We start from the raw sequence: 144,179 nt of genomic DNA on the forward strand, positions 1-144,179 counted from the left end.
ATTAATTATATCTTAGTTGGGATCAAGTACAGGTACTGTTTTATTATTAAAGAGAAAAAGGAAGTGATTTCTAAAAATCAGAATCATTTGTTTAAAATGGAGTCTATGGGAGATGGCCTTTCTGTAATTCGTAACTTTCTGGATAACGGGTTCTATACCTGTACTATAATTATGTACTTTTTTTATACTTCTTATTATTAGGCTTATGTTTAGCAGTGAATAGTATGATCTGGGTCATCTTTCTGAGCCTGGTACTAGTTTCATCCCCATCTCAGCTCCTTATGACCTTCTAGACACCTTGCCATATTTAGAGTTAGGTCAGGCAGTTTTTTTTAACAAGCCAAAACAGAAGGGGTTTATTTGGGGTTACAGTTTTGTTTTGTTTTTTTGTAAATTTATTTTAGGCCTTTATCAGGATTGAGTGACTGAGAGTAGAGCTAGCCACACACAGACAAAAAATGCTGGTGGTAACCATCTGGTCCAACTGGCGAGACCAAGGCAACTTTCCAATTGCAGTTAGTTGGATATTGGCAGGTCAGGACTGGGATTCAAAATAGGCCCTGGCATTTCAAGTACACAGAGACACAAACAGCCCCCCCCCAGCCCAATAAATAGTGACTGTCTATGGCATCTTACAGCAGCCCCTCTGGTCTGGGTCTGGAGATCGGTAAATAAATTTGGCAGCAGATTGTATCCAAAGTGTGTGCAAGTGGCCCTACAGGAGCCAGATTTATTATGTAATAATAATAATGAGTTATTTGAATGTCACGGCTTGGGTAGGTGCTGTCACCATATGCTATATATTTCACCCATAGACTGTAACTGGAAGGTTAACTGACTATATAGAAAGTGTATGGATAAGTAGGGTTGCTGACATTCTGGACCTTTAAAGAGAGCTGCTTGAGCTCAAACCTCATATTTGCAGACTAAAACTGCCAATATTTTCAGAAAGCATTAAAAATAGAAACTTGATCTGCAAAAGTGCTGAAGAGGCACCTACCTAGGGCACAACAATGAGGGAGGGTGCCACGCAGGTTCCTCCCCTGACTACCCTTTGTCCCGCCCCCTTTTCCCTGCCAATTGTCGTTGTGCAGCGTCCCCTCCGCGACATCACTGTGCATGCACACACATACGGGGGGTGGGAGGGTGTAGGGACGAGGTAGCCGGCTGGGTTGCCTAGGGCTCCTGGTCAGCTTGGCCTGCCCCTGCTCACAAGTTAAAAAGGTTGGGGATCCCTATCCTATATGGACAGCTTCTGGTATCTGCTTGCCATTATAGTATGTGCCATCAACAATCAAGTATTAATGCAACCCCTATTTATTATAATAGGAAACGCCAGTCAGGCAGCAACATGGCACTAGACATTGTGGATCATTGTAGCGTGCATTCTGGAGGTCAAACTCCAGTGTCCTGGGGCATTGGATCACATGCTTCTCTTTTCGTTACTGGGGTCCTACTTAAAGGAACAGTTCAGTGTAAAAATGAAATTGGGTAAAATAGACAGACTGCGAAAAAAAGAAATATTTCTAATATAGTTAGTTAGGCAAAACTGTAAGCTATAAAGGCTGGAGTGGGCAGATGTCTAACATAATGGCCAGAACACTACTTCCTCCTAGCAGTCAGTAACCAATCAGTGCCTTAAGGGGGGGGGCATATGGGCCACAACTGTTCAGTTAGTTTGCTTCTAAATCTGACCTGCATGCTCACAAACTAACTGAGCTGTTATGTCCCATGTGCCCCCCTCCCCCCTCTAAAGTCACTGACTAACTAAGAGGTTAGAGAGCTGAAATCAGGAAGTAGTGTTCTGGCTATCATGTTAGACATCTACTCACTCCAGCCTTTATAGATTACATTGTTGCCTAACTAACTACAGGTATAGGACCTGTTATCCAAAATGCTTGGGACCTGGGGTTTTCTGGATAAGGGGTCTTTCCATAATTTGGATCTCCTACCTTAAGTCAGCTAAAAAAAATATTTAAACAGTAATTAAACCCGATAGGGTTGTTTTGCCTCCAAAAAGGATCAATTATATCTTAGTTGGGATCAAGTACAGGTTCTGTTTTATTATTACAGAGAAAAAGGAAATCATTTTGAAAAATCTGAATTATTTGATTAAAATGGAGTCTATGGGAGATGGCCTTTCCGTAATTCAGAACTTTCTGGATAATGAGTTTCCGGATAAGGGGTCCGATACCTGTATATTACAAATATTTTTTATTTTGCGTGGTCTGTCTCTGAGGAAGTGCGCTGTCACGAAACGCGTAAGACCTCAAGCAAATAAAGGTTGATCGATTTTAATACCAACTGTTGCGGCTTTTTATGTTGACCCGGAGTGCACTGCCAATGTGTGAAGTTTTGTGACGGTCTGTCTATTTTACCCAGTTTCTTACACTGAACTGTTCCTTTAAGGAAGGCTCCAAAAACCTGGGTCCCATTTGATCGTGGGTTGTCATCCTTCATATTTTATTCAACAGATGAAGGTGTGTCTTTCTCCCTATACATTGTTATGCATTACTTGTATGAGTAAGGCCACACATGTGCCTGCAGGCCTTTCTGGGCTATTAAGGAGTAGGTGCCATCATGTGTAACTGTCATTAATCCTAGAGGTGTGTAAGTGACAGGTATCCACCATGTTAACCAGCTTATATCAAATAAAGTACAAGATTTGGGATCCATTATCTGGAAACCCATTATCCAGAAAGCTCTGAATTACGGAAAAGGCCATCTCCCATAGACTCCCACAGTCCCATAGTGCCTTGTACTTGATCCTGATTAAGATATAATTAACCCTTATTGGAGGCAAAAACAATCCAATTGGGTTTATTTAATGTTTTTTTTATTTAATGATTTTTTGGTATGGACATACAAAAACCCTAGGACCTGAGCATTCTGCATAAGAGGTCCCATACCCGAATGTGATATTTATCCCCATTTATATTTAGGTAAAGTCAGGAGTACATATTTCTCTGTCTCCCGGTACATTACATAAGAGTTGCTGGGGGGTGGCACCCCTGTCCTCTGGTTTCTTGCAAGGAAGCAGAATGGAACACTGTCAAGGTTAGTATAGCTGGTTGATAATGAGATTATTTCCTGGAAATATGTACTTGTCGGATAATACAGATATAATGAACTAGAAAGCAGGGCTGCAGACTCGTTTGATAATTATAAGAATAATCATTGTATCACATCTCTGTGCATTAATGCGTCTTCCTGTGTCTCTGTCACTGGGAATGCTGTCATGGTTCTGTTACATAACTCTGTATGCGGTTACCCTGCCTTTATAATCACATTCTTATCCAGCTCTCATTACAGCACAAGCAAGGGGCCTGTTGTCAAGTGGCTCATATCAGTGTAATTGGTGGTTACAGCTCTGAATGCCTTTGCATAGTAAAGAATGTGATTTGTTCTTATTGTGTTTTCTTCACATGAGATATGGTGCAGCCAGATAAATGCAGCACCAGGCAGGGGCAGTTCTCAGTACTGTCTGAGTAGCTGGCTACTAATAGTCCTTAGGGCAGACACACATGGAGCTACTTAGTAGCAGCTACTTGTTACGGCTACAAAACCCTAGAAAACACTCCGCCATAGACAGTACTGAGAACTGTCTTTGCTAAAACACTCGAAGAGATAATTATCAGTAAATTATCAGCCTTTTTTTATTTTGCAGGGAAAATAGTAGCGGAGCACCACAAGGGTAAAAATAGAAATCAATCATTATTCCATCATCAGTAAAAGAACATGTAAGGGCTCTGGCACACGGGGAAGATTAGTCGCCCGCGATTAACTCCCTGTTCGCGGGCGACTAATCTTCCCCGTGTGCCAGAGCCCTAAATCCAAATGGACCTACGCTTAACGCGTTTCGTGGCATAACGCCACTTCCTCAGAAGCAGATTACTATTTTCTCTAAACTTTCTGTTGTTGAGACCATCTGGGAGTGGGTCAGCGAGTAGCACACCTGGGCTTGAGCGGTAAGTGTTCCCGTGTATTATTCTTATTTTGCATTTTTTTTAATTTTGTAGCCACAACAAGCAGCTTCTACTACTAGCATCATGTGTCTTCACCCTAAAGGTGGCCATACGAGGCCTGGCGAGGTCGCCAAGTGAGCGGAACTTCTCCCGATATCCCCACCTATGGGTGGGCAATATCAGGGGAATTTAGGCTAATTCGGTCGTTTGGCCCTGTGGCCAAACGATCAAATTATACGACTGGGATAGGCGCAGTTGGTTCGGGGACCACATCAACGAGCCAATGCGGTCCCCGATCCGACTGAATTTTTTAACCTGACCGATCGATATCTGGCCGATTTCAGGCCAGTCGTTGTTTCCCCTACACGGGCCAATAAGCTGCCGAATCGGTCCAAGGGATCAATATCATATCGGCAGCTACAGTCGGCCCGTGTGTCTTCACCCTTAGGGCAGTGGCAGACGGGGAGATTAGTCGCCTGTGGCAACGAAGATTTGTCGTGGGGCAACTAATCTCCCCGTCTGCCACTGCCCTTAGCATCGCTTCAACAATCCAAAGACTCATCCTGCAGGCAACTTCGTGCCACTTTGGAAAACGAAGCAATGAGAATGGCTTTCCACCGTGACTCCTATTGTTGGCAATGGAAAACCTTTTTGGAGTGGTTTGTTGCCCGCAATAGCAGAGTGGTTTGTCGTCTGATATAGCAGAGATCTATCGCGCGTGACTGATGGGTTCTTACTCTTACTCTGACAGAGGGTCGGAGTTATTACTAGGTTAGCCTATGGACGGGAAATCATAACTTGAAAAGTATCACAAAGAGGTAGGGTTACTGCAACTTGCAGCAAGTGCTTTTTTTATTGGCACAACATGTTTTGAGCCCCACGCCGCTTTGTGAAGTCGCATGTGAAACATGTCCTGCCAATAACAAAGCACTTGCTGCACGTTCTGCGTCTCCAGCCTAACTCTTTGTGATAATTTTCAAGTTATGGTTTAATTTAACACCACAGGCAGAGGTGTACACAAGGGTTAGGCAGCTAAACCTCTGAATAAGTACTTAAATCGTATTTTTTGAGGGTGTTTGGTAATGTTTTGTCAGCCATCTGCAAGCATGAAATCGCTCAGGCCTTGAGTGCCTTTGCCCTAATGCACCAGCACGTGGGGCTCTGCTGAGTGAATTGGTTTTTGCTTTATGGCCTCTTGAAAACACAGTTGAGTCTATACATTTACCACTGGCACCTATGCCCATTGTTGGTGCTGCTTTGCTCTGAGACTTGGTCCTGGCTAAGAATCTGGCACTAATGTAGAGAACAGTTCTGTCAGGGTCACCCTTCAAATGCTGTCTACTGCCATTCATGCAGATTATAGTGAGTGACTATATTCTAAAATCTAAAATTCCGCTAAACTTGGATCAGTACCAGGGGGTGGGGGGGCACCTACAGTATCCTAATGTTATGGTATCTCCTTCTATAGCCATTGAGTAAGTATAGGGGACTGCTGGTGGTGTTGTTGGGCCATTTCCCATTGGTTTTATCTATCCGTATCCAGGGTCTGAGCTGCCAGAGTACCAGAGGATCTCCTAGTGGACCCCAGCCAAGGACAAATCCCATCAGCCCTTTCAATGTTTCCACCATAGGCCTATATGAAATCTACTTGTGAGAGTGATCCCTCAATATCAGCTTCTCTGATGGACTCTAGGAGACCCAGTCCCATATGATATCAAATCTAAACTACACCACTTCTTGTTTCTTATAGACAAAAAAACAGTGCCAGCTGATAAATAAGCAAGAGTCTGGAAAGCAAATACAAACAATGGCAGTTTAGTACAAAGCAGAATCTTCCAGCAGGATCAGAAATGACCACCTCATCGCTTAATTCCATCAGACAAAGATATAGGTATGTTGTATATATATATGTGTGTACATTACAGCTTGGCGTCTCCATACCATACTACACCCACGTACCAATACAGATCAGTTCCACTGAGTGCAGAGACCACACGCTGCACCACTGCAGTCTCACCTGACCCCTCTGACTCACACAGTGACTCACTATCATATTCTGCGGCAGTGAGCGCTCTCAGCAACCTGATAGGTGGGTGATGAGCTATAGAACACAGTACAATGGAAATTCACCTCAGTACAGAACAGAGATAGAGACAGTCAGATAGATAGCACTGCCTCCACCCTCTGCTGTCATTGCTCATAACCTTGTTCAAATAAAATAGACAGCAATAGACTCAGTGCCCCATTAACACAGATACAACTGCCTTACACTCTCTTGACTACTTGCTCCGATGGCCCCATACCTTCTCACCTTCTTTTGCTAATTTCTGACACTCGGCTGTGCACTAACTCACCTATTTAACCTTTTAGCCAGTTTTTCTGCTTTGTTTTACCTCTAAAATATCAGGTCCAGCATTTCACAACTTTATTCTTGAACCCCCAGCAACTGGCTGCCACCCGATCCAGTCAATGACCAATGGCCTTTACCCAGCAGTGTCTGATGGTCACTGGTTCATACTTATCCTTTTAGATCTCACTGACACAGTTGACCACCCAGTCCTCCTAGACATGTTGTACACGTTCGTGACACTGCTCTACAACATCACCTGTAACTGTAAAGCTGCCCATACAGGGGCAGATCCGCTTGCTTGGCGATGTCGCCAAGTGAGCGGATCTTCACCCGATATCCCCACCTACGGGTGGGCGATATCGGGTAACATATAGGCAGATTCAATCATTTGGCCCTGCGGTCAAACGATCGAATTCTAATGGCAGCAATGGGGCAGTCGGTTCGGGGACCACATCAACGAGCCGATGCAGTCCCCGTTCCGACTGAATTTTCTAACCTGCCCCATCGATATCTGGCCAATTTCAGGCCAGATATCGGTCGGCCAGGCCCCTCGTTTCTGCCCCTACGCGGGCCAATAAGCTGCCCAGTCGGTCCAAGGGACCGATATTGGCAGCTACTATCGGCCCGTGTATGGGGGCCTTAACACACTGAAGGGGTTATGTAATAAAAGGCGCTAGGTTTGGCTGTTTTACAAGTTGTAATCCCTGTTCCACTGAAGGTACAGGCTGTCTCACTGGTTGTGATCTCTCTCCCACTGAAGGTACAGGCTGTCTCACTGGTTGTGATCTCTCTCCCACTGAAGGTACAGGCTGTCTCACTGGTTGTGATCTCTCTCCCACTGAAGGTACAGGCTGTCTCACTGGTTGTGATCCCTCTCCCACTGAAGGTACAGGCTGTCTCACTGGTTGTGATCCCTCTCCCACTGAAGGTACAGGCTGTCTCACTGGTTGTGATCTCTCTCTCACTGAAGGTACAGGCTGTCTCACTGGTTGTGATCATCCTCCCACTGAAGGTACAGGCTGTCTCACTGGTTGTGATCTCTCTCCCACTGAAGGTACAGGCTGTCTCACTGGTTGTGATCCCTCTCCCACTGAAGGTACAGGCTGTCTCACTGGTTGTGATCCCTCTCCCACTGAAGGTACAGGCTGTCTCACTGGTTGTGATCCCTCTCCCACTGAAGGTACAGGCTGTCTCACTGGTTGTGATCCCTCTCCCACTGAAGGTACAGGCTGTCTCACTGGTTGTGATCTCTCTCTCACTGAAGGTACAGGCTGTCTCACTGGTTGTGATCCCTCTCCCACTGAAGGTACAGGCTGTCTCACTGGTTGTGATCTCTCTCTCACTGAAGGTACAGGCTGTCTCACTGGTTGTGATCCCTCTCCCACTGAAGGTACAGGCTGTCTCACTGGTTGTGATCCCTCTCCCACTGAAGGTACAGGCTGTCTCACTGGTTGTGATCTCTCTCTCACTGAAGGTACAGGCTGTCTCACTGGTTGTGATCCCTCTCCCACTGAAGGTAGAGGTTGTCTCACTGGTTGTGATTGCTCTCTCACTGAAGGTACAGGCTGTCTCACTGGTTGTGATCTCTCTCTCACTGAAGGTACAGGCTGTCTCACTGGTTGTGATCCCTCTCCCACTGAAGGTACAGGCTGTCTCACTGGTTGTGATCTCTCTCTCACTGAAGGTACAGGCTGTCTCACTGGTTGTGATCTCTCTCTCACTGAAGGTACAGGCTGTCTCACTGGTTGTGATCCCTCTCCCATTGAAGGTACAGGCTGTCTCACTGGTTGTGATCTCTCTCTCACTGAAGGTACAGGCTGTCTCACTGGTTGTGATCCCTCTCCCACTGAAGGTACAGGCTGTCTCACTGGTTGTGATCTCTCTCTCACTGAAGGTACAGGCTGTCTCACTGGTTGTGATCTCTCTCTCACTGAAGGTACAGGCTGTCTCACTGGTTGTGATCCCTCTCCCACTGAAGGTACAGGCTGTCTCACTGGTTGTGATCTCTCTCTCACTGAAGGTACAGGCTGTCTCACTGGTTGTGATCCCTCTCCCACTGAAGGTACAGGCTGTCTCACTGGTTGTGATCCCTCTCCCACTGAAGGTACAGGTTGTCTCACTGGTTGTGATTGCTCTCTCACTGAAGGTACAGGCTGTCTCACTGGTTGTGATCTCTCTCTCACTGAAGGTACAGGCTGTCTCACTGGTTGTGATCCCTCTCCCACTGAAGGTACAGGTTGTCTCACTGGTTGTGATTGCTCTCTCACTGAAGGTACAGGCTGTCTCACTGGTTGTGATCTCTCTCTCACTGAACGTACAGGCTGTCTCTCTGACTCTTACTGTAGATGCCGGCTTTTGCTCATGACTTTGCACATTCCCAGACATACAGTGTTATACATATGTAACAGTGTCAGTAGTGCAGTCTCCTGTTTGAAACAGGCAGTGGAGCTCATGGTCTTTCAAATGAGATTCTATGTACGCTGGCACCATGCTGTGCTACAAACTGACATTTGTTATGTGACTCACTGATTTTTATCCTCTCTGGCTGACGTCAGTTTTCTACTTACTGAACTGCTCTGAGTTTGTATAACTATTCCCCTTCCCTCTGACGGTACAGGATCTTCAGACTGCAGCTACACTCTATCATACAGTAGCTATTATTGAATCTAGCAACGTTGCATTACCTGCAACTGCCAATAATTTGGTCTGTCCTTATCTTCCCTCCCAAAAATGCACTTGTTAATGGTATTTAGAAAACATTGGCATACATCTAGGCTTGGTAGTCGATTGAAGATTGAATTGACCTGATTTTTGTGTTCACAGCTCCCTCTGCTGTACAACTTTGCCATTGCACACACATATATACATACAGGCACTGACAGATCTCATTGGAGTTTCAGTGAGGTTTATTTTTTGCATTTGTGAATATGCCAGCACCACACAGTTTCGATTCTGCAGCAGACAAGTGGCTAATAATAGCCTGCTTCTGGTCAGGGCTGTTTACAATGAACTTTGCGACATTTTTGCAGTTACCTCTATTTCCCAGCAGTGGTTGTAGAACATAAACAATCCACAGACACTAAAGAAAAGAGACTTCAGTGAGGGGATCTAAGAAAATACCCTTTGAAAAACTCTTTTCTTGGTTAACAGAAATAAATGTAAAGAAAAGAAGCTGTCCATAAGCCCAGGACCTTGAGATTCCCCACGTGATATATAGAGAGAGAGAGAGAGAGAGAGAGAATATTTAAGTTCATCTTTGCAATTGCTTGCTGGGGGATCTTTGTTATATTGGCAGAACAAGGATTCAGCAGTGGATGGCACAACCAAAGTAGCACTGTGTTAGGAGACAAATTTAACAAGGAATGGGTGAGAGTAGAACAAGTATGCACCCAGCTACAGGAATCTGGTCAAGCATTGCTGCCACACATGCATAGAGTTGCGTCGTATTATCTGTCAGAAGTCAGAATCAGCATGGGTTGTGTCTTTTAACAGCAAAGCGGTGTGGCCAAACTCTACTGAGTTATGTATACGAGCGTACGGAGACACTTTTGGTTGGTCACGCAGAGGGTGACTCTTCAAGGACCCCACAGTCAGAGATAAGTATCTTCTTGCTGGTTTTCCCACTGTTACATCCATAGCTTTCCATCTTCTTGACGACCTCCATCCCCTCAACCACATGACCAAACACCACGTGCTTTCCATTCAGCCTGACATTGGGGAGAAAAGTACAAGACTGAAAAGTGCAGAGAGATGGAGTATCAGTGCAGAGCAAGGTGTGATAAAGTCAGTGGTTCATATAGATTCATAGAGGCCTATGGCATATGTGGCGTTCTGACTGGCACCTATCACTGCCAGCATTTGTCATACACACTGTATTTCCCATGGAGACCTTGCCAGGCAATCAAGGCACTTTTGAGCGCCACATGAGCTCATCATGGTTCTCATAACTAAACCACAGATTTTATAAATGTCTTTTAACCTGAACCAAATCTCAACTAATAAACTGCCACTTACCATTCAGCTTTTATGGTTGAGATGAAGAACTGGGAACCATTGCAGTTCGGCCCTGCATTGGCCATGGAGAGGACACCCGGTGTACTGTGCTTCAGATTGAAGTTTTCATCCTCAAATTTGCCACCATAGATGGACTTACCCCCAGTACCATTGTGGTTTGTGAAGTCACCTCCCTGAGGAGAGGTTAGGAAAATAATGAGACATATCAGAGTCTAATTAGGAAAGGCAAGAGATTATACCAATATAAGATATGATTGAGATTTGTACAAACAAAGAGCATGAGGAACAAGAGGATGTTCTCCTAGACGGAAATCAGGATGTTGACTTCTATTAATAGAATAATAAAATAATAATTTTAGGAAGAGACCACTAAGAAAGGATTGGTTGATGAAATAGGAGTGATCCATGGCATTCCCATACTCCATAGTTCCTAATACTACCTCATTGTTTCTTTGTGTATACACCCCTCCTAATTCCATGCTGGGTTTAGACCTCCTAGGGGTTGGATGGATGGCAGGAAACTCACTAGTTAAGAGTGTACTTCCTGTTAACAGAAAGTTTGGAAAGTATGGGAGCAAGAGTAATGTCTCCTGCAGGGTCACAAGCCAACTACATCTATGCTTCCAAGGCAGCGAGAAACCCTCCTCTCAATACTGAAACTGCCTCGGGATTGAGCCAAATGTGTCCTACATCCTCTTACCTGACACATGAAGCTGGGGATGATGCGGTGGAAAGTGCAGCCCTTGTAACCGAAGCCACACTCCCCTGTGCATAGCTTGAGAAAGTTCTCTGTCAGGAGAAGAAAAAGGGAGAGCAATAAGAAGAAAGACATTACTTAGTTAAAGGTGAGAAGCTAAAGGAAAAGTACAAACCTTCAAACAAATTAATGCAAAATTGCTCAGAGGGCTCGTTAAATACTTTTGCACGTTACACAATAGTAGTTTTTATGCTGCTAATATAATTCATGTGAAACAACAGCGCCATCTGCTGTTCATTTTGGCCAACTGGACATGTCAATAGAGATTTAACCCCCATATGTAATAAAAGGCACTACATTTGCCCAGTAGCAGCAACCTGTAGCAACCAATATGATGTTTGATTTTAAACGGGTGACCAGTAAAGTCTACCTGCTGATTGGCTGCTATAGGTACTGCTCCAGGGCAAACATAGTATCTTTTATTAGATACGTCTTGTGATGCAGCTGTGCTCAGAAAATGAAGTTAGTGAGCAGAAGAGTCATCTGATGTTTCTATGGTCAGTTCTAAGCAGAGCAAAATCACAAGACTTTCCTTTTTCCTTAAATGAACAAAGTAAGCAGCAGGTGGCGCTGTTATTTTATATTCATTATATTAAGTGTAAAAATGTCTAATATCTTGAAAAATAAATAAAAAAAATATTAATTTTAATTGCAAAAGTTTTCAGATCAATTTTACATTGTTACGTCTTAAAGGTTTGCATTTCCTTGAATATAAATAGGATTAATTATAGGCCAGGCAATTAGGAAGACACTTATAAACTAATAGCCGCATTGGATCCCTTAAGGCGGCCATACATAAGCAGATTTTAGCTGCCAATTCGGGTTCTTCAGACCGTTTCAGCAGATTATCTGCCCATGTATATTCTCATGTATTTAAATCTACCCTATGTGGCTTAACTCAGATGTAAGAAAAAGGAAACAGGAAGGAAGAAAAAAGTATCAAAAACATCATTTAGTAGCAATAAAAACAAGCTGTGCTGTAATGTAACACAATGGAAGAAAGGAATCAAGTGCTGCACTTGCAAAGATCAATTCACCCAAGTTGACCTGCACAAGTTGAGAATGCGGGTGGTCCACCTAATGATTTCTTTTCCTCTGTGTGTAAATATAACAAAGGAACCAGTGCTCACACTGTAGTAGTACAGAGGGCTTAGTCCAAAGAAATTCTCAGTGGCTGACTATATCAGTCTATAAAGAATTAGCACACACACTCCCTATGCCATGTCCTGTGTCAGTCTGACTAGGTATGTGACTTAGGAAATGTGGTCAGTGGGCAATAAATACTATACTAGGCTAGAAGGACAATAGAAAGGAGATCAAAGATACTGTGATAAGGAAGCTACACAGGTTGCCACTCATTGGTGCGTCATAAATAGCTCCATTACTGGGGGGGGGGCAAGATAATTTGGGATGCTACAGAGACATTTGACAGTCTGGGCTGTAAAACAACAAAGCTACCAGAAATCTCTGCCTTTCATGTGTAAAGGTGGCTATTTACTATAGGATTCTAAGGTTGATACTGGGCTAATTCCATTGACAGGAATAGTTGCTGTTTGAGTGAGGACAGGAACAGGAAAATCAAGCCTGCTCAACATCTGGCTGATTTTCGGAGAGCTCCATAGACGGGCAGATATGCTGCCGAATCTGTCTGAAGGGCCCAAATTGGCAGCTAAAGTCTTCCTGTGTATGGCCAGGCCGCCTGTAGGGTGGTGTCCCACAGAGTGATTAGTCCCGCGTGGAGTTTCCTCCTGCAGGCAACTTCGCACGACTTAAGAAAACCGAAGAGATGCATAGGCCTTTCTGCCTGCAGTTGCCTTTGTTACCAGTGGAAAGGCATTTCAACGAGATTAGTCGCCCACAGTAGCAGAGATCTATCGCAGGCAACAAATCTCTCCGTGGGACATTAGCCTTTGGCTTTCCCAAGATACTGTGCATACAATAAACCTGTACTACGACTGTACCACACATCTGTCCATGTTCCCCCCAGCACAATTACCAGCTACAGTGACAGTACTGTGTGGCTAAGTGAGTTGCAGTTACACTGTTAGTTACATAGGAAGTCCAGAGAGGTGTCAGTTGAGTGGATGGCAGGGGAAGGTAAGTAACCATGAGATCCTGTGAGATTAGAGTGGTGTTAGAGAGGGATACTCTTTGAATAGGATGGAAATGCTGCTTCTTGACTAGGAATACACCACTGCCATTGAGTTGGAGCCTCTCCGTACCTGCAGTCTTGGGCACCACATCAAACCGGAGCTGAAATAAGTACAGAGAATGGGAATACAGTGAGTTTATTATCCACTTCCACTGCTACAGCTCCTGTGCTTCAACTTCCCTTCATACAGCGCAGCACAAGCCCAACAGTTGCACACCCAATTAAACATCTTGGTGCTGAGTTACTAAAATAAGTGCCAAAATGCACCAGTGCAGCTAGTGAGAGCAACAAAGCAACAATTAGTTTTAAAAAACAGAAGCAAAGGTTTGCTGTGTCTGACTACACTGCTGCAATTGCAATTTATGAATGCACGGAAATCAGACATCTGGCCCCTTCACCATGATGGGACTGGTTTTACTGATTGCAGTTAGGGAGACAGAGGCTGTTGTAACTGAGAAGCTGATCCAAGGAAATGACCCCTTTAGTGAATGAATCACTTTCCATTCTAGGGGTGCAAATAGCTGCAGCTCTGGGTGCAACTGAACTTTGCCCTATGGCAGGCCAGGACGGGCAATCTGTGGGTTCAGGCAAATGCCAGAGGGGCTGCTGTAAGATGCCATAGACAGTCACTATTTATTGGGCTGGTGGGGGGCTGTTTGGGCCTCTGTGTACTTGGAATGCCCGGGCCTATTTTGACACCCAGTCCAGACCTGCCCTCTTAGGCAGCGTAGGGCCCCTGCGCAGGCTTTATCCCGCACCCCTGTGGCTGAAATGTTCTACTGCTTGACTGTTTTAGGCAACAAGGTGAAAAAGGCACAAAGTGAATAAAGGCTCTTCCTGCGTTGGGCGCTTACACGCGCCTGTGTGAGGATGAGCACATTAGGAAGAATGAATTGCTTTGTGCCCTGCACTTTACAGACAGGTGCGTTCGGCCTCAGGAAAACACAGGGAGAAACCCCTGTGAGGACAAGCCCTTAGCCATCTATCCCAATATAAAATGAAAGGCACCATGTTATTTATGGTGCGTGCGCATTACAAGCAAGACTCCCTGCTCGCTCATTATTCACTTGGGTGTAATATAGGAGCAGTGCGACTTACCTGCCTACATCTCGCTCATATGCGTTATACACTCCCGGGGCAGGCAGCCTAGCACTGTAGGGGCTCTATTAGCCCGCACCTCTGGTGGAGGAAGCAAATCAGGTGAGAGATGCTCTTCGTTGCTGATTCGTTGCTATGGGTTACTGCAGCTGGCAAACTTTGTGTCCTTTATTACATAGCCCCTCTAGTAGTTCACTAGTTCACTTTGGCGCATCATAAAAATTATTCTGTACATTCCAGATGTGGTCGGATAGATTGCCCAGTGTGAAAGGTATTGCTGGGAGGGGAGCTGCCCATCTCACTGTGTCTCTCTCTGCTCTTTACAAGCTCTGCATTTCATACAATGATCATGCACAGATCGATGGCTCCCTTACTGCAGTGCCCCCACCCATTCAGCTATATATTTACTGCATTGTCCCTTCCAATTTAGCTCGTTATTCCCTCTATAGCCCCCTTACTGCAGTGCACCCACCCGCTCAGCTCCTTATTAGAAGTGCTGTCCAACTTCTGTGGTACCGAGGGCCAGAATTTTCTGGCCTACATGGTGGAGGGCCAATAATGGAAGCTAGTTTTGGCCACTCCCCCTTTTTTAAAACACACCCACTACACACCACACCCATGTTATCTCAAGAGATTTTAAGACCATACCCACATTAATGGTGGCAGCGCAGCAAAAACCCGAATAGTTGGTGGCACACACAGGCAGCATAGGGCAGGCAGAGTATGGCACACACAGGCAGCATAGTGCAGGCAGAGTATGGCACACACAGTAAGCATAGGGCAGGCAGAGTATGGCACACACAGGCAGCATAGTGCAGGCAGAGTATGGCACACACAGTCAGCATAGGGCAGGCAGAGTATGGCACACACAGGCAGGGTAGGGCAGGCAGAGTATGACACACACAGGCAGCATAGGGCAGGCAGAGTATGGCACACACAGTCAGCATAGGGCAGGCAGAGTATGGCACACACAGGCAGGGTAGGGCAGCAGAGTATGGCACACACAGGCAGCATAGGGCAGGCAGAGTATGGCACACAGGCAGAATAGGGCAGGCAGAGTATAGCACACACAGGCAGCATAGGGCAGGCAGAGTATGGCACAGGCAGGCAGAGTATGGCACACACAGGCAGCATAGGGCAGGCAGAGTATGGCACACACAGGCAGCATAGGGCAGGCAGAGTATGGCACACACAGGCAGCATAGGACAGGCAGAGTATGGCACACACAGGCAGCATAGGGCAGGCAGAGTATGGCACACACAGGCAGCGTAGGGCATGCAGAGTATGGCACACACAGGCAGCATAGGGCAGGCAGAATATTGCACAGGCAGGCAGAGTATGGCACACACAGGCAGCATAGGGCAGGCAGAGTATGGCACACACAGGCAGCATAGGGCAGGCAGAGTATTGCACAGGCAGGCAGAGCATGGCACACACAGGCAGCATAGGGCAGGCAGAGTATGGCACACACAGGCAGCATAGGGCAGGCAGAGTATGGCACATACAGTCAGGGTAGGGCAGGCAGATTAGGCACACAGTCAGGGCCAAACAATGGTGTAAACAATGCAGGGGGCCAGTTAATCTCAGTACTGATACCATTTAAAGCTTTCACAAAGGTAAGCAGTCACAGCAGCCAGACAGGTGGGGGGGCCACACAGAGGGGGGCCGCGGGCCCAGCACTGCCCTATAGAATCTTTATTGCGGTGTCTCTCCCACTCCGCCCCTATTTTCTCTACAGCTTCCTCATTACCTCACCCCACCTGTTCAGCTTCTCATACCCTCTGTATCCTTCTTACTGCAGTGTCCCCTGCTCAGTTTCTTATAGCTCCCTTATTGGAATGCCCCGCCTGCTTAGCCCCATATTCTCTCTACAGATTACTTATTGCATTGCACTGTCCGCTCCTTATTCCCTTTATAGTGTCTTTACTGCATTGCCACCCACTCAGTTCTCCTTACCTTCCTTGCTGCAGTGTCCCCCACTCAGCTCCCTTACTGCAGTGCCCCTACTGCTCAGCTCCTTATTCCCTCTACAGATTTCATACTGCAATCTCTCACTTGCTCAGCTTCTTATTCCCTCTATAGCTTCTTTACTGCATTGCCTTCCCACCCAGTCCCTATACCCTTTGTAGCTTCCTTGGTGCAGCATCTCATATTCAGCATCTTATTCTCTCAATACCTTCCTAACTGCAGTGCCCTCTCACTCAGCTCCTTATTTTCTCTATAGCCCCCTTACTGCAGTGCCCTCTCACTCAGCTCCTTATTTTCTCTATAGCCCCCTTACTGCAGTGCCCTCTCACTCAACTCCTTATTATCTCTATAGCCCCCTTACTGCAGTGCCCTCTCACTCAGCTCCTTATTTTCTCTATAGCCCCCTTACTGCAGTGCCCTCTCACTCAACTCCTTATTCTCTCTATAGCCCCCTTACTGCAGTGCCCTCTCACTCAACTCCTTATTCTCTCTATAGCCCCCTTACTGCAGTGCCCTCTCACTCAGCTCCTTATTCTCTCTATAGCCCCCTTACTGCAGTGCCCTCTCACTCAGCTCCTTATTCTCTCTATAGCCCCCTTACTGCAGTGCCCCCACCTGCTCAGCTCCTTATTCTCTCTATAGCCCACTTACTGCAGTGCCCCCACCTGCTCAGCTCCTTATTCTCTCTATAGCCCCCTTACTGCAGTGCTCCCACCTGCTCAGCTCCTTATTCTCTCTATAGCCCACTTACTGCAGTGCCCCCACCTGCTCAGCTCCTTATTTACTCTATAGCCCCCTTACTGCAGTGCCCCCACCTTCTCAGCTCCTTATTCTCTCTATAGCCCCCTTACTGCAGTGCCCCCACCTGCTCAGCTCCTTATTCTCTCTATAGCCCCCTTACTGCAGTGCCCCCACCTGCTCAGCTCCTTATTCTCTTTATACCCCCCTTACTGCAGTGCCCCCACCTGCTCAGCTCCTTATTCTCTCTATAGCCCCCTTACTGCAGTGCCCCCACCTGCTCAGCTCCTTATTCTCTCTATAGCCCCCTTACTGCAGTGCCCCCACCTGCTCAGCTCCTTATTCTCTCTATAGCCCCCTTACTGCAGTGCCCCCACCTGCTCAGCTCCTTATTCTCTCTATAGCCCCCTTACTTCAGTGCCCCCACCTGCTCAGCTCCTTATTCTCTTTATACCCCCCTTACTGCAGTGCCCCCACCTGCTCAGCTCCTTATTCTCTCTATAGCCCCCTTACTGCAGTGCCCCCACCTGCTCAGCTCCTTATTCTCTCTATAGCCCCCTTAATGCAGTGCCCCCACCTGCTCAGCTCCTTATTCTCTCTATAGCCCCCTTACTTCAGTGCCCCCACCTGCTCAGCTCCTTATTCTCTTTATACCCCCCTTACTGCAGTGCCCCCACCTGCTCAGCTCCTTATTCTCTTTATACCCCCCTTACTGCAGTGCCCCCACCTGCTCAGCTCCTTATTCTCTCTATAGCCCCCTTACTGCAGTGCTCCCACCTGCTCAGCTCCTTATTCTCTCTATAGCCCTCTTACTGCAGTGCCCTCACCTGCTCAGCTCCTTATTCTCTCTATAGCCCCCTTACTGCAGTGCCCCCACCTGCTCAGCTCCTTATTCTCTCTATAGCCCCCTTACTGCAGTGCCCTCACCTGCTCAGCTCCTTATTCTCTCTATAGCCCCCTTACTGCAGTGCCCCCACCCGCTCAGCTCCTTATTCTCTCTATAGCCCCCTTACTGCAGTGCCCCCACCCGCTCAGCTCCTTATTCTCTCTATAGCCCCCTTACTGCAGTGCCCTCACCTGCTCAGCTCCTTATTCTCTCTATAGCCCCCTTACTGCAGTGCCCCCACCCGCTCAGCTCCTTATTCTCTCTATAGCCCCCTTACTGCAGTGCTCCCACCAGCTCAACTCCTTATTCTCTCTATAGCCCCCTTACTGCAGTGCCCCCACCTGCTCAGCTCCTTATTCTCTCTATAGCCCCCTTACTGCAGTGCCCTCACCTGCTCAGCTCCTTATTCTCTCTATAGCCCCCTTACTGCAGTGCCCCCACCCGCTCAGCTCCTTATTCTCTCTATAGCCCCCTTACTGCAGTGCTCCCACCAGCTCAACTCCTTATTCTCTCTATAGCCCCCTTACTGCAGTGCCCCCACCTGCTCAGCTCCTTATTCTCTCTATAGCCCCCTTACTGCAGTGCCCTCACCTGCTCAGCTCCTTATTCTCTCTATAGCCCCCTTACTGCAGTGCCCCCACCCGCTCAGCTCCTTATTCTCTCTATAGCCCCCTTACTGCAGTGCCCCCACCCGCTCAGCTCCTTATTCTCTCTATAGCCCCCTTACTGCAGTGCTCCCACCAGCTCAACTCCTTATTCTCTCTATAGCCCCCTTACTGCAGTGCCCCCACCTGCTCAGCTCCTTATTCTCTCTATAGCCCCCTTACTGCAGTGCTCCCACCTGCTCAGCTCCTTATTCTCTCTATAGCCCCCTTACTGCAGTGCCCCCACCTGCTCAGGCAAGTTTTTAATAAAAACACATAAAAACCCTTATTCTCTCTATAGCCCCCTTACTGCAGCACCCATACATCTCCTATTCCATTTACAGCTCCCCCACTCAGCATTATAGAGGGAATAACCCTCTATAGCTTCTTTACAGCCTTGCTACCCCTCGGTCAGCTCCTTATTCCCTCTATAGCTTATTTACAGCAGTTCTTTCCCCCACTCAGTTCCTTAATATCTTCCTTGCAGCAGCGCCCCCTCGCTCAGCTCCTTCTTCCCTTTACAGACCCCTCACTGCAGTGCCCCCATCACAGCTCCCTATTCCATGAATACTGCAATATGACAGAGTCTGAGATCTTTCCTACTCATTATTCTACTGTTTCAGATGCCTCCCCTCGTTCCGCTTGCGGCTCTGTTTCAGCTCCTGGCAGCAGCCCGGCATGAATTCATTTCTCTGGCTCAGTACAAATTCGTGTGCCCCCCGGCTGGCTCAGTGCCCAGAGTGCCTTATTACTATTGTGCATATGGTTACGCTGCTCCAGCACCTGACTGCTATATGATTCAGCTCATGAATTCTTCATGCCCCCCTGTGATACCCACCTGCAGGAGGAATAACATGGATAATTGCATATCACCCACTTCATATGGTAATGATATAACAAGGCGCACGGTGCCTAATTGCACACTGATATGACCCATTTCCCCACTGCAGCTTTCTTACCAGAAGAATCTCCTTTTTCACTATGCAGACTCCTTATCGGGTGCACCTAACTGGGTGGGTGGGGGGGGGGATGTGTAACCATGGTGATATATTATGTATATGACTCTAAGAGAGGCTATTGGTGTGTCACTGTCACTAACAATGAGGCTGCATCCATGGTTCTGTGTCCTGCTCCCACGCACAAGAGCTTCCTCTCTGCAGAACTCTCATACAACCCACTGCAGCCCACAGCCTGGCACCCACACTCATCAGGGCACAGGGAAGCCACCTAAGCTGTACTGGGGCAGGGTACAAGTAAGGGCAACTGTGCCAGGTCCCACGCTGAGAGAAGCCCCCCACATTAGCAGCAGTAATACAGAAGGCAGATGGGGGGGGTAAGGAAAGATGTTTCAGGACTGCCATCTGGAAAGGCACTGTGGGAGAGGGCACCCAGTAAGTAGAGGTTTAAACACTGAAACTTTATACCAGGCTTGTCCATACTGCAGTCGCCAGCTGTTGTTCCGCTACATCTACCAGCTGTTACAGGAACAGCTGAAGGGCCACAGGCTGGAAAACCCTCTTTTCTACACAGAGGCTCCACATATCCCAATGAAGGGCCCCAGGAGCAAATATGGGATATTTGCTGCCAATCTGCAGATGACAGATATACAGGACACTATTGTGGCTTCACAAACTTCACCAAGCCCACAGATGGCCTGACTATGGAATTGTGCTTTCAGATTGGTTGGTTGGGGGCATAGTAAATGCACTACTGGCTCCTTCTGCCTTAGAGGCTGTTTAAGCTTCCAACCCCTTATTTTTGCCTCCACCAACATTTTTAAGAGTTTGCTCAGTGCTGAATGAGAGTAACTGGGACGGGTCACCATTTACTTAGCCAGTGCCCTGCTCCCATGATGCTCTGCAAACATTCTGGGGCTCAGATTTGCTTCCATTAGTGTGTCTCCAATAGACTAAAGCTAATTGCTGATTGGTTGCTATGGGTTACTGCATTGGTAGAAATATAGCCATTTTAAGTAAATACACTTAGTTCTGCCTACATGGTTGGTGTTGGAGCCGTGGCAGTGTGGGTGGAGCCTGGGCAAAACTAATATACCACGTGCGTGTGTTTGGCCTAAACACAGAATAGAGCAGCCATACACTGGGGACTGGCTGGGAATTAAAAATAGTTGGATGCCTTTCTAGTAAGAAAATGCATTTTTAGTTCTGATTATTTAATGCAGATATTCTAGATTAATGCCAGATGGGTCCACTTGTCAGTTATGGGGTCAGGAAGGAATTTCTATCTCCCCGTGAGGATATTTTGGCAGTCAGCCTGCTGGCAGATGGGGTGTTTGTCTTCTACTGGAACACTAGGGTGGGATTACTAGGGGCTGAACACGGGGGGCACCATGGGAGATGGTGTGAGTGCTGCACACTAACAGGCAGATACTATAGGCAAATTCATAAAACTGGAGACACAGCTGATCCGTAAAACATTCTTACAAGCAAACTGCACAGTGTTACTCCTATGTGTAAGCTCTCCCCTAAGGCAATGCAGTGGGGCCAGTGTTGCAGTCAGAAGTCAGTGGGCTCTACAGCAAACCCATTCAGTGCCCCATAAAACCTTGGGCACATAGGCTCCTTCACAATCATAAACAGAAATTTCTTATCAGTCAGGGTCCCTCTGGTCCTTCCACACTCGTGGCCCCCCAAGCAGTTACACCATGAGTGTTAATAAGGATAGCATGGCAGCACGGGCGCAATTTGGCAGTTCAGTAATAGCCTTGTTAGCGATCCTTGTGGGCTGGGGTGTGAAAGATTCTATGTTAGAACAGGCCCAATATCAAGCACAGGCTCCCACTTCTGGTCTAAATCTCCCATAATCCTCATGACTGATCTGTCCACAAACAGCAGATAAAACACTTGCGTTATAGACAAGTCAGGAGAACAGGGAGCCATTATGGGCAAGAAGACAGTACCTTAGGCAGGTAACTCCCCAATGGGCTTCTATAGGGTAAGGCAGAAAGAGAATGTGCCCTGCGCCCCTACATCACAGGGGTTCCTTTCAACTTCTATCAAGTGCTGCCATAGGATGCTGTTGGAGGTCCCTGATTTTGGCAAGTTCACTGAACTTGTCCTGTCACTGATGTCCCTGATTTATGTCAAATCCTTTAGATCATATATGTCAAACACAAGGCCCGGGGGCCAAATCCGGCCCACCTGACTGTTTTATGTGGCATTTGGTGAGTGTGTCTGGCCATCCAGCCTGATCAATTTCCATTTTCTCACATAGTAACTATGGGGTATATTTACCATGCTGTGTAAAAAGTAGAGTGTAATGTTGCCCAAGGCATCCAATCAGTAATCAGATTTCAACAGTAACAAACATCTATTGGCTGCTATGAGCAACATCACCGGTAATGCCTTACTCCCCTTTTTACACATTGTGATAAATATACCCCTTAGTATCTTACTAAGTATATTAATAAAATTTGTCCCGCGACTTAGCCTGTGTTTTAGATTTCCTTATGTGATTGAGTTTGACACCCCTGCTTTAGATGGACACCCCCCCCCCCCATCTTTAACATGGTGTTGCACCTTCATGTGAGTGAATATGACACAAGCAGGCTTAGGAGCATTACATGTTGGCGTGCAGCTGAATGAAACAAAGATAGAAGAAATGCCTGGGCCCAGAGATGGGATTGGATTCCCTCTGGCAGGGCAAGGGCGTCTAAGCAAGGTACTAAGCATCTGAGCGATTATCTCCCAGTACATCCCCAACTGGGACGGCCACTACAAAGGCAAGAGTGGGGATTACAGGTGTCTGGAATCCATCCACCCCCTGCATTCCCGGAACAGAAATATGCAATGGGCTATTTGAAATATGAAACATTAGCCCCTGCATGGCCATGTGTGGCTCTGTCTGGGACACCAGGGCTGGCTCCTCTATGCAGGGCGCTGTCATGTATTTCTCAGGCATTACAGACAAAAGGGATAGAGAAGAATAAATAGAAAGAACAAAACAACAAGCATTTGGACCCCCTGCTCTTAGCAAGTCAGTTTGGTGGGACTGGCAGGTTATGGTGTAGACTGCAGATCTAGGGGTGCTAAGGCCTCACCACAACTAGAAGGTGCAGTTCAGCAGCACAGACTCAGCTAAAGATATCAGGATCTTGTAATTGATAAAAGCTAATTGCTGGTTGGTTGCAATATGCAGAGATTTACTCCAGCCAAAATGTGGATATAGAGTAAGTCTGGTTCTATGATGACGCCATATATTTCTATATAGAGAGAAAAGAAACAATATATATGGAGTACACATGCCTCAACCAGCCTGTCCCACCGCTACTGGCACCAGGGTCAGGGCAGGTGACGGGCCCCATGGAAGGACTGTGTATACTTGGGGACAGTGGCCGTAACGCCTAAACTGGAGATAGAACAGGCTCCAGCACGACTCGGTGGGATTAATAAGGTTTAGAAAGTAAGTCTTCTGTTTAATCAGCTGGCCGCTCATCCAAAATATCCCACCCATACACTTGCATGGAGAAGCGAGGTATTTGCCCTGTTAGCATCGCCTCAGAAATGGACTGTGGCCCTGGATTTGTCACATCAGCGGCTCTGCGCTCTCTGCATATCAGGACATTAGTCTGAGCTGTGCCAGCATTCAGGCTGCTGGGTGACAATATGGGCTCCCTGCTGGCTGTGACAGGGACACTTGCCCATGGGCTGACATTCACATAGGGTAGATGGATGATGCTTGTTTCAGTTTCATACCTAAACAACATCATATTACAATGTCACTACATCTTGCCTTATTCTCCTGCATACTGTAGATGGGACTTGCAAGCCCCTCAGTGGAGTGCTGAGAGCTGCAGTTAAACAACAACTGGAGGGTTACAGGTTAAACGACTGAGACAATTTTCAATTGGTCTTCATTTTTTATTACTCATGGTTTCTGATTTATTTTGCCTTTTGTTCAGCAGCTCTCAAGTCTGGATTTTCAGCAGCTATCTGGTTGCTGGGGTCCAATTTCACTTAGCAACCAGGTAGTGGTTTGGAAAAAAAAAACAGAAATACAAATAGAGGAGGGCTGAAATAGAAATAGAAGTAAAAAAAAGTAACCATAAGACTAAAACTGTAGCCACACAGAGTAACAGTTTGAGGGTCGTGGGGTCAGTGACCCCCATTTGAAAGCTGGAAAGAGTCAGGAAGAGGAAGGCAAATAATTCAAAAACAATAAAAATGAAGACCAAATGAAAGCTTGCTAAGAATAGGCCATTCTATAACATTCTAAAGTAACCCTGAAGGTGAACAAGCCCTTTAAAGAAACGCTTCTGTACATATCAGCTATCAGAGCCCCTCAGTGAAAACATAAGATTCCCTTTAAAATCCTGTCGGATTCCCACCCCATACTGGTGCATCTCAGTGGGACATACTTACCTCCATCACTATCCGACCAAGGGGAATATCATTTGCGGATATGTCAAAAAACACTCGTTTGTTCTCCATAGCGAGGCTGCCCAGCTTGTAGAGTGAGGGGGATGCTATAGTGGGGACGGGTGGAGCCCCTGTCTTATATATACCTAGGCTTCCCCCTGCCCTAGCTGTCAGTCAGCCCTAGCTGTCAGTCACAGGGGAAAGCAGATAAGGCTCAGTAGGGCAGCCTGGCCAAAGCACTGGAACCAAGAATATTTGATACCAGCTGAGTCTATTCCTCTTCTAATCCTGTAGGATATGCTGTGGGTAGCACCAAATGCTATGTGATTAATGTGGGGGGGAGCACAGAATGAACACAATGCTATTTCCGTAACATCTCCTAGCTGGGCAGCGTTTCTTGTCCTCCTGATGGTATCAAGCAAATCACTGTGACCTCGGCTACTGTCAGTCCCCTCACAATCCAAGGCAAACCCCCAAAATAACAATGGCTAGGAGGCATTTCCCATTGGCCACCTCACTGCTCATAACAGCGCTGTGGGTCTTACGTCTCCCCAGCAGTCAGTCCCATTATATTTCTGTGGATGAAATTTGAATGTTAAAAAATCTAACACTCTTGAAAAGAAATATGCAATGGACTGTTAGACATACAAACCCAGGCTCCAGCCATTAACCCTCTCCCTCTTCTTTAATTGCTTTTTATGAGGTTAGTAAGAAGCTGGACAGTGGGGCTGTCCAGTTTATCAGTGGAATCTATTCAGATTTTGCCCCATCAACTACTGTACTGGGTCCTGTTATTCAATTTATTAAAGGGATTCTGCATGATTTTTGTGGTATAGTTTTAACTATATTACACTGTTCAGTTTGCAAATAATTCACTCTACCATTTAAAATTGTATTATTGGACCAACAAATGTATTTTTAGCTGTAATATTTGTTGTGTAGGCGCCATCTCAGTGCATTGTGCCTGAGTCTGAGCTTTCAGAAGGAGCCAGCGCTACACATTAGAACTGCTTTCAGGTAACCTATTGTTTCACCTACTCCCATGTAACTGGAGGAGTCCCAAGCCGGACTTGGATTTCTTACTATTGAGTGCTATTCTGATACCTACTGGGAGCTGCTATCTTGCTCCCTTCCTATTGCTCTGCTGATCAGCTGCTGGGAGGAGGGAAGGCAGAGTATAGCAGGTTTTTGCTTTACTAACACTATTAATATAGGTATGGTCATGTGATAACATAGGTGTGGTTTCAAGTGGGTGTTGTTTAAAAAAGGGGAGTGGTCAAAACTGGCTTCCATTATCGGCCCTCCATCAAGTAGGCCAGATAAATTCCAGCCCTCGGTACCACAGAAGTTGGACAGCACTGACTTAGGGGAAGGTATTGTACATAATGTATCGGTGTTTGCAGCCCAATTAGTTCCATCCAGGATGTGGCATCTTTGCAGCAGGATATTGACAAACTGGCAATCTGGGCGGCTAAGTGGCAGATGTGCTTTATGTGGAGAAATGTCATGCACCTGGGATGTAAAAATATGCAGCCACTTATACCCTTAATGGGGTGGGTCACCTTTAAGGTAACCTTTAGTGTGTTAAAGAATGGTCGATACTTTCACGCAACTTTTTTGAAGTTTTTGAATTATTTTCTTTCCTCTTCTGCCTTTTTCCAGCTTTCAAATAAGGGGTCACTGACCCCGGCAGCCAAAATACTATTGCTCTGTGAGACTACAGACTTGTTACTTTGTATTACTTCTCTTTCTGGCCAAGCACTCCCCTATACATATTCCAGACTCTTATTCAAATCACTGCCTGGTTGCTATGGTAAATTGGACACCAGCAGCAGATAGGTGTTGAAATTTTAAACTGGAGAGCTGCTGAACAAAAAGCTTAAATAACAAAAACAAACAAAAAAACACACAGAAAATTAAAAGTGAAGACCAATTGCAAACTCTTTAAGTGGGACTGCGCTGGGCAAATCCATAATGGAGAAAGACCTGTAAGTGGTTGTAGGTAATAAACTTGGCTGAAGCAAGCATGCCAGGCAGCAGCAGGAAGGTATACCCTTATATTAAAAGGGGCATTTATTGAAGATTAAAGCGCTGGTAAGGCCCCATATAGAATATGCTGTAGTTTTGGTTTCACCAGTATTCGGGGAAAATACATGGTTACTGAGGGTTAACCAGGGACCCTCCAGTTGCCATCTTGGAGTCAGCAAGTGACTGCAGCATGGCTATTAAACAGGGGCCTTTACATGGCGCCATTTATCCCCCTTTGCCCTGGTTATGAAGCCTTTCCCACTTGGTGGCATATAGTAGAAGAGCACATTGTTTTTGAGGAAAATATCCCCTTGTTCCTGGGGGGGGGGAGGGGGGGAGAGAGAGAGAGAGAGCGAGAGACACCCTAGTGTCATTTATAAGGCTACTCAGTCACCAAGATGTTGCGTGACCATTGGCCTCATGCTTTTATAAAGGTCACACAACTAAGAGAAGTCTTTTAGTAGGGGGCATATTGTTCTTATAAGCTACAATGAAGCAGTGTCAGTGGGTGTAATTTTGTAACGTGGGAGGGATGCCCACCTTCAAAGCACATAAAAACAAGTGTTTGGATTTACCAGATAATAAACACAAATCACTTTTCAACATGCCAGGGCTGCCATTGTGTGTCAGGCGGGGTCAGGGAGTTAGAAATAATCAAAATAGGTCCTCTGTACTTGAATTGCCTGAGCCAAACAGCTACTATGTCATGTTACAGCAACCCAGGCACACTAGCAATCTGTGTGTAAGGCTGATGCCACACGTGGTGTTTTTTCTCAGCCTAAAAACACAGCACAAACCACACAGCCCCTGACTATGGCGTTTTTCAGCCTAGTACTGGTGACATAGCAAATCCCGTTTCCACGGTGCTAATAGTGCAAAATAGTAAAAAACGCTGCGTATTTCAGCTAGGTCTGGCAGCTGCCTTTGCGTATACATAGGAATAGCTTGCTTTGCAAATACTGGCGTATTTCCGCATTGTGTGGCTTGCTTAGAGTCTTTTCAAGTTATTTCTATGGATGATATCAGGCGTTTTTCAGCCGCTGAGAGAATTAGATTCTTTAATAAGATGACATAGGCTTAGTTATAGCTTTAGACCCAAAGCTGGCCAATAGGGTAGCGCAGCAGCTTCCTAGCCGTAGTACTTTGGTTTGTTCCCAAAAGCAGACACCATATTCATATGGCTGTGACATTGCTAAACTTTGGCAGTGATGTACGTTGTGTTCTTTCAATTAACATGGCAATACATTAGTGTATTATAAGGATGCACAGAACCCAGTTTTTTTTTTGTTTGTTTGTTTGTTTCAGCCAAACCCCCAAATCCACCTCGATGGAATTGGCCAAATACCAAACTGAATCCTAATTAGCATATGCCAATTAAAAAAAAAAAGCCAAATCATGGCTGAATACCAAACCAAATCCTGGATTCAGCACATCCCTAGTGTATTATAAATAAAAGTCAGGGGTACAGACCCCACAGCAATATAGATCATTTGTTTCACATAGGTAGAGATTTCTGGGCATACAAGTATATATCTAGACACATACTAGGGATCACTTGTGCTGTACTCACACTATTGCCAAGTAACTGTGCCGCAGACTATTGGATCCTTACTTGAGAATCATGGGGGTCAGTAGCATATACAGATACTAAAGCTCAGTATGAGGGTGATAGTGTGGGATTGATACAGGAATTATCTACTGAACATGTTTCCCAGCTGCACTAGTGCCAAGTATCTTGCAAGTTCCCACTCTGTTCTAATGTCAGTCTGTGCATGCTACAAGGGTAGGAAACATTATACAAATGCTTGGAACCCAGCATTCTTTAGAGGAGTTTTCCATAGTTTGGATCTTTATACCTTAAATCTGCAAAAAATGAATTTAAACATGGAAAAACCCAGGAGGATTGTTTTGCCACCAATATATTCATGGAGCTTAGGTACCATCAAGCACAAGCTACTATTAGAAAAGTGACTTTATAAAAAAAAAAAAAACTAAGTTGATTACATGAAATGTGACCTTCCTGTAATTTGGAGCTTTCTGTACAAGGAGATTCTGGATACATGATCCTGTAGTAGTTATCAAAAGAGCTTTCCCACTGTGTCAGACTAACTGGCATACAGTTTGCTGGGAAAGAGCAGAATCCTTTGTGAATGGCACCATAGGCTTTGCATAAACCTCCTGAGTCACCTATACCCAAAGCTTGTTTCAAGTTATCTAAAATGAGAACAACAAAGTGTCGGCTGTAACCTTTACTAATGTGACAAAGCAGCTAGGAAATACAGAAGGGAAACTAAACATGATTTAAAGCCAATATTAAACCCCCTATTGAACTGGGCATCATATAGGTGCTTCTGACTCAATGCCAACACCCTGCCATTTAATCTCGGTGGGATCAGGCAATGATACTTCACTAACTAGTACCTTATTCATGTAACTATCAAGACAGCTGGCCACTTGGAATCCAACTATAGAAGCCTGCATGGGAAGGGACTCTTATGCAACCCTTAAAACGTGGCAGACATTGGCTACCAACTTGGCCACTCCAGACCAATTCAGCAGCATAGAAGCACTGGGCCCATAAGGACCCCATAAAAGTCCAGTCAGAAAAGTCACACTTAAAGTCAACATCCCCTTTACTGGTTTAGAGACAGACACTGTATATTGTGATCATCATTTTAATCTCATCGACACAATTTTGGAATTTGTGGAAAATTTGGATGGCATAGGAACTGGATAAGCACCACAGAAAATGCAGTAGTTTAAAGAGCACTAAGATTTTAAGTACTGAATGGGGTTTTCTGAAGCTACCAGTTAATGTTGCAGAGGAATGCTTGTTTTAAGACCAGAAGGAAAAAAACAAAAAACAAAAAAACAAGAACTAACAACTAAAGGATGCATTGTTTAAAGCTGACCACAGTTAGCAATAACTATTTTTTTGGCGGGTTTTCCAGACTGAGAACCTAGTTTCTCCATATTTCTCACGACATCCATGCCATCAATAACGGTCCCGAACACGACATGCTTTCCATCAAGCCTGGAGGGGAAAAAACAGTGTCATTCTGGGAAACAGTCACGTCTGGTGTCAGATTGGAGTCTTGTATATTTTACATGTTAAACTGCATAGTAACAGCAACTCAAGCTCAAAGGGAACATTAGTGTAATATATCACTGCTAAACCTGCAGGCACTATATAAACAGATAAGACATTTGTTTGTGTTCCCTGTTTAAAGCCCCATCTGCCCATTTACTCACCAAGTTCAGAGAATAGATCTAAACAATTTAGTCTTGTTTTTACTTTAGGGTTCACACTACTTAGTGTTTTCCTGCACTCCTATCCAGGAAGAGAACCCAGTCTTCCTTATGAAGCAGCACTAAAGCTGGCCCATACACACACCCCGTTTCGTACGATATTCAGTGCGTGCATGGCAAGTCGGTGAGTCGACAGATATCGCAGGATGCTGCCGATATCGGTCGACTCGCTGATTGGGCCGGTTTAAAGATTTTGATCGGGAGCCATAGAAGGCGCCACCTTAACAAGCATATGTAAGCACTGTACTCAACATGCTGCGTTGCACCTGCATTTGGAACTTGCGTGAAGAGAGCACCGCTGCAGGGTGACACTAGCATGTAGGAGCCCTTAGAGAAAAGGTCTATCAAGGTTAAAGTGGCAGCCTCATCCACACAGACCAGTGTTACATGGGGTGTTTCAGGCATGTTTACATGAGCACCCAAGTTTTCATGCTAACACATGAAGATGGCAGGTGTACTGCAGACTTCCATAATACAAAAAGAATTAAAGCCTAGTAGGAGGTGGAAATGCAGTTTAAAGTGATCTGTCCTAAAGCAATCACTTAAAAGGATCAACCTTTGTTTTTTGTTTTAAGAGCATGTCGGGTGTAGCCTTTAGGGCATTTCCCATTCTGTGGATGTAAGCAGTGTTGCTTTAATTCCATCTTACACTTAGTGGTATTTAGCATGCTGTGTAAAAAGTGGAGTGAAGCATTAAAGGTGATGTTGCCCAGGGCAACCAATGCATCTGACTGGCTGCTATGCGCAACAGCAGTAATGTTTTACTCCACTTTACACAGCATGATAAATATACCCCATAGTGAAGTAGGCAGTTACCAGGAAGCCATCAACATTTGCAAGTGTCTCACCAGGAGGTCTTAGCAGTGCAGATGAAGAACTGGGAGCCGTTTGTATTTGCTCCAGCATTGGCCATAGAGAGGATTCCAGGGCCAGTGTGCCTCAGCTGGAAGTTCTCATCAGCAAACTTGTTTCCGTAGATAGATTTCCCACCAGTTCCATTGTGGTTGGTGAAGTCACCTCCCTGAAATAGCAAGTTATATTATATTATACCACTACTTTTCATGGTTGGCAGAAACATTCAAACAAAACACAACTTGGCAACTACAATGTAGGGTAAGTAGCATTTATTTGTGGCCATGACAGAGCTTGTCACACTAGACAGGGAAAAGCAAAGAGTTTGTAAAAGGACTTACCTGGCACATGAATTCAGGGATAATTCTGTGGAAGCCAGAGTTCTTGTAGCCAAACCCCTTCTCGTTTGTGCAAAGGGCACGGAAGTTCTCTATCAAGAAACACAACTTGTGACACCATTGTACCTTTTGTAACACTACACAATATTGACTACAGTAATATGTTAAGGGGTTATTCAACTTTTGAGTTAGGATATCAATCTCTACATTGTATTGAGACATTTTGTAAAGTCTTTAATGTGTGGTTTAATTTTTGTTCAGCAACTTTCTAGTTTGGAAATTCAGCAGCTACCTGGCGGCTAGGGATTGTTACATTAACCAGGAAGTGGTATGAACCAGGCTGGAATATGAATAGGAGAGAAAAAAATTATAAGCAACAGATGTGGCCTCAGAGCAACAGTATTTTGGTTAGAAAGTCAGAATTCAAGACCAACTAAAAAGTTGCTTAGATTCTATAAAATACTAAACGTTTGCTTAAAGGTGAACCAGCCCTTTACTGCAACATGGAGTGGACTATTACAGGTTTATCTATTTAGACTGTTTCTAGAAATGAAGTTAAATGACAATTCAATATTCACAGAAATCAGATATTGTATATTGTGACCGCCCCACATTGTCTGGCAACTTAATTCAAACTACAAGAATCATACCATTTAGAGAAGGCAGTGGGCACTCTAAATTTTATACAAACAAAATGGTGCAACAGCACAACTTACCTGCAGTCTTTGGAACCACATCACTCCTGAGCTGTAAGAGAAATATATATGTTACAATGTGACAGCTTTAGTTTCAGAATGAATACAGTTGTCAGACAAATAGTTTAGCGCTTCTGGTATAAAGGGAAAAGTATGTTTATCTTTGAGGCCATGACAATAGGCAAAATGGAGAGGCTTAACACATTACGGACATGCACATGTGTATCTTATTATACAACGTATTGTCCCCTGGTAACCTCTACTGGTTTACGTAGCACTTTATTCCTAAACTATGAACAGCTTAGTAGTACTAGCAGGGTGCAGTCAGAGGGGCAGGAACTCCACCCTGGGAATAGTTGTGGGGATGCCATGGGGCTGAATGGTTTAAGACTGAATACCAGAGGCAGAATGACAGCTGTAGGCACCCATCACATGCCAGGCTGTAGCCCAGTGCCCAACGCAGACTTGTTTGATACTGTACAATAGACTGCATGCTAACCTTAGTCTTTTCTACTGTAGACCGTTTTCCCTTTATAGCAATACTTGAAATTCCATGATAATTTGACTAATTCCATTTAACATAGGCTTGCATTCCATAGGCCATTTAGGCTATAGAACATAAATGTGGCTGCTTGATAAAGAAACATGCCATTTGACTAGTAAAGGTAATATCCACAGACTCAGATGGACAAGGCAGACTGATTGCTACTCAGGTTAAGGCAGGGACCCCCAACCAGTGGCTCGGGAGCAACATGTTACCCACCAACCCTTTGGCTTTTGCTCCCAGTGGCCTCAAACAGGTGCTTATATTTGAATTCCTGGCTTGGAGGCAAATTTTGGTTGCAAACAGACCAGCCTGTAGGCTGCCAAATAGCCAATCACAGCCATAATTTGGTACCCCAGGTACATTTTTAATGCTTGTGTTGCTCCCCAACTTTCACATTTTAACCGTCTCACAGGTATAAAAGACTGGGGAGCCCTGGATTAAGGACACGCAGATTAGAAGGCTGGCCCTGGCATGACCTGACTGGGGAGTAGACACCACAGGGAAGTGCCGAATACAAAGATGCCTGGTTGCAGCACAGAACACATCTCCCACTTCCTGGCTATTTATGAAGTGTTGATCCCTTGCAGATGCCTTGAGACTTTATGAAGACAAACAATAAACTGCTGCCAAGAGTCCAAGCCTGACACCACTAGACGGATGGTTTGTAACTATATTGCACTGCTCGTCAGCATACAAACCTTAACCTGGCCATACATGCACAGTACTGACCGAGCCCCTTCTTGTATGGTCACTCACAGCACCCATCCGTATTACTGACCAGCACATGGCCATTTCTGGGGGATTGGGGGGGCGGCATTACCCAGGGCACATAACTACCTTCTGTTGTCCGATACCCCACTGTAGCTTTTATGCCCTTAATAATGCAGCATGGCATATGCAAGAGCATTAATATTTAACCATGAGAGGGGACAGGCATGCCAGGCAGTTCATTGTGCAAGATGTAATAAAGTTAAAGTGAACCTTATTACATCAGCAGGAGTCGTGCCCTTGCTTAGGCAGGAGACCAACGCATTTGGTGCAGTGTTGCTAGCCCTGCATACCAGTGTTAGAGGGGGAACCATGGCACAAAGATGGCAGGAAGGCAATGCCTATGCTTGATTATGGCAGACCACCACCACGTGAAGCAAAAAAAGGCTCATGCAGGGGAAGGATTAACATGACTGCAGAACTGAAAATGCCTTATATGGCTTCAGTTACGTCGCTATAAGTCTATAAATAGCAGATTTAACCCCTGTATGAAGCGCAGTAAGTGCATGCAGATTGGACACCCTGGGACAGAGAAACCCATGCAGCCACAGTTCTGTACATAGTAATATAAAGCATTTACCATCCCCTATATAGCCATCAGTATGCACTATATCTACCATATAACATACACACCATGTGGATTTGCTGGCTCAGGCACTGCAGTAAGAAAGGGAGAGGGGCCTGCATGCCACCAAGGGGACAGTAACCCTGACAGCACCTCACGTACTTGCCCCTCAGCTCCAATCCCTTTAGACACAAACCATGCAGAGCGACTACATCAGCTTTCCCCTGGCACCAATACACAATGGCATTACCCATGCACCCAACATGCACTGCTGGGGCCCCTAAAGCACTCCCTGCATTAGCCTGAGGGAACAATAAGCCCTCACTGACAGGCTTTGTGCATAAAGCCTTTAGGCCAGGCAGCAGGTGTATTTCCCACAGAGCGGTGTCTCCTCGCTAGGGCACGGCGTGATTAAAGCCCTTTGAATTCTACACTAAATATACCCGCCATGCCCACACCCCAGCAAGTGGGGCATCCCACAGGGCACACCTACCCCGCACTAACACAGGGCTGAGCAGCTCAGCAACCAAGCAGACATTTTGAGAACAAGAAATCTTCACATTACTTGATTTCTTCTAAAATGGATTCCTCCTCCCCCTCCATAGAAGTGACACACGGGAGGCGGGCTCTCCCAGCCAGCGAATAAAGGGCCTAGTATAGTAAGACCTAGCAACAGACATTCACTTGTACCATATTTACAGTAAATGATATATAGCCACCCTCAGCAGCCCCCAGCTCTTGCACCAACATGTGGCAGAACTACCCTCCCTGTACTTGCCTCCGCTAGGAATGCTGGGAGCTGTAGTCCGACCATTTTGCCCAATACGCTGCCCAGCGGATGTATCACAGCCATAACTATCAAACAGCGAATGAACTCGCTGCACAGCAGGACATGATACATTAGTGATACAGTTACATTGTCATTTTCTTTATATTAACGACTAGAAGGCGTCAAGTTACCCCCCCAACCAAGAGCCTAGTGTATCACGTGACACCGAGGAAACATGTATGCGGTAAGAATAACGCTGCAATACAGCCAGCAGATTCACCCGGGGCTGGGGGAGACGGCCAGACCCGCAGCGCAGTGACGCCCCCGCACCATGCAGCAAACAATGGAACCCCCCCCGGCCCATTCCATCGTGTTACAGTCATGTGACCGGCTCACCCCATCGCTCCAGCTAGCCCCAAGCACCCATGGGAGCCGCACTCACACACACAGGAACATGGCACACGCAAAGAAAGTGCAACCGGACTCTATCAAACCAGCAGTTTCTGACATTCTCACAAATGGCGCCAAGACTTAATGCCACCCCCCTCCCCCGACAGTAAAGAGTCTACTCTCATTACCTCCATGATAATACGGCCCATCGGGCAGCCATCAACGGCGATGTCGAAAAAGACCCTGGGTAAAGCCATAGTGCAGAATGAAAATAAACAGTGCCTTGCCGTGAGCGCAACGTGCAGCTTCCTAACCCCCTGAACTCTAAACAGCCCAAGAGAACCACGGAAAAGAGCTTAAAAACGGAAGCGGGGCTGATATTATATGAGAAGCTTGGCCCCGCCTGGCATCGTTTAAGGGAAACACACCAATAGAATGGTTCCATGGTACTGATTGACAGCGCGGCGGGCCAATAGTAGGCTGCAGGAGAGCTCATAAGGTGTGGCACAGAAGCGCGGGAGTCCTGGGCGCGGCCTGTAGAGGTGCGGTGAGGGCCGGTCCGGCTGTGACGCGGGGAGTGGCTGCCTTCGCTTTGGGCTATAACTCAGGGTTAACACTATTCAGCGGATAGGGTAATCCGGCATGCATTTGTGGCTTTATACGACATTGCTGGAAAGCGTTCTTCATAACGTATAGCTGATGAATGGCTAATAGTAAGTGTAATAGCTAGTTCTGGCAAGCCCTTCAACATACTTCTTTCTGTAGGTGCACTAAAAAAATTTGCAGCGTTGCAGTAAAGTGAGAGTGGACTGCAGCGAACCAAACCCGGTGTAATAGGGATTTTGAGTGTTTTTGTCGCCTGAGCGTTTTGTAACTCAGCTGTTACCTTCTGGAGCACTGAAACATTATTTTGCCCAGTCCTGCTCTTAAGGGCAAATGCCCATACCTGGTGCACTCTTACCTTCCAGTTTGTGCCTGTATGTTACCCAACCACTCAGATTGTAAGCTCTACGGGGCAGGGACCTCCTTCCTACTGTGTCTCATACCACATGGCACTTATATATATATAGATATAGATATATATATTTATTGTATTTATTTATTATATCACTTGTCCTCCCTGTGTGTAATTTTGTATTCTGTAAGACTGTACAGCGCTGCGTACCCTTGTGGCACTTTATAAATAAAGTTATACATACAATGGCGATACAGCATTATAAATTGCTTTCCATTAATTCGAGAGGCATTTGCCTGCTCAGTGCTGAGGTGATTACTGCTCCAAAGCGTCTCTTAGTTATAATTGCTTGAGCTTAATAAGAGGTAAACAAGGACAATGCTTAACTGCTTTGACGCCCATCTATAGAGCTACAAAATAGGGGACAAAACGTGCAGATGTGACCCATGTGGCGACCGTAAAATAAAGTGATAGGTGTGTTTATAAATGTAGAAGCCAGGTGGCCACCGGTGATTCCCATTGACATTGATGGTGTTTTGAAGCATTTCATTTTTTATCTTACCAGGAAAGCAAGACCTACTAAACCTACACGCAAACAACTAGGGGCAGATTTATTAGGACATGAACGCTCGGAGCGTATTTTCGCCGAGTTTTTCGTACGCTTGCGCGAAAAAATCAGAAAGGTTTTCCCGCTGTTTACAATCGTTCGGTATGAAAATTTAGTGACTTTCGGATCACCAATACAATATTATCATGACTAATACAATTTTTTCGTAAGCATTTTCGTGATATTTGCGATCTTCAGAAATTATAGTATCCAATCCGAATTTTTCTCATTCGGGATTCGAACGCTTGAATGGTCCCCCTAGGGTTGCCATATTTAATAATAATATACCTGCCTTTTCATCTGTATTTTTATGGGTTTTACAGTCAAGCATTGTTTTTAGCAGCCAGGGTGGTATAATACCAAGCTGGTGGCAATCCTAGCTACCGCCAACCCCTCTGTGAATATCGTAGCCTGGCATTTCGTATTGGGCCTGTGGCCTATTTTGTACCTTAGCTGACCATGGGACACAATTTCTTACTGAAAGCAGCTTCAGGTGTGACAGGACCCAAATAAAAGCATGGTTTCTACTTTTTTTTTTTTTTTTTTTTGAAAAAAAAGAAAGGCTCTCCTATTTTTGTTATCTTTCTTTTCTCTTAATAACATTGGCATCAAGTATCCTATTTACCAACTGGGAGAGAGAAATAGTGGTCAGAATGCAGTTGTATACAAATGCCAGGGTGTTTCTGCCATGAGACAACTTGAGAGACTTGCGCCTTACATTGCCCCTTGCAGGTTGCTTTAAGAGGGGTCCCCAACCTTTCTTTCCACTAAGCAACATTTGAATATATAAAATGTTTGGTAGCAATGCAAGAATGAAAAAAGTTCTCAGAGAGTGACCAATAAGGGCTATAATTTGGTTATTTGGTAGCCCAACGTGAAGTGGCAGACTACAGAAGACTCTATTTGGCAGTACAGGTGGTCTTTATGTCTCCAAAACTAAAGAGCTGATTTGAGGCCACTGGGAGCAACATGTTGCTCTGAGCCACTGGCTCGGAATCACTGTTTCAAGACGTAAACTGTTATGGGGTATATTTATCATGCTGTGTAAAAAGTGGAGTGAAGCATTACCAGTGATGTTGCCCAGGGCAACCAATCAGCAATTAGATATCAACAGTAAGGGCTCTGGCACACGGGGAGATTAGTCACCCGCAACAAATCTCCCTGTTCGCGGGCGACTAATGTCCCCGAAATGCCATCCCACCGGCGAAAATGTAAATCGCCGGTGGGATGGCATACGCGGCGCCGAAGTTTCCTCTCAAGGCAACTTCTGTGACTTCAGGGGATGGTATTTCGGGGAGATTAGTTGCCCGTGAACAGGGAGATTTGTCACTGGCGACTAATCTCCCCGTGTGCCAGAGCCCTTACTGTTGATATCTAATTGCTGATTGGATGCCCTGGGCAACATCACCGGTAATGCTTCACTCCACTTTTTACACAGCATGATAAATATACCCCTATTAGTGTGGTGGCTCTCTCTGTGCTGATGATACCCCCTATCTTCTTTAGGTCAGAGACAAAGGACAAGCATGGGTATTTATCTACATGAATTACTAGTTTGTCATATATAATAATATATAATTGTGGATTTATTATGTGTCTGAGGTGAACTGGGAATGCTGGGCATTCCAAAGGTATACCAACATGATAGTATATTTTGGTGGGCAGTAAGGAAGGACATTTATTCTCATGCCAATGGGCAGCTGCTGCTCACAGGGAAGTAGTATTGAGCTTGAGGCATACAGAAAGGTGCTAATATAGATAAGCATAAAGTCATCCCCACCAGTGTTGAAAAAAGCACACAAACATGGTGGAATCCCCAACCATTTCGTGCCCAGAGGTGGCCGCAGGCAGCTATTCCATCTCTCCAGTAAAAAGCAAGTATCATTTGGGAATGATTCACAGGCATGTAACAACTGTCACACTTTCATTATGCTATTAATGCTACTAGATAATGTTGGAGACTTTTTGTGTATAAATACTGAGAAGTGTCTCCCATATGGCCCTAGCCAAAGTATGTGTGCTCTTTCCCCCATGACTCTTTGGTTGCATAATGTGGGTACTTACACAGAAGGGTTATTCCAGAAGGCCCATTAAACCTATATCTGCAACTCAATAGGTTTAGCACATTATTTGTGTTATCATATGTTTACCCACAACTCCAGGCAGTGCTAAAGTCTATGCAATCACCATTTTACTAAGCTCTCTGCTGTGTGTTGATATGCATTCTCTTAAAGGTATTTGATGTCATTTCCAGAAACCCCACTATGGGAATGCAGCTTAAAGGAGCAGCCTGGGGTAGCTGCGGACAAGCGATCCTCCTCCTTCTCTCTTCTGGATCCCAGGGCTGGTGCATATGCAGTACAGTGGAAAAGGCAGCTTTTTTTGTTAAAGTTCGACTCTTCACCCTACTGTGCAAGCGGTGCAAAGAAGACAAAGGAAGAAGATCACTCACTCGCAGCTACCCCAGGCTGATGCAGATTCTCCTAACAGGAGCACCAGCCTGGGGTAAAAGGTAAGCGATTACAGTCATTGGGGGAAGCCTAACATTTGGCACCACCCAGTTATTTTTAATATTTCTTCTCCTTTAACTGCACCTACTGATGCTTGAGGAATCTTGCTGTTTAACAACCCTTTCCTTATATCAGAACCTTTTAGTTTTGCATTCTTTATTTACTTGGCACTAAGTTTGAAACTCATCCCAGAGCATTTAAGCTTTTAAAGGGCAACTAAAGTCCTAAACAAAATAAATTATATTATAATTATAAGGCTGGTGTGCTTTTAAGCTGTATTTGGTTCCATGGTTCTACTCATTACTTCTAAGTCCGTGTAAGTAGTTTTTTCCTTTGTTCTTCTAGTTAGTGAAATTAGGAAACAGATGAGATCATTGGGATCAAAGGGTTTTTGGTGGAAACAAGGAAGGTGTTTCGCAGGTCAAAATCTGTATCAGGGACCCATGTGTCCTTTGTGACATAACTGGTAATTGGGTAAATATTAACATACTGAGGTAAGGGTTGGCAAATACCCCTGTCCATCAACCCTTTCTTAAATAATTCCTTAAGGGCTTTGGTACACAGGGAGATTAGTCGCCTGCGACAAATCTCCCTGTTCGTGGGCGACTAATCTCCCCGAAATGCCATCCCACCGGCGAAAATGTAAATCGCTAGTGGGATGGCATACGCGGCGGCGCGATTTCCCTGAAATTGCGGAAGTTGCCTCGAGAGGAAATATAATTATGCACGTCTTGGTATACCTGGTATAGTATAACTGTACCAATATAGGGATAGCTAGTATAGTGATACTGCTTGACATGCGTGGGATAGGGTATCTAAAGAGCTATGAGCCTTTTGGGAGACCTGGTATGTTTATAAACTACCTGCAGGCTCAGATTTTGTATCTAGAAAAGTATTTTGTGTTATGCTTGGTATGTATTGTAGCACAGGGGTTGTACAAGGGGTTAAGGTGGCATGTAAGTTTTGAATTCTCTGGCATTTGCCGGGGGGCCCACCAGGGCTGCCACCCCATACCAACTTAGAGACCCCCCAACCAATACTTCTCTGTGCCCATCGTTTCCAGCTGGGAGTGAATCTGGGTCAGCAGGGCCCACCAGATTTTTTCCTGGTATCCTGCCAGCCCAGTCTAAGCCTGGCTTTACCTCTTATATCAGTTATAGGTTGTTTTTTTTTTATACGTGATCTATTTGTTCAATGCATACACCCATTTATTGTACAGCACTGCAAAATATATGTTGACACTATACATTTGTGTTAATACTAATAAATCAGCCATGTTGCTTGTTATATAGATATGCAGTATCATTATATACTATATGTAGGATACGTGTATAGATGTGTAAAGGTTAGTTTGATGCTACCCTAACCATTGAATGAGAATAAAGGCCCCACTCCACTACCTTGGTTTTCTATTCACTGCTGTACTGTGCAGCCATTCCTATATACTGACCCAATTATTCACTATACCTCGTAGGGTGGATACTAATAAAAGGATGATGTGATACAAAAACGTCTGAAGCCTTTGGGGAGGCAAGATGCCTTTACATACCCTTGGAACATTAATTCCAGCCCCAGTACCTCCATATGGAACAGCTTTGATTTGTTGGACTATTTCTGGTTTCTAGGTCATAGCTGTGCCGAGGAACATTGTGTCTTTGTTTAAATGACTGGTGTACAGCCGAGCAGTGCAATGTATGTGAATACGCGCATAGTCCTAATATAGGGGGAGTGGTGGGGAGGATAGGCCTATCCATTTGCTCTGGTTTTGTGGTCATATTAAAAATGAACAAAAACGGGGTCTTTGTTATTGCACCAACTGATATTTCAGGAAAAAAGGAGGTTTCCACTTTAAAAAAGTAGAAGTGCATTTTTAGATTAAAAGAATCACTTCATATAATCACAGACCAGCTTGCAGCCCCCCAGACACCCGAAAGGCCAATAGTATCGCTGCAGTTGTATAATAAACACAGAAATGGAAAAACCCACTATCATGAAGTAACAGACACAAACTGGGCATATTGTTAGGCTGGATAACTCTTGACAAAGGGAGGTGTTTCCTTTTCCTACAGTGACAGCCATGCCTTTTGCCCTCATTGTTCTGTGTCGGCACGTTTAGCTGGTGATGGTGGGGCAAGCTTTTTATAGTAAATGTGCTTTTTACTGTATTTAGTTTTTTCCTTAACAACAAGCTTCTGCTGTATGTATATTTAGGTAAATATTGGGTAAAGAGAGAGAGAGGGGGGGAGTCAGAGTTTATTTGGTGTTAATTCTGATCAGACTTATCTGATTATAAATTAAATGTATAATGAAGCAGTAGAATTCTTAATGAATCGCATAAGTAAGTGTAGGACTGGCCAGGAGACCTGACACTGACATAGTTGGCCAGCTTGAATATATTGCAATATATGGACAAACAATCCCTGTTGCTTAAAGGGGAGTGCATTGCTTGGTAGCTTAATGCACAGAATGTCTTAATGCCCTATATATATTGTTGTCTGATTATGGGGTGTGTTTGTGCTGCAGATGGCGGAGGAACATGAATGGGATCAATATAAGCAGCCTGTGCCACTTCAGGAGCAGCAGGCGACTCCCCAGCAGATTTACAGGGAGCAGTATGCAGGAGTCACGACTTCAGCTTTCAGTAAATCCGAGTGCAGCCAGCACACTTCCAAAAATCCAACTGCGTAAGTGTCTGTAAACACTTCCTTCTACATTTTTGTTTCAGCACAATGATTCCCATGTTTTTCAATACCAAGGTGTTTCTGAATGTTTTGCTGCCCCCACATGTATCAATTTTTAAACCAGTGAGAAAAAGCCCCATCAGAAATCTCCCTTAGGGATGTGCAGATTTCACAAGCTGCTAAGGGGTTTGGATAAATCCCAGCACATTTTCCAGGATTCTGATTTGGCTGAACAAGAAAAGTCGTGTGGTTTTTAAGGAGAAGAAAAGTCAACCATTGCTGGGGTGATTGTATTCACTTACCTGATACCCTGGGCTTGTGCTCCTATCAGCAGAAAACTGCCCCGGCCCGGGGTTCTTCAGTGAGCACGCTTCATACCCCCCCACCCAGCGATTGTGACTTTCCTCCTCCTGAACATGAGAACATGAATGAAGCAATTGTTAATATTTTCTTAAATGTAATTATGTAAATGAATTTATTTCTGTACAGTTTTCAGCCAAATTGTTTGAATAATTTGTTACTCGGCTAAATCTAAAAATGATTGATTGGTGCGTCAATAACTCTATTAGCTGCAGGCTATATGTTCCCAGAGACTTCAAGGTGCCTTTTTTGCATGGTTAGTAGCAGAGCAAGAGGCAAATAAGGAATCGGTTTTGCAGTGTGAAAGCTCATACTTCATATTCACTAAATTCACTTTTGTAATGTGGGACACTGTGCCTCTTCAGTATAAAAACGCATAAGAACAGGTTGCTTAGATGTGGAATGTTCCACCACCATACATTGCAGCTCCCAGCATCCCTTGCTTGTGCTGGGTGTGTGCACATCAGTATAACCATTCCCCTTAGTCAGACAGCACTGCACATCCACCCAACCCCCCCCCCCCCCATAAGGAATACCTGCCAAAGCCTGGCCTGAATGGCATATATATATATATATAATTCTTTCTGAATTACGACATTTAACATTAATCTGAATGCAAACATAATAGACTTTGTACGCCTAGGGACACACCCCATTATATTTACCCTTTCTGTGGATTAGGGCACTTTATAGCAGTAATGAAACTAAGAAACTATTAATGGAGACTTGGGGGTCCCTCTAGGTCACATGCATTTCTCTGGCTCTTTCTGAAGCTTTACAGTACACATACACGGAATGGGTCTATATGCCTTTAAAAAGCTTATTTTTATTGGGCCTGGGGGGTAGAGAAATGACGTGATAAGCTTGAGGGCCACAACAGGGGTAAGTAAGTCTGATGGACTTAAGTTTTAGAAAGTTGAAAATGAAAGGTTTTTTTTATTAGACATTCATTAAAAATGTTCCATGGTTTGCAACGGTTTTCAAGTTATTTGTAAATGTAATTGCTGTTGAAAGCAGTGTCTGTGTGGTTTACATTCTCTGCACTGCTGGCTCTGACTCCTGAAGCAATGTTGCAAGCCAACTACTAACAGATCTGCAGGAGGCTTGACTTCTATTACATGTGTTTAGACCACAGACGTGTGTAATAAATGGATGTCAGAAAGTTATTTTCAGATTTTCTTTCATTAGGTGTAAATAACATTTGGGGATAATGCCTTTAAGGGCGCACAGGTGATTGCCATTATTTTGCTGCCATTGCTTAGAATCTCCCCGTCTCTGGACCATTTAAAAGTGCAATCATTGGGCACATTTTGCTGCTATAGAGAGACATTTGTCACTTTGCAATATTACTTTCATTGTTTTCTCCTGTAGGGTTTAAAAATACAAAATACTGTTGGTTTAAGACTAGAGCCAAACCTTGTGGCCAGAGGGCCAACAGCACTCCCATCTACTGAGCAGAGCAACAGCCAATCAGAAAGGAGCAGGTGTGTTTCTCAGTGTTTTGTCTGTCTGTACCTGTCTGTGACCAGCCTCATGTGACTCACCTGTATAGCTGCATTTCTTACTGACATTTACTTACTTACAACTGAAAATCCTTTCTCAGTCGGCCCTACCTGTCAGTGCAGGACAACTGGGGTTAAGTTGATCCTCTCTGGAGGCAGGACAAACTGAAAAAAACTTTCTCCCATCTCTTTCTCCATTGTAGCTCCACCTCTTCCTCCCTTTTCTGTAAAACAGGGATCTCAAACTCGCGGCCCGCGGGCCATTTGCGGCCCTCGGTACAATATTTTGTGGCCCGCACCAACGCCTTCTCAAAAGCAATGAATGGATCGCGATTTTTATTGCGATTCAAGGGATAATGCAAGGCACAGCGGGCGGGAGCTGCTGATTGCGGAAATGATGTTATGCCATCATAACAGTTATTATGGGAAGACGTTCTCTGTGCACAATTAGCTGCTAAGGCAGGGGTGGGCAAACTACGGCCCGTGGGCCACATCCGGCCCCTTGGCCTTTTTTATCCGGCCCGCTGACGACGCCAAGTCTCATCACGCGAGACTTAGTGTCATTGGCGGGCCGGAATTAAAGAGACGAAGGGGGCGTAACGCTGGCCTGGCCCGGGGGTGAGTAAATGTGGCCCGTGAGCCAAAAAGTTTGCCCACCCCTGTGCTAAGGAGCTAATTGTGCACACAGAACGTCTTCCCATAATAACTGTTATGATGGCATAACGTCATTTCCGCAATCAGCAGCTCCCGCCCGCCGTGCCTTGCATTATCCCTTGAAAGCCAATTTTTTGTGAAATCCCTTATGCGGCCCAGCCTCATCCTGACTTTGCCTCCTGCGGCCCCCAGGTAAATTGAGTTTGAGCCCCCTGCTGTAAAAGCACACTCCACTAGGAAAATTAGTGCTTCATGGGCTCTACACAATTTTGCTTCAGTAGAAGCCATATGCAAAGCGGCTACTTGGAGCTCATTACACACCTTTTCAAAATTCTATAGACTAGATGTGATGGCCTCCTCAGAGGCGGCCTTTGGCAGGAAGGTGCTACACGCAGCGGTAGTGCATAGCTGGCTCCTGCATTATCAGTTAGTTACCATGTTTTACCCCCCCTTGTTTTTGGACGGCTTTGGGACATCCCCTCAGGTAGGGCCGACTGAGAAAAGGAGATTTTCTTACCCAAAATTTTTTTTTTCTCGTAGGCCCGTACTGCCAGTGCAGCATCCCTCCCTATGGGGTGCCGGGTTTTTTGCTGCTCGTCACTTGATAGTACAGGTCCTTTTCAAAAAATTAGCATATTGTGATAAAGTTCATTATTTTCTGTAATGTACTGATAAACATTAGACTTTCATATATTTTAGATTCATTACACACAACTGAAGTAGTTCAAGCCTTTTCTTGTTTTAATATTGATGATTGTGGCATACAGCTCATGAAAACCCAAAATTCCTATCTCAAAAAATTAGCATATCATGAAAAGGTTCTCTAAACGAGCTATTAACCTAATCATCTGAATCAACAAATTAACTCTAAAAACCTGCAAAAGATTCCTGAGGCTTTTAAAAACTCCCAGCCTGGTTCATTACTCAAAACCGCAATCATGGGTAAGACTGCCGACCTGACTGCTGTCCAGAAGGCCATCATTGACACCCTCAAGCAAGAGGGTAAGACACAGAAAGAAATTTCTGAATGAATAGGCTGTTCCCAGAGTGCTGTATCAAGGCACCTCAGTGGGAAGTCTGTGGGAAGGAAAAAGTGTGGCAGAAAATGCTGCACAACGAGAAGAGGTGACTGGGCCCTGAGGAAGATTGTGGAGAAGGACCGATTCCTGACCTTGGGGGACCTGCGGAAGCAGTGGACTGAGTCTGGAGTAGAAACATCCAGAGCCACCGTGTACAGGCGTGTGCAGGAAATGGGCTACAGGTGCCGCATTCCCCAGGTCAAGCCACTTTTGAACCAGAAACAGCGGCAGAAGCGCCTGACCTGGGCTACAGAGAAGCAGCACTGGACTGTTGTTCAGTGGTCCAAAGTATGTCATTCGGAAATCAAGGTGCCAGAGTCTGGAGGAAGACTGGGGAGAGGGAAATGCCAAAATGCCTGAAGTCCAGTGTCAAGTACCCACAGTCAGTGATGGTCTGGGGTGCCATGTCAGCTGCTGGTGTTGGTCCACTGTGTTTTATCAAGGGCAGGGTCAATGCAGCTAGCTATCAGGAGATTTTGGAGCACTTCATGCTTCCATCTGCTGAAAAGCTTTATGGAGATGAAGATTTCATTTTTCAGCACGACCTGGCACCTGCTCACAGTGCCAAAACCACTGGTAAATGGTTTACTGACCATGGTATTACTGTGCTCAATTGGCCTGCCAACTCTCCTGACCTGAACCCCATAGAGAATCTGTGGGATATTGTGAAGAGAAAGTTGAGAGACACAAGAGCCAACACTCTGGATGAGCTTAAGGCCGCTATTGAAGCATCCTGGGCCTCCATAACACCTGAGCAGTGCCACAGGCTGATTGCCTCCATGCCACGCCACATTGAAGCAGTCATTTCTGCAAAAGGATTCCCGACCAAGTATTGAGTGCATAACTGAACATAATTATTTGAAGGTTGACTTTTTTTGTATTAAAAACACTTTTTTTTTATTGGGCGGATGAAATATGCTAATTTTTTGAGATAGGAATTTTGGGTTTTCATGAGCTGTATGCCACAATCATCAATATTAAAACAAGAAAAGGCTTGAACTACTTCAGTTGTGTGTAATGAATCTAAAATATATGAAAGTCTAATGTTTATCAGTACATTACAGAAAATAATGAACTTTATCACAATATGCTAATTTTTTGAAAAGGACCTGTATAGTAGTACTAGGAAGTTAGGTCTCTGTCTCCACCGGCAGGCTCTGGTACAAATCTGGAGGAAGAGGTGGAGCTATGATGGAGAAAGAGATGGGAGAAAGTTTTTTTTTCAGTTTGTCCTGCCTCCAGAGAGGATCAACTTAACCCCAGTCGTCCTGCACTGACAGTGCGGGCCTACGAGAAATTTTTCGGGTAAGAAAATCTCCTTTTATTTGCATGTAGTGTTTGTTGGTTTTTATAAATATCTATAGTTCTGTAACACAAAGCAGGAAGTAGTGTTCTGGCCATTATATTAGACATCTGCTTACACCAGCCTTTATAAATAACATTTTTGCCTAACTAACTATATTAAAAATATTTTTTTTTGCAGTTTCATTTTTACACTGAACTATCCCATTAAAACATTTCAAATGGATTCATTTTATCATTATCACCTTAAAACAGGACTGTTCCTGGGTGTTACAGTGGACATTAGGGCTCATTTACAAAGCAAGTGCAAAATTAAATAAAGGCACTTGCCTGCCCTTTTATTTAAATTGCAGTTAGGAATGGCATGGCTTTAGGGGTGCCAGTGTGCGCTCCATCAATAATACATTAGTCTGTGACTGGCACACTGCAAATCAGTTGGATCTATGAACGCAACCAGCCCTGGAATAGTTCCAGCATTCGCTAGCACCCATACATCAGAGCTTGCAGAGTGGATGCACTGGAGGCCACAGGCAGGGTTCTAGGGGCTACTACAAATGTTGTGCTTTTAATGATCTTAAGCAGATCTACATAAATGCCGATCTACCTCTTTTCTGGCCCTATATGGGCAGCTACTCAGGGCAAGTATTTCTGGCATCTGCTTAGGCACAGGCTGCAATAACCAGAGCGCTTTTATTTGGGAATAATTAGGCTAATGGCAATGGAATAGAGGAATCCATCTTAGAAATATATGATCTAACTAACCAATTAAAAGCAAAGGTGCAGGGTAGCTGCACATGGGGCATATTGTCACCTTGTTGGTTATGGGACAAAGCGCATGGAATTCACTCATGCCTGTCATAAACGTTCATGGGGTGCTGGAGGTTTCCAGCATTTTGCCCTGTGCCCACCAAGCTACAAACTACCAGGTTACAAATTTTCCCAGTGGGTCATTGCCATAAGCAAGGAGGACATTTCCCAACCAACATGTGGTTATATTTATGAAATCGTAAAAACAGAGCTTGTCACAGTTCACCAGATGAAAGTTCACATCTCTATATTCATATGTATTGGATTTTAAAGGACAAGCAAAGCTTTCTTATTAATTCCTTACCTTTTACATCGAGCCAGTAAGTCATGTGCGGGTCAGAAAAAAACTCAACTCACATACAAATAAAACTCACTGAAGATGCTAGAAGTCTGTCATACAGTATACAACCCTGGGCTGATGTGCTGTTTAAAGAAAGGAAGAGCTAAAGGCCCCCATACACGGGCCGATAGAAGCTGCCGATACTGGTCCCTTGGACCGACTCGGCAGCTTATCTGCCCGTGTAGGGGCAGAAACGAGCGGGCAGGCCAGATATCGGTCGGCCAGCCCGCTCGTTTCTGCCAGGATCGGCCAGGTTAAAAGATTCAGTCGGATCGGGGGCCTCATCGACTCGTTGATGCGGTCCCCGAACCGATTGCCACCTACATAATCCAGTCGTTTGGCCCCAGGGCCAAATGATCGGATTATTTTTATTTATTTTTTTTAACTTCAAGCTCCCCGATATCGCCCACCCGTAGGTGGGGATATCGGGGATCTTACCGTGTATGGGGACCTTAACCCAAGGTAAGATGTTAACTATAAGAATTAGTTTAGCACCCTGAGTGACTGGGGTTTAAGGGCATATTTATTAAAGTTTGAAAAGAGAAATCTCTGCTTTTACCATTTGCTAAATAAGGCCCATGGTGTTAGCTGTGTACCAGCCTCCCCCGGCTCAGCAAGAGGGTAAAAATGGAAACCAAGGTTTCATTATTGTTCTTTTATTTCTGTAAAATGCACATTTTCCAGCACAGAGCACAAACCCAAGATATTTAAATAGAAACCCAAAGTCGAGCCCCACACCGGTTTTATAATCCTTGATCCCACTGGTTTATGTCTGGAGAAAGGTAAAGTTCATTTTTGGCATTTTCACAGTCCCGATTTCATGAGTGGTATTTTCTCTGAAGTAACAGGTGGCTAATGGATATATAGGAGGGAGTTTAGGAATGGTCCCTGCATTCTCCGCTTTTCATCCAAGCTTTATGTTTTCGCCCAGGGTTAAATTATTTCCAAAATTCATATTATGTGCAAACATAAAATAAAAACATAAATAAAATCTAAACAGTAGGTCGGGTTGACCCATCTGGAAATCTCTGCAGCTCTGTGCAAACAACAAATGTATGTTCTATTGCTGTGAAATAAAAAATAACAATAATTATTGGGACCAGCTAAAGATGGCCACCACCTTCATCTTGTGATGCGGCTGTGCTGACTGATACTGAAATCAGCACGGCCTCCGTCAAACTGTCCTGTGATATTATCACACATACATATACATATATAAATATACATATTCTCCCCGCTCTGCTGCAGAGCGAATTATTCAACTAATATCAATTCATAAACAAGAAGTGTTGCACAGCGGAAGGCTCTTGCTTTATTGCGGGTTCCGTATTTGCACTGGGGCAGGATGCTGGCACATCGCTACAGGGCCCCGAGCTCTTCCGCCCATTTTGCAGTTCGTAGGGCAGAATCAAGAGGAGCATTCGGGTGTCCTGTGGTCCCAATTTTCATCCCCTCCCCCTCAAAGAAAAATGTTGAATAAATGGAATATATTAGGCCAACATCAGTAGAAGTTATATACAATATTTCTGGACTTTACAATGATTGCTTCCCAACAGTGTGTGTGCGTGCACAGATAACACAGGTCCACCTTGTGCTCTAAATGTTACACCTCTGGCTATGCTCCCGGGAAAAAGAGGCTGCCAAATCAACCCTGTGGCCCCATAATTCTGCCAGTTGACACAAGCTGGCGCTTGAAAGGATAATAGGTATAGGGATTGTTTCAGTGCCTGTATGAGCCAAAGACTGGCCAAGGCCCGGAGAGTCATGCACTCGATCCTTTCCTGGCGCCGATGGCATAATCAAATGAAGTTGCTTCAGCCAAGAAAAGGCTGGTTATTTCAATGCTTCATAGGTCTCTGCTGCTGTCTAATCACAGACACTGTTTACATGAATGGGATAACAGGACAATGATTAGGAATGCCTCCCAGTCGTCCCATGGTGCAACAACTTTTTTTTTCCTTTTTTTTTTTTTTTTTTGTAACAGTTTGATTTAAATAGTGCAATAATCTGCAAACCAGAGCAGTTATAAGCAAGGCTCTGGTGTGATGTTCTTCATATACATCTAGCAGAATAATGCGCCTCAGCAACATCTGCCAGTTAGGTGCAACTGTCTCAGGGTGCTGCTTATGTTTCACTTTTAGCACAATTCTGGAAGGCTGGGTGATGAGCAAAAAAAAAAGCTGTAGAAAGACTCAGCCTTAAAGTGGAAGGAGCTTCAGTTGTTCTCGAAAAGAGACAAGAGGTCGTCGTTACCACTGTTGGGTAGGTCTGCGGGTCCAAGGTAGGAGAGAAGTTCCTCTGTGTTTGTCAGTTCAGGGAGAAGCTGAAAGAAAACAGTTTGCACATCACTAGAGTGGAAACAGATGACCAAAACAAAACACATTGGAACAGGAATACGTTATAGATGGGGAACAGAGCAATTGACAATAAGAAAGAAATGGATGAATGCCATGGGCTACAGGAAAAACAAAGGGTGCTTAGGAGCTGTATGCTGCCAAGGTTAGGGAGAAATTTTCTGATTTACTCTGAAGAAACAGAATTGCTAGTTAGCGATGCTCAAGGATGTATCTTTCTGCCTCTGTTACACCATTGCTCAGAAACTGACAGAAGAGAGGCTGATCAGGCAACATAGTGGGCTGCCATGGATAAAAGTATTATGTAGGATAAATAATGATGATGATGCACTGGAAGTGGAAGCCTGGGAAAGATCTGTGGCAAGCAAAGAGTGCTATACAGTATAAGAGACTACAAAAAAAGACAGAGGAGACAGCTAGGTCATTCTAAGGAGACTTCAACTGAGGAAATGACAAAACCCAGGGAGTGAGGGTAGGGGATTGCTAAGAGAGAGTAACAGGAAGGAAATAGAAACAAGAGTCAAGGAAGAGATTAGCAGAAACAGGAAATAACAAGGACAAAAAAAGAAAACCAAACACTGCAGCAATAGAGGATGGAAAAGTATATTACAAATCATTTCCTGGTTTAGAAGGAACCTGTTAAATGTCAATTCATTTGCACTGTGTAATACATGCACCAAGACTGTTGCGTTGCAGCTCGACTGGCATTCAGACAAAAACAACATTCCTCCTATTATGGGTGGTGTATCCTGCTTTGTGCAGTGTGGGGGAAGAAAGCAAGTTTGGTCTGGTATTTTCCATTAGGTGATATGCCCCCTGGTGGTTTATGTGTGTAGTGCTATTTGCCAATTTTGTTTCCATTCCTTAAGGGCAATGGCAAATGTATTATCAAGGTTTGAAATCATCCCTCATTCATTTCAAAGGTAATGACCTGTGGGTCAGGCAAACGTCAACCAAAAACACTGACAGTTTAGAGACCTGTGAGTGTCTCTTTAGGCAGTTGCTGCTTAAGTTAATAGAAGGGGGGGGGGGGGTCACTTTAGTTCCTGTCCACAATTGCCGAAAATCACCTTGTCTGCCACTGACCTAAGGCATATTTATCAAGGACTGAAAATACACATCACAGTTATTTCACAGCTCTTTTTTGAAATTTTAGAGGATATTTATGTGCATATTTATCAAAGAGTGAACTGGGCTGGGATTCTAAATTGGCCCTGGGATTTCAAATACAGGCCTAAGTAGCCTTTTACCAGCCCAATAAACAGTGACTGTCTGTGGCATCTTTCAGCAGCCCCTCTGGCATTTGCCAGAACCCACAGATTGCCAGTGTGGGCTTGGATCACACTTAGTTTCACCCTTAAAATCTACCGTTAATAATCCTTTTGGAAATGTATCTATTTTATCTATTTTCACCCTTTGATAAATATACCCAATTTTTATCTCATTTTGCTGTGTTTAAATACCTCAATAGATGGAAGGAATAGCGTGTATAGAGCTGTAGGGATGCAGGATGGAGATGGCAGTAAAATACAGAAAAGAAGATAAAATCTACATGCTTGGTATTAGCTATAAGTCAGAAGTCATGCAAGTCATTCCTCCATAAAGAAGCTGTTGCTATTTTAGCTATAGTTCCACAATGCTTGCTTTCAGTTTGTCTCACACCTAAGCCACACACAGTCACACAGATACCTTCCAGCTTTTCAATGACCTTCCTTTTAGGGAGTGGAGATGCCTTAAAGTAACATCACTGATATATAGCAGGTTTGCAGTTTCCTAAATATTCAACCCCCCTTCCGCCACTACATTATATTAATGTTACAAAATGAGTTAAGTGGATTGAACTGTGAATGTTACCAACTGATTTTTACACATCTTCACACAAAACAAAAACATTCTTCCTTCTGTTGTAACTAAATGCATAGATGCTGCTGCTGCTGAAAAGATGCTCAGCAATATGATGCTGCCACCAAATGATTTCTCTAGGTATCAATCCGTTATCAATAGGTATGCAAAACAGTGGCCTGTAAAGTAAGGGGGCACAAATGATGCCTTTATTAAAAAAAAAAAAAGTATATCAAGGCACTTCTGCAAACGGCTAATGCTGCCCATATCACCAAAAGTGATAGTATGGTGCTGCTTTTCAGCTCTGGGTCTAGGCATCTTGTTAAAAAAGATGTTGCAAAGTACATGTAAAATTACTGAAGATGAACCTGTCTAAATCTTAGTTCTTCATTGTTCTGTAGGATATTTATTCTAAACCCAAGGTCAAAATAAGAGTGGACTAGCCCAAGGGAAAGGTGAATGTCTTACAGTGGCCCAGTCAAAGCCCTGACCTCAGAATGAAAATCTGTGGGGACTGTTTGGAAACTGAACTTAACAAGCTGGAGCAAATCTGCCAATATAGGCCAAAATCACACTGAACAGTGTGCAAGCAGGAACTTTTCCCAAAAGCCTTGCAGCTATCACTGCAGCCAAAATATTTTGCACTGTTAAAGGGGCTCTCCACCCAAAATCATGTTTTTTTTATAATGAAAGAAAATGTCATTCTAAACAACTTTGAATATCTTGACTGCTTAAACAATGTAACAGAAGCCATTTAATTTCAGACACAGGGGCTCATTTATCAACACTGGCAAACTTGCCCGTGGGCAGTAACCCATAGCAACCAATCAGTGATTGGCTTTTTTCCAGCCAGTTGCAGGTAGAACAAAAAAATAAATTTTTTGATTGGTTGGCATGGGTTACTTCCCATGGGCAAATTTGCCCAGTGTTGGTAAATGACCCCCAGTATCTTGTTAAAATAGAAATTGGTACACAATACAGGGAAAATGCTGCAAATTAGTGGTTAGAAAAGAGAAGCGGAAAAGTAATAGTAACATGGAGAAAGGCTAGCAAAGTGAAAAAACAAAGAAATAGTGGACAGTTGAAGAAAGTGACATGTATGTATGTATAACCTGATTTATAAAGCTCTACAAAAAGATTTCATAACAGAAGAGGAAGCAAGAAGTAAAGTAACAAACTCTTACATCCAGCGAAGGCTCCGGAACCTCTGTGCCTGGCATGGCCACATTGGGATTAAATGCCAAATCGGCACCAGGCTGTGCCATTAGCTGACGGGGTGTGTTTCGGTGGTGGAGCTGATGTGCTGATTGGCTACCAATGTTGGAGGTGTGAGGTGACTGACTGGGATTGTGCGTAGGTTCAATCCGCCCAGAGGGAGGAACCTGCAAAAAATGGCCCAGAAGAGAGTCCTATGAGAGTAGTTCATAATTAAGTTCTGCGTGTATATAGGGAGGTGGACACATTTCACAGCAACAAGGCCACCTAAATGCCACTGTAGAATCTGATTTAAGGCATCAGCCTCAGGCATGACAACTATCATTCCCTTTATAAAATAACACTGCTCTAACTGCTATTTCTTCCTTAAACTCTAATTCATATTTAGGTCAATGTATCAGCACCAAATGATTGCAAGACAGACCTCGGCACAGTAAACAATATAAATGTGAATGATTTGCATGCATCCATAAAAAAAACATGATAAAGAATAATACTCACTTGCCCATGCATTGGAGGGCCCCCAGCCTTCTCTGGAACCAGTAAAGAACTGGGAATGTCAGACTGATAAGAAATAGGTGGTGGTGCTGTGGGGTTAAATTCATTCATCGTTGGTGTGCCCGGATTGGAGGATGTGAAGCCACCGTCTGAAAATCCACCTGGGTTCTGAAAACCAGGACCTAGAAGAAGTAAAAAATACATGAGATAAGAATGTGATGGACTGATGCAGAACTAACAATGAATTGCTTACTGTGTAATGTGAAACAGGGAATGTAGGTAAAGACAGGACAGAGTTTGCCTTTTAGAGATATTACATACCCTGGTTGGCATAGTCAGAGCTTCCAGCTGATTGGATGTTGTTAAAAGGGGAAGAACTTGGTCCCAGAGCTGCTATCAACTCCATGACATTCGGCATTACCATGTGGGCAGGACTCAGACTCCGGCATCGTTTCAGAACGGGGCCATCAGTCTCCTCTTTTATGTGGGTGTCTGGCTTTACCGGCACTGGTTTCCAGCTACAGGTTGGGTCAATTGTGATCTCTTCATAATCAGAGCTGTGGGGTCAACAGTCAGTAATTAAGAATTTGCCAGTTATAACAAATAATCCCACAAAACAAATCTAAATTTTCACAGAGATGGTTTCCCAATACAGAAGCACTGTCTCAATGAATTAAATGTTGCCTCTCTACTAGGTTTTACTTACTTCTGAATATACAGCAGGGTTCCCAGCATATACTGGTCAACTTCTAACCCTTCCAGGAGCGCTGTTTTACTGCAGGGAAAAAAAAACATAATCAAATCATTATATCATTTCATGCTATAAATTAGATCTGAAGTATATAGTATAATATGTATAGTCTATTCAATGGACAGATATATAGGAATAAAATAGTGAGATTTTGCCCCCTTTGTAATGGACTGCAGGTGTCATTTGCTTAGGAGTCCTAATGATTTAGGAATCTGAGAAACTTATGGATAGCTTAATGTCTTAAAATATATATATATATATATATATATATATATATATATATCCACTTGGAATTTGACCAACTTTCAAGGTGCAGTGCATTCCTTGAGGGGTACAAGTATAGAGAGAGGGTATAGGTATAGAGTGATGGGTGGTCACTGGACATAGCTGCTTATCAAATTAACTTACTGTCTTTGAAGCTACTAGGTTATTTTGTTCACTTACTTGCACACAGGACATCGCCATGTCCCTCGTTCACAGTTCAACTGCAGGTAAGACTCCAGGTCAAAGCACTAAGGAAAATAGAAAACTAACATAAAGGCACTGGAAGAATGTAAAGAAGACGTTCAAGCACCGTTGAAAGGGAGAAAAAAAGAAAATTATATTGAATGGGAAACAGAGAGAGGAAAAGCAGAGCGTGAAGCAATAAACAGGCCAGAAAGATCAGGAAAGCAGGCAGTAAAGTGAGGCATAAAAAGCAGAGCAGGAAACAATGCAAGGGTGAGAAAGAAAGTGAATGGAGTCTTAAAGGGAAAAGGAAGGGAAGAGATCACAAAAAAATATTCTAGAGGGATCTAAAGCATGGACTAATCTTCCCCTCACCTGGATATGCCGACAGTCATGTCCCCTTGCAGGAAGCTGGATTCTCCGGAAGGTTATTGGACATTTCAGAGAAACTTTAATGGCTGTTTGTTCCACTCCATCCTCCCCATTAGGGCCTGGAGTCCCTGGAATACTGCCACTGCTGAAATTCCTTTTAACTAGGGGAGAAATTAAAAAAAGCCCATGTCAGGTAAATGTAATATAAAATAAATCAATGAATGGGGAGGGAATTGGGTGTTGCAAACACATGGAATGTTAGGAACAAGCATAGGGGAGGGCAGGTAAGTCATTATTAGGAGAGAGTAATTCTTACTCTTTGTGATGCAGTGTTCAGCCGGAAGCAGTCTCTTCTTTATTAAACCCTGTAGGACAGATCGAACTGATGGCCGGTGGACTAACTGTAGCACAAACAGGTGAGACTAAAAGGAAAAACAATGTCAGCATGTTATTCATAACTTTCATCATGTCTAGCTTCCTCATCTTAGTGCTCATACTGCTCTGCACCCTCTACCATCACACTAACCCCTTTTGATTGTGCTTGAACATAAGATTAAACTCATAAGCACCATGTTTTGCTTGTTGGTCACCAATAAGAAGGAATGTTCCATTGCATTTCTCACTGCCCATGTTATACAGGTGTACAATACTAAGATACAACAGGAAATTGCTTCTTCTGGGCTCCTGAAAATAGAACTCTGAAAAACATGTTCTCTGTTCTGTTTCCTGTCACAATTTAGAATTAGTCTTTATTTGAGCAGCCCTGTTTTATGTCTAGGTCCACTGTATACCATGTTTAGATGCATTTTTCTATAGTGTCACCTACTGTTTATCTCTCTTATCATGCTCTGTGCTGCTTTTTATGCGCCAGCTTACAGCACATACCTTTTTCCTTGTTAATAAGGAACTGGCAACCACCAGATCCCAAGATGCAGCCAGATTCTAAAGTCACACTTTCTGTAGGTTAATGCCAATAGCTGTAGTTCTGCAACTGCTGAAGAGCACTTGTTATAACCAATCGGCTCACTCTTAAGTCTTATGCTAGGAACTTGGTACTCACACAGCAGCAGGCACTGACAGTGATCTGAATGCTGTTCCTGCCAGGCTGGCAAACTTGTTTTAGGTACAGGGGTTTGTGGGAAGTCTTGTTGTCTCCACGCTCAATGCTCAGCGGAGTAGAGTTGACGCTAACTTGCACCGAGCATGGCCAGTTTGTGTTCATCTGACGATCCTCATGATGATAGCACTTAAACTGCAGTTCTAGGTCAGGCCTGAGGAGGGAGTGGCATTAGTATTTATTATACCATCACATCATTAACAAAACATCACATTAATACATAGAGTAGTAAAAAAAATAAGTGTCTGCAGACAGCAACTGTATAAATATGTACACATCATCTGTGACCATTTATATACATGGGGGATATACAAACCTCATCATAAGTGTCTTGTACACTGACTCCCGTAGGTGGAACACGTGGTTACTGACAGCCAGGTTATGTTGGAGTCGGAATGGTTCCAACACAATGCCGTCACGCACAGGGAATGTCAGACGTAACTCATCATTAGCGGTACCTGGGGTACAAGAACCGGTGTCAGATACACACAGGGCACACAGACTACTCTGCGCCTATTACTGGAGAACAGATCAGGGCTGCCTATATTTTACCATGAAAACAGTTCATACAGAATGTTATTGTATTTACTGACATTTTTTTTGTAGGGAAAAAACTATGATTGGAAAATATACAATTTATTACAAATGCGTATTTTAGGCTTTCATAAGGCCTGCTCTAAGGAAGGACAAAGCTGAATGTGCCTTCTGAAGCTGCTCTTTGCAGGCAGTGCCTAATTTTCAACCCTCCCTGCAAAGAGCCACGCACAAGTGGACAAAAGTGCTAAGGGGTGTGCTCTTGTGCCCCTTACTGCTCTTTCATTTTTGCCCAGGAGAATGAGCCCTATATAGCAGGGGTCCCCAACCACCGGTCCGGGGACCGGTGCCGGGCCGTGGGCTGTGCTGAACTCCCAATTACTTGTGATCCCAACTCCCTGATGCGTTACACAGCCATAACAATAGCTATGCGAAGCCCAGGAAGATTTCTACTGGGCCAAAAGTACTTTATTAAGCTGTATGTAATAATAATATTAATAGTAAAGTGCATAATATAAAATTTAACTAGCACTAGTTGCGCCGCACGCCCCATTCCGGGTCCTTGGAAAAATTGTCTTGCTTGAAACTGGTCCGTGGTGCAAAAAAGGTTGGGAACCACTGCTATATAGTGCTCGTAGCCCTGATTGTTAACCTAATTTACATACAAATATATACTAAATTTACTAACACAGGGGTTTAATGCTGTAAACCCATGAAAGTTGTTTGCTGATTGGTTACTGCACTGAAATAAATGCTAGCACAAGCCCCAATAGCCAGCAACTATACAAAGTTAAATGTCCATATTCATAGATTTACAACAGGCGGGGGGTATCCTTATGTAGAAAACTTACCAGTGGGCGACTGGTGCAAGCTGTTGTGTGGAGGTTTAACATCAGGCAGAAAAGGAGACTTCACATCCTGACCTGGTGACATATAGGGGGTAGCACTGCTGCCCGGTGTCATTGGTGGGGTTGGGTTTCCTGGCAAAGGAGAGCTGGGATATCCTGGCATGGTACGACCCGGCTATGGCATATAAGGAAAGCATTAATATAAAGGATATAAATCTTCCAAACACATTAGCATAGTCAGTTCTGATGTTTTTCCACCTGCTTGCATTAGCTACCCTTCTTTACAGTCAAACTCCATTCTACATCCCAGTTTGTTCTATAATCCAACCCAAATTATTGCAGCACCCCACCCCCCCACACACACACACAACATCCTTAATTCTTTCTGCTCTTCCAGTCAAAGGACTTTATCCTCACCCCAGTCATAGTTTGATTGTAGGCGAAATTTCCTCCATTAAAGTTATTGCTCTGTCCATTGTATTGGTCTGTAAGCTAAGAAAGAAATGACAGTATGACTAGAAGGAAAGTTAAAACTGTAGGAGATAAAGGGGACAAGAAAGGGAGTTAATATGAGCTGTACAGGTAAAAAGATCTATGGTAAGTCTTCAGAAAGGACAGCATTCAAAGGGGTAGTTTACTTTTCAATTCAGTTTCTTGTATGCTATGCAATGCTCTATTCTTAGCAGCTTTTCAACTGGTCTTCATTTATTATACTTTTTAAATTTTCTACTTTTGTCTTCTGCCTCTTTTGAGCTTTGCAATGAGGGTAGCTGACCCATCAGCCAAGGAAATGGTAACTCTCTGAGGCTACAATTTTATTATCATAGGAACTTTTAATTCCAGTCTCTTAGTCAAACCACTGTCTGGTTGCTAGTGTAATTTAGACCCTAGCAACCAGATACCTGCTAAAACTTCAACAACAGCTGCTGAACAAATATCTAAATAATTAAAAAAAAAATTTAATTAAACTCAGAATGCCTGCATCATAATAATCATAATTTAAAGTTAACTGACACCTTACCCATATAAACAGGCAATTTAATTGCTGCACTGTCCTAATTTATTTCCCATAATGCCAGAAAATAATACTAGGGGAATTTATTTATTTTTTTTGCAATTTAATCAAACAGTGGATGTCCCCTCCCTCTGCTTTCAACCTACTTGAATCTATTTCTTCTTCCATTAAAGGAACAGAATACCATCTTTGTTAACACTGGTTTAATTAATAGGGGTTTTTATTATTTCTTCCACTAAACATGGCAGTTTGAAAAATAAAACTAAAGTGATAATCTACAATGTGATCCCAATGATGAAAGGCAAACAAACCAGCATCCCACTGAGCCTCTTACAATGAGTTGCTTGTTAGCCAAAAAGATAATGCTGTAGCTAGGGGAAGGGATGGGTCTGTTTATACAGGGGCTTCTCACTGAGTGCACTGCTGGTCTGTTTGATTTTGCTACTTGGGATCAGGAAATAGATTGTGAGTTTCATGTTTAAATTATGCCCTCTTCAGTGCAAGAAATAAAAAAACAGTTTTTTCCTAATTAATATAATAGGCAAAAAGTATGTTCCGCACAAACACTATTCAATGAACCAATGTTGACAAAGGGGTAAACTGTCCATTTAAATGTATTCTGTTGTTACTTGGGAGGGAGAGGTAACGTAAATTAAATTATTAATGAAAAATGTAAAACGAAACATGACCTTTAACACATATACTATATAATGACCTCCAGGCTCTCTGGCAGCACAGTTGCAATATTTCTATATAAATATTTGCAGGGCCATGACCCCTACAGGGAATAATGTTTAACCACATAAACAGCTGCTCCGTGCCTCAGACAGTTAATTTAATAAATAAAGCCCACCTCCTTTGCTTCTTCAACCAGAGTAATAAAATGCTTGTAAGACAGTTTGCATTTTTTTGTTGTTAATATATGGTTTACGATTGATTCGACTTTGCTTTCTGCACCTCTCCTGGCTGGAATTTAGACTGTTGCCTAGTTGCTAGGCTCCCACTTACCATAACAATCATATACATTTTAAAGGAACAGTAACACCAAAAAATGAAAGAGCTTTAAAGTAATAAAAATATAATGCACTGTTGCCCTGCACTGGTAAAATTGGTATGTTTGCTACAGTAACACTACTATAATTTATATAATAAGCTGCTGTGTAGCCATGGGGGCAGCCATTCAAGCTGGAAAAAAGGAGAAAAGGCACAGGTTACATAGCAGATAACAGATAAGTTCTGTAGAATACAATAGTGTTTTATCTGTTATCTGCTATCTGCCTGTGCCTTTTCTCCTTTGAATGGCTGCCCCCATGGCTACACAGCAGCTTATTTATATAAATTATAGTAGACTTTCTGAAGTAAACACACAACTTTTACCAATGCAGGGCAGCAGCACATTATATTTTAAACACTTTCATTTTTTGGTGTTACTTTTCCTTTAAAGCACATGTAAAGTATTTCATGGAGGCACCCCCAGTGAAGTAGATTTAGGTTTTTTTCCCAGGCTGGTGCTCCTGTTGGGAGAAAACTTCACCAGCCTGTGGAAAAACCTCACTAAGCACTGAGCTGGAAGTTTACTTACCTCTGCTATTAAAGGAGACATATATCATAACTGAAAATCCCTCTAATGTTGTAGGCAATAATGAATTCTATATAATGCCAGTTTCAATCTGGGCTAATTATCATTACTTTTGAAAATGTGCCCTTTACTGGAGTTCTCCATAGATATTCTATAGGCCGTGTCCCGGTTTCAAATGAGGGGTGGGCATGTTGTTGCAGTCCCTGCCAGAAGCCCAGTATGAGGGGGACAGCCAATCACAGCCCTACAAAGACAGGCTTCAGTTCCCTATCAGGTCAGCCTAGCTGCTGATTAGTTCCTATCCTACAGTACAGTGTGCTGCATGCCGCTGGCCCCCCTGTACAGTCTGGGAAAGGAGGCAACGGGAAGTGGAACTAATGGTTGGGGTTTTTGGGGAAATTTTTAATAAATCAGCACAAAACACACATTTTCTAAGAACTTTTCTTCTATATTTAAAGGGGTATAATGCACAAGCACATTCCTATTATTTACACATTATGTACCCTTTAAAAGTTACTGTTCTGGCTCCTCAGACTGTTGGCCACAGAGAAAACATTGGAGGATAGTTAAGAATAACTTCATTATGTGTTAGATATTATCAGTTATATGCTGCTACTATTATGCTTTTTTCACAGAAGCTCTTTTGCTGTTGTGCTGGTCAGAGAGAGTAAATGAGAGAGTAAGAGTATCACTCATTTAACTTTATAGTACCGACCGGCTAAAAGTCTGCTAAAACACTAAAGAAATTGAATGGAAAGTGTTTACAAGAGCGTCTGAGCAATTTTACACTAAAATATAAGAGAGACCCAATGTATTAGTAAGTAAATAACCTACCTTGTAAAAATGTCCCCCAGGGCCTGCCTGGGGCAGGTACTGTGACATGCTCTGCTGCATCCGGTGCGTAGGGTAGGAGGGGGATGGCGCAGATTGCTGTGGAGTGGTTGGTGCATATTGTGCTCCATGGGGAGGATACTGGCCACTCTGAATGTACTGTTGAGAAGTGTAACCCTATATTAGAAGAAGAAAAAATTAGTCCTATACACATATGCCTGTTGGTCCAAACGCTTATGCTTAGATGTGCTATTCCACCAGCTTAAAGGAGAGCTCCTCCCAGAAATGTTTTTTTTTCCTTGCCTAATGAAAGAAAATGTAAGCAACTTTCCAATATACATTCAGTAAAAAACAACTGATTATTTACAGTATATGTATATTGGAAAGTTGCTTAGAATGACGTTATCTTAAATTTTGGGTGGAGATGCCCTTTAATGCAACTATAGCTTTATGGCAGTGTTTTGCTGCTGGCGACATGTTGACTCTGCAGGGGACTTTGCATGGCTATATGACAAGGTTTAGATGGCATCATTTAAATGACAGAATGTCAGGTCCCAGTACAAATGCCCAGGGGCATGCTTTATGCTATAATGGTGTCAATGTCACATTAAAGCAGCCCTAAACCTAAGCCTCTTGCATGCTCTAGACACAATATGTCTGAATCTTTGAGATTGTGACTGCATGAAAATCAGATCCAGCTAGAGGCATCATGATATAATTATATCTGATTATGAGGCCACTGAATCTGGCTCAGTTTTTAAAGGAGAATTTCACTTTTTATTACTGAAGCCTCTATTATTAATCTGCCATTCTCGCACCTGCTGCCTACCTGAGTTAATTTTAAGGTGAACTATGCCATTTCAATTAAAAAATAAATATTGCATCACACATATATTGTGAAAATCCACAATAGATGATACTTCCAAGGACCCGTTCAATAAAGGGGGTAGAGCTACAGGCAAGATTATGAAATATTGGGGCCACAAGCACATTGATTTTACTCAGACCTTGCCTTAGAGAATATAGAGTAACAATAAAATACAGGTTATGACTAAAACAATAATTACAGCAGCCATGTTTGTTTCCATTCTCATACATAGATCTACATAGCAAATGTATAAAACAGGTAGCCACAAAGCCAAGTCTTTCCTCCCCAGCCTGTATACACAAGATAAATATACAGCAGGCTCAGCCTGCTCTCAGTCAGACTTACATCACTGGAGTACGTCCTCTTTACTCCTTGCCTGGGAATCTGCTGGCTCTGAAGTTGACCCGGGTAGCCATGGGGTGGTATCCGTTGCCCAGTATATACAGGGTTCATACCAGGGGCTCTTGCAGAGCCCATAGCCATTTGGGACATGCCATTGTTAGCCATCACTGACCCAAGACCCCCAGATGCCATTCCACCTTGCATAGATGGTCCCCGGGGCCCGGAATGAGGCAGGAACTGACCTCCAAAATTGTGAGAAGGCCCCACCTGCAGAGAAGAAAGAAGAGAAGTAAACAAAGGCAGCAAGAATCCTGAGGGGGGTTTAGCACATGGGAATAGCGGGCGGCAGGTGTGAGGGGAGGAAAGGAGGAATAAAAGAGAACACAAACAAGAAAGGTGGAGACTTGTCCTCACCGCTCCATATGGGTTTAATTCCTGGCTCTGTTTCTCCTGTAGGGCAGCCACGGTTGCTGTTGCAGTAGCAGTTGCTGTGGCTGCTGCCACCGCTGCTGCAGCTGCTGCCTGTGTGAAATCTGCTGGGCCACGACCGGTATGCTGTGGCATGCCCATGCCACCTGCAGATGTGGGGCCACCGGGGTAACTGTAGGACAAAAAACACACACACACATTTGCAATGACTGTGCTAGAAATACAAATATATACACATGCATTATACACTAATGAACACAAAAATTATAATTAATGGAAATATAGATCAACCTGTCCAACCACCACCCCACACCCACCTAAACAGCACAGAGCAGTTACAGTACCTATTGGTATACGCATTGCCCCCAGGGTATCCACCTCGCCCATATACGCTTTGCTGTAGGTAACTCTTTCCTGCTCCACCTTCAGGGAAACCTTGCTGGCCAATAAACTGGGGGCTTCCCATCCCCCCAGCATTGCTTGTTAGACCTGGCATAACTCCGCCCCCACTGGGGCCACCACTGGGCACCATGGGATTACCAAAGACCTGAGGAGAAGAAAGAATTAAAGAAAAAATGTAGTAGGTTCTTTGTAGTGGTCAGGCAAAGGTGCAGGAAACCTGTATATAAATATATAATATGTTGTGTGCTTTTTAGAGGACAAGTAAATGAGAAATGAATTGCAGGTACAATATAATATATTACAGGTTGGCTGGAAGGATTTAATGCATCAGTGCTTTGTAAGGCACTGGCAGGGGAAAGGTTAAGGCTGAACAGTTTAGAAGGCACCTCCCCCAGTGACATCAAATTACCTGGCTCTGCGATGTGTTGCTCAGACCCCAGACGGTGGTTACCACGGAGAGGGATCCTGCTGCCTGATTGGTGCTTGGTTGCCAGGGAACAGACTCGTATGCAAATGAACCATCACTGTCAGACAGAGGAGGAAAATAGTTGTGCGCTTAGAAATGGTAGCAAGTGCAGTGTGTGTGTGTGTGTGTGTGTGTGTGTGTGTGTGTGTGTGAGCATGCAAAGGGACAAGAAGGGCACGGATATAGGCAGGCAGGAGTCAGTGTGTGTGTTCAGAGGGAAAATGGCAGTGCACATGCAGGAAGAGCAGGGAGAGGTGTGAAAGAGATAGGGGTAGCGGTCTCTCACCTGTGCCCGGTGCTGGGGTGCGATGGTTTCATGGGGTTCATGGAGTTCATTTGCAGGCGACTCTCTTTGTAAGGGGCTGAAGAACAATGATATACAGTATCACCTCACCGTTCCCTACATCACAGCTGCTCAGTACCCTCCCTAGCAATTATGTGACGCCAAACCTCTCGCACACATCCCCTCATTCCCCACCCAGCTCATATCCTATACAGGGTCAGCACACTACTGGCAAGTTACTGAGCGGCAATTCACACAAACCAATGACAGCAATGTGTGAGGTAAATGGCTTCAGCCAATGCCAAACCATGCAAATACCCACGTTGGTTAAGGATGATGGAAGTCGCAGTTCATGGGCTCGTTTACCACAGATTTGATAGCCTCAATCTATTATAAAGAAGTTGCCTATTTTAGAGTCCGCTTTAGGGGTTAACAATTTGCTCATCTGCCCCTCTCCCTTCCTCTTGTCACATGACCACGCATTCTGTACACAGGACGTGGAAGTTGGCAAGTTGCCCGCATCTGGCACTAGTTAGACACCCCATGATTAACCCTGTTTCTGTCAGGAGACACTGTAACTGCCCAGCAGGGAAGACACCAATGAAAACCCCCTCATCCCCCTCACAAACAGGTACCGCCCTCTCTTATGCTCCAAAGTGCACGCTTAAACAAATTCCTTTGCCCATTCCTGGGCATTTGTACACAGGCAACCTCCCCAAGGGAGCAGGGAATTTCACCCCCAGCCACTGCAGAAACTGTATCTCAAAATCAACACATGACGTCCACAAACTTGGCTTGAGTAGCACCTAGCTGCATTTGGGTCACTTCATAAAATGGAGGCACATAAATACATATATGCTTCTACACTGGGGTGCAGCAGGACTGGTAGCACGGCAGCCTACAAATACATTACAGGAGGAGTCAGCTGCTGCTCAGAAGGCAAGGGTCACCAGGGTATGTGTGCACAGAGGAGAACCAATGAGCAGCACACTAGCAGGGGGTCGGATAGGGTGTGCGCAGGAAGTACAGACACAGCAAAGGGAGTGCTCATTGGGGGACAGGAAGGAAATTAACAGGGGCAGGGACGGAAAAGGCTGAGCAGTAAGTGGGAGACAGAAATGAACAAGTGCAGCAGGGGAAGGGGAAACTTTCTTTGTGAGTGGGCAGGAGAAAGGGGTAGCAGGTGTCGACAGCAGGGCAAATATAAGGAAAATATACGAGGAAAGTGTCGGACAGACTAAGAAAACAATCTCCACTTCTACACTAGTTTATTATCAATTATCCAGAAAACTTTATGTTAACCCTAACATAAGCTTTTTAATTGTTATAGTGTTTGAATTAGTGAAAAAAAATGTTTGCGGCTGTCCAGTTTGCAACTGAACACCTGTTACCTGGTTGCTAGGGCCCTACCTACCCTAGCAACCAGGGTTTGAACTGGAGCATTACTAGTTGAGGGGCTGAAGTACATACAGGTAATAGTAAAAATATCAACAAAAAGTAAACTAGGTTCTTTTACAGAGGATTTAGATATCATAATGGCTGATGATTAATGAAAGGGGGTTGCTGGGAGTTAAGGTACAGGAATCTATGTAAGTATGAAGTAGATGTAAAAACAAAACCGGGTTAGGGGGGAAGGTTGGGGTTGTCACAGAACACAAGCAGGTACGGTATTCATTAATACCCTGGCTTCAATAGGCCAAATGAGAAGTATAAGTGATGTACATCTAGCTACAAATCCCAGAATCCTTCACCATGCATATTGGCCAAGGATGCTGGGAGTCACAGTTTCAAAGAGTAGTCCTTAAGAAAACAGGGGATTGTCACATAACTGAAGCATGTATTCATTAATACCCTGGTTTCAGCAGGCTAAGTGAGAAGGTCTAACTGACATACCACTAGCTACAAATCCCAGATTCCTCCACAATGCATGTTGGCTACGGATGCCGGGAGTTACAGGCTGCATAACTGTATGGACATGAGTTTATTATTTCTGTGCTTGTAGGAATCCAAAGTAATAAATTAATAAAATGGTGAGGGGAGACAAAAAAGTCGATAATGCCCAGACACAAAAGCGCAAGGGCAGGCATACAATTCCTGGAAAAAGGCATGAGTTACCGAGCAGGGTTAATGAGCATGGTGCAGCCAGTAGGGCTGGCATTAATACACAAATCCTCTACTCCTCATCATGCTGCTCCCTCCGCCTCCCTCTCTCTCCCAACATGTCCCTGGAACATCGGGTTCTGTCTTGTTCTTGCTCAACAGGATCAGTCTGTCCAACCCAAACAAACAAGAATGCATAGCCCCCTCCCTCACAGCACAGCTCCCCTCTGTACTGCACAGGTCTCACTCCAACACACAGCAACAACACTCTGCACTGCACAGCAGTGCCCCACTCGCTGCATTACAAACACAAATGTGATCCCTGAATCCCAAACACAATCCACCCTCCCTGTTATATTACTTTTTATCACATTATTTAATGAGAAACAGCCACGAGAAACTCCCATCCTTCCTGCACTCCTTACTATACAGCATCACATCTCCTGCCTGCACTCCTTGCTATACAGCATCTCACCTACTGATTGCACTCCTTGCTATATAGCATCTCACCTACTGACTGCTCTACTTGCTACATAGCATCACACCTCCTGCCTGCACTCATTACTATATAGCATCACACCTCCTGCCTGCACTCATTACTATATAGCATCAGACTCCCTGCCTGCACTCCTTACTATATAGCATCTCACCTCCTGCCTGCACTCCTTACTATATAGCATCACACCTCCTGCCTGCACTCCTTACTATATAGCATCACACCTCCTGCCTGCACTCATTACTATATAGCATCAGACTCCCTGCCTGCACTCCTTACTATATAGCATCTCACCTCCTGCCTGCACCCCTTACTATATAGCATCACACTCCCTGCCTGCACTCCTTACTATATAGCATCACACTCCCTGCCTGCACTCCTTGCTATATAGCAGTGATCCCCAACCAGTGGCTCGGGGACAACATGTTGCTCACCTACCCCTTGGATGTCACTCTCAGTGCCCCCAAACCAGGGAGTTATTTTTGAATTCCTGGCTTGGTGGCAAGTTTCGGCTGAACAAAAACAAGATTTTCTAGCAAATAAAGCCCCCTGTAAGCTGATAGTGTGCATAGAAGCTGCGTAATAGCCAATCTTAGCCCTTATTTGGCACCTCCATGAACTTTTATGGTGCTCGTGTTGCTCTCCAAGTCTTTTTACATTTGACTGTGGCTCACAAGTAGGAAAGGTTGGGGACCCCTGCTATATACAGTAGCATCACACCTCCTGCCTGCACTCCTTGCTTTATAGCATCACACCTGCCTGCACTCCTTGCTTTATAGCATCACACCTCCTGCCTGCACTCCTTACTTTATAGCATCACACCTCCTGCCTGCACTCCTTACTATATAGCATCACACCTCCTGCCTGCACTCCTTACTTTATAGCATCACACCTCCTGCCTGCACTCCTTACTATATAGCATCACACCTCCTGCCTGCACTCCTTACTATATAGCATCACACCTCCTGCCTGCACTCCTTGCTATATAGCATCAGACCTCTTGCCTGAGCTCCTTGCTATATAGCATCACACCTCCTGCCTGCACTCCTTGCTATATAGCATCAGACCTCTTGCCTGTGCTCCTTGCTATACAGCATCACACCTCCTGCCTGCACTCCTTGCTATATAGCATCACACCTCCTTTCTGCACTCCTTACCATATAGCATCACACCTACTGAACCTAATGTACAACATAATATGTTCAAGATTTTGCCCTGTCCTATATAGGATCATACCATCTTACTACACTACATATTTCAGAATTGCAACCCATGAATGAACTCCATGTAGGGATGCACCTAATGACTGAACCCCATGCTATATAGCAGCACATCTTGTGCTTAAACTCCACGATACAGCCACTACCTCCTGTTTTAAACTGGTCTAAGCCTCTAGTGGTGTAACTATTAAAACAAAAGAACCTTGACAGCAGGGGGTTCTAGTAGTACAGAGGATCCAGTTGGAGGTCTTAATTCTGATATAAACAGATACTGGCAATATTTTAGGGACAGGGGCTCTAAAAAAGTTTATTGGGGGGGCCCTTTAAATATATCACCGTCCTCTATCTTCTTTGGCACAGTGTGCCCCGCTAACCTTTTTATTGTATAGTGCAGTGGAATCGGCTTTATAAATAGGTGTTAATAAAAAATAATATAATTATAAGTTCTCCATTCCACAGTGGAACACATACACACATCTTTTGCACTAGCCATGCTTGACCCAAAACACAGTTATGAACCATACACAAGTATGTACCCTCGGCAATACTATAACCTCATGCACTGCACACTACTAGAATACCCCTCATTCCTACAATACAGATTGCCCCTATTTTCCCTTCCCACATAAGTGACATTTCTCTGCACTACTTTCTTCCCTTGCGCCCACAAAATGCAGCACCCACACACTCTGATGCCCTTTAGATGGTGCACCCACCTGATCTGCAGTACACACAGACTTCCCTCCTGCATACGGCAGCTCCTCCGCCTACATGATCTACACATGGCTGCACAGGGTCACCCCTCTTTCCTGTATGAAATGAATAACCTTCCCGGCTCTGAAGCACAGGCTGAAATCCTGACCCTGCGCACCAAGCACATCCCACAGCCAGCCCAGCAGCCCTCTTGCTCAGGCAGCATCTGTATCCTTACGCTGTGCACTAACCAAATTACCCAGGCACCTCGGAGCAGTGACGCACGTTCGGCACTATGGGCCACTTTTCCTGTGATTCACCAGCAAATTCCCATGATTCACATTCATTTAATCACAAGGTACAGCATTTGCATCGAATCACTGAAAAAATGTGGTCCTCTTTACAAACTGTACATCTGCCCCTTTGACAATTGTTTACCCATGACGCAGTGAAGTACAATGATTTGGGTCACAAAAAAACCTAGCACAGGTTTCCATAGTAACCTTTCTGCTTCTGCCCTCCAGCGCTGTGAGGGGGTCATTACAAAATGGCAAGCTACCATGCCACTGTGCTCTCTTTGCCTCCAATGGACCCTTTACTAATATGGGCTCTAGGTTGGTAACAGTGGCACAATAAGCCTAATATACATAGGGATTGTAACTAGTATCTGCTCTGTGACAGGCAGTCGTTACAGAGAATCCTCAGATGGAAGAGAGCAGCACAACTCTTCACCTAAGAACTTTCTATATGCTCTCCAATAAGAGTGCGCTGCTATTACCCGCGTAATGCCCCCGAAGCACCGGCATGCTATTAAGCACACAGACTGCATTCCCTTTCTTCCCCATGCAGCCCATATCCCTCCTCCTTGCACCATACACTGAAACCCCTTCCTCTCTGCTCCATATAGCCAAGGCCCTTCCCCCCTGCACCACACACTACAGCCCCCTTCTTTCTGCCCCACACCCTGCAGCCTCCTCCTCTCTCCTCCATACACTACACACACCCTCCCCCAGCACCATAAAGTCTCTCAGCCAACATCAACCCAAACACACTTCTTGCACTTTCTAAACTCGTACAGGAATGCAAGCGTCCCACACTCCTTGCCATTATTATTATTATTATTAACATTTATTTATAAAGCGCCAACATATTCCGCAGCGCTGTACAATAAGTGGGTTTCATACATTGGGCATACAGAGTAACATATAAAGCAATCAATAACCGATACAAGTGGTGAAGAGGGCCCTGCCCAAAAGAGCTTACAATCGCCATGGCCTGCCTCTTCCCCAGCCAACAGCGAGTGTCTCCTCTGTGCACCCCATGCCCTGCAATGATACTGTGTGCTTGACAGCAGTGGCACAGCCACATGGCACCAAACCCATCAGTGCCCATGTGGTCCATAAACATGTGACCTCCCCAGAATGTCGTTGTGTTGCATTCTGGTCCAAAGAACATATCAGGTTGTAAATGCAAAACTATACCTTTTGCAACTAAAACAGTCAATGAGTCCCTACAGCGCACAGTAAGCAAGGCGCAACACGACTGCCACAAACTACACTACAGTTGTACAACTTCCAACATGCGCCACCAACAGCCAAGCTGTTCTCCTGAATTACCTGCTGTCTCTCTTTCTGTTGTACACCCTGTAAGCCACAATGATCCCAGAAACTGAAAGTGTAATGCTATCTCAGTCAGAAGCCAACAGATTCTGCTGAACTACACCTCTCAGCTCCCTCTGATAGCATTGCTCTGGTCATAAACATCTACAGATTGACTTTCCCTGATTTGCTCAACTTTCCCTCTCATCTCTCCCCCACTCACCTTGTCCAATTTCTGCCTCTCACTCATCTATTCCCTTGCTTCCTCTGTCAGACTCTCCACCCATTGCCTAAATCTGATCTTAGATAAGGAGACAAAAGACTTAAGAGTCCTCCCAATTATTGCATCTTACTGCCCCTTGTCCAACCTGCTGTGTAATGGCCTAGGGCTAAATGTCACTCCTCCCCCACCCCCAGCCCCTGTGTCACACACAGTGAGTCACCCCATGCAACCTGCTCTGTCATGTGATACAATCATACCCAGAGGCCCTTAGGGCTAAATAAGGTACGGAAAGGGCTACAGGTACAGATAGGGCTAAATAAGGTACGGAAAGGGCTTTTTGTACCTGTAGCCCTGTCCGTACCCTTAGCCATGTCTGTGCCATTAGCTTTGTCTGAGCCCTGCTCGTATTATTATTATTAACATTTATTTATAAAGCGCCACAACATATTCCACAGCGCTGTACAATAAGTACCCATAGCTCTGTCTGTACCCTGCCTAGTTTCTGGATGCAGAACATGTGCCACATATTTATCCATTCTCTGCCATTCAGTTAGTAAATAGAAACATTGTTTCTATCTAACATCTCCAAAGGATTTTAATGGCCCCCAGTCTGCTCAGAGGCTCCCTAGACGTCAATGGGTGACATCATTTTAATTTAATCTGGCATTTCAACATTCTGTGTGACATATAATAGGCACAATAGGTGTAATAAATTGGCCAGTACAGTATACTGAATTCTAGGAGTTGAAGTGGTAATGCCTCTGGCTATTGGTCACTCACACTGGCTGCATCCCTGCACCCATAATAATTAACTGCATCGCACTAGTCAATCCATTCATTCCTTTGCACTCCATGCAGCCAATAAGCATTAGATGACCAAAAACAGGGCGATCTGATAATTTGGCCTCAGGGTCAATGACTGGATTACAAAAGGAGTCCTAAGGAGACCCACCAGGAGAGGACTGCATAAATCCCCTGATGCATTCCTTAGTGGGGGGGGGGCAAGGCCTATATACAGGACAATAAGCTGCTGACCAAAACTGCAAAGCATCCAGTCTGCTCTGATAAACTGCATACAAACTGGAAAGATGGGGCCCAATGGACGCAATGGCGATATCATTCACATAAAAATGCAGCAAGAAAAACATGCATTGAAACTGCCAACACATGTGCCATTAGCCTTAATGTGGCCATACACAGGCTGATAAATGATTCCATGTTAAGGTGGCCATACACAGGCTGATAAATGATTCCATGTTAAGGTGGCCATACACAGGCCGATTTTAGCTGCCGATATAGGACCTTTAGGCAGCTTATCTACACAATTCAACAGCTTTTCTGCCTGTGTATGGGCACCACTGACTGGCATCCCCGACTGACATCTGACCTGAAATTGGCCAGATCTCGATCAGGCAGGCTTGATTTTACCATCAGATTGGGGACCGCATCTGCTCGTTGATGCAGTCCTAAGACGACGGCGCCTATGCCTGCCATTTTAATTTGAATATTTGGCCCTAGGGCCTAATGATCAAACTAGCCCAATATTGCCTACCCGTAGGTGGGCATATCGGGAGAAGATCCGCTCGCTTGCCAACCTTGCCAAACAAGCAGATCTTACAGTGTATGGCCATCTTTAGCCTCCAGACCAAACCAGCAGCTTACTGGCCTTGTGTATGAGGCTAGCAGGAGTGCCTGTCAGACCAATATATGACCAAATATTTTGCAGGTTTAAAAATCCCATGCAAGGGCCGCATTGATGTGGTGCTTACCCTTTGGGTCTTCCTAGGCGCCCATTATAATTCAATACACTGGGGCTAATTTATTATTATTATTTATTATTGCCTAAGGGTAGTAAGCCATAGCAATGAATCATTGGCTTTTTTTTTCAGCCAGCTGCAGGTAAAACAATGAATGCAACTCTATGATTGGTTGCCATGGGTTTCTACCCATGGGCACATTTGCCCAGTGTCTTTTTATGTGCTGCAAACATTTATATCTTATCACATATCACAAATATGTATCAACATATGCACTAACCGTGCAACTTATTATAGGTCATGCATACAGTACATGAGTGTCCATGTGGGCATTCGGCAGGTATTCTCTGACACACCTTCTCTTTCTGTCTATTCTGCCTCTGTGTGGGTGCAAAGTGCTATTGGCGAGTGCCTTTAAACAGCAGTCACGTAACGCGTGCCTATCAGGGATCTGCTTCCACAAATGCACTTTGTACCGCATTCTACAACACTATATATACTGGCTGGTAGTTACACTGGGCACAACCAGGGTGGCGATAAACATAACAAAATAGCTTAAACCTTGAGCGTGTGATCTTGGAATTTGAGCGTAATTCACCTGGCACTTTAAGAGTTAAATGAGCCCCTCTGTATCTCTTGTAATGAACAACACTAAACCGTGTCTGTGTTTATGTTGTATCCATACAATCGGTAAATGAAGCCCAGTAAACATCATAGTGGAACTTTCCCTTTAAGCATGAAATCTGTGCTGCCGCTGGTTAGTAGATATTCCCGACGGAGTGTTCATTTAACCGTCGTTCTGACCCAGTCAGTATGATGCTACACCAGTTTAATTTAAAGAGTCAGAAGGGAGCAATAAGAGACGAGTAAGAAGTCTGATCTAAACACAATATATTACCATAACTGACAGCAAGGAACTTTGTAACATGGAGACCTGTCAGTGTTGCTGCTATGCCTAGTCTCATGCCTGCACATTTTTATATAGCAGTATGGTGTATATAACAGTGTCTGTATAGGATTCTTGTGGCCTATATGCAGCTCCTCCTATACACCCCCTCCGAATAAACTGTGGTTTCCTTTTCCTCTTTAAACCTCAAACTACCCAGTATCACATGTACTTCCAAAAATCTTTCTGCAAGTCTTGTGGCCACAATCACTAAATGGCAAACGATTTGGGCACCTCCAAACTGGCCAGGCATCCCAGACAGATAAAATAGCGAGCGAAAGTAAAACATATACACACAAACACCACTATGCAAACTATTCCATATAGCAGAACTCTAACAGACATGTCTAGCTCACATAAAGGGGAGGTACACTCCAAAAATGACATTCTGCCTAATGAAAGAAACTGCAATTCTAAGCCTCCGAATATACATTAATTCGTTATTCATTGGGTTTTATAAGTACTTTGTAAATGTAACTTGTAGTTAAACGTCCTCTTTATAAAAGTTCTCCTCTTCTAATGAAAGGGACAGCTCACTTCAAAGTTAACTTTGGTGATGTAGAGAGTGCTCTGTGAGTTTTGAATTATTATTGGCATTTAAACTATCTAGTTTCTAGGGCCTGACTTATCCTAGCAACCAGGAAGAGATTTAAGTAGCAAAGTAGAAGATAGATACAGTTACATATTTTTTCTGGTTTCTAAAGAAAGGCAGAACAAACAGGCGAATGATCCTAGCATATAACAGGCATCCTCACCCTGAATGCACTTAACTGATAAGGAAAGCCCAATTCACAGGGGTTACATAAATAGGAGACACTCGCCATCGAGTTCTTTCCTCGGACCGGTGCTCCTTTCAGGTAAAACATGCACTGCTTAGGGGGAAAAAGTAATAGAGCATTGCAATGTTTTTACCTTTCCCAGTCGTCCCTCAGCATACTTGAGGTGGTCGTACACAGGCCAGTAAAAGCAGCCGACGGACCAAGTAGGCAGCTTATTGGCCCGTGTATGGGGCCCTCCAATGGCCTCATGCGGCCAAACCATCAGATCAACCTGATATTGCCCACTTCAATGTGGGTGGGAATTCTAAGTGTGGAAATGGAAAAACATGCAATGCTGTGTGCTTACACCATGGAGCAGACAAGCTTTTTCTCTGCCTGCATTAGCCGCATTTTTTCCCTAGAAGGAGCACCAACCCAGGGGGAAAGTCAACTGACATATTGTCACCCTCCCCCATTAAATTCATTCATTCCTTGTCCTTTTAGGCAAAAGTACATTTCCAATTGCTGTTGTTTTGCCCCTGAGCAATTCCCAGCTTGTTGGGAGGGCCGCAAACCACTCAAAACTGCCACTCCATTGACCGTAATGGTAATAACCTGGGCCCTACCAACAGAGCAGTCTTTTCTGCTGCAAGGTTTCCTCCTGGCACAAACAATACAGTATAAAAGCCATCATGAAAAATGATAAATCGGTGTTCTACCCAAATCTGTGCCACAGAATCATGTGGCACTCTCCATTACTCTGCTAAACCACTACAAACAGTGGTGTGACGGCGTAACTGCAGAGCCCGCACACATCCAAACCACAACTGCCTGCACTCACTTACACACAGTTACCTTGTGTCACTCAATACATTAGTTTCACTTTTCACAATAATACGCTGTTAGTAAATGACGCCACGCACATTTGCCTCCTAGTCCTTAGCATTCTTTTTAAAAACTGAACAACATGTACTGAAATTGTTACATATTCAGATAGGATCTACTAAATATCTCCCCCCATGCCTTCCCATTCAGATCAAGGTTACGTTATATGTCTGCTAAATCATAATGATGATAAACCTAATATGAACTGTTATAAAGAGGTAGCCATGATCATTACACAGCCACTCGCACCGCATAGCAATCGGCACTGGCTGCTAAACCAAAGGCATTGTGATCTACACTCATTTTGTAAGAGAATCACAGCAATGCAACTGCCTGTGTTTGCAGATAATCACGCCTAAATACTATCAATCAGAATACTGAAATCGGTGACATTCACACTTTGAGACAAAGCAACTGCCACTGACGATTGTGCATAGCGACTGGCCTTAATTCTAGCCACTTTGAGGACCATGTTTTGCTCTTATAACATACCCCACTCCCATGCCCCTGCCTTTAAAAGGCTATTATATTGCTTTCATATGAAATACCAAAGAAGCCTCAAGTATTTTCTTGCAGATATTCCAGGTTAGGGGAATCATGCACATTTCACTTCCCCTCAGTATCACAGCCACAAACTGTTAAGAGGGAAGCACATCATTTTGTTCTAGACTAGACGTATATATACGCTGTATGTCTTTACAACCAGAAACCAGTTGTAACCAGGTCTCTAATGCTCACACAAACAGCTCTCACTGTGGTGTGATTCAATGAACTTTCCAAAAAAGTCACAAGTTTTTGGCTGTTAGGATATGTCCTACTCAGCAATTATACAAGCACAGAAGCCTGTGCTCTGCAAATGTAAAGCCAAACCCACTGAAGCAGTGGAGCCAGTGACAAAACTATATCTAGAACTCCACATATTGGTCGCCTGGTCAGCAGCATGTAAAGCCCGGCCTCCTCCGCACAAAATGGAATCTGTCTCGAACAGAGTGTGCATGTGAATGGATCACACCAACTTCAAAGGATCAGGACAGAATTTAAGATTTTTGTTACGTGCATGTTGGAAAAACAAGCCCAAACAATATCCTAGCTCCATGAATATCGGTTGAATTGTTGATCTGACAAGTTTCAAGGGAAAGATGAATGAGAATCAGCTCCTCTTCACTTCCTGCAGTTCTGATTGTTGCGTCTCATGGAACAAAAAAGGTGACCATACATCGTATAGCGACTGTTGTGGTATCTGTCCATTACCGGTGTGTGGCCACAGGGTTATCTTATTATTTGTTTTGTCAGCCCACCCGTGTTAAATTGTTTCATTTAATTGTTGGTACTGCTGAATGAGTAGAACTGTGAATAGTGTGCATATTTATCTTTTTCAATAGCAGCGGGAATTACTAAACAATTGGCGGAGAAGGTCTCAACCATAATTTTTGCGTCAGGTGATCATATTGTCATTGGCTTCGACATAATATTTTGGAGATTTTTTTTTTTAAAGAAATATTTGATAATAGTGACTTTGTTGTGTAGCTTCTGTGCCTGCTGGGAGAGGCTCACTGAGTGCAATCATGTGCCTTCAGCCATGCCCCCTCCCACCGTCTCAGAGGGACTCCTAGACCTGCCAAGACCAGTTTGTGCTCCTCTGCACATGGGAAACACACCGCGCTGTTACAATGCAGGGTTTAACATAGGGCAATTAACTGAGCAATTCAGCAGAGTGCACAAATTAACATTAATAAACAAAAACAGTCAAGAGAACACGAATGTCAAACAGAATTATACTGAGAACTGGAAATATAGAAATCATTGACATTATGTACTGAAAAGCAAATAAGTCCATCAAGTTCAACCCTTCAGAGAAATTGCCAGGGAATATGGGACACAGTCTTTTCCAACTTCTAATTTGCACTTGGACTGTATCCCTATATCAAATCTTATTAATCATGGTACTCCTTGAAATCTGGCTTTGCCAAAACGATACCTAAGCATGATGGAATGCATTACTATTGTCACTATATAGTTCAACTAGTTGTCTTAAGTCCTGGCCCTAAAGAACTTACAGTCTACAGCTGTGTTTTTGGACTTTTTTTTATAGTTACATTACATTAACATTTATTTATAAAGTGCCAACATATTCCGCAGCGCTGTATAGTTCAAGCCTTTCTTTGACATTAAGTATTTGTTTATAACACCATCAGCGTATAATAAGTTTGTATTTTTATGGAAATATTACTGTATCTGCCAAAGTACTATACAAAACCTAGGACAAATAAAAAATGAGTGTTCACCCTAAATCTGAACCAACTGGCCCTCAAGATAGAGCCTGCTAAAGGGGCCAGTCCCCTAGTTTGGGAACTACTTGCCTAGGGATTTGGAGCGCAAAGCACATAGAGATGAAACAACTTGACCAAGGTTAGAGAGTGCTGCCAGGAGTGAACACCAAGAACTGAACACAGTGGTCAGGGTCCAGTGATGGACTCTGCTCTTACAGCCTGGCCTAGCGTTCTGGTGATGAAATTCAGTGTCCAGAGTCCAGTGATGGAATCTGCTCTCATAGCATGTCCTAGGGTTCTGGTGCTCAAGGCACAGGGAAATAACTTGCCCCTGGTTACAATACATTGGCAGATGAGCAATCACCAGGAATAAAACTTGTTGTCTAGGGTCCCGGGAAGGACTCTGCTCTCATAGCCTGGTCCCAGTGATGGACTGTGCTCTCACAGCCTGGGCTAGGGATCTGGTGCCCAAGGCACAGCAAAATAAAATAGCTTATCCAAGCGGGAATTGAACATGGTTTCCAGGGTCCAGTGAGTCTGTCACCTGCTCTACTGACAGAACATTCTGTAACTCTACTGCTCCCACAGGGAAAAACCACTGTAAATGTTCTTTCCTTTCTTCAAAAGGGGTGACCTTTCATTCTCATACATTTCTGTGAGAAGAGACATCCCCTAAAGTTTGCTTTGCTTAACCTTAGCCGGCACAAACCTTCTCTCTGAAGCTAAAGCAACTTGAATGAGATAAGTTCACATGTATGCTGCTATTCCCCTCCGGCTCTGCTGACAGTTTGCTTACTGGCGTATGTAACGAGTGGCTGTATGAAATGCAGGTGATTAACATAACGATCCTCCTTAACATCTGCGACACTGGGAAAGTGTTTAACCCAATCACTGTTGCTCTTACATGAACACTCATGTGCAGAGCTGTCACATTTATGGATTTATTCCTTAACATTTATTTTTTTACAGAAGTATATGAAATTACTGCAAAGATACAGAAACACTGCTATCTGTTGAAAAAAATATATTTTTACATACAAGTGTTTCCATGAATTTATTGAGTATTTGTGCATTTAAATAAAAATGAAATAAACCAAATATGACACGATCAGTGGCGCAACCAGAGATTTACAGACCCCAGTGCAAAATTTGCACTGCAACAATAATATTTTCTTCAGCACACTGCTTATTTATTCTTGTAGGATGAATTCAATTCCCAGGCAAACATTCGGGGAGACAAGCCCTTCCTCAGGTGCAGTGAGAAAGAGGTCTCCCCAAAAGCTTGTGCTACAACACTCTGCAATAAATGGATTAAAGGCATTTTTCTGGGTGATGGTGTGCTTTTCCCTATTCAGAAATTTACACTGCAGCCTTCCTCCCCACACAGGGACCTTGCCACTGCAGTGGGGCCTCTACGTGCAGCTCCAAGGACCACCAAGCATGCCCCTTCGACATCTGGTCCCACTGCTGTCATGCTCCCTGTAACCTGATCTGACACCACTTTTCAATGTTGGGTTTGCTTTCCCTTGAGATATGTAAAACTATATTTAAGCTAATGCCTTCTTGACTGCATGGTGGAAGAGCGAGGTTTCTATACTTGTGTGCACCACAAAACTAGGACCTCCAGCTGTTGTCAACTACAAATTCCAGAGAACTTTCTGGGAGTTGCTGAAACAGCTAAAGGCTGTACAGCCCTATCCTAAAGCTACATTATTTCTTGTGAATGAGTGGAAGGACCAGTCAACAGAGGTTTCTTTACATAACCTTTTGCACGGTTCAGTCATACGGGACGGTGACGCAGAGAAACATGAGAGTATTCCCAGGAGAGACACAAATCTACCTGTGTATAAAAACACATGTTTCTTAGCCTGTATGGCATAGCAGGCATATACTTCAACTGCGTATTTCTGCCATGAAAGTCCATCACTTAATGAAGTAACGCATCTTGTATGCCATAGGCATAATAAGTCTGTGACCTCTGACATTAAGAATAAACCACAATTATATAAGAATAAGACAACAGCAGTTTTTTTAATAAGGCCTTTAACCAGATCAATAGCAAAAAAGCTGCCAGCAATGTACAAACCAATCAGAAAATTACAAAGCAACTGACTCTATTAAGAAACACAGTGAAGTTCTCCCGAATAAACAGTACCTAAGATGTATGTTTAAGAGACAAAAATTTTTTATACACTTTAAGAACAATTCTTTTGGCAAGTGCACTTTGGCCACCAACATGCAAGGCCCTGTCTGATGACTGGATCATAATGGGGACCTACGGTGAACCTCTGAGAGAGAATTTGCCTAAGGGTGATTGCCGGCGGGGAGATTACTTGCCCACGGTTAAATCTTGGCTACTGTGGGCGACTGATCTCCCCAAAATACCTTCCTACCAGCAATCAAGTAAAGTTGGAATGTATACGCATTGTTTCATTTTCAAAGGGGAGCAAAGTTTCCTCCTAAAAGAAACTTAACCTTAAGAGGTATCTGGGTAATTTTTGGTCAAATATTGGTCAGACAGGCCCTCAGAATGGCCCCATACACAGGCCACTAAAGTGGAGGTAACAAAATGCCACACATGCCATAGTCCTTAGGAATGTAATGAACAATCTCTCCCACACAGGCAGAAGTTGTGTGTGTTAAAAAAAAAAAAAAACAAGGCATGCCCCTACCCCCACCCCAAGACACTGATACAACTGGGTGCTCAGAAAGCAGCTCTAACAGTCAACAGACTACTTGGAGACCCATTGTCTGCAATACAAACTATCCAAGTGTACACATGGTCAAACAAGTACATCGGTCACTTTCAACTGAAACCTAAACATGCACCATGGTGCCCAAGCCACACGAACAATGTTGTTCGGTTGCACACTGTCCAGAAGCACTGGTTATGTGGCTCGAGCTTCAGTCAGAACTCAAAAGGGAAGTGCATTTGTATATTAAATTAATCTTATCAAACAAAACCTTGATAAATCATATAGACCAATGTTCATAAAAGCCACAAGGAACACTCCAGCAACTGCAAACTCGTTGGACAATATCTTTACATGACTGTCCACATCACACACTGAGAGCATCAGAGAGATTTACGCAGTAAGGACAGACATTTTCTGGCTAAATAATGAATGTATAATGTACCTCTGAATCACAATTCAGTAGATCCTTTTCAGGTGCCATACAGAAGCTTTCCTGCCCCCCCCCCCCCATGTTGTGTATCCTTGCACAACATCTCCAGCTAATTGTGTAACAGGACACCTACAACAAAGCCATTAACATGTTCTTTGTCCACACACTCACCGTTAACCAATAAGTAACCAAACAACTTTAAGCAATCAGCACAGGAAACAGCTCTTCTGATTTATTTGTACCCAAACCAATGGCTGCCATATAACTAGGGCCTGAAAAGGAAACTGACGCATAAGCAAAGCACACACACAACTTTCAGCTATGACTTTGAATGAAGTGGTTCCTCATTGGTATTGCTGCAATTTGGATTCGAGAATAAGTGGACCCTGATTAACTCAACACTCAGTCCATATTCCATACTATATGACCTTAAGGGTGGGACCCCTTATGTAATGCCTGTTGGCCCACAGCTTGAAATACCCACACTGCACTAGGTCAAAACATCCGTATGACTAGTTATCAGTGCTGAACAGCGTCAGCAAGACTGGCTTCAAAATGCAACCATCTGTTTATCTACAGCGAGCAAAACTGCAAGAGTACAACACAAACCCAGCCCAGTCATTCATAACTAAACTCCAGACCTCATGAGTATACACCAAAACTCTTGCTAAAACTGGCCCGTGCCCACTCATGGCATCATAATCGCCACCCCTAAATGTCACCACTCATCTGCCATTTATATGTAACCCTCATTAGAGAATACATGATATTTTTACAGTGCCAACTATAATGCTCAAGCAAACCAAGATCCAGCTGTCACCACCTCTTTTGCCTTAAGGCAGCCATCAATCGGATTACTCCAATATAGCCCCCCTTAGGTGCACATATCAAAAAAAAGATCTGCTTGTTTGGTGGCCTTGCAAATACGAGCAAATCTTACCACATATGGCCACTTTTAGTCACACACTTGTGAAAAATGACTATGGGATATCCTTGCCATGGGCCATTAGCCCAGTACATTGTGTTTTACCAGTACATTATAAATACATACATGTGTACAAGTTAGAAATAGAACCAAAATATCTTTTTACTAAAAATACGCAACTTTCTTTAAAACACTACCAAGACATACTGTTAAATTGGTTATAAATACAATAGCAAATGTACCATAAAGTTAAGTTGGGATGTTTGACGTAGTGTGTCACCAGGCTTCCTAATTGAACATAATATCTTGACATAATGTTATGAACCAGAAGAGTAATTACCCAACTTTCATGAGTGAAAGTGTCCGCCAGCATAAACCTAGGCCTTAAGTCTTCAGCTGGGACACTGCTCAGTAGTAAATGATAACTTAGCAGACATAAATGAACCAACCGACATGAATAAACCAACCTAACCTAACACATAACTGAGTCTATGGATATAGAATGTGAGGAACATCCTCAACCTGCCAACGTTTCACAAGCCAAACGTGTTGTCCAACTGACCCTGCCATTGATATACAGTATATTGACTGCTTCTGACACAGAACTAAGCCAGGCTTTATCAGAATGTAAACTTTACAATACACAGTCACCATCGGCCCAGAGCCAGCCAAACATAAACCATCAAACATGCACATAAAATGAAGCTACTAAACCTCAAATTTAACCACGATGATCAGCCCAGCACACAATGACAATTCCCTGTGCTGCCACTGTGCAACTGCCAGACATCTTGATACAAGTCTGCTGTCATACAACCAGACTCTCCATCGTACAAACAAGCCGTTCATCAATATTTAACTGGCTACCGATCTGTTGATGATATATTTATCTCCAAATCTTACTTGACATACAATCAAGCCACATCTACCGTTCTCAAGGCACAGCCAGGCATACATACCAATATACGCTGCGCAGACAAAAAAGCAGCATAAGGTCAAGACACATTCAGATTACCAAGAACAGACCAGGGACACCATATGTATATACATGATATATGATAACATTTTATCAGTATATAAAAAGCACCAACACTCAACTCAGTGATACAGACTTACAGAATAAAGGGAGATAGCCTGCCAACAACTGGTGTTATGCACACTGAACCAGTTTCATTCTACAATATTCTTTAATATGCCACCACGCATCCTGCTGACACAAAAGACTCTTACACATGTAACCACAAAGACTGTCAGTTAGAACAATCGACTTTCAACTGAAAACTGGGATTGTCCAAAATGTAATACAAAACCAGGCACCTCTGAGGACAAACAAACCCACCGTTGGAGCAAAATCCCTGGCATTCCCCTGAGCCGGACCTAACCCTGACGCACTAGCCTCATACCAAAGGCGAACATCCAACACGAAACTGAGCCTGTCAGCATTGGGATTACACAAGGAGAGTCCTACACAACAAATCATGCCTGTTGTCAGCACACAATTAGACCTCTCCAGACTGCTACTGAACTTGCACCCTCTGTAAGTCAGAACTTGCCACTAGTGCCCAACCTGACCCTTTCCATAGTCATTAGGGTCGGTTTCCACACAGGACCCTCACTTTCCCCAAAGGTGACAGACTTCTACGTTACCCTCTGACATTGTACAAGAGAGTCACACAGACACATATTAAACATTTATGAATTGAGTTTAGGGGAACACAACTCATGCCACACAATTCAGCCCATTCCATACAAGGAACATGTACCTACAAATGCCCAGTCCCACACCAACACACTGATGTACCTTTCATACATATCCGCTCATCAGGGCAACATGGCAGAGCCTACAGTGTGCAACTATATCAAGGCTGATCACTCCCACAGCCTTCCAGCTGTTGATGAACTATAGATCCCAGTGTCCCCTGGCAGAGTCTGCTTGTAAGTGGATGTTGAATACTGCAGTTTAACAGCTTGGTGATGGTCTGGCTGAACACCCCTAAATATATCATCAATATACCTGGCTGCAGCGACTCTGCCCTGCCTTCAGTAAGAAGGAACACACAGTGATGTGCAGGGTGCTCCCCAGAGCAGCCATCTGCTAATTCAGCATAGCATTAAAGCAATGGTAGCCCCCAGCACAACCCCCCCCCCCCCCCCCAGCTTTGCTTACCTTGCCCAGCAGGGTTTCACTGGCAGTGTCTGTGGCCACAGTCTCAGCTCCCCATGCTACAGTGCCGCCTCTGATGGGACCGGATGGCTGGGGGGCTGCCCCTCACTACAGAGCAGCAGGGTGGGTGCAGGGAGAGGGGCACTACATGCAGGAGGAAGGGGGGAAGGTGCAGTGCTGGCAGGGATAGGGCGAATGGGTGCCCTGCATGCAGTGAGGGTGCAGTAATCAATGGACGGTGAAGGAAGAAGGGTAAAAAGGAGTAAGAGAGGCAAACACCTCCTCTCCCCTTCCCGGGCACTTCTCAGCTCCTCAGATCCATGCTGTAAGGCTCAAAGCTCCGCTCTCGGTTCCCTTCTCTCGTCCCCAGCCTCTCTGCCCGCTCTCCGGTTGCACAATACCGCTCTTTAATATTCAGCAGCTTCCTTCTTCTCCTACAGCTCCTGGCCACGCCCCCTCCTCCGCAAGCCCCGCCTCTTAACCCGGACCAGAACCCGCCAGGCCAGAGCAATGTATTGCTGATGCGCTAAACGTGCCGGGTGGGGGAGGGGTGGGAGGCTTGTGAGCTAATCCCCTGGCTGCCATGGGCTCCCCCAGGCTATACACACATATGGAGCAGCACCTTTCGGCAAATCGTTTTCTTTAGCTCCATCCATTGACAAGTCGTTTGAGAGGGGGCAGGGATGCCCTCCCTAGTGCTTGCTTTATCAGTCATACACTATTCCCTTATTAAGCCTTCACTATAAAGTGTATTGTAAGCTTTGTGTGAGTGTGTTACTGTTAGATGGCTGCACATCCCTGTAGCACTGATAGCTACATGCTCACAGCTGCAAATCAATCCTACCCCCCCCTGATCCCCTGGCCCCATTCTCCTATACCTTGCACTGCCCCCACAGGCATTTTTCCCAGTATGAGGTGCTTTTGGAATTCAAATAAGCCCATTACTTTAGTATAACACTTGCATCTTACCTGGGTACTTCTGACCCAAAAGTTTCAGCCAGTTGTGGGAGGGAAATTGAAATGAGAGCATTAGGATATGTTGTGACAAGTCTTGCAGAATGTTGCCAGCTTCATTTACCTTCAGATGTGCCAGGCCACGGCTATAAGCTCTGCTTTTACCATATGTTTACATTTACATTGCTAATGGCAGCTGGCAAGTTGCTCCACCATTAGCATCATTTATCTCAATGCATTGCCCCTTCCTTACTTCTCTTGTGAATGTTTGTTTTGTGTGACAAATAAAAAAGGGCTCAGCTTGTATGAAAGAACTTATGTGAGGTAATACAGAGCCAGGGCTATAATGAAAAGTGTTAGGGTCCTGGCCCTGGTCTACTGGTCAGAGCCCCTAAATACTGGAACAAGCGTGCATAGTAGCGCATAGTGTCTGGAAAATATACCATGAACCTCTGTAATAACATCTGTTATTATCATTATATATTATATTATCATACATTTAAAGCGCCAATGTATTCCACAGGGCTGTACAGTAATTGGGTGCATACATTAAACATACAAGAATATATACAGAAACAACCAATATAAGAGGTAAAGAGGGCCCTGTCTTAGTGAGTTTATAATCTAGAAGGAGAAGAGGTATGACATAGGGTTTGGGGATGGGTATGATCAGGAGTTAAATCTTAATTAAGCCTATTATGGTCAGTCTCGTAACTAGGCATTGTATAGAGCATTTATTGCTACATTAAAGGAAAACGATACCCCCAAAAATGTAGGTCTCTATAAAAATATATTGCATAAACCAGCTCATATGTAAAATCCAGCTTCATCTAAATAAACCATCTTCATAAAAATATACTTTTTCAGTAGTATGTGCTATTGGGTAATCCTAAATAGGAAACTGCCATTTTAAGAATTAAGGGCCGCCCCCTGGGATCATAGGATTCACAGTGCACACAAACAAGCCAAGGCACACATACATGCTAGGCCCCATCAGCCAATTAATGGGCAGAGTTCTGCCTTTTACTCCCACACTACTTCCTGTTCCAGTCAGAGCAGCACTTATTTCCTGTCAGCTGATCTCTGAGGGAGCACACAGCCCATCACTAAATGGCGGCTCAAGGGAAAGGATGTAAAAGGGCAATATTTACTTATATATATATTCCAATTCTTTAATAGGTCCCGTAACATAATATAAACTATCTGTTGGTTAAGTATCCATTCTGGGGGTATAGTTTTCCTTTAAAGGAATTCACTCCCATGTAGAGGTGCTACTTTCCAAGATAATTGCTAATGGGACATCTATGTCTCACTGAAGACCATGATGCTCTGGCAAAGGATAGTGTGGCAGCTCCCACACACATAAGTACATCTAGAAATAGCTTTCCAGCTGCATCTAGCTATTTATGGGAAAATATACAGTATATATATATATATATATATATATATACACATTTCACAGGTAGAAGACATTCTAACTGTAGTTAGAATTTAAGCAGTACAAGGGAAGAGACCAATGGACTTTGCATGGCAATATAGTGTAGCTATATTTGGAAAATTCAGCTGTAACATTTACTATTGTACTGTTTACATTTCTGATGGATGTGGGGGCAAGCCTTGCGATTCACATTAAATTAAAATCTCCAACAGAGCAGAAGGCAGCATAACATAAAAATAGAGACCATCAATGGCAGCTTTTAATTAATTTCCAATGCACATAGCAAATTATAAGCATGGCAAGGATCCCACCACACCACATCCTACCTACTCTACCTACACCCTATAAACCTTGGGGGAAAGAGTATCCTGAAGTATAATTGAATTGGTTTTGCCTAACTATCTGGCATCTGGTGTCCAATTCTCAATGCCTACATACCTTCTTTGGGACTGCACCCCAATAGAACATTTACTTTTCCCTGCTTTCCTATCTGGTTGGCCCTGGGCTAGAATAACTAGAAGTTACTGTACCCCTATTAAAAGGTTTGGGCTCACAGAGTTTATTAAATCTAGAGAAGCTGAACATCTTGGTTCCTATTAGATTTTGACCAGACGTCAAAGATCAACCTGCCAATCACTGTAGACTAGTGAGGTACACTCCTTTCTGTAAGGACAAGGGTATGAGAAATCGTATTCCCTTACATTCCTTCTGCTGCCCTACCCCGTGCTAAACCTGTTATTATGTGCTTACAACAGCCTATAATAAAGCAGAGCAGAACAGCAAGCATTCCGTATTGGAAAGCACCCAAACAACAACAAAGAGCCACTGCAACAACAAGGAAACATTCACCAATAACAATCCATAACAGAAAGGTATAACTTTACACCTCATTTCTGAAAGTTCAATAAAAATTCACGGGTGCTGGGTATAATGAGAAAGTATGATCATAATTAGCAGCATATGTATTGCCAAGACAACTTGTGATTCACCTGTACAAATATATAGATGGTCAGATTTGTGTAGAGAAATCATCATCCCTAGGAAAGGTGTCTTCACCTTGGGTTTTATTTGGGCAGTATCTCATTCAGATCACTACTGGAAACCTGGAGAAGCCACAGCAAATTTGCTGATCAAATCTAAGTATAAACTAGAAGGGAAAGTTTGAGAAGTTTCATAGTTTGAGAATGACAGCATTTTAAATTTAAACCAATAAAATTCAATGGATGAAATCTCATTGGCTGTTAGTGGCCCAACCCACTTTTCCTATTTTTAAACTGCAGTCCCCCAGTGACCAACTTTGCAAAGTTTGGGGACTCAGGCATAAAAATTAAAGTAAATAGGTGAAATGTGATTGGCTGTTGGTGGCCCCCACTCACTTTTTCTTTGAACTTTGGACGGCAAATACCCAGTGACTAACTTTGGAAAGTTTAACAACCCTGGAATTAATACTTAAATAATGGCATCAGTTTAAATATAAACCAATGAGATGTAATAGGTGGAAATGGATTGGCTGTTGGTGGCTCCGCCCACTTTTTTCTAACTCTGAATACATGGTCAGCCAGTGACTGACTGTGATTGGGAACCCTGACATAAATAGTGTGAGAAAGGCAGCATTTTAAATTTAAGAAAAAAAAATTCAATAGATGAAGTCTAATTGGCTGTTGGTGACTCCACCCACTCTTTAAAACCTAAAAATGCAGTCCCCTAGTGACCCTGGTGTTAATACAGTGAGAATGGCAGCAGGTTGAATTTCCCCATTGAAAATCAATAGTTAAAATCTGATTGGTTGTTGTTGATCCCGCCCACTTTTCTAAACTTGGAACGTAGTCACCCAGTGAAAACTGTAAAAAGTTTGGGGACCCTGACATTAAACATGTGAGAATGGCAGCAGTTAATATTTCCCCACTGAAAACAATGAAAGAAATGTGATTGGCTTTTGGCGGCCCCGCCCACTTTTTCTAACCTTGAGTACGAAGTCACCCAGGGACTGACTGTGCAAAGTTTGGGAACCCTGGCATCTGATTGGCTGTTGGTGGCTCCGCCCACTTTTCAAAACTAAAACTGCAGCCCCCTAGTGACCAACTGTGAAAAGTTTTGGGGGCCTGGGGATAATACTGTGAGAATGGAAGCAGGTTGGATTTCCCCATGAAAGTCAATAGGTAAAATCTGATTGGCTGTTCACAGCTCCAACAATCATCATATTTTCATTCAGGCTGACCCCATGACTATGTGATTCAAGTTTGGGGAGTGAAGATTGGCAGCAGTTTCAAATTGCCCATTAAAGTCAATGAGTGAAATTTGATTGGCTGTTTTTTAGCCCCTCCCACTTTGGGTCATCCACTATTTCCAGTGTATAGTGGACTCCTACGATAATCAGGATAATCCTACACATCTACATTTGATATACCCTGATACATGAGGTGCAATTAAGAGTCCAGTAAACTGATACACATTGGTTATGCCCCAAACTTTGTGGTCCTTGTATGTAATGTACTGACGATTCCAAGCATTCCCTAGCCAGACCAGATGTTATTGGGCATTGGGGGTCATTTAGAAACTTTACGCAGGGCATATTTCTTCACATATGGTTGTTTGGCTCATGTTTCCCAATAAACGCTTAAATAGCGGATATTTTTTCCCCACCAAAGCTGTGGCGTTACTCAACCACAGAGTGTGTGCATAAATATTCGCAAGTATATAGGCAAGGGGGGCTACTTGCCAAACTCAATTCCAAACCTACAGTCCGTAATCAGATATTACATTATACTAGTTACCATCTGCCACATACAAGAGTTTTCATACTGATAAGCCAACCAGATAGGGGTGAATAGACTGGTAAGGGATCCCGGAGTTGGGAAAGATCAGATTCAGTGACACAAACAAGTAGAGACAAATCCTCTATGATAGTTTTTGTGACCCAATATGGGGAACATAGTAAGCAGATTGCACCGATATTGCATAAACCTTGGTACATTCTGTGTGGGGCGTATCCTCAGGTTACAGGAAAACTACACCCCCAAACAATGTAGGTCTCTATAAAAATATATTGCATAAAAAAGCTCATATGTAAAACCCTGCTTCATCTAAATAAACCAATTAATATACTATTTTAGTAGTATGTGCTATTGGGTACTCCTAAATAGAATTAAGGGCCGCCTCCTGGGATCATAGTATTCACAGTGCACACAAACAAGCCAAGGCACACATACATGCTAGGCCCCATCAGCCAACCAATGGACATGGTTCTGTCTTTTGTTTCCATTCCACTTCCTGTTACAGTTAGAGCTGCATTATTTCCTGTCAGCTGATCTCTGAGGGAGCACACAGCCCATCACTAAATGGTGGCTCAAGGGAGCAGAATCCTGCATTGAAATCCCTTTTTCAAAAACACAAAAAGATTTTTGCTATATTTCATTTTGAAATCTCACATGGGGCTAGCCATATTCTTCATTTCCCAGGGTGCCCCAGCCATGTGACCTGTGCTCTGATAAACTTCAGTCACACTTTGGTGCCGTCACGGGGCAGCAGGAGCAATAGCAAGGGAGCGCAGGCTTGGGGTGGGCAGGAAGAGTACCTGCCTGGCGCCCCCCCCATCGTTGCACCCTAGGCTTCTGCCGACCCCTAGTTCTAGCCCTGAATTTGCACATTAAATACTCCAATCTTGTCCAGCTTAATAAATAGAAACGCAGGCAGGGCAAATATGTTCAGTGTGTGGCTCATTCTGCGCTGTTCAGTTTAGAAGTTTATAAATGAGCCACATTGTATTTGACCTGTCTGGATCAGAAAGAACCACATTAAATAAAAACAACTGAAATAATGCTGGTCATCCTCCCATACAAATGAGCCTTGTGGCGCTGAGGTCTGCCTGTCACCACACCATACTGTGTGTATCTAGTTAGTTGGTTGAGATGGACACTATTGTTTTCCAACATATCCACAGTGGCAGCCAATTGCCCCTGCCCGACCTACAGTTGCCCTGTCTTTCCACTTTGTTCTTGTTTGATTTAAGTCCTTGCTTCAGACTCAGCCACACCAATTTGCTGCCTCCCTACTACTTGCTTCTGGGGGGTGGCAAGGGCAGGGGCGGTTAAACCATATAGCAGACCCCACCAGCATTCAGCCCCTCCCCGATGTATAATAGTTATCCCACTGCCAAGGACTGATGTAAATAATGTATAATTTTTTGCACTGTAGCTTTCTGTTCCAAATGGTGGTGTTCTTGGTAATTTTGTGAGCCTTCTGCTTTGGAAATGACCGTGGCTTTTTATATCAGGAAGTTTCGTTAGTGACTGTTTAATCATTCTCTTGAGCCTGGAATTTCATAACTTCATTAATAAACTTGCGTTTCGTTCGGGTTTCAGTACACCTTCAGGAGCCTAGCAATGAGTACTGAATCATAGGGATTTCCTAGGTATCAAGGTACCAGCTTTTTACATCATGAAAGTAAATTTATTTCTAAGGAATTTTCCAGCATACATTAACTAAACATTTTCAATGTGTATGGGCACCTTTACCTGCTGCACAATATTGTAGAGAATATCATATAGGATCTACTATAGGAGGGTGTGAGACATATAGAGGAATTGAACATGCAGGGTCAGAGCCTAAGTGATGTTTTTCTTGTGTTAGCTTTCTAGCTTTATTCTTTTCTTTGCTTTGCTTTTTACACTTCTTTCATTGTAGACATCCCTTCCATCCTCTGCCTTTCTTTCTGCTCATTCTTCTTTCCCTTCTGTTGTTTTGGCCTCCCTGTGCCTAACCCTCTACCTCTTCTTCTCTCTTGTGCTCCACCCTTGTCTTCCCCTTTTCTCTCCTTTTCTTTTTCTTCTATCAGTTTTCTCTTCTGTCCCCCCTTACTTTCCACTCTTCTTCTCACATGCCCCTCCCTAGTGGTTTGACTGTTATTGTGCCTATTTCTTTCCTTATGTTTACAGGTTGTCCTGTAGTGGAGACTTTGAACCAACTAACTGGGTCCCACCCTTACACCACCCAGCGAACAAGTAAAGAGTGAGTTACCCTATGAACCACTCACAAACTGGCCTTGTAGAATAAAGCAACTGCCTACAACATGATCACCGTGGCATATTGCCAAAGGATAAGGGCTATTTATAGCTATTTCTTGGTCTTTGGATATTATAACAAGACATTGTAGTTGGCAGATAATGACTCACCACTGTCACGGTACGCTCTTGCAGTAAGCAAACTAGTTTAGCCATCCAATAAACACATTTTGGTACAACCCTGACTGTGCTTCTAATCTGTTCCAAATTACACTGACATGGGTCGCTGCTTTCCATAGCATTAGTGTTTCGTGCAGAGATTGCTGAACTGCGCAGCTGTCCCCCCCAAAGTGGGTTGGGGTTGAATGAATGCTTATAAGCAGCCAGAGATACTAGAACTAGAACAATGACAATATGGCACCATATTTTCATATATTTGTATTTTTTTATGATAAGGTGGGCCTGGTCAAATATTGGAAGTCAAAAAGGAATTCTAAAAAAGCTCTGGGAACCTCTGGGCTAGTGGTTCAGCTGGTTTAGGAATAAAGCCTTTGGTTCTGTGTAGCTGTTTTTGTATTGCCTGAATGTTGCTATGGCATGGGATATCTCCCAGGCTTGTATATTTAATCATACAGCACATACAAATCTAGTAGAAATGTCACTTGTTGGCTTTCAGGCCCTGATAAATGTTCTTGTCTTCAACAATGATCATCCTAAAATATCATTGCAATTCTCCAGCTCCATTTTGTATTATATTGTACCCCAGTAAATAATTATAGTGGCCATAGTCAAATTATATCAATATCTAATTGCTGGAAAAAAGTGGGCCCTGCGTCCAAGGTCGGACTCGGCCTGCAGGTTCTCCGGGGATCCCTAAGAAACCCAGTCCAACAGTGATAGTGACCTCTACTTCTTCCTCACCATAAGAGGCCACATTGTGAAGTTCCCATTAGAAGGTGATTTCCTTTACTGGACATCTGTCTAACTGAATCATTTCTTCTATTCTCCAGCAGCACTTGGAAAGTCTGCATAATACTAAGTATTTGAACAAAAATATAAGGGAAGTCGTGGTGAAATCATAATAATAGAAAGGGTTTTTTTGCATGTTTTGAGCTTCACTGAGTCAGTATATAATATCCATATCTCTTCTTTATTTTTTCTTTTTGTGCTATTTTTGTTTCAGTTCCTGCTCCATATTAAATATGACTTCATTACCTTTTCTTCTCTTTCTATCTCATTCTCTCTATGTATCTTGCCACTATAAAACTTCTCAGCAATCTTCTGTCCTCTCATCCCTGCAAGGCCACCCGAAAGCCTAACCACACCCCAATCTGTATTTAACCCGCCTCCTTTTACCAATTTGTAGGATTTTTCCTTTTGGGACTGAAATGACATATTCACAATAAGAAGCTTCTGGTAGTTCTGTATCATGCCTGGCTTGGTTTCCACAGGACAGTTGCGAATCCTGTGGCACAACTTAGAATGTATCCAGCAATGGGGTAGGTAAGGAACATTTGTATTGGGTTAAGTTGGATCATGATACCTCGTAGACAGACTGAGACCCCAGTTTCTAGATGCTGCTTGTAAGCTGTAAGCATGTCATTTTGACATGAATCAGACCCTGTGAAAATCTCTGCAGAGCAGTAGTACCAAAAGAATAGGGCAAACACATCACTCTCACGCCTAACACTGAAAATGCCAATTCACTAATTTGTGTCGAAGTGCAAGCACAACTGCTTATGTTTGATGCATCGCCCACTATACATCTCCCACTGCCCTTAGCCCTTGTGCTTGCTGTTATATAAATATTAAATAAAACATAAACTATTTGACTATAATGCCCTGCACACTTGGATTTCTCCCTGCTGAAAGTTAGGGGTATAGGCCCCAGGAAGACCCTGTGTATGTTGAGCCTTTTCTATGAATTAACTTTTCTAATCTTAATTATTATTGCTTTTAATCAAGTTTTACTCCTTAGGGAAATATTTCAAGCATTTGGCAAGTATTAAAAATCACAGAGGACAAAATATTTGAAATTCTCCCCGTGTGTCTCAGGCCTTAATAGGAATTGTTGTGCCCAGAAAAACAATTATTACTATGTAGGAAGGGTCGGACTGGGCCGCCGGGACACCAGGAATATACCCGGTGGGCCCCAGTCCTAGTGGGCTCCAGCGGTACCGACCCGACCCTGTTGCTGCTTCTCCTGCCCAGCGATGTCTTCCCCTGATGCGTTTCACATACTTGTATTCAGGGGAGGACATTGGGCGGGGGGAGGGTAAGGTGTGCGCAACTGCAGGGGATTCGTCAGCGGAGGTATCTTGGGGGGTGCCCTTCAAAATCTCTATGTCATCTTTAATCTTTACTTTTATATGATTTATCCCCGTTACTCCTTCTATGCAAGCATCTAGCCTGCTTCTAGCTGTCAGTGGGTAGGCAGGGGCAGGAATATAGAGGGCCCGGTAATGTGCCCTGACTGATGCTCATGGTCAGTATAGTTGTATTTGTTTGTGGGCCCTAAAAAGTTGATTTGGTGGGGCCAACTTTCTCCTCGGTATGCCACTGTATTCTGAGTTCTTGTTCCGTAATAACAGGTTAGAAAATAGTGTAACTATCTAACAGTGATCTAACAGTGATTACAGAGTGGGTAAGCTTGCAAAGTAGAAAAAAAAACACCTCAGACAGGCTTATTCTTGTACTGAGAGGAAAATGTGATCTAAGTCTGGGCTTCCCATCGTGAGGCCCTCCAAGGGTATTTATATGCTGCAACCTGCGCAGAGGCTCCATATGCGTCTGTTACTAGCACCATCATCTGAATATCAGCCAGCCCATAATATGGGAGTGCTGGGCAGTCCTACTGAGTTATGCACCTCTATTATTCACCCGAGAGTGGGAAATAGTTTTACGTTGTTCCTGATGCGGCTCAGATTAGAAAAAACAAATCATCTTGGGGAGATTTCCCCACTTTGGCTAATGTCACATAATGCGTTTTCCCTGCTCCCTGTGTTTTCTGCTTGAATTCTGCCCTATGTGTGCAGTGACAAGCAGATCCCATTTGTTCCCCTGTCCAGGCCCGGATTTGTGGAAAGGCCACAAAGGCCCGGGCCTAGGGCGGCACAAATTGGGGGGACCTCTCCCCCACTGCTCCGTATGCGATTGTAAAGACCGGCGCATGCGCGATCGTGAGCCGTCGCGCATGAGTGCGGGGGGGGGGGGGGGCGGCGGGCGACCTCGGGGCTCCTGTCTTACAAATACGGCCCTGCCCCTGTCACTACATACACAAGGCGGAAGTGTGTTGCACAGGGGTTTTCTCTGCCGGTTGAGTTATATACATGCATTTCAGCATTTTTGGCCCAAATGTTATTTTTTAAACCCCCAGTGTGTCTGATTTAATAAGTGGACCATGATAGGTAAAGGGGTAGATCTGTGTATATGAGTATCCAAGTTACTTTCTAATGAGCTTTTTTGTCATTTCACAGGTACTTGCGCATAGAAACGCATCAATATGCAGATCTGCATTTGGCTGTATAAGACTGTAAAAGTTATACAGGTATGGGATCCATTACCTGGTAACCCATTATCCAAAAAGCCCAGAATTACGGGAAGGCCATCTCCCATAGACTCAATATTAATCAAACAATTGAATTTTCAAGTGATCTGGTCACCCCGTTTGTCACACTCGTGTTGACAAAGCTGCTGTATCTCGTATTCATGCAGTGCTTTATAAACAAAGTTATACAGGTATGGGATTCATTATGTGGAAACCTGTTTTCCAGAAAGCTCCAAATTACAGATAGACCATCTCCCATAGACTCCATTTTCTCTGTAATATTAAAACAGTACTTTGTACTGTTACCAACTAAGATCAATCCTTATTGGAGACAAAACAATCCTATTGAGTTTATTTAATGTTTAAAAGGTTTTCAAGCAGACTTGAGGAATGAAAACACCCCAGGTTCTGAGGATTCTGGATAACAGGTACCTGTAACACTAAAGCTGGACATACATTATAAGATTGGTGATATTGGACTGATTGAATCACAACAATGGGGATAGAGGTCATCATGGTGAGGACTGTATCATTGAGCCAATGCTGTCCTCAGTCCAAAAGGAAAGTCAAACCTGCCTGATTAACATCTGGCGCATTTATTACCAGAAATCAGTTAGATAGGCCCCATACACTGGCAGATAAGCTGTCAATAGGTCTGATAGCTCCGCTCACGTCTGGCCAACTTAAATGGCATCCAATGGTAAATCCCCTATTAATGCTTTCAGTGCTGCAGATTATATTAGCGCTGTATTAATGATAGCTAGTACTAAGGAATGTAGGTGTGAAAGTGACAGAAGCTGCAAATAAGGCAAAGGCTTTCCTTAACAAGAACTGTAAAAGTGTAAATTCTCTTGTAGAAAATCCTGGTGCAAGTGTAATATCACAAAATGATCTTCTTCCACGCGAGTGAGCGGATTAAACCACTGCTGGTAATTAGGGTAAAATGAACATCCTGTTCAGCAGAGCTCGTGCAGACCCTCTCTATCTATTAAATAGCAATGATACATAATCTTTTAACGTGTTTTCTGTGGAGAAATGAATTGTGCAGCAACAACAATCATAAAACCGACAGAACCAAAACTTTCCATCTAAAGCGATTTAACTACAGTAGACTAAGGGGACCATTTATTCACACAGGCAAAAAAAACACTTATTTTACTGGCTGCTATGATATAATCACAAATGCATTTTATTTCTGAAAGCCTCACCGGTCATTCAAGTTTTCTCAGTTGTCAAGGTTTATAATCGACGATTTAGAAATTTCATTTCTTCAGCTTAGATCTACCAAGACCTGAATTCTGGCATGTGGATAACTGTGGGGTTTTTTCCCTTTGAAATTGCTGCTGACTCCCCAAATGGCTGGAGAATTTATGGAAAGCATGGGATATGATCTCAATTATTTTCTACCATTAGAGGCAAAGGTCAGACTCACGGAAATTTGCAATTGTCACAATGAAGATGAGTTGCATAAATGATAAATGTGCCTCAAAGTGTTCTATTTACAGCGCCCATCTATCTGCGGATACCTCGGTACCTTGGCAGCACCTGCTAAATTGTCCGTTGATTTATTTGTTTAAACAAAAAATAACATGAAATACAATAAATGAAAGCAATGTGCCTTAGAAAATATATCCAACTGTTGCTGTTTTATATTCTGCATGTTCTAGGCTATGAAACCACCGTTATTATTTGATAATGATCAGCTATTTTTAAGACTTTATTGTATATTCCCTATTTAGAGTTAAAGGGAATAAGGTTTTTAAAAAATCCAGGACTGGATCCAGTGCGGTCTGGCCTTGTTTGAACTTGGAGAGGACCCTCCCTTGTGACAGTGCCATCTAACAGGTATGCTGCAATATTCATTTGTCATTACAGAAATGAATTACCCTTTGTGTTCATATTACTTAACCCAAATTTTATGCATATTTAGTTAAGGCTGGGATTTGTTACCCTGTTCTTGATGTATTTTTACAATGTATTTGTCCATGGCAGTCAAAAGCAGGTGCAAGCAGGTCTGGACTGAGATTCAAAATAGGCCCTGGCATTTCAAGTACCCAAGAATAAAACAACCCCCCACAGGCATTTGCCAGAACCCACAGATTGCTAGTCTGGGCCTGGGCGCAAAGTGCACCATGAATGTTTTTTTGTCCAGAATACACTCTGTTTCCCCAGATTTGCACCTTGTACCCTGTGCTGCAGTTTGTTGTTGCATGTGTAAGTGAATGGTGCTTAAGTGGCACAATACTGAGGCCCCTTGCTTTCCAGCGCTTGCACTTACCCATTTTAAATGAACCTGAAAATCTATTTCAACCACAGGGTAACTCTTGCCTTTGGGGCAAAATTGTCTGGGGGGGGCTGCAGTTTGGAAATCTCTTATTAAATCCTAATAACATCAAGCAGTCATTACAAAGTGTATAATATATATTTTCTATTATACCAATTACATTTTTTGATGGTGCCCCCTCTGATACTAGGGGCCAGGACTCCATTACCAATCCCCTCTCTGTCCTGCTGAGTTTTACAGAAACCAGGCCCTGTGCTTTCCTGAGGTCATATAAGTGACAGTCAGTCTTTCCTCTATTTTTTAAGCACAGGAAAACCCATTTTTAATGTAATTTTTAATGAGCAATGCATAAAAGAACTGTATATATTATAAAATGACTTTCATATAGTGCTAATAATTGTATAATTGTAGCAAGTTATGTTTCACCTGTGTTGGGCGGTTCCATGTGGCTCAGTGGGTACAGACACTGTAGAAATCAATGGACTGAGTAAACTCCCTGTTCCCTATCAGTGCAACGCATAAAAAACCACCAGAAGGGAACACAGGAAAAAATTTTCATGTGTAAGAGCCCTAAGGCCTTCTCTGGTAGAGCTGTTAGTCTATATTTTTGGTTTCTGGGACAAAGCACACATTATTTTCCCATAGTCATAGGAGTTGTCACATGAGCCATCGCCAGGGTTCAACCCAAGCCATGCTGTGCCAGTGTCCATTGTGCCTGAGAGAATCTGCTTGCCCTGCAGAACATTGCATTCATTTACTTGTGCCAATGGCCTATGGGTTGGATACAGTATGGGATTGGGCAGTATTTGGCTGCACAGCCGCAGTGGATCTGTACAACCTACATGATGAGCGTATTGCTGCTTGAGGGGGTAATAGGCTCCAATCCGATTGCATGCCCCTGAGGCACCCAGCTTTTCCTCATCCAGTAAATGCCCATGATTGCAAGTGAAACAGTTTCTCTCTGGCTGTCTATATTCTCTACACTGCTGGTTCAGACTCCTGACACAATTTAGCAGAAGGCAGGTGACAAACACACACAGTGAAGGAATGGCATCTGCTATATTATTTCTAGAGTCAGAACCAGAGAAGAGAAAGGGATAAACAAACACTGCTGTCATATAATAATAGGCTGTAAGTCTGACAGGATATTGACAATTCAGTGGCAGGGCCAGAGTGAATGACTGACCTTTTGCTGCTGGCAAAATAGTGAAATCCAGATAACATACACGAGTTGGATGGGGCTGCGCTTAGCAACTGGATTTTGCAATCAATGGGCTCTGAAAGCCAATAACCTTTATACCACGTATCTATGCACGGGCTCAGTAAGCTGTGTATACTGTAGTGCCCATGGAATTCATGTACCTCGCGTGTGTTGCACAGAGTTGTTTGTTGTATGTTGTTACAAGTGTGTGTGTGTGTGTGTGACACAACTCCGACTGAGAGTGACTCACTGTGACTCAGCAGCAGTTAAATGTCAGGAAGGAGAATGAGTGAGGGAGGAAGTTAGGTGGGTAGCATGAGAATGGCAAAGAGGAAGGGAGAGGGATGATACAGATAGTGGGGAGCTGGAGAAATGTGCAGGGCAGGGGGGAGATAAAGAACACAGGGGACAGCAAGGGAGGGAACAGGAGGAAGGCGCTTGGGGGACAATGTAAATAACACCCTGAGGCTGATTGCTTTTACCCAGACTTCACTAAGTGTGCCCCATGCAGTGCCACCACTGGGTAATGTGGGTACTGCAAGGTGGCTCCATACTAAGGAGTCATTAAGAAGCACCACTGCAGTTGCGCTCACACACATTTTGCCACAGCTGCTGTGTCAATATATGTCATTCATTACACATACTCTTGTCTGAGTTCACTCCTTGCATCTCCACATGTGCTCTGTGTTGCTGGTTCCATCTCATACTCTCATGTAAGTGCGCCTACTGACCCAGTCACCTTGTGCCTAAACAATCAGATGCAAATGTCAACTTGATGTCTAAAGTTGTGGGGGTATGGGGATGTGAGAGGAAAAGCTCAAGTATCAGTCAAGCACTAAGCTTCTTGCATTCTTATGGCACTGAGCACCATTTGTACTGAGAAGTAGAGAGTTACATATTTATGATATATGGAAAGAGACACGCTAAATTGGTAAATGGCGTTATTGGTCTCTGTGGACTACTACCAGGCCTGGACTGGCAATCTGTGGGTTCTGGCAAATGCCAGAGGGGCTGCTACAAGATGCCATAGACAGTCACTATTTATTGGGCTGGGGGGGGGGCTGTTTGGGCCTCTGTGTACTTGAAATGTCAGGGCCTATTTTGAATCCCAGTCCGGACCTGCTGCTGCCAGAGGGGCTTCTGTAATCTGCCATATAGCACTGTTTTACACTGGTGCCGTCTGGAGCTGTTTGGGGCTTTGTGTACTATAAATGCCATGGCCTATGTGGAATGTTAGTCCAGGCGTGACTTACATTCAGGCTGCACATCTGCTGGTGATTACGGCTGACACATTTTGTTAATGCCAAAACTGGACGGCTTGGGGAAAACCAGCACCGCACCAAGAGTCAGATTTACTAACCCAAGGTACATCAAGTACATTAAGTGAGAGAGTGCTTGTGGGAAAGATGGCCTGGTTATTCTCATGCTTCCAGGCTATGCAATAATCAGTTATTCAATGCTCTGCAACTGTACTAACAGAATAAATCACCCATGCATTTTGTCTTTTTTTGTTTATAGACTGTGACCATGCATATTTATTACTGAAGAAACATTTCTGAACATAGGATAGTGATATTCACACTTGCAAGATATGCCTGACCGACACACAGCTATCTATCTATCTATCTATCTATCTATCTATCTATCTATCTATCTATCATCTATCTATCTATCTATTTATCTATCATCTATCTATCTATCTATCTGTCTATCTATTATCATCTATCTAGCTATCTATCTATCTAATATCATCTATCTATCTATTTATACCTATTATAAAGCAAATAATGTACTCTCTATTGTAAAGTATATTATCAAGTCAACATTATTATAATATATTATTATAGTCAACAAGGAGTTCCATGACCATATAAAAGCATGAGCCTGAAGGGCGAGTGTAATGGAACTCCCCGGCAACTTCTAATATCCTCATATGTTATAACAGGGGGTACATTTTTATTATTATACAGAAGTTTTAGTCAATCAAATTACATCAATGAGCACCAATTATAACTTATGACATCACTAAACACCATTTATAAGGATATAATTTACAGGATATTGACGCCTCTTGTGTAATATATATATAGATATACAGGTATGGGATCCATTTTTTTGGAAACCCGTTATCCAGAAAACTCTGAATTACAGAAAGCCTGTCTCCCACAGACTCCATTTTAATAAAATAATTCTGATTTTTTAAATTGTTTTCCCTTTTCTCTGTAATAATAAAACAGTACCTGTACTTGATCCCAACTAAGATATAATTACCCCTTATTGGGGGCAGAACAGCCCTATTGGGTTTATTTAATGGTTAAATGATTCCCTTTTCTCTGTAATAATAAAACAGTACCTGTACTTGATCCCAACTAAGATATAATTACCCCTTATTGGGGGCAGAACAGCCCTATTGGGTATATTTAATGGTTAAATGATTCCCTTTTCTCTGTAATAATAAAACAGTACCTGTACTTGATCCCAACTAAGATATAATTACCCCTTATTGGGGCAGAACAGCCCTATTGGGTTTATTTAATGGTTAAATGATTCCCTTTTCTCTGTAATAATAAAACAGTACCTGTACTTGATCCCAACTAAGGTATAATTGCTCCTTATTGGGGGCAGAACAGCCCTATTGGGTTTATTTAATGGTTAAATGATTCCCTTTTCTCTGTAATAATAAAACAGTACCTGTACTTGATCCCAACTAAGATATAATTACCCCTTATTGGGGGCAGAACAGCCCTATTGGGTTTATTTAATGGTTAAATGATTCCCTTTTCTCTGTAATAATAAAACAGTACCTGTACTTGATCCCAACTAAGATATAATTACCCCTTATTGGGGGCAGAACAGCCCTATTGGGTTTATTTCATGGTTAAATGATTCCCTTTTCTCTGTAATAATAAAACAGTACCTGTACTTGATCCCAACTAAGGTATAATTGCTCCTTATTGGGGGCAGAACAGCCCTACTGGATTTTAGTTTTATTTTTGAAGTTTTATTGTTTTTTTTAGTAGTCTTAAAGGAACAGTAACACCAAAAAATTAAAGTGTATAAAAGTAAATAAAATATAATGTGCTGCTGCCCTGCACTGGTAAAAGTTGTGTGTTTGCTTCAGAAAGTCTACTATAATTTATATAAATAAGCTGCTATGTAGCCATGGAGGCAGCCATTCAAAGGAGAAAAGGCACAGGCACATAGCAGATAACAGATAAAACACTATTGTATTCTACAGAACTTATCTGTTATCTGCTATGTAACCTGTGCCTTTTCTCCTTTTTTCCAGCTTGAATGGCTGCCCCCGTGGCTACACAGCAGCTTATTATATAAATTATAGTAGTGTTACTGTAGCAAACACACTAATTTTACCAGTGCAGGGCAACAGTACATTATATTTTTATTACTTTAAAGCTCTTTTATTTTTTGGTGTTACTATTCCTTTAAGGTATGAAGATCCAAATTATGGAAAGACCCCTTATCCAGAATACCCTTGGTCCCGAGCATTCTGGATAACAGGTCCTATACCTGTATATGTATGGAACTATTCTCCGAAACACTGCAGACTTCATGTTTAGTATAGCAATTTTCAGAGCTATTGCTGAAATACAACTCCTGGGATTGAGGTAACAACTTGAGAACATGAATACTCTTAATACTTTGCTTTATTCCTACACAGCTACTTGCAATAGAGCCCAAGACACAAAGTGCCCTGTACAGAGGTGACATGAAAAGGAAGAGCCGAGTGTGCATAAGGAGTCCAAAGGTGTGCACTTGCTTTACATACAGCTTTGTTTATTGAACATATTATGGGCTGATAGGAGGGCTGGAATGAATCTACAGTTGGTGAGTGCATGGCAGAAGTGGCTTGAGCACTGCTAGCTATGGAATGGGAGGGCTACAGCAGCATACAAGCTATACACTGGGTATGTTGATTATTGTGCATCTGCAGTGGAACATTAGATCCATCAGGTCAGGATTCCTGCTAGCTCAGACGTCATAGCATTTCCTCAGAGACAGTCACAGTTCATTACCCCTCTTCCCTAGGCTGCAGATTGCTGGGTGGGTAAGCGAGGCAGTGAGAGAGTTCAAAATCTGACTCAATGTATGACTGGGTGGGGGGGTCAGTAAGTGAGCAGGCAGTCGCCTCCTCTTACTATGTCCTAGATGCCACCAATGAGAGGAATTGATTCATTTAGCATCGCTCCCAGGCACCCTTGTGTGTCATTCTGTACCCCTCCCCACAAGCCTAGATAGCAAAAACCTAATTGTGAGGATCTCCTTGAGCCAGGATTAATGCATCAAAGGGAACTTAAGGCTAATATCACACAAGGAGAGGAGCAGCTACTTGTATTTGGCTACTAATAGGTTTTATTGTTTCCTCTGGGACCATAATAGGCTTCTTGTCCTAGAGAAACAATTACCCATATGTTTAGCTAGCTTCAAAAGCTTCTACCATTCTCCCTGTGTGACATAATGCTGGCCATATACGGGCCGATAAGGGCTGCTGACCCGGCCCTTCCAGCTGGCTTCTAATCGCACTGGAGCCTATCTGTTTGCCTAATGTGTGGATGAAAATCAGTCAGATATCTATTGGGCAGGTTTGAAAATGGGACTGAGAGAGGACCTCATCGATACAATCCTTGCCCAGCATGTCTCGAGTCACTCAAGTCACCAAACAGACCTCAACGTGTATGGCCAGCTTAAGGCCTGTGACACATGGGACATATTTTAGCGGTGGTTTATGAGCTTCCGTCTTTTTACACCATCCACACCCACTGCGCTCTCTCGTCTTAAACCTTTCTATCTCGCTGCTCCTTACCTCTGGAACTCTATCCCTGAATCCCTCCGTAGGGAACACCCACTAACTCTCTTTAAGATAAAACTCAGCTGTTACCTTCTGGAGCACTAAAACATTATTTTGCCCAGTCCTGCGCTTAATGGCAAATGCCCATACCTGGTGCACTCTTACCTTCCAGTTTGTGCCTGTATGTTACCCAACCACTTGATTGATATTGATTGTAAGCTCTACGGGGCAGGGACCTCCTTCCTACTGTGTCTTATACCACATGGCACTTATTCCCTGTGTATTTATATATATATATATATATATATATATATATATATTGTAACACTTGTCCTCCCTGTGTGTAATTTTGTATTCTGTAAGATTGTACAGCGCTGCGTACCCTTGTGGCGCTTTATAAATAAAGTTATACATACATTTATGGTCCCCGGTACAAATTTCATAGAAGACCATTGCCTCTTAAAGGAGAAAAAAGCTTAAAAATAAAACATTTCTCATATACATTCTGATAAACATTCATTACACATTATCAATGGTTTTAAAGTTACACAGGCCCGGATTTGGGGCGAGGCCACAAAGGCCCTGGCTTAGGGCGGCACAAACATAGGGGCATGCCACCCCACCGCAGGCAAATTTTCAGATTTTGCTACCATACGGAGCAATGGGGACCTCGCCCCACTGTTCCATATGGGAGTTTTAACATTGGCGCTGCCGCTTGCGCATGCGGGGGGGGGGGTTGTTCGTGCATTCGCGTTTGCGGGGGGGATTGGGGGGATACGGGGGCGCCCCCAGTAGAAATCCGGCGCTGAAGTTACACTGTAATTATACATGTTATTGTTACAGAACACTTTATCTGCCTGCACTGACTGTTCTCTGCACTGCTGGTTCTAACTATAAAAACACTGCTGAGGGTATTTAGGGTAGCACTACTACAGTACCAGTATCTACTAGTAATGTCTGAGAGTGTTTAGCAGCCACCGGTGAGGATGGCATTGGTTTTGCTGCCTCAGGTTGAGGTTACCAGATTGTTTCCCAATTCGTTCATCCCGTGGTTGCCAAATCAAGCTGTTACTTTTTCAGTTTTTTTTATTGAAATTTTAAACATAGACATTAGATATTACCCAAAATAGTGATAAACAGGACAAGGTATTAAATGATTCATAACAGTCTACAAATAGAAGCAGTAAATCAATATGAAACATAAGGGTTGATTTACTAAAGTGCGATAAGCGTTATCGCATGCTTTTTTGCGTTAAAATTGACGCGAAAAAAATGCGCAATTCGCTAAAGTATTGTCGCATGTGTTAAGTCACATACAGTGTCGGACTGGGAACCCAGGGGCCCACCAGAAATCCTTAGACCCTAGGCCCGCTTTCCAAACTATTTTTCCTCCTTTCCTCACCCAACCTCTTTATTCTCCTAGTCTCTTTTATTTACATGCTAACATTTATCCTTCCATCTATTTCTCCTCTTTCTTTCCATTCAGAAATAGGGAATGACCATGAAACAGGCCAAATGGTCAGGAGCAGGAGGGCCCACTGACACCTGGCTCCACCGGGAGTTTTCCTGGTATCCTAGTGGGTCAGTCCGACACTGGTCGCATATCGCATGCATAAAATAGCGCGCAACCAACTGCGTTCATTTTAATATAATATGGCGTGCACGCGGTGACAATTTGTGCGCGCTGAGTTAATTAGCACGCGCAAAATAGTCTTCGCGACTTAAATAACGCAAACAGCATTGCATCTAAATTAACGCAAGTATCCTTTTAGTGAATCGTGCGTTAAGATGCGAAAAATAAGACGCGATAAAATTTTTACTGCATGCTATAAATAGCGCTCGTTTTAACGCACTTTAGTGAATCAACCCTATATTGTCATGTAAGTGAATCAAGAAGTTATCTGTTTCTCTCTGCATAGAAACAATAGTATTATTTTCAAGTAATGTAAAATAATATCCTAAGAACCAAATTGTACTTTAGAACATTAGAACTGTACATAAACCTCTGAATCTCTTTTTTCTCTGCACTTAAGGTGGCCATACACACTAAGATCCGCTGGCTTGGCGAGGTGGCGAGGTCGCCAAGCGGCGGATCTTCTCCCGATATCCCCACCTACCTATGGGCGATATTGGGCTAATTCGAATTAGAACGACGGGTATAGGTGTCCATTGGTTTGGGGACCGCATCAACAAGCTGATGTGGTCCCCGATCCGACTAAAGGGCCCCATACACGGGCCGATAGAAGCTGCCGATAACGGTCCCTTGGATCGACTCGGCAGCTTATCTGCCCGTGTAGGGGCAGAAACGAGCGGGCTGGCTGACCAATATCTGGCCTGAAATTGGCCAGATATCGATCGGCCAGGTTAGAAAATCCAGTGGTCCCCGAACCGACTGCCCCATTGCCGCCTACATAATCCAGTCGTTTGGCCCCAGCAGGGCCGCCATCAGAAATCACGGGGCCCCTCACAACTAAATTTTCTAGGCCCTCCCACGCCCCCAATGGCCCCTCCCCCAGTGACCCCTCCCATCAATACAAAGTACACACAGACATTGGTAGCCAGGGCCCCCTAAAACATTGGTAGCCAGGGCCCCCCTAAAACATTGGTAGCCAGGGCCCCCCTAAAACATTGGTAGCCAGGGCCCCCCTAAAACATTGTTGGTCCTCCCCCAAATTACTCATACTATGGCCCGCTCCCCCCTGCTTACTGCTTCCTCCCGTGTCCTTTGGCTCCCCCCCAGCATCCTCCAGGGCCCCCCAAGCATATGGCTGCTTTTTCCAGGGCCCCCCCAAGCATCCTCCAGTTCCCCCCCCCCCTGTGTCCTCCTGCTTCCTCCAGGCCCCCCAAGCATCCGCTAGTTCCCCCCCCCCCAGTGTCCTCCTGCTTCCTCCAGGCCCCCCAAGCATCCGCTAGTTCCCCCCCCCCAGTGTCCTCCTGCTTCCTCCAGGCCCCCCAAGCATCCGCCAGTTCCCCCCCCCATGTCCTTCTGCTTCCTCCAGGCCCCCCCAAGCATACTGCTGCTTTCTCCAGCCCCCCCCCCAAAGATCCTTCAGCTCCCCCATCACCCTCCAGTTCTCCCCCCAGTGTCCTCCTGCTTCCTCCAGCCCCCCCCAAAGATCCTTCAGCTCCCCCATCATCCTCCAGTCCCCCCCCCCCAGTGTCCTCCTGCTTCCTCCAGGTCCCCCAAGCATCCTTCAGTTCCTCACCGGTCCCCCTGCTGCTTCCTCCGGTCCCCCTGCTGGCTCCCCTGCTGGCTCCCTTGACGTCCGCCGCTATGTCCCACTGCTGTCTGCAGCATCTGCGCTTTTATAAAGGTTGCGCCCCGTGCGTGTGACGTCACTACGCACGGGGCGCAACCTTATATAAGCGCAGATGGAGCGGAGAGCAGCGGGACATAGCGGCGGACACCAGTAGTGACAGGGCCTGGACTCGATTAAAGGTGGCCCGACCTAAGAAAACTCTAGCACGGCCGGGCCCCCTTTAAAGTTAGAAACGTCCGGGCCCGGGATGATTGTGCCCCCAGTGCCCCCCTGATGGCGGCCCTGGGCCCCAGGGCCAAACGATCGGATTATTTATTTTTTTAACTTCTAGCTCCCCGATATCGCCCGCCAAGCGAGCGGATGTTACCGTGTATGGGGACCTTAAATTTCAAACCTGCCCAATTGAGATCTGGCTGATTTCAGGCCAGATATCGGTCGGGCAGGCCCGTTGTTAATGCCCATACATGGGCCAATAAGATGCCGAGTCGGTCTAAGGGACTGATATTGCCAGCTAGAATGGGCCCGTGTATGGGGGCCTTTAGCATATTGTTATTTGTTATGGTATGTAGACCAAATATCCATACATTTGATCGCCTCTTGAAGGCTAAGATCTTTTTAGATACGAAAATATACTTTTCAATTTAGCAGTACCACCCCTTTAATCCAATGTATAATATAGATTTACGAGCTGCTGCTGCTGCTGCTAACATAAAAAATACAAAGTCCTCAAGTTTTTGAACATGTTTTCCCAAGGAGTTTGAATTCTCCTTGACTTGTTGTATAAGTTGTATAAGTCTAGCAGAGATAAATGCGGGGAAAGCTTTTGTTCAATTTGAAATGGTTTCTGTAAATATGAAGTAAGTTCCATCCACATTACTTTAACTGTAGGACAAAGCCAGAGATAATGACAGATTGTTACATTATGTTCTTTACACTTAGGGCAAAAGTAATATGAAGACCCATTAGTATTTGTCAAATAGGACACGCTATAACCTAAATGAATTAATCTGAAATGTTGATCTCTCCAGTTTTCACAGTCAATATGCTTGTTGTAATTTTTAATAGAAGAGATAAGCATTTGAGGATAAATGTCTTTGGCTAAAAATAAAGACCATTTGTTAGCTAAGGGTGAAGACACACTGAGCTACTAGTAGCAGCTACTTGTCCTGGCTACTAAAATAGACAATGCTGATCATTTACTGATAACTGTCTCTATGTGTGTTTGAGCAGAGACAATTCTCAGTATTGTCTATGACAGGGTATTTTCTGGCGTTTTGTAGCCATGACAAGTAGCTGCTACTAAGTAGCTCCGTGTGTTTTCACCCTAAGTTTTGTCCGGCTGCTCTTGTTGTTTGTAGCAGGGTCAGTGACTGGATCACATGGGGGGCCTGGGTAGACCCATAAAGAAAGGACAATGCAGCCCTCATCTGACATCATTTTACCAACCAGATATGAGTTGGGGAATCTGTTATTTTTGCCAATGATACCAAACTGGCAGGCAATGCCAACCTGTGTATGAGCAGCTGAACTACAGCTAACTGCATTATGCCCAGTACATTTAATCAGGAAAATGTATATTTAGTCAGTCTTTAAATGGCTATGTACAATCTGTTCAGAAATCAGAACCCTGTGTTCCCATTCAATGTTCTGGCATACGCAGCAGAGGAGAATGCAAAAATTAACATCTTTATTGCTGGTATCAAACAAAACAGTACATTGCCTCCTCCCCACCAAGAGATTTCCTTCCAGTTCATGTTCCATGGTGAGTAGAATGGGCAGAGTGGCAGCTGTGTCCTGCCCTGAACCCTCTCAGTCCCAGGAATGTCACATTGTGTCTCCGGCTCCTCATTTCTTTCCATATCTCTTTAATTAAAGGCCATCAAAATGACTAGTGGTTTTATTTTCAGAATATGTCTCCCTCTTAGTACAGTACTGTTATAAAGTATAATCACTCCTACTCTACATAATAATCTCAGCTAGCATGGGCGTGACTCCTGTCTCTATATACTGTATCAGTAACTGCTCTGTATAATAATGTGGGTTCCGCGTGGGTGTGACTCCTGTCTCTATATGCTGTATCAGTAACCGCTCTGTATAATAATGTGGGTTCCGCGTGGGTGTGACTCCTGTCTCTATATGCTGTATCAGTAACTGCTCTGTATAATAATGTGGGTTCCGCGTGGGTGTGACTCCTGTCTCTATATGCTGTATCAGTAACCGCTCTGTATAATAATGTGGGTTCCGCGTGGGTGTGACTCCTGTCTCTATATGCTGTATCAGTAACCGCTCTGTATAATAATGTGGGTTCCGCGTGGGTGTGACTCCTGTCTCTATATGCTGTATCAGTAACTGCTCTGTATAATAATGTGGGTTCCGCGTGGGTGTGACTCCTGTCTCTATATTCTGTATCAGTAACTGCTCTGTATAATAATGTGGGCTCCACGTGGGTGTGACTCCTGTCTCTATATGCTGTATCAGTAACCGCTCTGTATAATAATGTGGGCTCCGCGTGGGCGTGACTCCTGTCTCTATATGCTGTATCAGTAACTGCTCTGTATAATAATGTGGGTTCCGCGTGGGCGTGACTCCTGTCTCTATATGCTGTATCAGTAACTGCTCTGTATAATAATGTGGGTTCCGCGTGGGCGTGACTCCTGTCTCTATATGCTGTATCAGTAACCGCTCTGTATAATAATGTGGGCTCCGCGTGGGTGTGACTCCTGTCTCTATATGCTGTATCAGTAACCGCTCTGTATAATAATGTGGGCTCCGCGTGGGTGTGACTCCTGTCTCTATATGCTGTATCAGTAACTGCTCTGTATAATAATGTCGGCTCCGCGTGGGTGTGACTCCTGTCTCTATATGCTGTATCAGTAACCGCTCTGTATAATAATGTGGGCTCCGCGTGGGTGTGACTCCTGTCTCTATATGCTGTATCAGTAACCGCTCTGTATAATAATGTGGGTTCCGCGTGGGTGTGACTCCTGTCTCTATATGCTGTATCAGCAACCGCTCTGTATAATAATGTGGGTTCTGCTTGGGTGTGACTCCTGTCTCTATATGCTGTATCAGTAACCGCTCTGTGTAATAATGTGGGTTCCGCGTGGGTGTGACTCCTGTCTCTATATGCTGTATCAGTAACCGCTCTGTATAATAATGTGGGCTCCGCGTGGGTGTGACTCCTGTCTCTATATGCTGTATCAGTAACCGCTCTGTATAATAATGTGGGCTCCGCGTGGGTGTGACTCCTGTCTCTATATGCTGTATCAGTAACCGCTCTGTATAATAATGTGGGCTCCGCGTGGGTGTGACTCCTGTCTCTATATGCTGTATCAGTAACCGCTCTGTATAATAATGTGGGCTCCGCGTGGGTGTGACTCCTGTCTCTATATGCTGTATCAGTAACTGCTCTGTGTAATAATGTGGGCTCCGCGTGGGTGTGACTCCTGTCTCTATATGCTGTATCAGTAACCGCTCTGTGTAATAATGTGGGCTCCGCGTGGGTGTGACTCCTGTCTCTATATGCTGTATCAGTAACCGCTCTGTATAATAATGTGGGTTCCGCGTGGGTGTGACTCCTGTCTCTATATGCTGTATCAGTAACCGCTCTGTGTAATAATGTGGGTTCCGCGTGGGTGTGACTCCTGTCTCTATATGCTGTATCAGTAACCGCTCTGTGTAATAATGTGGGTTCCGCGTGGGTGTGACTCCTGTCTCTATATGCTGTATCAGTAACCGTTCTGTATAATAATGTGGGCTCCGCGTGGGTGTGACTCCTGTCTCTATATGCTGTATCAGTAACCGCTCTGTATAATAATGTGGGCTCCGCGTGGGTGTGACTCCTGTCTCTATATGCTGTATCAGTAACCGCTCTGTATAATAATGTGGGCTCCGCGTGGGTGTGACTCCTGTCTCTATATGCTGTATCAGTAACCGCTCTGTATAATAATGTGGGCTCCGCGTGGGTGTGACTCCTGTCTCTATATGCTGTATCAGTAACCGCTCTGTATAATAATGTGGGCTCCGCGTGGGTGTGACTCCTGTCTCTATATGCTGTATCAGTAACTGTTCTGTATAATAATGTGGGTTCCGCGTGGGTGTGACTCCTGTCTCTATATGCTGTATCAGTAACTGCTCTGTATAATAATGTGGGCTCCACATGGGTGTGACTCCTGTCTCTATATGCTGTATCAGTAACCGCTCTGTATAATAATGTGGGCTCCGCGTGGGTGTGACTCCTGTCTCTATATGCTGTATCAGTAACCGCTCTGTATAATAATGTGGGCTCCGCGTGGGTGTGACTCCTGTCTCTATATGCTGTATCAGTAACCGCTCTGTATAATAATGTGGGCTCCGCGTGGGTGTGACTCCTGCCTCTATATGCTGTATCAGCAACCGCTCTGTATAATAATGTGGGTTCCGCGTGGGTGTGACTCCTTTCTCTATATGCTGTATCAGTAACTGCTCTGTATAATAATGTGGGCTCCGCGTGGGTGTGACTCCTGTCTCTATATGCTGTATCAGTAACTGCTCTGTATAATAATGTGGGCTCCGCGTGGGTGTGACTCCTGTCTCTATATGCTGTATCAGTAACCGCTCTGTATAATAATGTGGGCTCCGCGTGGGTGTGACTCCTGTCTCTATATGCTGTATCAGCAACCGCTCTGTATAATAATGTGGGTTCCGCGTGGGTGTGACTCCTTTCTCTATATGCTGTATCAGTAACTGCTCTGTATAATAATGTGGGCTCCGCGTGGGTGTGACTCCTGTCTCTATATGCTGTATCAGCAACCGCTCTGTATAATAATGTGGGTTCCGCGTGGGTGTGACTCCTTTCTCTATATGCTGTATCAGTAACTGCTCTGTATAATAATGTGGGCTCCACGTGGGTGTGACTCCTGTCTCTATATGCTGTATCAGTAACCGCTCTGTATAATAATGTGGGCTCCGCGTGGGTGTGACTCCTGTCTCTATATGCTGTATCAGTAACCGCTCTGTATAATAATGTGGGCTCCGCGTGGGTGTGACTCCTGTCTCTATATGCTGTATCAGTAACTGCTCTGTATAATAATGTGGGCTCCGCGTGGGTGTGACTCCTGTCTCTATATGCTGTATCAGCAACCGCTCTGTATAATAATGTGGGTTCCGCGTGGGTGTGACTCCTGTCTCTATATGCTGTATCAGTAACTGCTCTGTGTAATAATGTGGGCTCCGCGTGGGTGTGACTCCTTTCTCTATATGCTGTATCAGTAACTGCTCTGTGTAATAATGTGGGCTCCGCGTGGGTGTGACTCCTGTCTCTATATGCTGTATCAGTAACCGCTCTGTATAATAATGTGGGCTCCGCGTGGGTGTGACTCCTGTCTCTATATGCTGTATCAGTAACTGCTCTGTATAATAATGTGGGTCCCGCGTGGGTGTGACTCCTGTCTCTATATGCTGTATCAGCAACCGCTCTGTATAATAATGTGGGCTCCGCGTGGGTGTGACTCCTGTCTCTATATGCTGTATCAGTAACTGCTCTGTATAATAATGTGGGCTCCGCGTGGGTGTGACTCCTGTCTCTATATGCTGTATCAGTAACTGCTCTGTATAATAATGTGGGCTCCGCGTGGGTGTGACTCCTGTCTCTATATGCTGTATCAGTAACCGCTCTGTATAATAATGTGGGCTCCGCGTGGGTGTGACTCCTGTCTCTATATGCTGTATCAGTAACTGCTCTGTATAATAATGTGGGTCCCGCGTGGGTGTGACTCCTGTCTCTATATGCTGTATCAGTAACTGCTCTGTATAATAATGTGGGCTCCACGTGGGTGTGACTCCTGTCTCTATATGCTGTATCAGTAACCGCTCTGTATAATAATGTGGGCTCCGCGTGGGTGTGACTCCTGTCTCTATATGCTGTATCAGTAACCACTCTGTATAATAATGTGGGCTCCGCGTGGGTGTGACTCCTGTCTCTATATGCTGTATCAGTAACCGCTCTGTATAATAATGTGGGCTCCGCGTGGGTGTGACTCCTGTCTCTATATGCTGTATCAGTAACTGCTCTGTATAATAATGTGGGCTCCGCGTGGGTGTGACTCCTGTCTCTATATGCTGTATCAGCAACCGCTCTGTATAATAATGTGGGCTCCGCGTGGGTGTGACTCCTGTCTCTATATGCTGTATCAGCAACCGCTCTGTATAATAATGTGGGTTCCGCGTGGGTGTGACTCCTTTCTCTATATGCTGTATCAGTAACTGCTCTGTGTAATAATGTGGGCTCCGCGTGGGTGTGACTCCTGTCTCTATATGCTGTATCAGTAACCGCTCTGTATAATAATGTGGGCTCCGCGTGGGTGTGACTCCTGTCTCTATATGCTGTATCAGTAACTGCTCTGTATAATAATGTGGGTCCCGCGTGGGTGTGACTCCTGTCTCTATATGCTGTATCAGTAACTGCTCTGTATAATAATGTGGGTTCCGCGTGGGTGTGACTCCTGTCTCTATATGCTGTATCAGTAACTGCTCTGTATAATAATGTGGGCTCCGCGTGGGTGTGACTCCTGTCTCTATATGCTGTATCAGTAACCGCTCTGTATAATAATGTGGGCTCCGCGTGGGTGTGACTCCTGTCTCTATATGCTGTATCAGTAACCGCTCTGTATAATAATGTGGGTTCCGCGTGGGTGTGACTCCTTTCTCTATATGCTGTATCAGTAACTGCTCTGTGTAATAATGTGGGTTCCGCGTGGGTGTGACTCCTGTCTCTATATGCTGTATCAGTAACTGCTCTGTATAATAATGTGGGCTCCGCGTGGGTGTGACTCCTGTCTCTATATGCTGTATCAGTAACCGCTCTGTATAATAATGTGGGCTCCGCGTGGGTGTGACTCCTGTCTCTATATGCTGTATCAGTAACCGCTCTGTATAATAATGTGGGTTCCGCGTGGGTGTGACTCCTTTCTCTATATGCTGTATCAGTAACTGCTCTGTGTAATAATGTGGGCTCCGCGTGGGTGTGACTCCTTTCTCTATATGCTGTATCAGTAACTGCTCTGTGTAATAATGTGGGCTTCGCGTGGGTGTGACTCCTTTCTCTATATGCTGTATCAGTAACCGCTCTGTATAATAATGTGGGTTCCGCGTGGGTGTGACTCCTGTCTCTATATGCTGTATCAGTAACTGCTCTGTATAATAATGTGGGTTCCGCGTGGGTGTGACTCCTGTCTCTATATGCTGTATCAGTAACTGCTCTGTATAATAATGTGGGCTCCACGTGGGTGTGACTCCTTTCTCTATATGCTGTATCAGTAACTGCTCTGTATAATAATGTGGGTTCCGCGTGGGTGTGACTCCTTTCTCTATATGCTGTATCAGTAACCGCTCTGTATAATAATGTGGGTTCCGCGTGGGTGTGACTCCTTTCTCTATATGCTGTATCAGTACTGCTGTATTTAATAAAGTCAATTCTGCACATTATAATGTGAGGTTCTGAATGCTGTATGAGTGCCTCTTGACGTTAAGGGAATAACAGGTGCAGAGTTTACTCCATTCAGTAACCCATAGCAACCAATCAGCCAGTATCATTTACAGGAGTACTGTTATAGGTTACTTAACTTGAAGCCCACTGTATGACTGCAATGAAATGACCCCCTATAATACAAGCTTAGCATTCTGACTTATTGGTGCATTGTGCAGCGGGGCAGAATGGGCCTTTAGAGTTTAAGGACTGAGGTGTTTTTGACAGCGCACCATTTTTACTCACTGGGTCTTCTGGGTTCTCCCACTATGAGGGTGCTTTGGGTAAGTGTCACCCTGTAATAACGGCTTATCTTAAGGCTTAGTCACGGGGTCCCTGTGGAGGGCAAGTAGCAAGAATCCTAATCTGCGCCTAACCAGTAGCTGTTTCTGGTCTGCTGCAGACTGCACTAGCTTCTAAGCAGTCACTAAGCATCAGAGCTGCTTGTCATTTATTTAGCCAAGTGTTTGGCACTGTGAATATTAACATCAACTACAGCTCCCAGCATCCTCTGTCAGGCAGGGGTTACTAATTGACAAGGGGACAGGAGGTTTATTATTGAATGGTGAGGGTGGGTAGAACCTGGTAGGTATTAGTGATGGGGAAGGAAGGCATGCAGGGGCAATGGAAGGGGCTGATGCTGGGGAGTACAGATAAAAGCTGGAGGGTGGGGGTTACATGAGAAAATGTTGTGAAGGAATGAAGAGAAGGGGAGAGAAGCAAGTAGCAGGGGGAAGGGGGGCCTTATGTAAGTAATGTAATGTAATGAGTTACAGTGTGTGTTGGTGGGGGCCGGGGGAATATTGCCCCACACTCACTTTGCTCTGGATACAGACAGTAATGTTTCTTCCTAATGGGAGGGGGGCAGGCTGGCCAGTTTAAGGTGGCCCAGTAATCATAGCCACAGGCAGGCAGGGGCAGCCAGCCGGGGCATTACTGGTATGTTATGGAACTCTAACTCCCCTGGGCCCCTGCACACTCAGCTCTTGCCTGGGAAGGGGCTGTTGCTATGGGATATGGGGTACAGCAGGGTAGGCCGCTCTTACTAACGCTAGCTTAAACAAAAGGAATTCTGGGAACTACTTATAAATATATCTATGGGCCCCACAGCAAAATCATTTTAGGGCCCATTAGAAATTAGACATTTTTCACAAACATGTATTGAGCTGCTTATCGTTCAGTGCCTACAGAGCCCCCCTATTGTCCCTGGGCCCCCAGAAGTTGCAGGGCAATATAGTTCCACCCTGTCAGTCTCTATCATGGCTGTGCAAGTGCTGAGCTCTGCCAAGAGGGCTGCTTCCTTACAGTTGCTATGCAGACAGCGGGGGAGGGAGGGATGCTCTGTGGGGCCCAGGAATGTTGGGGGGGGGGGGGGGGTAGGTGGAATGAGTGATGCTCAGCACTTTCTTCTTGCAGGGACAGAGTCACCAAGGGCCATACTTGTTTGTTAGAGCTTGGGCAGGCCATGATGCTTGTGGAGTGAGGCGCAGGGGCCTGGCAGGGAAGGGGTGCAGCTGTGTAGGTGTGTCAGCGAAAGGGTTAATGTGCTGCTGCTGCTGCTGGATTCCACCTTAACACATTCCAGGGTGTAACTAGCAAATGAGGCTGGCAGGAGAGGGACACAGCAAAGAGATAATGAGAGGGAAGGAGGGAGGGCAGGCTGGCTGGCGGGGGAAGAAGCCATTGCTGCAGGGAGGGAGGGAGGCTGGGGGATTGCAGGCAGACACAGGGAGCAGAGCAGATAATGAGAGCAATGGGAAGGTAGAGAGAAGAGCCAGGAGGGAGGCAGCAGAACAATGGAGGGAGGTGGGGGGCAAGGAAGGGAGGGGGTAAGTAAAGGGGAGAGAGAGATAGTGAGAGGAAAGGGCTGGAGGAAAGGGATAGAGTGAACAATGAGAGAGGGAAAGGGAGAGAGAGGAGGGCAGAAGAGTGAGAGACACAGGCTGTTGGGCAGGGGAGGGAAGGGGGGGGGGAGAGCTGGGCAGCCCCTCCTCTGGGGTCTCTGCAGTGCCAGGTGTTTCCATGGAAACAGGAAACCATCAGCCAGTTACACTTTCCTACCTCCCATGGAACCGACCAGCAGAGCATCCCTTTATTAATATCACTGCTGCTCTAACCCCTTCCCTCCCAGACTCCAACCTGCTTGTATGCCCTTCATTAGGCTTTATTATCCTATAGACAGAACACACCTTAGTGCATAACAGCACATCTCACCCTGTCTGCATTGGTGGGATCTGCCATACTGCTGCCCCCCTGGGAGAGATTCAATGTGCAACCCCTGCACTCTGGGGAAGTTCTCTCTGTATTATCAGCTTGTGTATCAATGCCAATGCAAACAGTGCTGCCTGCCTGGTGTCACTTATACACCATCAGTGGCTCTCCAGGGAGGCAGTACTGGCTCCCCCCCCCCCCCCCCCCCCCAAACACACCAGCTCTATGGATCCCCATGCCCTAACCCCACCCCCCAAAAAGCCACAATCTCCCCCACCACCCCAATAATCTATTTCCAGTAATGCAATAATGCTTATTGGGAGACTTTCAGGCAATCAGTAACCCCTGCCAGGCAGCCTTTTAAAGGGTGGAAGTGGTTGGGGCTGAATTGGGGTAGTCAGGAACCTTCCTAGGGTACAAGAATTTCTGGAAAAGGATGAGGGGGTGCAATTCCAAAATACATTTGTATTCATATGGTATGCAGAGCAGCACACTATCAGGATATATATATATATATATATATATATATATATATATATATATATATATATATATATATATATATATATATATATATATAGATAGATAGATGATAGATAGATGATAGATAGATAGATATAATCACACGCATACAAATGTTAGATATATATATCTTTATATGTGAGAGGCCAGAGTGACACGGATGACCCCATGGATCTAATGTTTGACTCGCAGACCATCTCCTTCGCCAGTGACTCCCATGGCTGACAGAGCATGACCTCAGCAGAAGGCTCATTACATGCGCTTCCATCTGCCTTATCTAACTGCGCCACCTAGTGGTAAAAGCAATGAATCAGAGTATCCTATGATCCAAGGGCTGCAATTGTGCCATTCCCTTACACTTATAACAGGGAGAGCCAGACTGCCCTGCACTCATGGGGTGGGGCTCATACACAGACAGTAAGGTCAGTACATTGCTAGGCAGAAGCTGGAGGAAATTATGTGAAAAGGGAAATTCACAAATGGCTCAGTCCAGCAGCACTGGCACTGCCACTCATACACAATCCCAGTGGAGTTCAGGGCCTCAGTATTGGGGGTGGGGGTAGCAATTGCCAGTTATGTCAGTGCAATGGAGGTAGATGCGCGACGTTCCATTTACTCAGTTTGTCTGCTCTAAGTTCAGCATGGAAGGAATACCATTACAGGTGCACTTTTTTCATTTTGTACTTCTCTGGTAAAAGGAACTATAACACCCTCAGAATAATCTAAAGCAACTCTGCTCAGATTGCTCTTCTGCAATTCACATTATTTTTCTTCTAGTTTAAGATTTATTTTTACACTGCTAATATGTGATACAGTGCCACCTGCTGCTGAGCTCAGTTACTGAAAGTCTTGTACTGCTGCTCTGCTTATAATTGGCCAGAGAAATGTCAGCTGACTCTTCCCTGCTGATTGGTCTCTGAGCAGCACAATTTCACACTAACTTAAATTTTCTGCCGACTGAGGCAGGTCAGCCAAACTAAACAGAACGTGGTGCTATTTCAAAATTATTATATTATACTGCCAGTATTTTTTAAAGTAGAAAAAAAACCAAACCAGTAGAGCACTAAGTAATTATATATAAATTTGTTAGGCTTCACATTTCGTGCCGCCCAGTGCAGAACAAGGCAACCCATAATATGCTATTGCGTTTGAACAGGAAGGGTTTAATTATTTCAGATTTATATAACTGAAAGCTGCCCGAACTACTCATGTGGCCCCTCCCTGCTTGCAACTCCCCAAGTCTACTCTGACAACTGCAATATAACCCACTCTTTTATTACATCTCTTATGGTGTCTGAGGGGACAGGTTGGTTGGCACAGGTTCTAAAACCCCTTCTTAACCTCAGGCCTGAATGAGAAGGGTGGGGGGGGGTTGGTAGTAATTTTTCTAAAAGATCTAAACCTCAAAGAACGAGGCTATAAAATGCTAAACATAGTGTGTTGGCCTTTGGTACTATGTCAATAACCAATTTAGATTCACATTACATGGCAGCAGGGAAACCAGTCTCTCTCACCTCACGGTTATGCTTTTCCCAGAGCTCACTGAGCATGTGCAGAGTCACTGACACTCGGTTAATAGTCAAACAAGCTCCAAGATGCCAAGCCGACATGAACACCTTGAAACAGGGACATTTCGGAGGTCCAGGCTGCCCCCGCTGCTCAGAAAATCAGTGCCCGGATAAGTGGAATAAGAAGAAATTCTGTCTTATTGCCACCCCAGGTAACCTCATGGCAGCAGCACCCCAGGGCCTAAATCCTTCCTGGTATAGGAACACTTTTTGGCTTGATCGGTCTGGCTCACAAACTATTCCACAGGGCAGGGCTAGATTGCCAGAGTATCTTCAGAGGAGCACTAAAGTCACATGACTAAGCCTCACATTGGGTTCAGCTAAGCAGACGCCAGAAAGCAATGAAAGAGACTCACCTCTGTATATATTTAGATTTTTTATTTATTTTACCAAAATAAATAAGATTGTTTTGTCAGTGGCCTTCTTATAAAATCCTTTAGCTCATTTGGTTCCTGGGACGCGCTTTTTTCCTCACCGCCTCTTCCTCCTGCGTTTGGGGGGCACAATTTGGCACGTGTGGCTGTATAGGGGCTGTTGTATACTTTATAGCAACCAAAGGAACTAGGGTGGTGGAAAATGGGTTAAGACAGCAAAGAATGCTGGGTATTCATTAAAAAAAAAAAAAAATGTGCAAAGTACATGGATGGCTAAGAGGATCGTAAGTGAGGCTTTACCCAGAATCCTTTGCCAAGATAATGATTTGCAAGCTTGTATATAAGAGGGGCTGTGCATGGTGGGGGAGGAGGGAGAACAGGCAGCAGTGGTCAGAGATCAATCTATCCCCCCTCCCTCTTACATAGGTTTTTAGCTGCATATAAAATACTTTAACCTTCTAAAAGAGGATGGGAAGATAAAGGGTTAAAATGTTCTAAAACCCCTACACACTGCATTGCCCCCATGATAATAAAAGAGCCTGTGAAGCCAAGTGGGTATTCACAAGAGAATAGGACATTCTTATTTAAATAAAAAGGGAAATATGGTAAAAGAACGATCCATGTACACAGAGTTCTGCAAGCCATTTACGGGGGGGGGCTTATGGAACATATTAAATAATTATGGAGGGAAAACAACTGCAGTCTGGTGCATATTCACATGGGGCAGCACCCCAACACTGACTCCTCTGTAAGAAGCCTCCCACAGACCTCCGATATGCTTCTGTACAGCGACATCGTATCTATATACACAAAGGGCTGGAGACATGCAGTAACCTAGGGGTACAACCTTAGTGACCCACCCTGGCTCCTGAACTGCCCAACAGCCCATTGCAATAATCTCTCATACACCCTTTCCCAGTGCCTTGCAGGACCAGCCAGCAGTGAAGGGCATTATATGACTGGCAGAAATCCTTTATTTAAAACAAGGGCCACCAAATGTGCGTCTCTCCAGCGGCTGAATTATAACTCCCAGCTTTAGGCAGTCTTGCTCAGAGTTGTAATTCAGACATTCTGGTTTAAAAGATAGTGGGCATCTGCATGCCTATTGTTCTAACACGATTTTAAAAGGAATCAAAAACACAGCCCTTGAAGTAATGCCATGTGCATATGGTTACCAACTGCAACAACCCCTCTCCCTCCACTGCCTGCTGAGAAGCTTGTGTTGGGGGCACTTTGATAGCAGCAAGAAACCAAACTGAATGACTTCGTTAGGGCACCCTCTCTGCAAAGGCCAAGCAAAGACATAGAGAGTCCCCTGTGAGAGTGAGTGGATGAGGAGTCAGGGAGTGCAAAAGGAGAGAAGTGGCTGCAGGTCTAAGAGTGGCCCTTGAAGGAATCCAGGTTGAACGCAGTATCAAGGAAACGTCTGAGTTCTGTCATGTGGGTTTTCTTGTTGCCCGTGGCAGGAGCGGCGGCAGGGTCGCGCCCAGCATACCTGATAGAAGGGAGAAACAATTTAAAACCAACGCTGCAATGACACCCCCTGTGACAGCAATAACCCCAAACTTGTACAAATCATTGCTCTGATCCATCCGAATGGTTAGATACTCACCAGACAGGTTTAGCACGGTGAATTGTGGTGCGTATCCTGGGTTTCACATAGTCGTAATAACCCTGGTTCTTGTGCTCTTCCTGGCACCAGATCAGTTCAGCATTGGGGTATTTCTGCACTTCCTTCTCCACAAGGTCGAACGGGAATGGAGACAACTAAAGGAATGAAAGGGGAATTGGTTAGCTGCCCTGGAGTGTAAGTGTGCAGGGAATAATGCCCCTGTACCAACGTAACAGCATAAGGTTAAACTGTTTGCCATTGCCCCCTGTGCCATCCCAATGCCACCAGGAGCACCCCCAGTACATTCCATTCACCTGCTCAACACGAGTGATGGCCACATCCCCATCCATACCACGACTTGAGCGCTCTTTATTGAGTTCATAGTACACCTTCCCTGTGCAGAAAATCAAGCGCTTCACCTGCTCAGGGTTCTGGGAAGCAGGCCCAGCATCCGGGATAATTCTCTCAAAATGAGTGCCTGCAGAGCAAAGCAAATCAGAATCATAGCTGCTCCCTTTCAAATAATCATATTGTGCCAATTAGTACCAGTGCTGCAAAACTACCCAAAGGAAAGCGATACTATTCATTTGTAATGCCAACTTACCAGGCAACATTTCATCAAAACTTGACCTAGCTTCAGGGTGGCGCAGGAGGGACTTGGGAGTGAAGACAATCAGCTGTAAAGAGTCCAACAGGGAGAACTAGTGAGGAGGAAGGCTGGTGAAGTGCTGGAAACAGCCATCTTGCAGGCATAGGGCAAGAAATGGCACTATACATGAAGGAGGAGATGGAGCACAAGACCATACCGGTTTGCGGAAGGGCAACAGGATCTGCCTGCGGATCACATGGAAGAAACTGGCCGGAGTGGAGCAGTTGACAACAATCCAGTTGCAGTCGTAAAGCTGGCGAACAGCAATGTCTTCAGAAACTTTCTGCAGGGAAACAGAATGTTAAGGGCAGGGCAAGGAAAGTTCAACACAGAGAACAGTGGTCTAATCATTCCGTCCCCCATAGCAAGGCTCCTCGTCTATTGGCCCTGGGTGCCTGTGTTTATATACCAGTTGAGCTGCCCAATCTGCTGTCACCTACATGTACCTCAACAACTGGAGGCTTCTGGTCAGACATCCTAATTTAAAAAGTATAGGGTTTCCATTTCTACTTACAGAAACACTATGGAACAGCCACTACTAAGAGGTGCCCCACAGAGAACAGCACCCCCACAGTGAAAGAAAACCCTTTGTGCTAACAGGGACATATCTGCTGACATCTCGCACTGAGCACCAGTCAGGCTGCAGCCATCTTGCTGTAAGGGTTAGGCAGCTGGTATTTTGTTGGAACGTAACTAAATTTGTAACAAAACAGATACAAGCTTACCGGCCACACATCGGGGTCATCGTTACACATCTGCAAGAAACGTTCCGGTCTGGCAGAGGAATGTTCTGGACCCTATGGGCGAGATGGGCAATCTGTAACCCTGGCAGTCACGCAGGACTCACATTATGAATGCATACTGAGAAGGCTTAGACACCATGCCTACTTACCATGCCCTCCATACCATGTGGCAGCAGCAAAACAATTCCATTCTGCCGCACCCACTTGGCTTGACCTGGACAAACAAACTGGTCGATGATACATTGAGCCGTGTTGTGGAAATCTCCAAACTGGGCCTCCCACAAAACCAAGGCATTTGGGCTCGCCATGGCAAATCCCAGCTCAAAACCTAGGAAATGGATGGAAGTGAGAAAAGGAGGGAAAGTCACAGGATTAGAGATACTCCCAGGATTTCCTTTCATCAAGCAATTTACCCCGTTTGCCCAAATCCAGACACCACTGCCCAAAACCCTGACTGCAGATCTTTATCTGCATCCTTCCTACCCTTCCAGCGTAACCCTATATAGGGGATTCCAAGGAAATGAACACCTTGCGCAGCACTGAGGCTCAACCCAGACTGAGACACCACAAGTCTGGTCACCCTTCGTTAGACTGCTCAATTGGCCAGTCCTCTAGAGATTCCCAGATTTGCATTCCCATCCTTTAAGTCATATATAGTGTAGGAGGCTTGAGAAAGAATATCCTAGTGAAACACCTGCATTTTATATTTCTGAAGAAGAGGCCAAACCTGGCCCTGCCACATCCCTTTAACTCTGCTGGTTTCCTCTGTACGTACCAAGCACACCATATTCAGACAATGAGCTGTTGCAAACAGTGTAAGGAGCCTGGTTAGGCCACAGGTGGTTCATTGGGATGCATGTCCTCTTGTCCACATTTTGGTCATGCAAGACATGGTGGCGGTGACTGTGGGACAAGAGAGAAAAGTGTTGAACTGATGGAACTTGTGGAAAACAGAGCTGAGAAACCACATTCTGATCTGTGTTTGGCCTGCATTACTTTCTCATGTAAATGTGTGCAGGTGGAATTGTGAATATTACCGCCCCAAGCTGCTGGACTATAAAAGACTACAGTACCTGAAGGTGCCTCTCTCTACATCCTGCCCACTCAGTCGGATGTGAATGCCTTCTTTAAGCAAGGAACCTAATGCCATGTACTCTGCCAGAGCCCAGTCCACACTCCTGTTCTTTACCATCTCTCCACGACCTTTGAGTATACGGCTGAGACCTGGCAGGGAGCAAATGGTTAAGTGTTGCCAGTCACATGATGAAAGCACACAACTCACATACATTTGGTAGATGCACTACACCAAAGTAAAGATGAAGAACAGGCAAGAGTTACAGAAATGTAACAGGCACACGCAGAAAACAAAAAAACACATGGTCCAACTCAAGTCCCGGTCACACTAGGTTACCTCCATGGATTGTGAAATCCTCCACTGGCACGGAGCTGGCCACAGTCCCAATGTGCGTCAGGACCTCCTCACTGAGCCCAGTAGAAGGACAGGACATGCTGCGGGGCTGGCCGTCCAGGGTGAAAAAGCCTGCACAAACAGAAAGTCAGCGCACCGGCTAAACAAATGGCACAAGACACACAGATTCTAGATGCCAAGCTGAGTATATTTTATAAAAACTGATGGAAGTGTTACATGACAGAACTCATGGATTGCATAATGTACTTAATATGGGGCCTCGCTCTTCCCTAAACAGAAGGCAAATCATTACAAGGAACAGAACAAAGCCACAATAGAACATAAAAAACCCCTATCCCAATGTATTAATAGCGCATGGTTTGTGTGCACCGTCAGTTCTTACTGCTGCCTCGTGTATAAGAAAGTGTATAAGACCGGTTTATAACTTGACAGGTGGGCTAATGGGGGGGCAGGTATTGTCACGAAGGACCCCACATGACTTGGTGCAGTGCTGACAGTACGTGGGTTGTACATAGTCTTTTTGCCTTTCCTCCAGCAAAACAAATATTAAACCCTGTGCCCTTTATTCTGTGGGATCAGGCCCTAGCAAATCCACAACTGAAGTTTCAAAGTGAGTTTCAGTTGGACCCATTCAGATCTGAAGCCCTGCATTCCCAACCTTTTCTCCCTCCTACATGGGATTTTCTCTTTGGCTGGGATCCGAAAAGGCCAACACGTATTTTCCATGAACACAAAACTTTTGACAGACTTCCAGATACAGCCCTAGCTGCCTTAACCACACTTGTCCTGGAAATGAGGTCTTAGTGAGCACATGATGGTCTTTTAGTCAGTGACCAAATAAACATCCAGAGACAAAGCCCAAGAGCTAACCCAGCTCACACAGAACACTAGAATTGAAAGATTATGGCAAAGAACCCATGGGGGAATCATGTAGCAAGTATTGTTGTCTCTCCTTTAGTAAATCCCCTGTGCCCTGACTGCAACTGCACAGTGTGGGTTCTGCTTTCTCAGTGTGTCTCACACCAAGGTGCCCCCAAAAGCCAAAAGCAGAGAGTGGAATCTTGCTCTAAGCTGAGGTACAGTCAGCCATACTGTGTATAATGTGCAACCAATCACTTGCACAGGAAATGGCTAGATGCTCTAGGAGAAGGCACTTTTGGGCTTGAAAATTATTCAGTCTTTCTGGGCTGAAAAGAGTCAGTACTGGAGCTTTCAAAGGTTTACCAAAAGCTGGCCAAAATGCACCAGGCTGGAGAGCCATGTCTGCCATCTGCCTAAGCATAAGCTTCCTCAGAAGGACCAGAAGCACAGCAATCCAAGACAAAAGCTAGTATTAATCTTTGGATACAATCAGCGACCACTGCATGGTTCTACCTGCGACTTCAGTATGCACAAGCAATATACTGCAGTGCAATCAATGCACCTGTATGCAGCAGGAGTGTAGGTGGTAACCAATAATGTGTGATATGCAAAGTTTTGGGTATTACGTTAACCTGTTGGAAGGCCTTTAGACCTGATGAAAAGGGGTTCATTCCCTAAACGTTGTATTGTTTGTCACTGAATGCAGGGAAGCTCCACTGCATTAAACTTCCCTGTTTTGCCAGCTCAATAATTTCAAGCCTCGATGTATGAAATGGCAACACAGAAAAATTAATGTGAGTAATTAGTTGTAGCGCAATTACATGTTTTTACCCACTCACTTTCCTTGCTTTTATGAAAATGGCTATGGGTGCTAAGGCCTAAAATCAGAAAGAAGCCAGTGAAGTTTTGTTTGGACCCCAGGTGGGACCCCCAATCCCCACGAAGCTTAAGGCTCCACTAAGCAAGTGATACAGAATGATCCCTTGGCTATTGTATTGCCATTGGCAAAATGTACAGGAAACAGACACATACCGGGCCAGGGGGAGTCCAGCCAGTGCTTGATATGAAGGATCTTTTCATCTTTAGATCGGGCAAAAGCCTCCTCACAAATTTTGTCATATTTTGAAATTTCTTCCTGTAGATGGAGAGACCATATGACTATGCCATTCTACACCCAATGCCTTGAAACCAAATGGAACCTACGTTGGGTACTTACCTCATACTCCGGCTGGTTGACCACTCCCTGAGAGATTAGGGTCTCTGCGTACTTCTGCAGTACAGTCTTCTGCTTCCGAATCTGTTTGTACATCAGCGGCTGGGTGAACATGGGCTCATCCATCTCATTGTGACCGTTCCTACGGTAACACACCTAATGGCGCAAAGAGACGAGTGCCACTATCAGGTGACTGACCCCAGCTGACAAAACACAGCTACTGTGTGAGAAAAACTATTGCTCTGTGCAGCTACAATTCCATTACTACTACTTATTATTTAATCTTCCTATTCATTTAATCCTTCACCTATCTTCCAGTCTTTTATTTACCCTTGCAACCAGGCAGTTAGCAACCATATAACAGTTAAATACCAAACTCTGGACTCAAAATAAATGGTAGAATGAGTTCATATGGTGCATTTCCATTTGGTGGCGTTAGTGATACAGTAACTGTAGGCACACTGGTGTCACCTAAAGTGTAGTCAGGGCCCTGCTCACATCGACTTGAAGTGCATCATTAGCACGCGACCATAAAGCATAAATCTAAGTTTTGGGAAGTGTTCCTGTAGCAGTTACAATGGTAGCCCATACCAGATCCACCACGACATCCTTGTGGAAGGTGCTTCGCCACTCTGCAGCCACATTACACACGTACATCACAGCTTCGGGGTCATCTGCGTTGACATGGAAGATGGGGGCATTCACCACTCTGGCCACATCCGTTGGGTAGGGAGAGGAGCGGGCCATTCGAGGGTCAGTGGTGAAACCAATCTGGAGGGGAAGGTTTAATCACAGTCAAGCAATGAGGTGTGATTTAGGTGTTATTATTAAACAGCGCTGTAAAGAAGCAATGCGAGGAATGTACAGAATGTAAGCACTGTTCTTTATACAATGGAAGGACACAGAATTTCTCACTACTATTAAACCTGCACACCCCAGCCACTGTCCAGCTCAGACAACAGGAATGGCAGCTGAATCCATGTTATTTGCCAATAACCCTGTTATGCCGAATACCCTGCCCAGAACACACTAAATGCCATACCTGATTGTTCACCACCACATGCACAGTGCCATGTGTAGTGTAGGAGGGAAGGTCACTAAGGTGGAAGGTCTCATACACAATGCCCTGTCCTGCGAATGCAGCATCACCATGCAACAGGATGGACATCACCTGTGGACACAGACAGACGTGTTATTTAAAGAGTCATATTTAAACAAACAGCTTTGTTCATGCCACAAGTCATCTTCTGGCCACCTTTTTGCCCTCCGTGTCCCCACAGTAGAACTGCTCAGCTTTCGTCTTTCCCTGGACCACAGGATCTGCTGCCTCCAGATGGGAGGGGTTGGCCACCAAGGACAAGGTGATGTTCCTGTCAGTCACTCTGTTTATCCTCCTGTGATACATTCCCAGGTGGTATTTAACATCTCCGGAGCCCTGCAAAGAACAGAGCAGTGAGAGAGGCGCCCTGTATCCTTTATTCCCACAAGCAATGGAATGAGCACTTGGAAGCCAAATAATGAGGACCTAAAAATTCACTTTTGAGGATTTACTGGCACTTAACTATCCACGGAGCTCACTCTGGTGCAATCCTGAATAATATGAAAAGGATGGGGTACCTATTTACTACCTCGGTGGGGCCGTTCCTTTTCATAGTAGGTGCGCAAACTATAGATAAAACCAGAAAAAAATAGTGGCCCAGAGGGGCACTTACACATAATTATAACCAACATTATTTTATGTTGCTTTCGGGTCCAGTAACTTTTCATTACGATGGACTGTCGAGTTTAGGCAATTGCTTTTTTGACCAGTTGATGGGGGTCCCTGTCTTTTCATCATGTAAGCCATTTACCCAGCATCGCCAGGTTTTCCACCCCTCAATTTGGCACTGGTTCTCCCCTGTCTATAAGTACTGGGGAGTCACTCACCTCATCTGCAGCTTCCAGTTTGGAATCAAACTGACAGAAAATCTGCTCCAACTCTTTCCTAATCACATTGGCCAGTACGTTTAGTCGGCCCCTGCCAGACACATGGAAAGTGTTACTAAAGCAAAGCCCACATGACTGCGGGGAAGGAACAGTGAGTTTAACCAAGGCATGTTATGTTGGGACAACTGATCTGTCAGATGTTTGTGGTTATAGTCATTTGGCCTGTGCATTATTTCTAGGAAAATGGTAGAGAAAGAGTGCAACAGGCTGAAAGGGCTCAGAACAATGGCTGTTTTTCATTAAAGCTTTATATACAGGGATCCACACCAGGCCCAGACTGGCAATTTGTGTGTTGGGCAAATGCCAGAGGGGCTGCTGTAAGATGCCACAAACAGTTACCATTTATTGGGCTGGTGGGGGGCGGTTTGTGCCACTATATACTTGAAATGCCAGGGCCCATTTTGACTCCAAGCCCAGGCCTGGGATCCACTGCAGGGGCAACACTGAGTTAGCAGAACTAGAAGGTTCCAAAAGTACACACACACACACACGTAGAACATACCTGTGGGGCATCCCCATGATGACATAATCCACCCCATTCTCACTAGATTTATCAATGATGGTTTTCAGAGCAGGGATCAAGCCCTCGCACCCCTCCAAACCAAAGCGCTTCTCAGACGACCACTTGCGATGGAGAAACTCTTCAAACCTTTGCAGGAGAGAGATTATGCCCAAGTGTAAGCTCACAGGAGTCATTGATTCGTAACTGATGGGACAAAGCCAAGCTGTTCAGCACACTTACCGAGTAGATCTAACCAGCCTGGCAAGCAGGGTCCTTTTCTCTTCATTGTTAAACTGCATGATTCCTGGGGTCTCAAACTTCTGCCTTATCCACTGACACTGCTCCAGATCATTTATAAACATGAATTCGACTCCGATGTGCTGGCAGTATGCAGTCTGTGAGAGGAGGGCAGTAGAAGGAAGCCATGATTAATCAGTGCAGACACAGACAATGGTGCATTAAGTGCATGTCACATGTGCAGTCTGTCCGTGCCACTACTGCCCCTTGCTCAAGTCTTTTCAGGCAGATGCAAGTCTTGTCAATGCTGAAAAACGCAGCAGCAGCGGTTTTCCACTATGGAATTTCTCTACACATGCGTCATAGCCCTTCTACTTTCTGGACTACACATATTATGCTTTTATGTAGAACTCTGTCCTCTCACCTCCAGCCTTCGAATGATCTCTCTCAGGGGCAGAGCCATTTCATTGCCGCCGATGAATGTAGTGGTTGGGAGATGGAAGACTTTATCCAGGTCAGATTCCTGCAGCCCATAAAAGCCTAAGGTGCATGACGGTCAGAGAGACAGATGCAGGTAATGTTACAGGAAGAAAAGGATGCAGCAAGCAAGCACAGCCATATTGCAGAACAAGGGCACCAACAAAGTGAAGCATGGCAGACAAGTGGAATGCGTTGGATTGTACAGAAATGAGTTAAGGAGGAGACAGCTATCTCAAATATATATATTGCACACACACACACTAATATATATATATATATATATATATATATATGTATGGATGTGAAGAGCATTGTCAGGTTATATTTTTGGAAAAAGGAGAATGTACAAATGTAAAGTATTACATTGGGTGAGGTTTCAGTGCCAAGTATATTTAGTGTATGAGTTTGGCAGAGTGAGGGAGGTGAGACAGAAGAGAGCAGCAAATAGAAAAAAAAAACTGGACAGCTAAATATACATTAGTTCATAATCACCTTACATAACCAATAGTTTATCCCAAACAGCTAGGCCAACACTGGAGTTTTTGGGGTCGGCCCACACCCACTCACAGGTAGGTGTATAAGTCAGCACAACAGGTTGTGTTTAATGGCTGCATGTTCTACTTGCAGAAGTTGTGTGGTCCCTGTGCCCTCCTCAACTACAGGATCTAGCAGCTTCACACAGGAGTACTCAAGCAGCCCCCGCACCCCAGAGAGCCAGGGCTCATCATATAGCACTTAAACAACCTCTAAAGACTTCTAGGTGAATCCTCATGAATGTGAGTAACCAGGCACAGAGTCTCACTGCCAATGTCAAACTGAATTCCTGAGCACGCTAGGCTGTCATTTATTTAGGTTCCTTCCATTGGCCCCCCCCTCCCCTAGTGTAATGAGCCAATGTATTGTGTTGAGAGCAGAAGTATACTGCACAGCAAAGCCTCTGTATAGAGGGCACTATGCCTGGTTGTGCCCAAACAAGACAGGGGTACATGGCATTCTGCATAAACTTTGCACTCTGTACCTTTCACCTTCATGCTCCCTGATAACTTCCCAGGAAGAGAGATATGTGCCTGGACTCTCTGCACTATGCAGGCACGGTGCCAACTCCATTACAGTCTTGCCTGGGACTGATATTCTGGTGTTTGGCCACAGTACGACCTTCAGTCACATTCCCTGCACCCACTTGCTCAGGGCATTTATACTTGCCTAAAGCTGGCAACATTCTGGTTTGTATCAGGGCAGGCTGCCTTACTAGAGCCATGTTCTACAATCACAGGATGGTATTGAGCAAGAGGACAGGGTGTGGGGGATTTTTTGGCTTTATAAACAGGCGAAAAGCAGATCTGTGCAGCTTGAAACGTGTATGGCTATTATTTGTACCTAATATGCTTCTGTAATAACTAATACTTCCCTTATGATGCTTGTTTGGGTCAGTGCCTGCCGGTATCATTTACTTTACAGGAAGCAATAGAGCAACTCATACAAAGCTACACCCCTATGCATTACTGCCTGCATCATGAGTATACCAATGGGGATTAAAAGCAGAAGGCCAAATAGCTAGCTTAACTAGACACATTCTGCCATGTATGCATTGCTATGTGAGGTGCAATAAAAACAGGCCAGTGAATGAATAAATGAAGCCAGGCCTCTAGTCTTCACTCTCACTGCATGAAGCACAAACCATACATGGCGGCTAACAGGCAAGCTTAATGATCACACAAGTCAGTTCTAAGCAACATGTAGCCTTTGCTAAAAGGCATCTCCCATATGTGCCACCCCCAGCATGCCCCGCTGTTCCTGTAATAAATGCGACTGCAGCCCGTGGGTTTGGGCCGTGATTGTTATGAAAGGACATAGTTCATACCTCCCACAGTGAGAACACGCAGCCGGTCCATGAATGCTTGCAGGTCTGGGTGGGAATGGGAAGACAGGAGGAGCATGGGGGCATGGGGAGAAGGACAAAGAGTGCAGCATGTGGGGGAAACAGAGAGGAAACTTTAAATAAATCTGCAGCACAACCAGGGGGCAGTACAAGGTGCAAGCCATAATTCTGCCATAATTGTGTGTCAATGCACATGACATTCCCACATTCTCGGTGCCAGGACACACGAAAGTGCCTTTCCGATGGCCCGCTTTGCTTCATAGGCACAAAGAACATCTTAAATAGAGGCAATTAATACTTCAAGTGTATAAGCAGCCAAACAAATACACAGAAAACTTCCTATAAAGTATCCAAGGACCTTCTGCTACTAAAAAAAAAAATACAAAATAAAGTAGTGGACAGTGTATATGCCCTGACTCATAGGCACAGGAGCATTATAGTATTACTGACATGGAACTGGAATGTAGACACTAATTTACTGGATATTGCTGGATCTACATGCAAGGTTAATGGCCACACATCTATATCCTTATAACAAACTTAGCGATGGCAATGAGGGGAGTAGTGGGAAAACCTCAACCCTATCCCATAAATACATGATAGTACATAGGCCATAACAGATTAACAAATAACTGCAGAGCTTGAGAATTGTACTAAAAAGGGACAAATACCCAAGATTTAACTTAATATACTCTTCACCTTTTTCTTAGATTTCACACAGTTTTTACACTGTTGATATCATGAATGCGTTACAGGAGCACCCCCTGCTGTTCCAGCTGGACAGAATGACAGAAGTTTAGGATTCTGATGCAGGAAGCGTCACATGGCATGACTGAGCAGGGAAGCGCCAGAAGACTCCTCCTGCATCAGGAAATTGAGATGCTGCTCCTGCAGGACCTGCACAGAAGCCTTATTTAAGGCTTATAGCACAGGGAGAATTTCTCTGTATTTTAGCCAACAGAGACGCACCAGATAACACAGGCCCCTTACAAACAGCCAGTGACAAGTGGCTTCCATTAATATAAATGACAAGAAGGCGGGGGGGTGCATGAAATTCAATGGCAGATAAACATTACACGTGCAGTTATCCCATGTCTGTGCCTGTATGCAAAGGTTTAGCTCTTTATGAAGTGACTGTGATACTTACCGACATCCAACTAGGATCTGTTGAACCATTTCCTGCTTGTGGACTAAACCCTCCCATAGTCAAATGGAGACAAATTCCTCCTAGACTCGATTTTGTCATTCCAGGCCCACGGGGGCAGTTATAGCATAACATCATAAGAAACTTATTTGTAAGCAACATAAGTCAGTATGGGTCTGTATGTGAGTGTATAGATAGGTCAGTGTGGGTCTGTATGGGAGTGGATAGATAGGTCAGTATGGGTCTGTATGTGAGTGAATAGATAGGTCAGTATGGGTCTGTATGGGAGTGGATAGATAGGTCAGTATGGGTCTGTATGGGAGTGGATAGATAGGTCAGTATGGGTCTGTATGTGAGTGGATAGATGGGTCAGTATGGGTCTGTATGTGAGTGGATAGATAGGTCAGTATGGGTCTGTATGTGAGGGGATAGATAGGTCAGTATGGGTCTGTATGTGAGTGTATAGATAGGTCAGTATGGGTTTATGCATGTGAGTGGATAGATGGGGTGGTGACTGAGTGAAGGTGAGGCGTGTATCCTTCTGACTGCTTATTGGCCGTGAGTGCTGCTGTGGGCAGGCAGCATGCACCAGAGCTCACTATAGGTCAGTGCCTTCATCCTGCCTGCTCATAGTAACCAACAACTAAAACCCTCAATATGTACACAAAATAAATCTGTTAGTAAGATGCCAAAAACTATTTTTTGGATTCACCCCAAACGATAATAATCCTTCACTAAAAAACAAAATTCCATAATTTTTTTTTAAAGATCGGAACACAATGTATAAAACTGCATTACCTGGGGCAAACGTTTTTTTAAAAATGATGCGGAGGGCTGAAACGGTCCCAATCACATACATTATCCCATAGACTGAATGGCCGGATACTGTATGCGGGGTAATACATGGACACCATTCTATTTTTTTTTTTTATAACATATATAATTCCCCCCCAACGTGCTGTTGTTATCAGTATGTGTTTGGCCAGTGTAGCCCTGCAGCAGCTGTAGTGTCCCGTGCACCCTATAACCTCTCAAGCACAAGGTTCTTACCTGCTGGTTCCAGGAACACAACATGGGTTACAGGGCATCATTGTGTGGATTACATTGGGGAGACAGTGGTGCCAGGAGGCTTGGAAATATTTCCGACACTAACGAATACTCACTACCGTTAACGTATGACATAACAGGGGCTGGCAGTGGCAGCACTGCACTAATTATAATATATCGGCTCAAGGGGGAACAGCGTTCTAGATCTCAGTCACTGTACTAATTAATCCAGATAAGGGCTCAGAATCCTGCAGCGATGCAAACATGGTCTAAATGCTGTTATAATCCTAGATTGTGCCATAAAGCATGGCAGAACTACTGTACGAGAGAAAGGAAGGCAACATGACTATTTTATGATCTATGAAGGATACCGATGGCACTTGGAAAAATGTGGCTTCCACTCAGGAGGGTGCATCACACTCTGGGCCACAGAAGGGTAACTAGGTAGGATCCACTGCTCCAGACAGCAATAATGCACTATAGGAAGGGAACCTGGCTCTAACCAGAATGAGCCGAGGGATAGCTGTACTAGGCCAGTTCTGACCAGAATGAACCGACAGTCTAACTGTGGCGTTGTCACTTATGGAAACTCACAATGGAAAGAGTGGCACCTGGAGTCATACAAGTTATACTGGAGAGCTCCGGAACACCTCACAGCTTAACCTAGGGCAAGTACTGTCTAGCAGTCCACAGTCCATTGCAGAACAGAGTCAATCTCCAGAACAATTGGCAAACATGAGAGTAAATGCCTGGTGGCCATATGTACATACACCAACAGTACAGCTTCCTGTACTCACAAACAAACCACACACAGACATGCCACCAACCAACATGCCCTACACCCAAAGCAGACACGGCGCCAGCCGGATACACACACTACATGCATTATGCCCCAAATATTCTGTTAGTGCTGGTTACTGGATGCACTAGTCTAGGTTAGTCGTGCTAGCTTGTCAGCAGCGTGATAGCCTGAGAGTTATAATCCCTTTCAACAGACAGAGGTCAAACTAACAGCTTGTTTATTTTGGGGGGCAAGCTACAGGATGGAGGGGTCCCGGGGTTATAGCACCTTTCTGCTGGATGTAAACCCTCTCCACTGTCTCAAGAGTTGTACTGCTGATATTATGCCCGGCCTTTCTATAAATGATGTGGCTATGTTTGTTTATAGATGGAAACAGAAGAGATTGATTTCATGAAGTATAAACCCACATGTTCTAAACCAATGAAATCGTAGAATCTGCCTCCCTTTTACTATTTGATGCCAATGATTGTCACCTCTACAGTAGAGTGGAGTGAAGAGCAATAATGAGTGCTACTTTTACTGTGACACAAGGCCTGCTTATTGAAACGCCAAGAGGGGTCCTGTGCGGGACCTATAGGGGCCCCAGAGGATCAGCACACAGACCCCGCAGCTGTTAGTTGTGATCTCGTGGCTGGTATTCTAGCGAGCGGAGGGGGGGGGGGGTAGTCAGACAGACAGGGGTGGTGATGGCGAGGTGCAGAAGCAGTGACACTAGCACATTAGCCTTTACCGAGTTTGTCTGAGGAAGTGACAATATCTGCTGGCACACAGGAGTCCAGATCTGCATCCAGAATGCCAAGAGGGTCAAGCTGAGCAACATGGTGCCCACGGATCTATATGAATTCAAGGTTCCAAGGACAGGACATGGGAGGGGTTGAAATAGACAGTAGGAACAGTAGGAAGATGATTGGGAGCAGGTGCAGATAAGCATGGAGTGGGAGTTGCAGTCAGATACAGGGGAAGGCAGGTTGGGGGGGGCAGGGGAGGAGAAGAGGCAGAAAGGATGGAAAGGTGGCAAAGCACAGAAAGGGACAGTTGGGTGAAGAGGACACAGAAAGGTAAAGATAACAAGAAGAGGAAAAAGCACAGGAAAAAGAGAAAAAGTTACAACAAGTCTGACAAAATGATTCTCACCCATATTTGGAGATCCGACTATCACCGGAGCCCCATCAAAATTAACAGAACTAATTCCAAGCGGGTCAAGCTTTGCAATGTGATGACCCCTCACCTGGAAGCAATGACAAAACATGTTAAAAAGATGGGCCACACTTCCTCCAGCCCCCCCCCCCCCCCCCCAAACTGTGGTGCCATGAAAATCCCCTGGAAAACCCACTGGTTGCCTTCTTTGTTACAAGCTCCTAGCCATCGGCTGCAGGCTGAGGATGCTGGGAGATGTATTTCACGACAGTTATAAGAAAGTCATATAAGAAAAAGCTACATTGAACTAACCACACCCCTGAGGTGCTAGGCCATGCCCCCTGCTAACTTCTTGTAATCTGCAATGGGATTAGAACAAACGGGAGACTTTAAAGTTGTGACCACTCGGCAAGAGAGGCAATGGCGGATTCCAGCAAGCGAAATGTGCAGCAACTTTACAGACGCTTGGGGGAACAAAACAAAAGTAAAATGCACATTTTTTCCTCTTTTCTGCAATGCAACTATCAATCAAAGACTGAGATACTCAGTGCAAGTGTATAAAGCTGGGCACAATAGGATCCTCTGTACCTGATAAGCACGGATGAGCGACTGCACAGCGAGATGATCCTCCACAAGCTTGTCTATATTAGGTTGGGCCTGCACCAACGACTGGGCCTGGGTAAGGGTGGACAAGCTGCTGCCGAGAGGAGGCGGGCTCTGGTAAGCTGCACCAGGGGATGCGCCAGCATTTGCGTTGCGGAAAAAGATGTCCCATGACTAAAAAGGGAAAAGAAGCAAACGTATGCATTACCACAGTAAATTCTCTTGCTATTTCATCACACAATCGGGCTTGGTATGGATATAAAGGATTTGGCACTCTCATACAGTCAGCAAGGCATTTCCCTTTGGCACTGGAACACAGAGTCCCTGGAGAGAAGGCAACCACGCTATATGTTATGTACACAGCTGTAAGGCCTATATTTGCACTATGGCAGCACCTATTGCACTCCTAACATTCTCCGTTAGGTCCCCATGGCACTGGGGTACACAATGCTGGCATGGAAGCCCCATGAGGAGAGAGAAAGTAAAGAAAAGGCTGCTAGCTAGAGTGCTAGTTTATAGGCCAACCACAAGGTCAGGGGATGGCTGCTATTTTAGGCCTGCCGGGGAGTCATGAGAAGGGTGAGTGGGGGAATGTGAGAGGGTCAGGGTATCTTGTTTGACAGTAATTACAGTCCTGATGGCCAGGAGAGCCAGCAGAGCGGGGCATATTGTAAATTTAATGGGGGTATAGGCTTTCCTCAGGCGGAGCAGGCTGGTTTGTATGTATTAGCCACTGCTCCCACTCATTGTGCCACCGGCTCTGTCAATAATAAAGTGACTTTAAGGCACAAGGGACAGGCTGTCCTCTGCCGGAGTTTGGGATCAGTTCCCATGTCAATTCCTAGGCGCTCCTTTGCAGTCTTTCCATCACACATGACTGCCATTGTTAACTCTTCCTCTACCAGGCTAGGTTGCCACACTGACCCAGGGGGCTTGGTTATAACACAGATCATGTTATGGTATCCCTAGAGTGCAGACAAATGCAAGATAAGAAACCTAATGTGAAATATTAAGCAGAAATACCTCAAAAATATTATTTTGAGAGAGAACTCTGCACCTTAAAAGGTTAAATCACCCAAAGAGAACGGTGGAGGGAAAACACAATGTGCAGTGGTACAGTCCTATCCCAGCAGAGAGGAGTTAATAGCCGTAATGGCCTGTGAGTGAGACGGCATTCCAGCCTCACACTGGAGCCCAGCCAGGTAGAGATGACGTAGGATTAATTCCAGTACAAACCAGCCAGGACTGAGTGACTTCTAACCCTGAGCAGCACCACTGCCGTCTTATGCAAAGGGAAACTATACCCCTCAACATACACGCGGGTGTATTACACCCTCTCTTGAAGAAATATATTTATATATAGTGTGAATAATGTACCCCCTATTAAACAAAAAAAGTTCCATGACCATATAAAAGCATGGGCATGAAGGCAGAGTGCTTTTCTACAGGTCATGAAACTCTGAGGGTATTAGAAGTCCTCAGTGACAGAAATGACATTACTGATTATAATGGATGACATCACTAATGGCTATTTATAAGGATATCATTTACAGCATATCCATGGCTTGTGTATTAATAGAAAAATATTTTTATGAAAAGGCTAACAATGTGCTAGTGGTAAGAGAAATATTTCACAACGTTTTGCCTTAAAACACCCATAGACTCTAATAGCCATGAAAACAAAGTTGTGGTAACTGCAAAGAGAAGCCCATTAACTTCCATGCGTTTTGCGTAATTTTGCAGTTTCACATACTTTTTGGCAAAGCGAAACAGGAAAACTCATCACTAATATTTGCCAGTTCCGTAGCCCCCCTGGCTCATATTATGCACTGTGCTGACACAAGGGCATGCATGCTACGCTATATTAGCCAATGATATGACAGGGGGTGTGTATTTCACCCCCACACCCCTTCCTATTACAGTGCATTATTTCCTGTCAGCTGAAATAATGAGCAGGTGCTATTATCTGGAGCTGCACTGGGTGAGCACAGATGGACAGACCGCAGGACTATGTACAGATCCACAATGACCAACCTACAATTCACTGTAAGAACCACCATCATAAAAAGCCACCTAGCCCACCCCACACATTGTTAATAAGGCTGATCCTTGGGGCCAGTTTAAGAAATGGTGTTGATCAAGTTCTTCTCCTTGTAGCCAGCAATTATGTAATGAAACCAGTTGGGTATATTTATTCCAAGAGCCTGCCACACCTTCTGCTAATGGCTCCTATAGTAGCGCACAACGGCCCAACCCAGGGAACACGCACTTTACTATAGTGAAGCACAGTAGGAGAGTATTTTTAGGCTTACATTCAGCCCAAAGGGCAAGTCAGTGTAACTATTCCAATGCAAATGGCACATCCCGGTGAGCAGGTATTTAAAGATTTTCATGCCTGGACTGTTCCAGCAATGTATATGGGTGAATATACAGGCCCATCAAGTGTTTTAGCCCTTCTTTGAACAGATGCACCTTGCTAGCCGGCTGCAAGCTGGGCACTGGCACAGAGTAACATTAGGCAGGTAATTCTTACCCCAGTACTTGGATACTATCATGAGGAAATACCCCTCTCCCTTAGATCATAAGGCAACAAAAGCTTAGGGAGCTATAAATCTATATTACAAGAAAACTTCACCACCAAGAACCAACAAAATTGGGCACTGAATTCCCAAAACTAAGTTACCACGAAGGGATGATGCCACCATGTGCGTCTCCTTCCCACGGAGAGCCACGGCATAAAGATTTTGGTTGCCAGGACAGAAGGCTCACTCGCCGTTGGCTTAACATTTCTAAGCAACAGGCATCGGATCATCAACCGCACCCATAAGTGTAGGCATTTGCTGTGAGGATAAAATGTCTGCAGCTATTAATTGCCTGGGGGATTAGAGGGTTAAAGGGGAAGTTTACCTTCAAAGTAAACTGAGTAGGCTATAGAAAGCCATATCCCCAGCAACCTTTAAATTTTTTTGTATAGCATTCGTCTCCTTCAAGCTTTCAAATGGGGTCACTAACCCATCAATAAAAAAAGTGTCTTGCTCTGTGAGGCTACAAATTAGATTTGTTATTAAACTTTCTATTCATTCTCACACAACTGCCTGGCTACAACAACAAACTGGGCTCTTGCAACCAGATAACTGCCAAAATTCCCAGCTGGGGGGCTGCTGGAAAAAAGCTAAATATAAAAGAGAAAAAAAAAAAAAAGCCCAACTGCATATTGTCTCACAATAGTACTGCCTACAAGTTAATGTAACAGTGGTCTAACCCAGGGTACAATACGCTCTATACACTGACAATGATGGTCAACTTGCAAGCAGACCCCCAAATCCTCCCGAGTCTAAACATTTATCCCACATCTACAATCTAAAATGGTTGTGTTACCTGCAATGTATTTTTGTATAAAATGAGTATGAGCTGCCATACTGCTTGGCTACAGTCTTGGGGGGAAGGGGGGGCAGCAGGATGGAATGCTTGCAAATACTTAATGATTCTCTGCAGGTCATCTGAAATGGTGTCTCCAGATCTGTCTGCTTCTACTCCACCCCAGCCAAAACTATCCAATGAAAAGCTAAACAAATGACCTCTGAACCATGCTGCTTACACCACTCATCAGCATTTTGTAGAAAGGGAGTTTGTACAATGAGTTGGATAGGGTTAAAGGGGATGTTAACAAAAAAAATAAAACTGAATCCTCAGCAATTTGTACAATATATATTCATTAAACATGCTGGGAGGTTCAAACGTTCTGTATATGTTATTTCTATTATTAGCAGCACCTGTCTGCTAGTTTCTGCACTGCCGGATATACCTCCTGAAACAGCATAGCAGAAGTCAGGCTTGTATGCTTTTTCATAGCGGTTAATGCGCTAGCTTCTGCTATGCTGTTTCAAACACATCATGGTTGCTTCCCAATCTCTTAGGAGTATATGCTTTAATAGTACAACCAACATCTTAATCAGTTAAGGACACAGTGTTCCCTGTAATGGCTAGACCCCTTCTGAAAATGCTTGGGCTATATCAATTTAAAGAACCATGAACTGGTCTGGGCAACACAACTGGCAGCTGTCTAATCCACAAACATGGTTCTCCTGCTGCAGCCATTGAGATGACGACATGAAGCTCCATTAGGGCAATCTTTATGATCCTTAAGGTTCTCTTGTCAAAGCAGATGACCATTTCCAGTTGTGGCAGCAACGTTATCATGCCTGGAGCTTGCCCCATTCATGCCCTGGTTATGCTCTGGCATGCAGTAGGCATTAAGCAGCAGAATACCAGCTCGCCTTCCTTACCTTGTGGACACTCTTAGGGTTTTCTAGCCAAGCATAGTACATTTCCTCCACATAGTTGGAGCTAGTCCCACTTAGAAAAGGCTCTGCGGCCACAGGTGTACTAAGACACCTGAACTGCTGAAACGTCCTGGGGGCCGCAGGCCTGCTGTGTTTAAGGGATCGTACAGTCTGGGAGGCCGTCAAAGGCCGGAGTTTAGAGGCACAAGTCCTTAGGTTAAACATGTTGTTGCTGTGGTAGAAGAGTAACTTCTGGAAGTTTCCTCTGAAACCTTGAAAGAAAAAAAAAATGGAGAGTCAGTATCTACAAGGAGATGTTTTAGCCCAAATCTGCATTACTGCACCCAAAGATCGCATTTACTGATAAATATATTTAATTCTCTTAAAGAGAAGCTTTTAGCCGATTCACATGGTTCTTTGTGCGGGCCTCTGGCAGCGACAGGGTTAATGTTCCTTCAGTGAAAGAGTCAGCAGAACTAAACAGGAAGCTGTCACGCCCAGGCTGCCTAACATGCCTTAGGGGGCAGACACTGGTACATACATGAATAAATGTACTTTTCCTGGTATTACATTCCAGAGGAGCAGGCATTAGAGTAAAGAGACACAATAATGTCACAGCCACGTGCCTGTTATTAAACAGCTGCTTACTGCAATGAGAAAGCACAAACTGTTTGTATTCATAATATTCCCCAAATAAAGTCTATTGGAAGTTATAATTCAGCAGAGGAAGCCCTAATTATCCACTGGGAAGGCCTGGGGCCCAGTGTGTTGCACAAACATGACAAAAGCCAGTATGGTATACTGGGACCAACGGTGCATGGAGTGTGGGTCACAGCACAGAGAAGGCACAAACCAATTTCTCAGTCCCCTGGGGTAAAGGGAAATACACAGGGTTAAAGCTGCCCATTATCTGTGCATGCATGTACAATGTCTATAGGTTGGGTCAGGCAGATAAAGCATGTGGCCCCTTGTGTTCTTTCCTTCAATTTAGCCTGTGAGCTGATTGGTTGGGAATCATACCAGACTGGCCCACTAATGGCCAACTTTAGCCTGAAATGAGCCAGTACCTACGGATATGAGCCCACAGGCATTATTATCAGGCAACTAACAGACAAGTCAGCTGTGTGCACGACTGCCCTGTACAGCTCCATAGTGTAGCAATGTCAGAACTCAATGTACATTACAAGTACACAGGCTTTAAACTACAATAAATGCATAATAGCATAGATAAGCAGTGATCACAGGCAGATTATTCTGCTATAATTGAACATTAAACAGAGTGACATTGCTTATTCTTTACCTAGCACCGCATCTGTGTGTTACTTCAAATTAGTGAGAGAGATCCTCTTTGCTTTATTAGCTCCTGTCACCCATGTTATTATCCCAAATACTAAGTGGAGCCAGGCAGCATCTGTGTTTCCTGACCTTGCACAAGCCATAATCTCACTATACACTGGGCATTAGAATGGGAGCTCTTTAGATGTAATCCCCTATATTTAAGTCCTAAGTGCAATTGTGCCCCAGGAATGGCCGCAGCATATCTGTCACATTGTGATGCTTGGAAAGGTTGGGAGGTACAAGTCTGACAGCTGGAGGGACGCAGTTTGGCTTAGGTTTCACTCCCACCCTTCCTCTGCCGCCCTTGCCTGTGCAATTGGACACCAGGTCCTATTGATCAGTGATAAAGCGACTGCTCCATGCGTTCCTCTCAGCTCACATTCCAGGGGTCACACACAAGGAAGGCTGTGCTACATGTGGCACTCAGCACAAAGGCCCTCAAGCTTTTCTATATACTTGCAGCCAAGCTCATGGAAAGGCTACATTCCCCTTCACCTTTACTACACTAATGCTGGGTAACAGGAGTGAAGGTGGGCCAAACTTTAATCTAAGGGCACAAGGGATGTTTATGGTGCCAGTGTAGTGCAGGCAGCAGAGAAGTGCCCAGAAATGCTCCAACCTCCTGCAATTGACTAGAATGTTACCTAAAAAAAGAGAGTACTGGTGCTCCTTGGCCAGAAAATGTGCATTTCAGGGTCAAGAACTGCTGGTACTTGGCCTTTGTATGATTCACATTACTGTTCATAAGAGGTATTCTCTTCATGGCACCAAGCTAAAAATGAATAATAAAGTTTAGAGTCACATATGTCCTGGGCAGGCATTAACTATAGGAATCAGTGTTGCCAGCAATGCTGAATGGAGGGCACCCACCCATCCTGTACCTCTGAATGGGGGGCACCCACCCATCCTGTACACAGTTCTGCATAAAGTTTAGAGCTGGGTATAACTTCTAGCAAGGAGAAAACGTCAAAATTTGGACATTAATACATGGGCCTTTGCCCCGGGCCCTTAGGTCAGGGGAGCGGATAAAACATATAGAGAATAAAGAAAAGGAGGTGCACTGGGCACTCTGGGAACCCATAGGCAGGCAAACAAAAATAGTTAAAAACTGAAGAAAACGTATCAAATATTTACCTCCCAAAGCCTTATGTGTTTCGTGAGATTTAGCACTTCAATCTAAGAGCTAGGGAGCACTACCTGCCAACAGAAACCTATTCCCATAGGGGGCAGGTAGGCACATTGTTTTGCCCTCAATAAAATAGCACTCTATGGTGCCTTACTACAGCAGGACACCGGTATTATTGTAAAAGAAAAATCACTTCCCCTAAACAAACACAAAACACCCTTGAAGTAGGTACTGACTAAATCAATCTTATTTTCTATAGATGTTGAATATTTAATGCATGATTTATCCTGCGCGACTGCCATATAAGTGCAACTACCAGAGGGTACTCACATAAGTCCTCTGCAGAGTGAAGTACCCATATTCCCCTATGTCCCCTTGGGCAAATTATCATGCACAAGAGGCATATGTTTGCTGGCTACACTAAGCCATAGTACATGATTGGCCATACACAGGGGAACCCTTGCAAAAAAAGGCCTTACAGTGCATGGATGTTCATTACTGTACAGTCAAATACACTCTTAAAGGGGAAATAACATTTGGCAAAACACATAGAAACACAGAAAGTGTTCCCTAAGGTCTGGAGCAGGGCAAGTGTGCCAGGAAAGAAACCATTAAAAACAGAAGTGTAATGAGTCTGTGGCCTGACTAAGGGCCATTAAAATGAGGGCTACATTTGGCTTGGAGGCCTCCAGTCCTGTTGTACACAGGAGTACGGTGTCCCTGTTAGGAAACAGAAGAGTGTCTCTGTTAAGGCCTAACTAGCACTTATATAATTGTTAAGTGAAATGGGATGGTGGGAATTGTAGCTCAGCACAAGCTGGTTGGCATCAAGTTTGTAATTCCAAGAGTATAGACTTTCCGAGAGTAAAGTCACCGATAGTGCGACAGAACAATAGGGGTGGCCCGAGTCTGCCTGCGTCACTAATAGAATTCATGAGCCAGCCCTGGTGGAGAGTGCATATAAACTGCGTGGCCTGTTTATACCAGGCAGAGCCAGGCCAACAGGTGCAAGGGACACAGGGGTGACCTTCAGTAAAGGAAACAGTACTAGACTGAAAGGCAGAAGAACAGAAAGAGAGAAGTGGCTACAGGAGCAAAGGCTACAAGCAATAAATAGATTTAGAGACACTTCTTTTCCTCCGCGGTCTTGTCAAGGAGCTGTAATACAGACGTCACTGGTATATATAAATACAGGGAAGGCTGGCACAGGAAATCGCACCTAATGATGCAATTACCATCAATTATAAATGATAAGGCAGAAGCTGGTATCTATGGAAAAGCTTGCCAATAAGATCAGCGAGAGAGCGGCACTGCCTAGACTCCAAACCCTATCCTGCCCCCTCCATTTACCAATCACTGGATGCACAGGACAGCTGCACATTCCCCAATAGGGAAAGAGAGGGGTAATCTCCCCTCCTCCACCACCAATTTATCCACAAGTGCCACAGAAGCGGGCTTTTTTTAAAGAAAACCTTTCAAGAAAAAAGTTTGACCTTGTAGATCCCTGGCTTATCCGCACCAAGTACAGAAACCTTCAGCACATGAACTAAGTTTGAACTCGTGCATCTGGGGCAAAATGGTGGCGACCAGCTGAGCAGGAGAGTATGCAGGGCTGGTGTGCTATTAAATGGGTTGTTGACTTTTAAATTAATGTTTAGTATGATGTAGAGAGTGCTATTCTGAGACAGTCTGCAACTGGTCTTTGTGTTTTCATTATTTGCACTTTAGCTTTTGTTCTACAGCTCTCCAGGTTCAGGATTACGGCTGCAACCTGGTTGTTAGAAGCCCATTTAACCTAGCAACCAGTCAGTGGTTTTGAAAGACTGAAATATGAATATAGGGGGCCTTAATAAAAAAGATAACAATAAAACTGTAGGGTCAGTAACCCTTATCTGAAAGCTGGAAAGTCAGAAGAGGAAGGCAAATCATTCAAAAATTATAAAATACTTAAAATGAGAACCAGTTGGAAAGATGCAGAGAATAGGCCATTCTACAACATAAAAGTTGACCTGAAGGTAAACCACCCTCAAGAGAAGGTGCTGGCCCAGGGTAAGAAGCGATTAGCGTCAGCGGGGGTGCCTAATGGCACACCCATCCCAGTGAAGAAGTGTCACACAAGGGAATCTGATCTTTGCAGATACTGTTAATTCTGGAACCCTGCCCCAGCACTGAGCAGCATTCAGGAAGCACACCTGGGATTATGCAACAGAACCAGAATCAATGGTTTCATAAGATTTTATTGGTACATGTACGGCCAGCTTTACCCAGATTTGGCAGATTTCAGCCAGCTAGGCATCAGTTTTGAATGGTCCTCTCAGATCTCAGGGATATGTCTGAGAACTTAAAATTGGATCTGGCAATGTACCATGTTAAGCTGGCCATACACGTAGCAATAAAGTTGAACGAAACCTAGTTTTCAGAATTAGCAGACAACAATAAAATATGCGCATGTGCTGTGTATCCTTGGGCAACATACAATGCACTTTTGTGCAATTGGTGTCTGCCAGGTCTCCTCAGATTTGATATTTTTAGGGCTTTATCCTACAATTTTAGTCTGAACGTTAGTTTTAGACTGTTGCATTGAAACGTACAACTGATAGCCAAACGTTCATCGGAAGAAGATTAAGATCTGAACGTGTATGGCAACCTTTAAGGTCCCTATACACATTAAGATTCGCTCGTTTGCCGAGATCGTCAAGCGAGCGGATCTTCACCCGATATCCCCACCTACGGGTGGGCAATATCGGGGAACGTGTAGGCTAAATTCGATCGTTTCACCCTGGGACCAAACTATCAAATTATATTGGCGGCAATGGGGCAGTCGGTTCGAGGACCGCATCAACGAGCAGATGCGGTCCCCGATTCGACTGAATCTTTTAACCTGGCCGATCGATATCTGCCTAATGTCAGGCCTAGATATCGGTCGGGCAGGCCCCTCATTTCTGTCCCTACAATGGCCAATAAGCTGCCGAATCTGTCCAAGGGACCGATATCAGCAGCTACTATCGGCCCGTGTATGGGGACTTTTAGTCAGTACATGGCCAGATAAGTCAGGGCAGCACCTCCACACATCTTGCAGTTCTGATTTATAGGACTTCTAGTCTGAGCACACACAATATGTGCCTTCCTTCTGCGCAGCCAGTAGTAGGGTTATCATTCTGTCCAGCTGTGACCAGACTCTTGGACACCACGTAGGACTAGCTAGCCACATTAATGTCTTTTGTGATTCTATTCTTACTTTCCCTGTGTGTTCATATGAATCACACCCAGAGGTTAGTAATTTGCAATATCAGAAATCCTAGTCAATCCCAGAAGCGACATGCTCCGATCAATGGCCACCTTCAGTGCACAAGAAACCACTCACCCTCAAGAGGAAGGAGCTGTTAGCAATGACCCATCGGCACAGACACAAGAACTAAGCAAAAAAATGAATGACACATCAGACATCCCCATCCCCCAAATCTCTGCAAGCAAGGCAAAGCCACTGTCCTGATAACTTATCTTATGCTATATTCTACCAATACACATATATGATACATAGGGATATCCCAGTGTAGCAGTGAGTAGCACTTACTAGAATAATCTGTGGAATAGTCACCTACCTTGAAGCACTTACATAGCCGCCAACGGACAGCACAGTAATTAAGATCATTGCCAAGAAGGATAAACCTAGATAGAATGATCTCTTTACTGGGGCATTAGCCTAAATATAATGGCTAATGAATTATTAGGAGCCTGAGCATACAGGTTAGGAGAGGACTTGACATAATTTTCCAACCAGCCTGAACCATACCTAAACAAACCTAGGAATGATATTGGTCAGTGTGTGCATATTTAAGGGCTCCATACATGGACTGAAAAGCTACCACGTTTGCAGGCAATAATGGCCCGTGTCTTCAGATTAACTTCAAGGTGACTCCAAAGCTGGCCATGCACACTAACAGCCACACGTTTAACAAGGTCACCAACCTGGGAGACAGGAGGCCACAGAGGTGGTAGGCCAAGATATTGGTCAAGGTGGGACAGAGGTATCATTGTGGCCTACATAAGTGGCTCACTCCAGACCAAAAATAAAATCT

The 144,179-nt window shown here is 44.4% G+C and overlaps 4 protein-coding genes and 2 long non-coding RNA genes across 13 annotated transcripts in view; 2 read left to right on the forward strand and 4 right to left on the reverse strand.

Moving 5' to 3' along the window:
- Positions 1-9,203: 9,203 nt before the first annotated feature.
- Positions 9,204-24,155, reverse strand: LOC100496569 (peptidyl-prolyl cis-trans isomerase). The gene is made up of 5 exons (XM_002932547.5): positions 23,951-24,155; positions 13,309-13,339; positions 11,030-11,118; positions 10,330-10,502; positions 9,204-10,022 (listed from the first exon to the last, which is right to left on the reverse strand). The coding sequence occupies exons 1-5, from the start codon at positions 24,017-24,019 to the stop codon at positions 9,872-9,874; spliced, it is 513 nt and encodes a 170-aa protein (XP_002932593.1). The 5' UTR covers positions 24,020-24,155; the 3' UTR covers positions 9,204-9,871.
- Positions 12,926-28,460, forward strand: LOC108646185. Its single transcript, XR_001924258.2, has 3 exons — positions 12,926-12,936; positions 25,538-25,541; positions 28,372-28,460. It is a non-coding gene; the product is annotated as an uncharacterized LOC108646185 (long non-coding RNA).
- Positions 28,461-28,590: 130 nt separating this feature from the next.
- Positions 28,591-34,548, reverse strand: ppia (peptidylprolyl isomerase A (cyclophilin A)). Its single transcript, NM_203544.1, is given in 5 exon segments — positions 28,591-29,009; positions 30,133-30,305; positions 30,478-30,566; positions 31,191-31,221; positions 34,397-34,548. Coding segments are annotated over 5 exon segments (495 nt in total). The 5' UTR covers positions 34,466-34,548; the 3' UTR covers positions 28,591-28,876.
- A 116-nt stretch (positions 34,549-34,664) lies between these two features.
- On the forward strand, positions 34,665-51,925 carry LOC116409787. 2 transcript variants are annotated; one of them, XR_004222069.1, is made up of 5 exons: positions 34,665-34,921; positions 38,025-38,282; positions 40,804-40,964; positions 42,693-42,805; positions 51,603-51,925. It is a non-coding gene; the product is annotated as an uncharacterized LOC116409787 (long non-coding RNA). The 2 variants fall into 2 exon arrangements; XR_004222068.1 differs by lacking the exons at positions 42,693-42,805; positions 51,603-51,925 and having other exon boundaries at positions 40,804-41,630.
- On the reverse strand, positions 47,646-82,807 carry zmiz2 (zinc finger MIZ-type containing 2). Of its 6 annotated transcripts, none has more exons than XM_002932546.4 (19): positions 82,363-82,807; positions 63,202-63,277; positions 62,859-62,973; positions 62,392-62,594; positions 62,033-62,219; positions 61,622-61,885; positions 60,412-60,585; positions 57,401-57,475; positions 56,987-57,158; positions 55,918-56,059; positions 55,545-55,755; positions 54,801-54,906; positions 54,488-54,645; positions 54,110-54,177; positions 53,621-53,689; positions 53,236-53,471; positions 52,918-53,096; positions 52,386-52,583; positions 47,646-49,328 (listed from the first exon to the last, which is right to left on the reverse strand). In XM_002932546.4, the coding sequence occupies exons 2-19, from the start codon at positions 63,249-63,251 to the stop codon at positions 49,221-49,223; spliced, it is 2,715 nt and encodes a 904-aa protein (XP_002932592.1). In that variant the 5' UTR covers positions 63,252-63,277; positions 82,363-82,807; the 3' UTR covers positions 47,646-49,220. The 6 variants fall into 6 exon arrangements, with proteins under 6 accessions (XP_002932592.1, XP_012815678.1, XP_031755148.1 ...); XM_031899288.1 differs by having other exon boundaries at positions 48,985-49,328; positions 82,639-82,776; XM_031899286.1 differs by lacking the exon at positions 82,363-82,807 and adding an exon at positions 69,529-69,621 and having other exon boundaries at positions 48,985-49,328.
- Positions 82,808-117,016: 34,209 nt separating this feature from the next.
- The window catches only part of ogdh (oxoglutarate dehydrogenase), a 28,999-nt gene continuing 1,836 nt past the window's right edge, over positions 117,017-144,179 (reverse strand). Inside the window, exons 2-23 of one of the 2 annotated variants that reach the window (XM_012958716.2) lie at positions 137,640-137,908; positions 133,339-133,527; positions 132,344-132,446; positions 126,686-126,801; positions 126,265-126,419; positions 126,025-126,171; positions 125,463-125,553; positions 124,792-124,971; positions 124,579-124,707; positions 124,128-124,307; positions 123,540-123,692; positions 123,356-123,458; positions 121,445-121,573; positions 121,107-121,257; positions 120,809-120,936; positions 120,183-120,361; positions 120,016-120,087; positions 119,448-119,573; positions 119,246-119,318; positions 118,956-119,119; positions 118,642-118,796; positions 117,017-118,524 (exon numbers count right to left, since the gene is read on the reverse strand). In XM_012958716.2, the coding sequence (XP_012814170.1) occupies positions 118,404-118,524; positions 118,642-118,796; positions 118,956-119,119; positions 119,246-119,318; positions 119,448-119,573; positions 120,016-120,087; positions 120,183-120,361; positions 120,809-120,936; positions 121,107-121,257; positions 121,445-121,573; positions 123,356-123,458; positions 123,540-123,692; positions 124,128-124,307; positions 124,579-124,707; positions 124,792-124,971; positions 125,463-125,553; positions 126,025-126,171; positions 126,265-126,419; positions 126,686-126,801; positions 132,344-132,446; positions 133,339-133,527; positions 137,640-137,861 (3,066 nt within the window). In that variant the 5' untranslated portion in view covers positions 137,862-137,908 and the 3' untranslated portion in view covers positions 117,017-118,403. 2 annotated transcript variants of the gene reach the window in all.

Source organism: Xenopus tropicalis, chromosome 3 (assembly GCF_000004195.4).
Source record: "Xenopus tropicalis strain Nigerian chromosome 3, UCB_Xtro_10.0, whole genome shotgun sequence".
Lineage (NCBI taxonomy): Eukaryota > Metazoa > Chordata > Amphibia > Anura > Pipidae > Xenopus > Xenopus tropicalis.

Excerpts from the sequence above, each read along its gene's own strand:
- LOC100496569 (XM_002932547.5), bottom strand. The coding sequence starts at position 24,019 with ATGGAGAACAAACGAGTGTTTTTTGACATATCCGCAAATGATATTCCC. Across the intron at positions 10,503-11,029 it reads TCCCCAGCTTCATGTGTCAG|GGAGGTGACTTCACAAACCA; the intron begins GTAAGAGGATGT and ends ACCTCTCCTCAG. Across the intron at positions 10,023-10,329 it reads TCAACCATAAAAGCTGAATG|GCTGAATGGAAAGCACGTGG; the intron begins GTAAGTGGCAGT and ends CCCCAATGTCAG.
- zmiz2 (XM_002932546.4), bottom strand. The coding sequence starts at position 63,251 with ATGAACTCCATGAACCCCATGAAACCATCGCACCCCAGCACCGGGCAC. Across the intron at positions 62,595-62,858 it reads GCAACACATCGCAGAGCCAG|GTCTTTGGTAATCCCATGGT; the intron begins GTAATTTGATGT and ends TCTTCTCCTCAG. Across the intron at positions 53,472-53,620 it reads ACCCTGCTGTATATTCAGAA|CTCTGATTATGAAGAGATCA; the intron begins GTAAGTAAAACC and ends TTGACCCCACAG.